We start from the raw sequence: 140,923 nt of genomic DNA on the forward strand, positions 1-140,923 counted from the left end.
GAAAGTTACGTAATTTTAAAGGTGGCTGGTTTTCAGTTGCCACTCTTGCCAACCTCCTGGTGGAGCTGAAGCCTGAGGAGGAGGGGGTAAAATGTTGTTGGAATGTTGAAGCTCTTTATGTTATGTAAATGCTGTCCTGCTGAAGTTAGTTGTAGTCATTAAGTTTTATTGTGTTTCTTTGAAGAAACCGGTTTCTTTCACTGGCTAGCTAGCTAAAAGTAATCTGTTAAAACTTTCTATTAATCTTGCCTGCTTGCATTGCCTGTAAAATAATTGCTATCTCTTAGCTGTGTGTAACCTGATGTTGCCAGCCAGGAACAAAAGATCCTTTCTTTCTCTGAAGTTTAAAATGTGAAACAAAATAAAAAAGAATGGAATTCTAAGTTAACTCTGACTGAACCAGCCCTCTTGCTGAACGCAGGAGGGAGGGGGCAGGTCAAAGTATTTGGAATTTGGAAAGCAGAGTCTTGTGAACTGCATCAAACTTTATTTAAAAAAAAAAAAGCCTTGCATGTGAAATTCATACAGTGGCTGTAGGAAAATTTATATATGGAAATGTGTGTATTATGATTTTATGGAAAAAGTGAAAAGTGAATTTTAAAGGAACATGAGTGAGTCACAAGAAAGTTATAAAGCATGTTTTAAGTGTCCTGTGAAAGGGCAGGTGTTTTGGCTTAAAAGGAATGAGGCTGAGGAGAGACATGATGCTGTATTGTGTATGGTTAACAGGACTTTGAAAAGGGAATAAACAGGTTTATGGAAGGGGGAGATATTTATGGTTGTTAAATGGAATAAATATTGGGCGTGCAGGTGTTCTAAAATACAGTCAGAATGAAGCTGCTGGAATTGGGGAGCTTTGGTTTAATCCAGCAGAGCCTTTCTTGCATAAGGTGTCAAGAGGCTACAGTTTAAAAGCTGGAAAAAGGAGTCTGTGACAGGCTGTGGTTTATAAAAATTCTTGAGAGCAGATTTCAGAAAGTGTGACTGTATATTTATGATTAGGTAAAGGGTTCGAGGATGTCAGGGAAGATGGGTCTGGTTGGACATGTGGGAAAAGAGGTGTAATTTGGTGCAGTCTGATAGAGAGATTTTGCAAAGGTGGAGCTGCTGGTTGTGGTAAACTGGAGGAGTGGGGAGACAGGTAAAATAGGAAGGAGTTGGTTGTTGAAAAAAAAAGGAAGGTTCTGTGCACAGAAAAATAACGAAGAATGTGGTGGAAATAGAAAAGGTTGTGCTGAAGTGAAAAAAATATATCTGAAGTTGAGAGTTAATGTTGTGCTTTACAAAAAAATAGTAATAATGAAGCTACAAGGGCTGAACGTTGTTCTCCTATATTCTGGTTAAAATGTGTAAACTAGCTTTGGCTGAGACAGGCTGAGTCCTATAGGATTGCTAGAAATGTATTGTAAAACTTGTGTTTTCAGTATCTTTTAAATATTTTAAATGGCATTGGAAGTTCAGTATTTTGTGAAACTGATATTTAGTTATTTCTGAAAAGCTTATTCAGACTTTTATGGAAGTTTTCCAGAAAATTTTAACCATATTGGCGCTACCCTGTATTCTTTTTGAGTTATGTTAGAAGCCTGTTATGTAGTTTTTATACTCAAGATGTTACAAAGTAAAATTAAATGCAATTTTACATTTCAAAAAAAATGTTGAAATTGCACTCTATTTATAAGATTTATTTAAAAAGGGGGGAAAATAGACCCTCCTCTGGTTAAGCTGTTTCCAAATGCACAAGCTTGTCAAGCATTGCAGTCACCCAGTATTTAAAGGCAGGTTTTCCCATTTTGGTTACAGCTTACCAGTTTGCAAAAAGGTCTGTTATTAATTATGCCTTATCTTCTTCCTAGTATAAACTCGATTCCATGATAGCCCTCTTTTTAGCTGAAATGTCCTCAGTAAGTTGCAGACTACCATAAAACGGCATCCCTGACTCTGTCCTGAAAGCCTGCAACTTGCTCCCTTACTGAGGAGTGGTGCCTATTTGTTCTCCTCTCAGAGGAAGCATTCCCTAGTAACAGCTTATTGAGCCGAAGCTAGGGGCTAGACCCATTCACCTCTGCAAGTACCCCCTACGCTTTAAGGCTCGCCAAGGAATTTAAAAAGCACTTTGGCCGCCTCCTGCAGCATGACATTCTCCGATCTTGCCAATCTGCCTGGAGTGCCCCTCTCTTACCTGTCCAAAAGTCAGGAACTGAGGTTTAAAATCTCAAAGCTTTCCCTGATATCAAAATCCTTTCTATGACCACCCCACAGCGGCCACTAGAGAGCACTGTCCCAGTAAAACTTATCGGCTTTTATAAGTTTTCAGGTCAGTCAGTATCAGTGCTCTCTGGGGTGAAACGAAAAAAGCCATGTGTGCCATCCTCTGGCTTTCCAGTCGCAGTAAAGTCCAACAATCCCTGGAAATAGCAAGCTTCTGTTGTATCTAAAATACCCAACTATGCTTTCATGGCCAAGCTTCTGCGTGAGGCCACCCGGGAAAAAGAAAAGGGGGCCGTTAACTAAAAACGGTTTAAAAAAGAAGAAGAAAAAACCTCATAAAAGCCCCGGCCATTGGCCTCTCAAAAAAAGAAAAAAAAAAGAAAAAAAAAAAGGCAAAATCTATCTACCTCATATGTAAATTCTAAGCCTATCTCACATATAAACTCTGAGTCTGGAAATGTTTGTTAATGTACGAATTTTAACTGAATTGTTTTAGAATTTTATTTTTAGGGAAAAAAACTGGATCTTAAACTAGAAACAACATTAAAAAGCAATCGTATGTTTGGTGCAAGGACTATACAAAATTAAGATTTCATTCAATTTCCAATACCAGAAATATACAGTTCAGGTACTGTAAATGTTACAGTTAATCATAAAGTCTCTACCAAAGACAATGATCTCTCTGCAAAAATGTTTGTCCTAGAAAATGTGGTTTTCAGTACCTAATCAGTTGTATTATCTTTCACTGTTGTAAACAATGTCTGTTCTAACTGTGCTTCTTTATTGCAGAAAGTTTAAATGTTCCTAAGGGCCTGTGCCAACTGTATTGTTATTCCAGGTTAAAGGATGTTGTTTTCAGAACTCTAAAATGGTGCCTGAAAAGCACTTCTCAGTCCAGGAAACAGATTCACAGTGGCTTTACACTCAGTGGTCCCAAACTCATGTACGTTTCTGGAATTCATATCTGCCTTAGCAGCCTTTTGTCTGCCTGGTCAGTAAAATATTTTCCTTATGAACTTGTATGTGATTGATCACTCTTATTTACTCAGTGCCTAAAGGAAAACTTATATCAAGTGGGGAAAAATCTTGTTTTGTAAAAACAACTAATAGCTCTGGAGAATTGTCTTATCTCTTCACTACAGGTGGACCCAAAGGGGGGCTCCCGGAAATGTTGAATTCTGACTTATACACTGTGAAACCAGGCGATTGGGCGTGGCTCCTTATGACTCTCTAAAGCTTTGGATCCACCACAGTTGTAGGAAGCTTGCTCCTCTTAAGGTTACCAAACTTGCTGAGACTTAATAAACTAATTTACTGGACCCTAATAATTCCCGGAAAACGGGCAACGGGACTACAGGTGTACTCTAGTCACTCCGGAAGCTGACTAGTTTACGCACGGTGGAAGACTGAGGATCGACTGGAGATTTCAGGACTTTTTTTTCAAATGCGCTGGTTTTATGAACTAGTGGGATTTTTTATTGAATGTTGTTTTGTTTTTATTTTCTGTTGTTTGCAAAGACAGTGCCTGTGTGGTGTCTGTTCTGTTACTGATACATGTCCTAAAGGTTTTAGCCCTCACTATGAAAGTTTTAAATGTCTTGGAAGTCTGATACCTCCTTTTCCTGATAATCCTTTATAGCTCCTTGGTACTGTCCTTGGCTTGGATTCGTTGCACACCATCTACCTGTCATCAGTGCCATGAGTTTATAAAGCAAGATGGCTATTCATATAAAGTTTTCTGTTTTTCCCAGTGTTAGTTCTGGTTGCCTCCAAGTTCCCATCGAAACCTGTACAGAAGTGGGAAAAACTTATATGATGGCTCTAAATTTAGGCTGTTTTGCTGGGCAATGAAAAGGAGTCACTTATCCTGAAAAGGTTTGGATTTGTGTCTCCCAAATAATTCAGCAGCACAAAAACAATAATACAGACCACCCCGAAGTCCTTGGCCCAACATAATAAAACTCTCACTTATACCCCAAAAGGTCCGACCACAAGTGTGGGAGTTATCTCACTCAGTAGTGGTCCATCTCTGTACCTCCGGAAAACCAACCAACAGGTTCACAAAACCTGTAGGAGATTCAGCTTGTTTTCAAATATTGTCAAAAACGTCTTCCGGTATGACTTGAATCCCCAAGCCCCTGAAAGCGATATGGTCACCAATCCCCCTCACTAGGAATTGCACTACCTCAGGAATAACTGCTCCGGGAATAACCCATTCAGGCGTTTACCCGGCTCAGAAGGCAGTGGGCAAATTCCAAGGATAGTGGCATAATCTGGATTCTTCTGGCTTTGTGGCAGGAGTGCTTACTCCCAGCCACCGCACAACTGGTGGGGAACATGCGCATTTGGGACCATTGTCCCAGGGTTCTTCCTCCTCCCAAGACAACGAGGAAATATTCTGGGTGCTCCTGTGTTCGATGACCTAACCCGAACTAGAAGGAGTATAAGCATTGGGGGGGGGGGGTTTCCACAATGGAAAGGCAGTCATAGACCTGGCCACCAATATCCGCAAGGTGGCTAATGTCCCTGATACAAATATATATATAAAAAAAGACTACAACTTGGATGGTTTAAAACTTGGTTCAAAAATCTAGGTGGTCTAAAAGCTATGGTAACTATGATCAAATGGTGATAAACAAGGCCCAAAGGAGCCTTGTTATCAAAGGGGGGAATGAGGAAGCAGACCTCTAAGAGTTAAAAATTGAGAAATATTATTATTAAAACTCCAAACTCAGAGGGCCTCTGGAGAGATACATTTAGGAGTAAAAGACAGACGAGAAGAGAATTCAAGAAAAGATAACTTTACAATATTGTTGTTCACATCTCAAGGCTAGCCAACAGAAAGGCGTCCGAGTGTCTGAGAAAACTTAGGGAGGACAAGATTATTTGTAACTAGATAAAATACCAGGTGTTAGAACAATGACTGTATACACAAGTTTATTGCTGCTTTATGATTTACCAATGAAATGTCTGTATAAGTAAGCCAGTGAACAGATGAATTGCATATTAAGCCACCAATTAACTGTGAAAGATTTGCATGACCAATCAACAGTATAATGTATGTGTGATGTATTTCTGAATGTATAATGAACTTATAAAAGCCTGTGCACACTGGTAATAGGTGCTCAGCTTTTTTGGATGATTTTAGAACCCAAGCTGAGACAGCAGCTGCTTTCAGTAAAAGCTGATTCAACCAAAATCTGGTTTGGGTCTCCTTCATTCTAATCTTTTACCCATAATTCTGCTGTAACAGTCTGGAAGGAAGCAGCTCTTCCATGGTTGGGGGGGGGGGGAGTCCAGGAGAGGTTGGACACCGTCTTTTCTTCCACTAGTGTGCAGCTACATCCAAGATAGAGTTCATGCCACTTCCATTCCTGGTTCCACAGCCCTGCTTGCCATCTGCTGGGTCCTGGTAGCATTTTGCAGTTTGATCCAGGATAGCATTTGGGTCTCTTCCATTCCTTGGCTCACCGCGTTATTTGCTCTCTGCATGGTTCCTCAGTATTGCACACTAGTCCACGTGGGCCAGGGTAGCTGGGATATGAGAGGCCAGGGCCACCTTTTAGTGCCCTCTATAGGGAGGAAGATGCGTATTAAATTTGCAGATGATACTAAATTGGGTGGGGTAGCAAATATGATAGAAGACAGAGCCAAGATGCAGGATGATCTTGACAGGCTGGAGAAGTGGGCTAGAACTAATAAAATGCGCTTCAACAAAGACAAATGTAAAGTTCTGCATTTAGGTAGGAAAAATCAAATGCATAATGATAGGATGGGGGAAACTTGTCCGAGCAGTAGTGTGTGTGAAAAGGATCTTGGAGTCTTAGTAGACCAAACAGTGAACATGAGTTACCAGTGTGATGCGGTAGCTAAAAAGGCAAATGCGCTCTTGGGCTGCATCAACAGAAGTATATTGTCCAGATCACATGAAGTGATGTTATCACTTTACTCTGCCGTAGTTAGACCTCACCTAGAGTACTGTGTTCAGTTTTGGGCACCACAGTTTAAGAAAGATATAGACAAGCTGGAAGGCAACAAAAATGGTGGTGGGGGGGTCTGGAGACCAAGTCCTATGAGGAGACCAAGTCCTATGAGCACTCTTCCTACACACTTGACACTGAGAGACACTGTCCTTCAGTGTTACTACTCTGAAGATGCCTGCCACAGTTGCTGGCGAAACGTCAGGAAAGAAAATTCCAAGACCACGGTTACACAGCCCGTATAACCTACAAGAACCTATGAGGAAAGGTTGAAGGAGCTGGGTATGTTTAGCCTGAAGAGAAGACTGAGAGGGGATATGATAACCATCTTCAGGCATTTGAGGGGCTGTCATATAGAGGATGGTGCCGAGTTGTTTGCTGTTGCCCCAGAAGGTCAGACCAGAACCAACGGGCTGAAATTAAATCAAAAGAGTTTCCGTCTAGACATTAGGAAGAATTTTCTAACAGAGGTCTGGCAACCAGCCAGAGCTGGCCCAGTTACTGAGAGGGCAGCCACCATCACTGACCAGGCACTCATGGCCGCCCCACTGGCAGCATCGTGATGCCACCTGCCTTCATGGAGTCTGGACGGCATCTGAGCTTGGCGGTCTTATTCTACTGAGGTGGGATTGAATGGGCAAGGGCAACTATCTTCTGATCAGATCAGTTGTTCCCGGGTTCTGCCCTAGTTGCGAGATGCTTCCAGCAAGATATCTGTTGACACAGGGCTCCGGACACCTGTGGTCAGTCCCTTCCATGTCCAGCCTGAGTGCACACACTACAGTGGCACACCTCCAAGCTCGGTTCCTGACAGGCCCCGGCCCCTCTTAAGGGGGCCATTCCTCCTGCTGGTGAACAGTTAGATTATAGTCCTGCTGATTTCTGGGTGGCGGCCAAGCACCTGCCGACTAGCCACAAGGCCATTTGTTCCTCGGAGCTATTGGGTGCCAGTGTCATCCCATGACAGATGAACCATGGCCCACCAGTGCGACTCATGGGGAGGCAGCACTTAATGAGAGGCCAGACACATGGCCAATACCGCCCAGTCACCACGGCCAGCAGTGACCCAAGGTGCTAGCCTATCTCTCCCTGACTGGGATGTTGCGAGGACCAGCCGCTGCCTTATCCTGCCCGGCAACACTTAGTGGGGCCTAGGTGCTGTCCCCATCTGCATAATGGCCAGGGCAAGTCAGGAGCTTCTACAGCAGGCCGTGTTGCCAGCCTGTGGCGGCGGCAACATCACGGTTGGAGTCGGCCACTTCCCACCTCTCCCGCCAAGTCCCGCAAATTGTTCGTCGCGCTCACCTCGATGCACATAGCAGACTTTGCAGCAGAGCTGGCCGAGGAGGAAGTCTCACAGCTGCGGGAAGACCCCTCTGATCAGGAGGGCTATGCCTTTGGGCCTGGCTGCTCTGGCCGGGAGCAATAGGTTTCAAATGATGATCTTGTCCCTGTGCTCTGCTCCACCCTCCCAACATGCCAGGCGCCACTGTTGGTCATGGCCACTTGTGGACTGTCCACATGCGTGAGCCGGCCAAGCTCTGCACCCCACCTCCTGTCAAGGGGAGGGCCAATTGATCATAGTACAAGGTAAGGGGCTTGTCTGGGGGGGGGCGGTGACAGGTGAGAAATAGTCTCTGGGGAGTATGCTGAATCCCCTCCCCTGGCTATCAGTCCCAAGGAGCTGAGGGCTCCTTCTCTGCCCAGCCTGCATGGCCATGGTGGCACCCCACCGTCTAGCAACAACCATTTATTTTCAAAATTCACACTATTTTCCTTGACATCGCACACTGTACCAAACCCCTTAGGAGCTAACCTGCCTGTACCATTGCTTGCCTTTAACTGCCCCGGCTCAGCTCCCTGACCCTCAGGAATGGGCTGCAAGTCTCTCTTCATTCAACTGTCTTTATATTTTTCAAGGGGTGTTGCTTGTTTAAAGAATATGTACCTGAGTAATCCTTGCTTGTCAAATGCTACCAAAAATCAATATATGTGCATATTAATAGAAATAAGTATGAACATACAATTTAACACTCAAACACTACCTTTCATTCTTAGAAAGAAAAGCTTATCTTTAATATTTTGTATTACGATTGCATAGCAAAATTAAAACAGTTAACAAAAATCCAAGCACCACTAATGAAAATTTAGAATCAGTAATAAAAACTAACAGCTAAGTGATCTAGTAGTTAAACCAATTGGTGCAGGTAGCCCTAATCTTTGCCTGAATGTAGTGCTAATGCAAGCAAATTGAAATTTTGTGGAACGCCATGGCAGAAATGCCGAGAGTGAGAAACAGCCACCAGCACCAATTCTGAAACGGACATACACGTAGGAATGCAACCACTAAAGTGTAGTGCAACCCTGGTCCAATTCCAGCTAATTGATCTAGAAACATAATGTGACCAATGGTATTGAAAGCCACTGAGAAGTTCAGAAGAACTGCTTTCCAAATAATATTTGGGACCATCTGTAAGGCATGCCACTATTTTTTGCTGTATTGTTTAATTGCCGTTCCGGACCATTTTGGGCCGTTCCGGAGGCATTTTGGCCTGGAAAGGGTTAATAAATGCGCGCTCTCTCGGCATTTTGATTTCTAAAATATTGTTCTGGAGCCACTGCAAGGCGCGCTACTGTTTTTTGCTGTGGTACTGTTTGTTTAATGCCAGTTCCGGGCCATTTTGTGCTGTTCCATAGGTATTTTGGGCTGTTCTGGAGTCATTTTGGTCTGGAAAGCGTTAATAAATGCACGCTCTCTCCCCATTTTGATTTCTAAAATATTGTTCTGCAGTCCCTGTAAGGCATGCCACTGTTTTTTGCTGTGGTATGATTTGTTTAATGCCCGTTCCGGGCCATTTTGGGCCGTTCCGGAGGCATTTTGGCCTGGAAAGGGCTAATAAATGTGAGCTCTCTCCACGTTTTGATTTCTAAAATATTGTTCTGGAGCCCCTGCAAGGCATGCCACTGTTTTTGGCTGTGGTATTGTTTGTTTAATGGCAGTTCCAGGCCATTTTGGGCCGTTCCGGAGGCATTTTGGCCTGGAAAGGGCTAATAAATGTGTGCTCTCTCTGCGTTTTGATTTCTAAAATATTGTTCTGGAGTCCCTGCAAGGCATGCCACTGTTTTTGGCTGTGGTATTGTTTGTTTAATGGCCGTTCCGCGCCATTTTGGGCCGTTCCGGAGGCATTTTGGCCAGGGAAGGGTTAATAAATGCGCGCGCTCTTGGTGTTTTGATTTCTAAAATATTGTTCTAGAGCTCCTGCAAGGCATGCCACTTTTTTTTGCTGTGGTATGATTTGTTTAATGGCCGTTCCGGGCAATTTTGTGCCATTCCAGAGGAATTTTGGCCTGGAAAGGGCTAATAAATGTGCTCTCTCTCTCCGTGTTTTGATTTCTAAAATATTGTTCTGGAGCCCCTGCAAGGCATACCACTGTTTTTTGCTGTGGTATTGTTTGTTTAATGGCCGTTCTGGAGGTATTTTGGCCTGGAAAGGGTTAATAAAAGCACGCTCCGTGTTTTGATTTCTAAAATATTGTTCCGGAGTCCCTGCAAGGGACTGTTTTTTTGCTGTGGTATGATTTGTTTAATGCACGTTCCCGGCCATTTTGTGCTGTTCCGGAGGCATTTTGGCCTGGGAAGGGCTAATAAATGTGCGCTCTCTCTGCGTTTTGATTTCTAAAATATTGTTTTGGAGCCCCTGCAAGGCATGCCACTGTTTTTTGCTGTAGTATTATCTGTTTAATGCCCATTTTGTGCCGTTCCGGAGGCATTTTGGCCTGGAAAGGGTTAATAAATGCGCGCTCTCTCCGCGTTTTGATTTCTAAAATATTGTTGTGGAGCTCTTGCAAAGCATGCCACTGCTTTTTGTTGTGGTATGATTTGTTTAATGCCCGTTCCGGCTTTTACCCTGCCCCCCCCTGGATCTCAGCCCATCCTGGTGCCAAAAACCCAGCAAGGCTCCCACGTCACCACGCCTGGTTGCCAGGTCTGTCCCAAGTCCTGCGACAGATTTGTTCCCGGAACTTGATTTCCAGACGTGTGGGGGGGCCCAACGCAGGAGCCCCGTGGCGCAGAGCGGTAAACCGCAGCGCTGCAGTCCAAGCTCTGCTCTCGACCCGAGATCGATCCCAACGGAAGTTGGAGCAGACCCTCTTTCATTGGGTCTAACGTGGGGCGAGTGGGGGGGGAGGCTTCCCACTTCTAGGAGAAAACAAAGTCCCAAAGCAGAAAGGGGCCTCCGCTGCCAGTTCCCCCCTCCTTTGAGGCTCCCAAGAAACCCAGTGAATCTGTGCCAGAGCACAGGTGGGGGGGGGATCCTGTGGAAGGGGGGAGAGCAATTTTCTCCAGTGGTACCTTAAAAACTAACAACCTTTCTGGCCGGGTATGAGCTTTCCTAAGTCACAGCTCACTTCTTGAGATACCGTCGGGGAGGGGAGGCAAGGCGGCATTTCCTCCTAGGCGAGGCTAGGAGGGGGGGGGTCTCCCCTTCTTCCCCCTATGTTTTCCCAAACGTTTCTAGTCTCCACCAGCAAGCCCTTCTCTCTCTCCTGGTTCTCCCTGCCCTCCCCCAGCAAACGCAAGGCCCGTTTTGCAGAGAGAAAGGGGGGGGGTTGTGCTTTGCAGCCGCGAGGGGGGGGGCGACGCTCAGGGTTCCCTCTGCCGGCTGTCTCCGCCCCACCGGAACACGGGCCAGCGATGCCGCCATCCTAGAGGGGCCGCCGGAAAAGGGGGCGGGAAAAGCCGTTTGCTTCCTAACGGCCCTTCCTACGCGGGGAACCGGCCTTTTGTTGGCCTCCTCCGCGCCGCGCAGCACCGTCGGCTCCTTCCGAGTGAGTAAAAAGGGACAGGGGTATGGGGGGCTGGGAAGTGTGGGGTGGAAGGAAGGGAAGTGCAAGGGAGGTCAGAGGCGGGTCCCGATCCAAGAGAGCCCCCCCCCCCACGGAAAAGCCTCGGGAACTTCTCAGTCTGGCTCTCCTCTTTCCCCCCTCCTTCATAACTGTGTGTGTGTGTGGGGGGGGGGGTTCCAGCCCCTTCCCCACATTGCGGAAGCCTCGCGAGTTTTGCAGGGCGGGTGGAAGGAGCGGAGGGTCTGGATGGTCCTCTTAGGGGTGGGGGGGTTGCGAGCAGTGCCGGGTTTACGTATCAGCTAAACGAGCTATAGCTTAGGGCCCCACACTTTTGGGGGCCCCCCCCCACAGAAAATTTAAAGGGGAAAAAAAACCTGGATGTACATTGTGTTTCTAAAGGAACTTTTGTTTTTGCCAAATGCCAGTGTGTTTGCATTATTAAGTTTGTTATGAATTAAAAAATCATTTTAAGTTCGAGCTTAATAAATTATTTCACTATTAATATACTTCTTAATTGTATTTCGGTTCAACAATTACTTTGGTAAAATACGTATTTTGTTATGTGCAAATGGCTTTAGGTACCTATTAGGTCCATAAATTACCATATAGCATATATTCAACACAAAAAAACAGCGACAATTTGTTGTTGACAAAGGACAGCTGGACATATAAAGGGCCCCCATTGCCTTCAATAGCTGAGGGCCTCATCAAACCTCAATCTGGCCCTGGTTGCGAGTCAAGGAAAGTCAGGGCGAAGAGGGTGGGGGGCTGGATGGGGGGGGAGTTCTCTCCATCGGGAATGGCTGCTCGGAGTGAAGGAATTGGTGGGGGGAGGAAATGAAGGACTCGTGGCATTCAACGGGTCCCCCCTGCAGAGGATTGTATGGGGTGGGGGAGGATTGTGATTCCTTTTGGGGGGGTGGGGGTGATGGAAGGAAAGGCAGGCGGCAGAGCGGGCTGGATTTGCAGGGGAGAGCTGTTGGAGTGAGACCCCTGGCAGGTTCTTTCCATGACATTGGGGGGGGGGCATGGATTCTGAGAAAGGCTGGGTTTGGGACTGGGGGTGGGAGGCTGCGGCTCAGTGGGGTATGATGCTTTCGAGTCCACCCTCCAATGCAGCCATTTTCTCCAGGGGAAACTCATCTCTGTCACCAGGAGGTTGGTTTTGGGAGAACTTCAAGCCACAACTCGGGGGTTGACAACCATATTAGGCACCAGTTTTGTTTTGCCCCACTACCTGAGAGAAGGAATTGTGTGGGGGAGGATAAATTACTCCTGGCATTCAAAGGCACATTCAGAAGGGGCCGAGTCTGCAGAGGACATTAGTTCATTCTGGAGGGCAAAACCCCGAGCAGAGAGCGAAGATCTCCGAGGGGTCAAGACGAGGCTCTCTTTTAGAGGGAAATGCTGCCCAAGGGGACAAGAACTCCCCATTCCTCCCTGCACGAGAGAGACATCAGAGTGTTTGAATATTTGACCCCATTAGAATAAAAACCTGGTTATTTCCTGGCTCAAATGGAATGGTGGGGGAGGACATTTATTTTCGTAAATGTAACCGTCACACGGTGGGGTCTGTCCCCAAAATTCCAGGTCTTCCCCAAGCAGGAGATGGCGACCCTTTCCGATAGGGCAGAATCACAAATGGGGAGTAATGGGGAGCGGTCTCACTGGGACGTTGTTTAGAGAAACAGGGAAGATGCTACAGGAACACAGGTTTCCAATGCAGTCCTGAACTTAGCAAAACTGGCACCTAATATGGATGTCAACCCACAGTTGGAAAACCATATTAGGCACCAGTTTTGCTCCACTATCCAAGTGGAGTTTGAGGTTTTTTGGGGGGAGAGGGATGTTATCAGTGACTTTCAGTACAACAAAATTTAAATGTCTTAAAATAGTGTTCTGTGCTAGTCATTTGAATTCTGCAAAAAAAAAGAAGAAGCCATTTTTGGCTAGATGATTAAAATGGGCACGGGGGAAGGGAACTCCTGCCTGTATTGGAATAAACCACAGCCCCATCCTAAGACCCAGATGCATGTGGGGCTGGGGCTGTGAGCTGTTGTCCAAGGCCTGACCAGCAGGGGAGAATAAATTTTTGAAAAACCTGTTGCCAGGCTAGCAAAGGCACCGATGTCCATGGAAACACCACCAACGCCCACCAATTACTGCAGGAGGTGACTCCTCTTTGACAGGCACAGAGGGGCGGATCATGTTGGTGAGGCCACACCCCCTGGTATTGGCCTGCTGCTCACCACAGACAGAAGGCCAGGAGGGACAAATGGCTCATGGTCATACATCACTGTGAGAATTATGGCACCTCTGCCTGCCTCTCCCCAGCTCACATGACAGAAGGCCAAATTCTACCCCCTGTGCTGGGGTTTGGATGGGAGGAGCAGCATACCCTCACCAGGCAAGAGAGATACAGACCTCTCGGCACCACAACAGACAGAAACAGAAGGCGTGAGTTCAGGTCCCACTAAGGATTTTGGTTGGTGCTCCCACCCATCTACCATTTCCCTGACGTAAGGTTGCCCATGTCCAGGCAGGGCCTGGAGATCACCTACAATTATGATGGATTAGTTCGCATGCAGAAAATGGCTCCTTTGGGAGATGGCCTCTATGCTATTATACCCTGCCCTCCCCAGGCTCCACCTCCCAATGTCCTGTATTTTCCCAACCTGGAGCTTGAAACCTTGTGCATTTAGCAGGGGTTTTTTTGCCTCCCCCAGCTCCTATTCATCCCAGAAGCCCTTGTGCCCTGACCAGGAGAGGCTTCAGGAAGTCGACTGAGCCCTGTTCCAGGCACAAATCACACCCCTGACGCAATCCACACTTGCCCTGCACTAGCAGGAAAGCACTGTGGATTTGGGTGGGCATCTCTGCTGACAAGCTTAGTAACCATTTGAAGTCCCTAGGACAGAATGGCAATCAGAGGATAGCTTGTAACATCTTTAAACAGGCAGAGACAGTTAACATTCCCAAACAACCAACCAGGCATATCTAAAAAAAAACCTTGGTATGCAATGTAGAGAAATGATATTACAAACCACAAGAAGCACTTTTGTTCTGACCCACCTGGTATCTCGATTCTGTTTTGTTTTCCTTGTGTGTATCTCGCCCCCCGTAGGAGAAGCCATAGCCAAGTGAGTAAAGGCATCTTTTCACAGTTGGAGGAGACCCCATAGAAGAGGAAGGAGATGGATGAGCAGGACCCAGAAGGATCTGGACTTGGCAAGAGAACAAGGAAAGGCCCCCATCCTTTCCAAGCTGGGAGTGGTGTCAAATTTTGGGAAAGACCTGTGCCAGACACCTGGGATCAGGAGTCCCTGAACTCAGAAGTACTTTGCCAACGCTTTCAGCAGTTCCGCTTCTATGAGGCCGATGGGCCCCGAGAGGTTTGCAGCCAGCTCCATGGACTTTGCAACCTCTGGCTGAAGCCAGAGAGACACACCAAGAAGCAGATCGTGGACCTGGTGATACTGGAGCAGTTCCTGACCCTCCTGCCCCAGGAAATGCAGCACTGGGTCAGAGGTTGTGGGCCAGAGACCAGTTCCCAAGCGGTGGCCCTGGCTGAAGGCTTCCTCCTGAGTCAGGCAGAGGAGAAGAGGCAGGCAGAACAGGTGAGGGGTTTTCTTTCCAGGTATGTCCAATTCAAGCAACTATATCTGACCTTATCCTAAAGCTTCCCTGCCTGATATTTGTCGAAGTGTTAATCATCCAAATGGGATATTTAACAACCTGCTTCAGCAGCCACGTCTTCTAGGGAATTTCTCATCCCTCTAGATCATTCCCCAGGGTTAAAGGAAAACCCTACCAGGACTGCTGAAAGGAATGGAGTCTGGGAGTGGGGCAGAATCCATTCCTTGGTGTCTTCCATTGCATCTCCTATCCATCTTCCTCACTGCTGTTTCAGATGTGGGGTCCATCCGTGAAGAGGGAAGTGAAGTTCTCTGAGACAGAAAGCGCTCCGCCAGAGGAAGGGCAGCTGACCCAGGCCCAGGAGCATGCCCAAGATGCCCTCTCGTGCGGTAAGGACTCATTGTGCCTGGATGGGATTGGGGCTCCCAGTGAATATAATGGAGAGTTCTGCTCAGAAAAAAAAACGAAATGCTTGTTCACCCAACAAGTGGCACTCAGTGTTCACTAGTTCTGATACATGTAAAAGGGGATTGGACTCATTCATGGAGGCAATTCCTCACATTGATAACAATATTCATATCCCACCTTTTTTCCCTTAGAGGGACTCGAGGTGGCTCTAAAGAAAAGGAAGACAAAGCTCTTCAATCTTGCAAATAAATGGAGCCTGCACGTTCTGGGCAGCAGAGCTCTGACAACCAGTTGCTAGGGGCTAGGAATAGTGAGCAAATGTGTTTTGTGCTGGTGCTGATCGGGGTATCTGACGGGTTGATGCAGGAAATAAGATGCTGGATGAGGGATGCCAGGCTGTGGTCTGGCATCCATGGCTGATTTGAAGAGGGGCTTGGGGCAGATGTGATGTCATGCTGATGTTGCCTCTGGCCGAAAACCCAGATGTGATATTAGTAGGTCACCAGACACGCTCAGTTTCTAGATGCACAAAAGTCACACCAGGGATTTCAACCATATGTTTCAGCAAAGTGCCATGCGATGTCATTTTTGACTGCATCTTTCTGTCCTATCAGCCTGGGCTCAAGGTCGTGTGTGAGGGCCCAGCTGGTGGGAGAATAGCATGCCTGGGTTTTTAGTCTGATCCAGAATAGATGCTGTCACATTTTTGAGTTCCAGTATTCACAGGACAAGCACCAAGCATCACAGGAGTCTAAAATGCACCCAAGAGTGATCAAAGAACTTTGTAGAGAGCTTGCAGAGCCTTTGCCCATCATTTTCCAGACCTCTTGGAGGATAGATGTGCCACAAGATTGGAGGAGGACAAATGTTATTTCAGTTTTCAATAAAGGAGGAAGAAGGACCCAGGAAACTACAGGCCAGTCAGTTTGACCTCTATCCCAGGGAAGATATTGGAGCAGATATTAAAGAGATCAATAGGCGAGAATCTGAAGGTCAACTTGGTGATCCGGGGAAGTCAGCATGGATTTGTCCCCAACAGGTCCTGCCAGACCAACCTTGTTTCCTACTTTGATCGAGTGACCAGCTTACTGGATCGAGGGAATGTGGTTGATGTTGTTTACCTGGATTTCAGTAAGGCTTTTGACAAGGTTCCCTATGATGTTCTGATGGGTAAACTAGAGGACTGTGGACTGGATTCTAGGATAGTTAGGTGGATAGAGAGCTGGTTGCAGAACCGCACTCAAAGAGTAGTGGTCAATGGCATTTCATCTGAATGGAGGGAGGTGTCCAGTGGGGTGCCACAGCGTTCGGTTCTGGGCCCAGTACTTTTCAATATGTTTATAAATGATCTGGTTGAGGGTGTGGAGGGACTAATCATTAAATTTGCCGATGACTCCAGATTGGGAGGAGCAGCGAACACACCAGAAGATAGAGATAGAATTCAACGAGATCTGAACACACTGGAAAAGTACGTGGATGTGATTAAGATGCAATTCAACAAGGATAAGTGCCGAGTTCTGCATCTGGGTAACAGAAATGAGGGACATGCATACTGGATGGGGGATACACTTCTGTGCTGCAGTATGTGCGAATAGGATCTTGGGGTACGGGTGGACCGTAAATTAAATATGAGCAGCCAGTGTGATGCAGCAACAAAAAACGCTAATGCAATCATTGGGTGCTTCAACAGAGGCATAACATCCAAATTGCAAGATGTCATAGTTCCGCTGTACACTGCATTGATCAGGCCTCACATAGAGTATTATGTGCATTTCTGGAGACCTCACTTCAAAAAGGATGCGGACAGAATCAAGAGGGTGCAGAGGAGAGCAACAAGCCCTATGAGGAAAGGCTGAGGGAGTTGGGAATGTTTAGTCTGGAGAAGAGGAGGTTGAGGGGGGACATGATTGCTCTCTTTAAGTATTTGAAGGGTTGTCACTTAGAGGAGGGCAGGGAGTTGTTCCAGTTGGCATCAGAGGATAGGACTTGCAATAATGGGTTTAAATTGCAGGCGGAAAGGTGCCAGTGGATATTAGGGGGAAAAAATTTACAGTAACAGTTGTTCAACAGTGGAATCAGCTACCTAGAGAGGTGTTGTGCTCCCCTGCATTGGCAGTCTTTAAGCAGAGGCTGGACTAGCACTTGTCAGGGATGCTCTAGTCTAGACTGATCCTTTATTAAGCGGCGGGTTGGACTAGATTGCCTGAATGGCCCCTTCCAATTCTATGATTCTATGAAAATGCGTCAGCAGCATTTAAAGCCCCTTGAGACTCATTGGTTCCTTGTGCTTCTCTTCCTCTCCCACAATTTACAGTGTTGCCCATTCTTTTGAGTGTACACCGGGCAAAGTTTCACAGCCCTGGGAATGGAGGTGTGGGAAGCACGATTCACACAAACAAACAGAATAGGAAGTTGAGGCTAATCCCCTTTCTTCCAACTTTCTCTCACAGGCAGTGAAGAGGCAGCGTTGGTTTATTCTCTTTGCGGAAGTATAGAAACAGCTGCTGCACCTCCAGTCCAGGTAAGAGAGATGAATGGGAGACAGCCTGGGTCCTCCCTCCTTTATCAGGGGGCTTTTCTCCTGCAGTTGCTGCTAAGGGGCCCAGGCGAGACACTTTGAACACCACTCATTTTACACATGCCGAGCTCTAAATCCAGGTACACACACCCCAAGAATGCCCCCTTCCAGAGTGCCATCTCTGCCTGGCATGATCTCTGATGTGGGAATCTGTTTCTTTCAGTCTCCATTTTCCTTTGAAGAAGTGGCTGTGTATTTCACCGAGGCAGAGTGGGCCCTGCTGGATCCAGACCAAAGAGCTCTCTACAACGAAGTCATGCTAGAGAATTACGCGAGCATGGCCTCTCTGGGTAAGGAACTTTCATAAGGGCCAAAGGTGCAAACGGCTGCTATTAGGATTGTACAATTGGTATGGTGCATGAATCAAAAACTTTACAGCAGTACATTGTTTTGAGCGAGTCAGTGCCTTTCAGTGCCTATGCTCTTAGAATCGACCCCTTCGTGAGAAGAAGTATGTTATCTTATTCAGTTAGACACCTAATAAGCAGAACTCAACTAATTTCTTACAAGAGTAAGCTTTTTATTGAATAGCTTCAAAAATATGTATATGTATGTACAGACTTAACATAATGTAGTACGTATACATGTACAAAAGTCTTTAAATGTTACAAAAGTTCAAACATTATGAGTCTTAAACATGTTTCATGTTACAAGCAATCATTAAAGCAATCAATTTTATATCTCTATAAAACAGTAATACTATTTCCTTCAGAAAATACAACATTTACAGAAATCTGTAAAATGGTTAGTTCAGTAAATAAGATCTGATTTAGTTAAACGTATCTTAATTCAAAGTATCTAGAATATCATAAGAGTAAATAGGCATACTTTACCCAATCATGTCTTTCATGAAACTCTCCAGTCCATAAGGACTAGCAAGATCTGAGAATTCCCAGTTCATGTTAAGACTGGGTAGACTTTTAAGAACCTCCATTTGTTGTTGGAGTCTCTCTGTGACTCACTAGTATATGCAAAGACTAGAGAAATCTCTGAGAATTCTCAGTCCATGCAAGGACTGAGTCTATGAGCCTCTCCATATGTTTGAGAGACCTCTGATCTATGCAAAGATTAGAGAGATCTGTGTGTGAACACCTAGTTCATGCAAGAACTAGAAAGCTCCATGAACCTTTAATCCATGCAAAGATTAAAGAGTTCTGTGTAAGACCTCCTAGCTCAGAGGCGAGGGAAATCTAATAACTTCCAGTCCATAAGGACTGGAGCGCCCATGCAAAGGCTAGATAGATCTTAGTGAAAACTTCTTAATCCACGCAAAGATTAAGGAGATCTCAGTTCCTCCAGCCCACACAAGGGATGGAGAGATATTTAAAAAGGGAGCTAGGGAGCTCTCAGAACTTCAGTGTCTGCGCAAAGACTCCGTAAGGACTGGAAAGCTCTAAGAGCCTCAATCCATGCAAGGGATGAAGAGATCCATGAGAACCCCCCCAGCTAGGGAGTTCTAACTTCACTGCCTTTGTGCCCCTTCTTTAAATGTTTTCAAGATCAGTTTTTATCTGCTCTGCGAGATGCACTCTGAGATGCACACAACAGTATGCTCCTTTGGCAACCTACTCCTTGGATAAAAGCATATAAGGAGTTCCTCTTCCAGTAGGTCATCTGCTGGTCATAGCCATATATACTAAACAGTCAGGTTGTAGCTTTGTTATACATCTACAATGTGTATTTGTACCAACATCTTCATCTTCTAAAGAACACGGTAAAAATAAATATATTTTCAACATTCTACTAAAACTCTTTCATATTTAAATCTTAAACCCAGTATATATTTATACAACACCATTAGGTAATGTTTGCAATGTTTTGTCACGAAGCTCTCCTGTAGCTTCGTGAAAAACTGCCTGCAGGCCATGCTATGGCCTTATGTTGCAATGCTATGTGTCATCAGAAATTATGATTTTAATTGATTAGAGCAGTTTGCAGTCTAAAGGTCTATACAGCTCCTCACCTGAGTGAATTCTTTGATGTGAAGTAAGGGTAGATTTCTGACTGGAAGTGTTTCCACACTCCATGCAAGCATATGGCTTGTCTGCTGAGGGGATTTGCCTCTCGGAAATAACACTAATGTTCTTACTGAAGCCCTTTCCAAAGGCCACATTTTCATTTTCTCTGGAGTGGATTCTGCGGTTAGCACAGAGGCCTTTGTTCCTCCTTGTTTTGGTTGACCTTTCTTCTTGGACTGGGATTTCATGGAAGCCCCCTCCTTGGGATGGAATGGCCTTATCCCTGCTCTTGGCTGTATGGCTTCCTTCCTGCCTTTGTGGTACAGATGTTTAGACTGCAAACCAAGCCTTTCCGATGCAGCAGGCTTGAATGTCCCTTTAAAGTGTGTGTATGTATGGAAGTATGTATTGTATCAATCTTATAACCCACTTTACCCCGGCAAGCTGGGCTCAGAGCGATTCATGCAAACTTAAAACATACAGTAAAACCATAAAATCACATACAACAGTGAGTTAAAACTGCCCTATTCAATTAAAATCATAATTTCTGATGACACATAGCATTGCAACATAAGGCCATGGCATGGCCTGCAGGCAGTTTTTCATCAGCAGGTAAGGTAGGGAGGCCAGCATTTATGGTAGGAACCATAGCTGGCCTCAACCATATGCCTGGTGGAACAGTTCTGTTTTACAGGCCCTATGAAACTCCATAAGGTCCCGCGGGGCCCTGGTCTCATCAGAAAGACTGTTCCACCAGGCTGGGGCCAGGGCAGAAAAACCCCTGGCCCTGGTCAAGGCCAACCAGACACTCCTTGAGCCGGGAACCACCGGTAAGTTGGTATTAGATTATCTTAACCTTTTCTGGGGAACATACCAGTATTAATGTACACTTCAATGTAGTGCAGGAAAAAGCCACTTAAATGTTTTGCATGTGATATGAAGTATTAATGTATACTTCAATGTAGAGCAGGAAAAAGCCACTTAAATGTTTTGCATGTGGTATGAATTTCATTGTATGGGTGCTAACGGGATTTCTCTTTTTATTCCAGCTGAGGGTTATCAGTGGAATGAGAGTGATGAGGAAGTGCATCAGCTATTGCCAGATAAAGTGAAGAATGAAGATCTGAAAGGGAAATTCAGGAATCAAGGCGAGACTCAGAGGCAAAAGGGAAGACCCATGGTTAAGAAGAGAGATAAGCCCATTCCTGGCCAAGAGGGGGATTTCCGTGAACTAATCCACATGATGGAGGAAGGATATAAGTGTTTGGCGTGTGGAATGAACTTCTCAGATCAAACCCAATATGGTATCCATTTGCAAATGCACAGTGGAAAGAAGACCCACCAATGCGTGGAGTGTGGCAAGAGATTCCTTTGCAGAGCAGAGCTCCTTAGACATCAAAAAACACATACAGGAGAGAAACCTTATAGCTGCTCAGATGGTGGTAAAAGCTTCTCACAGAAATCACATCTTGTTCAACACCAGAAGATTCATTCAGGAGTCACGCCATTTATCTGCCCAGAGAGTAGAAGGACGTTCTCTCGTGGAAGAAAGGATAATCCACTTTTTCCAAAGCATAGTGTAATGGGGGCACATAAATGTGTTCAGTGTGGGAAGTACTTCAAATACAGATCACAGCTCCTTGTGCACCAAAGACTACACAAGGGGGAGAAACCTTTTGAATGCTCAGAGTGCAGAAAGAGATTCAGGTGTAGTGGCTATTTTCAAAGGCATCAAAGAACTCACACAGGGAAGAAACCTTTTGAATGCTCAGAGTGTGGAAAGACATTCAATCAGCCTGGCAATCTTGCACGGCATCTAAAAACCCACACAGGGGAGAAACTTTATGAATGTTCGGAGTGTGGAAAGCGATTCAGTCAGAGTGACCATCTTAAAGTGCATCAAAGAACCCACACAGGGGAGAAACCTTTTGAATGTTCAGAGTGTGAAAAGAGTTTCGCTAGCTGTGGCAATCTTCAAAAGCATTTAAGAATCCACACAGGGGAAAAACCTTTTGAATGCTCAGAGTGTGGGAAGAGATTCAGTTGCACTAGCACTCTTCATCAGCATCAAATAAGCCACACAGGGGAGAAACCTTTTGAATGCTCGGAGTGTGGAAAGAGATTTAGTCGCAGTGACAATCTACAAATGCATCAGAGAACCCATACAGGGGAGAAACCTTTTGAATGCTCAGAGTGTGGAAAGAGATTCAGTCAGAGTAGCACTCTTCAACTGCATTCAGGAACCCACACAGGGGAGAAACCTTTTGAATGTTCAGAGTGTGGAAAAAGATTCAATCAGTCTGGCAATCTTGCACGGCATCTAAAAACCCACACAGGGGAGAAACTTTATGAATGCTCAGAGTGCGGAAAGAGATTCAGTCAACGTGGCCATCTTGAAATGCATCAAAGAACCCACACAGGGGAGAAACCTTTTGAATGCTCAGAGTGTGGAAAGAGATTCAATTACAGTAGCACTCTTCATCAGCATCAAAGAACCCACACAGGGGAGAAACCTTTTGAATGCTCAGAGTGTGGAAAGAGATTCAGTCACAGTGGTGATCTTAAAAAGCATTTAAGAACCCACACAGGGGAGAAACCTTTTCAATGCTCAGAATGTGGAAAGAGATTCAGTTACAGTGGTGATCTTAAAAAGCACTCAAGAACCCACACAGGGGAGAAACCTTTTGAATGCTCAGAGTGTAGAAAGAGATTCAGCTACAGTAGCGATCTTCATCAGCATCAAGTAAGCCACACAAGGGAGAAACCTTTTGAATGCTCAGAGTGTGGAAAGAGATTTATTCACAGTGACAATTTACAAATGCATCAGAGAACCCACAAAGGGGAGAAACCTTTTCAATGCTCAGAGTGTGGAAAAAGATTCAGTTGTAGTAGCTATCTTCAAGGGCATCAAAGAACCCACACAGGGGAGAAACCTTTTGAATGCTCAGAGTGTGGAAAGAGATTCAGTTTCATTGGCAATCTTCGAAGGCATCAAAGAACCCACACGGGGGAGAAACCTTTTGAATGCTCGGAGTGCAGAAAGAGATTCAGTCAGAGTAGCCATCTTACAGTGCATCAAAGAACCCACACAGGGGAGAAACCTTTTGAATGCTCAGAGTGTGGAAAGAGATTTAGTCACTGTGACAACCTACAAATGCATCAGAAAACCCACTCAGGGGAGAAACCTTTTCAATGCTTAGAGTGTGGAATGAGATTCAGTCACAATGTCAATCTTCAAAACCATTTAAAAACCCACACAGGAGAGAAACATTTTGAATGCTCAGAGTGTGGAAAGACATTCAGTCACCCTAGCAATCTTGCACGGCATCTAAGAACCCACACAGGAGAGAAACGTTATGAATGCTCAGAGTGTGGAAAGAGATTCAGTCAGAGTGGCCATCTTAAAGTGCATCAGAGAACCCACACAGGGGAGAAACCTTTTGAATGTTCAGATTGTAGAAAGAGATTCAAAAGCAGTGGCCATCTTCAACGGCATGAAAGAATCCACACGGGTGAGAAAGCTTTTGTGTGCTCAGAGTGTGGAAAGAGATTCAGTCACAGAAGTGCTCTTCAACGACATCAAAGAACTCACAGAAAAGAGATTCAGACAGTCAGCAATTTTGCACCTACAAAACACAACAGCACGTTGGCTAATCTCTAATTGTTGCAATGGTAGCAGATTCAAATAGGTCACAGAATAGATAACTAATAGCAATATAACATTGAAGTAAACAATAGCAAACCAGCTCAATTGCCCTCAGTGGGCATAATATATCACAAGTCCAAAATCCAAATAAGCGACAGGGAATAGAGTCAATCACTGAAAAGATGCTTTCTTCTTCAAATGAAATATATTTTCTTTTCATCCAGAGGTATATGATCCTGGGAGATCAGCTTGAGATCATTGGTAAGTATAGATATAAAGAATCAGGGAACAGAATTTGCAGATATTATTTCCTCGGTTTGCGCATAAAGCTTCATCAGTCTTCAGGCATAGTCAACAACAGGGTGAACAACGATATACACAGTGAACACAATATATACATATGCAGTAATTACTTAATATACAACAAAAAATTGTCCTCAGTGATTGACTCTATTCCCTGTTGCTTATTTGGATTTTGGATTTGTGATATATTTTGCCTTCTGAGAGCAATTGAGCTGGTTTGCTATTATTTATTTCAGTTTTATATTCTTATTAGTTATCTGTTCTGTGACCTATTTGAATCTGTTACCATTACAGTAGCCAGCATGCCGTTGTGTTTTGTAGAGGCTGTCTCACATTACAGCATAGGTTTTTCTTTTTGTTAGCAATTTTGCACAGCATCTGAGAACCCACCAAAGGGAGAAACCTTTTGAATGCTCAGTGTATGGTTGCTCAGTTGAAACACTCCAATTTGATCTCCAATCTTCTCTTATTATTCAGAATATTTCATCAAAGCAATATGAGACCATTTCCAGTTAATGTGCAATAACTTCTGAGCTATCAAAGCAGCCAAACCTCCATTCGACTCAGGCATACCCGATCAACTCAGGCTACCCAGTGCTTTGAAAACTTCCCTACCTTGGAATGTCTGGTGTCATTTCTGAATTTTGAGGGCAGTTACTTCAAACCATGCAGTCAAATTCAAACTTTAGTTCTTGAACCAATCGTGTTCATGGAAAAGTCCAGTCCCATGCCAAACTATTTGACTTTTTCCTATGAAAGGGGGAGGCCAAGTTCATGAAAATTTCCCCAATTACCTATGTGGGGGAATTTTGTTGGTCCAAAAGCTGGAGACCACCCCAAAAAGGACATAGAGAGGATTCTACAAAAATCATAGATGTATTGTGTGCCGGTAAACAGGAGAAGTCAATTCGCCAGAGTGGCTGGGAGGAAGAGTTTTCAAATGTACAGCAGATTCCACAAAGCTTTTATAGACCAAAAACAATTACTTGTCCTTTTTCATAAAATCATTACATTTTACATGACATTTTGGCAGAATCATCCCTGTCTTTGTCATGACTGTCTGTGACCAGAACTGTTCAAAGTTGTTCTGCAGCTGCTTTGTATTCTCCTTTGCAGAAGCAAGAAGAAGCGCTGCTTGATGGAACTGTAGATTACTTTTTTGAAGAGCTGTATTTAATGTATCCAAACTGTATCCAAAGGACCAAACACAAGCAGCAGTAATGTAGCATGAAGTAAGTAGCAAATCTCCACAAGCTTTGTTTATATCCATCTGCTTTTGCCCCAGGATCTCCTCCTCAGAAGATTCTATGCTGGCCATAATTAGATCCATAATTAGATTCCATGCTGGCCATATTTAATGTATCCAAACTGTATCCAAAGGACCAAACACAAGCAGCAGTAATGTAGCATGAAGTAAGTAGCAAATCTCCACAAGCTTTGTTTATATCCATCTGCTTTTGCCCCAGGATCTCCTCCTCAGAAGATTCTATGCTGGCCATAATTAGATCCATAATTAGATTCCATGCTGGCCATATTTAATGTATCCAAACTGTATCCAAAGGACCAAACACAAGCAGCAGTAATGTAGCATGAAGTAAGTAGCAAATCTCAACAAGCTTTGTGCATATCCATCTGCTTTTGCCCTAGGATCTCCTCTCTCCTCAGAAGATTCCATGCTGGCCATAATTAGACAAGAAATAGCGAATAAAACTGCTGCTATCATACTAAATGTCCAGATCACGCGAAATGATCACATGAAGTGCTTTGCTCTGGTTAGACCTCACCTAGAGCAGGGCTTCTTAAACTTTTTCCACTCACGACCCCTTTTTGCCTGAAATTTTTTTACACAACCCCGGGTATATAGGTATATAAAATAGGTAAACAAATCAAACATTTACTGATAATAAATCATAAAGAGCCATTCAGGGGAATGCAGTAGACATAGTTTATCTAGATTTCAGTAAGGCTTTTGATAAGGTTCCCCATAATATTGACAAATTGTTAGGTGAATTGATAATTGGTTGACAGATCGCACCCAAAGAGTGTTTGTTAATGGTTCCTCGTCCACTTGGAGAGGAGTAACTAGTGGAGTGCCTCAGGGATCTATCCAGGGCCCTGTGTTGTTCAATATCTTTATAAATGATTTGAATGAAGGAATAGAGGGGATGCTTATTAAATTTGCAGATGATACTAAATTGGGAGGGGTAGCAAATATGGTAGAAGACAGAGCCAGGATACAGGATGATCTTGACAGGCTGGAGAATTGGGCTAAAACCAGTAAAATGCATTTCAGCAGAGATAAATGTAAAGTTCTGCATTTAGGTAGGAAAAATCAAATGCCTAATTATAGGATGGGGGGGGACTTGTCTTCGCAGTAGTGTGTGCTAAAAGGATCTTGGGGTCTTAGTAGACCAAACGCTGAGCATGAGTCAACAGTGTGATTCGGTAGCTAAAAAGGCAAATGCGATCTTGGGCTGCATCAATGGATGTATAGTGTCCAGATCGCGCAAAGTAATGGTATCGTTTTACTCTGCTCTGTTAGACCTCACCTAGAGTATTGGGTTCAGTTTTGGGCACCACAATTTAAGAAAGCTGTAGTCAAGCTGGACACTATACAACAAAGATGGTGAGGGGTCTGGAGACCAAGTCCTATAAGGAAAGGTTGAAGGAGCTGGGTATGTTTAGCCTGAAGAGGAGAAGACTGAGAGGTGATATGATAACCATCTTCAAGTACTTTAAGGGCTGTCATATGGAGGATGGTGCCGAGTTGTTTGTTGCCCTGGAAAGTCAGACCAGAACCAATGGGTTGAAATGAAATCAAAAGAGTTTCTGTCTTGACATTGGGAAGAATTTTCTAACAGTTAAGTGGTTCCTCAGCCCTGCATTTTCTGGGGCAGGAAGATCAGGTTCCTCAGTGGAACAGACTTCCTCAAAAGTTGGTAATGCTCCTTCCCTTAAGCAGAGGCTTGATGGCCATCTGTCAGCAATGCTGATTCAATGACCTTGGGCAGTTCATAGGAGGGCATCTTGATCGTTGTAAGTTGCCCCGCCTGGCTGGTCGTCGCACCGAGGGCCGTGGGAGCGGCCGGGTTGTTGGCTGTGGGGCCTCCTCGGCCTCAGACCATTCCAAGGGGGAATCGGAACTCTTCCCCCTCGGATGAAGCCAGCATCTCAGCCCTGCAGCACCCACTGTATGGGCGACACTGCTTCCCTTCTCGGCCTCCGCCTCACAGCCACCTTTTATAGGGTTCCGGCCCTTGCGCCACCCCTTTCCCCCCTTTAGCCTCCGCCCCTGAACCCATATAAGGGTGAGAGAGGCTTTCGTCAGCCCTCTCTGCCCTCCACACCCGGTTGCTCCAGCCCCCGCAGCCCCGTCCCGGGCGCGCCCGCTTGCTGCTCAGCTGGCCTTTGGGGCTTTGGATGAGCCGCGGCAAGACACCGTGCGCCAGCTGGTTTCTTCCAGCTCCTGGAGGGCTTCGCTGGCCGCCAGACGGGCTGTCTTCGGGGGTTCTGCTTTCCCCCCTGAAGACCCTGTTGGGAAAAGGTAGGGGGTAGGTGGTAGCCCCCGTCCGTCCCGGGGGGCGTCCCGTTTTCCCTGCCAGCCCTGTTGCCGCAGAAGGGTTTGGGGTGGACTCTCCTCCCTCCCTCTTGGCCCCGTCCCCTCCCCTGTTGGGGTGTGCACCGCCGGTTGCGGGGGAGCGGGAAAGTCCGAGGCGGCCTTTGGAGGCCCTGACTCGGGACAACCATTTTCTAGGGGTCATGGTGTGTGTGGGAGAGGTAGTTGTGAGTTTCCTGCATTGTGCAGGGGGTTGGACTAGATGACCCTGGTGGTCCTTTCCAACTCTATGATTCATACGTTCTTTTCCAAGTATATTGGTACTGTCAGCCTGGCTTTTGCTTCACATTAGAAGCTCTCATCTCTGAAGATGGAAGTTACACAATCCAGCATTGGTTGTAGGTTGTTAATAATACATTGGACTGGTTTGAGTTGTGAGCTGTATGTGGCCACCAGAGGTGTTCTATTGTCATTTTCTTTGGGTTTGTCTTGTAACAAGCTATGCCTGGGTATCATTCTGGCCTTTCTAGTGATCTTTTTTACCATATCAGCAGGATATTGTAGTTGCAGAAATGCTCACAGTAGCTCCTTCAAGTGAGTATCTTTGTCTGAGGACTGGAGCAGATGCGACTTCAGCATAGGGCTTGGCTATAGACAGTGGACTGTTTGATATGGTTGGGGTGGAACCTGGAGGCATGTAGATATGTTTGCTGATCTTTCAGTTTCCAGTAAAATGTGGCACTTGTGCGTCCCTTGTGTATCTGTACTGTGGTGTCCAGGAAGTTTATTTCTTGTTCAGAGAAATTAATAGTTGGATTGATGGTGGGGTGGAAGTTGTTGAAAGGTGGTGATATCTTTGGAGGGCTTCTTTGCCATGAGTCCAGACAAAGAAAATATCATCAATGAATCTTAAATAAAGGAGAGGTGCCAATGGGTTCAGAAAACGCTGTTCTAGATCCATCATGAAAATGTTGGCATACTGTGGAGCCATGCAGGAACCCACGGCTGTGCCACTGGTTTGAAGGTATAACTCCTCACCAAACCTGAAGTAGTTGTGGGTGAGAACCTGCAATCTTCAGTGGCAAGATCCTTTGCTTGGGCCATAGAAACAGGTCATTTAAGGCAGTGTATAAATTCTTAAACACACAAATATATACTAGCAAACAGGAACAAAGCCCCAAAGAATCATGGAAATTGTAATATGATGCAACAGGAAGGTGTGAGAGATCCCCCTCTCTGAGTTTGCTTCTCCAAATCAGTTGCTCAGACGTTGATACAGAAACAATAGATTTATTGAAGCCTTCAGGAGATGAGACAGGCACAGGTAGAAAGTTGCAAGTGAGGGGCTATACGGGTTTACAGAATATATTGACTCCAGGGCACTGGGGCACTGGGGTTCACACTTATTGTTATGGGAAGTTACAAGCTTGGCATAATACAAAACATCAGACGGATCCCAGGAAGTCTGGTGCGGCTATCACACTTCCAAGGCCGCACCGGCCTGAGGGAGTACTGGCAGGAAAACAGCGGGGGGGAAGATACATGGGCCATCAGGCCTGGCGCCTGAGACCAGAAGGTGTGAACTGCTTTTACGAGTTCACTGATAATACCGCAGGTGATGGAAAGCAGAGACACAAAGACAGAGACCCTCACATTCTGCCCCCCTTAAGGCCCCCCTCCGGGAGGACGAGGCTTATCGGGATAAGCGAGGTGGAATTCACGGACCAAGCGAGGAGCTGCCATGTGGGGTGCGGCCACCCATTCGTCATGAGCGGAGCCAAGGTTTTTCCAGCGAACAAAGTAAAACAGTTTCCCTTTCTTCCATTTGGAATCTAAAACCTTGGATATTTCCAAATGGGTATCCCCTCCTACTACGGTAGGAATCTCATGAGCGGGAGGGGGGTGGAACTGGGGAGCTGCTACATAAGGTTTGAGGAGGCTTATATGGAAGACTGGATGAACCCCCTTGAGTGTCTTAGGGAGACTCAGTTCCACGGTAACCTCGTTGATTACTCTGGTAATGGGGAAAGGTCCTACATAACGGTCGCTCAGTTTTTTGCAGGGGCGAAGAGAGCGGAGGTTTTTGGTGGACAGATAGACTTGCTCCCCCACCTTGAGTTCCCATCCCGGAGACCGGTGTTTGTCCGCTTGTTCCTTGTACTTGCTTTTTGCCCTTTCCAGATTTTTGAGCAACCATGGCCAGGTGGATTTAACCACCTGAATCCACTCCTGAAGATCAGGGGTAGACTGGAGCTCTGGCGAGACGGGGGCAGAACCGAAAGGGCCAAAATCCGTCCCGTATATAACTTGGAAGGGACTAAAGCCGGTAGAGGAATGAGGCGCATTGTTGTACGCATATTCGGCAAATGGCAGCAGGTCAACCCAGTCATCCTGGTGGAAATTTACATAGCAGCGCAAATAACATTCTACTACCGCATTAACTCGTTCTGTTTGACCATCCGTTTGGGGGTGATAGGCGGAAGAAAGGCCCTGTTCCTCCACTCCCATTAACTTTAGGAAAGCCCGCCAGAATTTGGCAACAAACTGGACCCCCCGGTCGGAGAGGACCTTCCTCGGGATCGAGTGTAGCCTGAGGACGTGCGTGATGAACAGTTTAGCTAAGCCCTGGGCTGAAGGAAGACCTGCACATGGAACGAAATGAACCTGTTTGGAAAAGAGGTCTGTGATAACCCAGAGAACCGTTTTCCCCCGACTAGGAGGTAGGTCGGTGATAAAATCCATGGCGATGACTTCCCAGGGACGGGAGGGGTTCTCAAGCGGTTTGAGAAGCCCCGGGGGTTTTCCCATCCGTTTCTTGGCTGTGGCGCAGGTGGGGCAGCTGCGCACATACAACTCCACATCAGATCTCATACCGGGCCACCAGAATTGCCTTCGAACCAGGTGAAGCGTTTTTACGAAACCAAAATGACCTGCTAGCCTGGCGCCATGTACAAGTCCCAATACTTCTTTGCGAAGGGAAGATGGGACATATAGTTTCCCCCCTTGCACCCACCAAGTGTTGGTTCGTTCCAAGCCAGGGGGGAGGAGATTGTGCTCTTCCTCCTGCAAGGAGGCGTCCCGGAGTCGCTGTTGGAACACTTCCGGGATACCTTTGAGCGTAGGGGGGGTCTCCGGTTGGCGGGCTTGGGATCGGGTGGTGACGGCTAAGCCAGGGACTTCCCCTCGCTGTTCGGGAGTGAACAGGGAGTCGACGGGGCGATCGAAATCGTTGCGATACTGGGGAAGTCGTGACAAAGCATCAGCTAGGGCATTTTCTTTGCCAGGGACATGTTTGAGGGTGAACCGGAATTTTGCAAAAAATTGGGCCCACCGAATTTGTTTGGCATTGAGTTTTCTAGCTCCCTTGAGAGCCTCAAGATTCTTGTGATCGGTGCACACTTCGAACGGCAGCTCGGCCCCCTCCAAGAAGTGTCTCCATATGGTAAGGGCATGTTTGACCGCTGCTGCCTCCTTCTCCCAAATGGCCCAGTTGATTTCGGACTGGGAAAACTTCTTGGAGAAGTAGGCGCATGGCCTTAACCGTCCCCCCTCATCCCTCTGCAATAGGGCCCCGCCCATTGCTACATCCGAGGCATCCACCTGCACCACGAAGGGCTTGGTGCAATCCGGGTGAGCCAAAACGGGTTCGGATGAAAAAAGTAGCTTTAAACGTTCAAAAGCTTGCTGGCACTGGGGAGACCATTGCAGACGGGCTGAGGGGAGTGCGGCGCTAGCCCCCCTGTCCTTGGTACGCAACAGGGCAGTGAGGGGAAGCGCAACTTGGGCAAAGTTGGGAATGAAATTCCGGTAAAAGTTGGCAAACCCCAAAAACTGTTGAAGTTGGCGGCGGGTAGTGGGGGTTTCCCAGTCCCGCACCGCCTGGACCTTGGCGGGGTCCATTTCCAACCCTTGGTGGGAAATCACATACCCCAGAAATGTAATAGAAGGTTGGTGGAATTCACACTTGGACACCTTAGCATACAGTTTGTGCTCCCGCAGCCGCTGGAGCACTTCTCGCACTAGGCGCACATGTTCTTCCATGGTCTCAGAGTAAATAAGAATGTCATCGAGAAATACCACCACCCCCCGAAACAGTAAATCATGCAAAACTTCATTAATTAATTGCATAAAGACACTCGGAGCCCCCGAAAGTCCGAACGGCATGACCAGGTACTCAAACATCCCAAAACAACTGGAAAAGGCCGTTTTGGGTTCGTCTCCTTCTTTGATGCGAATGCGGTGGTAGGCTTCTACCAAGTCCAGTTTGGTGAAGATTCGGCCCTCCTTTAATTGTGCTAGAAGGTCAGGAATAAGAGGGAGGGGGTAAGCATTAGACTGGGTGACTGCGTTCAGTCTGCGAAAGTCAATACACAGTCTTAAATCTCCCGTCTTTTTCTTTACAAAGAAGGCTGGGGCTGAATAAGGAGCCTTGGAGGGGCGTATGAAACCCCTCGCCAGATTGACATCCAGATAGTCCCGCAATACAGTCTTTTCACTGGGGCTCATGGGGTAAACCTTTCCCTTAGACAGTTTGCCTTCCCCTACGATCTCGATGGCACAGTCCGTTTCTCTGTGGGGAGGCAGTTCGTCGCACTCTCTAACATCGAAAACATCAGTAAACTGCGAGTACTCAGAGGGTAATTGAGGAGAAACTGGGGCGGGGGACCCTACCAGTGCGGCGGCTGGAGTTCTGAGTACCCGTTCCTTGTCATGCAACCCACAGGGGTTTTCGGGGAAAGAAAGCACCCGTTTAACCCAATCAATGGAGGGATTGTGTCCCCTTAACCAGTTCATCCCTAACACCACAGGGGTTACAATAGGGGCGATGGTGAAATACAACCGTTCCCAATGTTCCCCCACGGACATAATCACGGCTGCAGTTCTGTGGGTCACAGGGCCCCGTTTAAAGTCACTCCCGTCCATTTGGGAAAAACGGAGGGGTCCCGGAAGCCGCTTGCGCCGGACACCCAACTTCTTGGCAGTTTCCTCATTTATCATGGTGCGGGCACACCCCGAGTCGACCAACGCGGGGACCTCTAACGGGGGACCCCCTTTGGGTAGGGACAGATGAACACGCACAAATACATTATCCTCTTGGGCGCTTACCATCGGTGGAGCTCCTTGCACAACGATAGGGACGGTCTGCTGCGGAGCCCCCTCTACAGCAGACCGACGGCGTTTTTTGCCGGCTGTTCCCACTCTTCCTCCTCGCTGGAAGAGGGGGACGGGGTGGTGGCTTCCGGGGAACCGTCCGAATCAAAGACGGTATTTGTAATCCGGGACCCCGATGGGACCGTAGAGTCGGATGCCCCATCCTGGGGGCGCGCGTGGAGAGCGGAGGGTGCGCCGGAGCGCCGGCTCAGTGGTCCACTTCTGCGGCGAGGCTGGCTGTCGGCGGCCGGTTTCGTCGGCTCGGCCTGGGTTTGGCGGGGGGGGGTCGGACGGCCTGAGCGAGAGGGGCATTGCGATGCAAAGTGACCCTTTCCCCCGCAGATCAGGCAGACGCCGGACTCGAACCGCTTGCGGCGTTCCGCGGCCGAGAGACCCCCGCCACCCCCTTGCCGGAGTTCCCGGCCACGGTCACCTCGGGGCCTGGGGTCTCGCCCAAGCCGTTGCTTGGACAAGTTCAGGAGTTGCTTGCGATTCTCGATGTCAGCAGCATGGCGAACCCAACCTTCCACATCCGGGGGGTTCCCTTGCATGAAGGCCCAATGTTGGAGGTCTGGGTTGAGCCCCTCCCTGAAACATTGTACCAAGGTAGCTTCACTCCAGTCCAGAATTCGGCTAGCCAGTGACTGGAACTCACTTGCATACTGCGCCACCGACTTAGTCCCTTGGCGCAGTTGCATCAGGGAGGCTTTAGCCCGCTCACCCAGAGTCGGGTCCTCAAAACGGTTTCGGAGTGCTACCATGAACTCGTCCAGGGTTCGCAGTACCGGCGAGCGGAGTTCATACTGCAACACCATCCATGCAGCCGCCTCCCCTTGCAGTAAGGAAGCCACGTACTGCACCCGGGACTCCTCAGAAACGAAGGTTCGGCCTTGTTCCCGCATAAAAATGTCTACTTGGACCATAAAAAAGGTCAATTGGTCTCCCGACCCGTCATACGTGACTTTCAGGTCCCGACGGGCCGGGGGGGCAGGGGTTGCGGGCGGAACTACCGGCGCCCCGTCTAGGGGAGCACCGGCTGGAGGTTGCAACTTCAGCGCATCTAGGGCCGTGGCCATCTCACCCATTACGCGTTGCATGGTCTCCATCTGCTCCTGCATAGCCCGGCGGTCTTCCTGCCACTGCTTTCGTTCTTCCTCCATGAGGGCCTCTTTGCGGGCCGGGTCCCCTTCGAGTCCCGTGCTGGGGAAGGCCAACCGGCGATCCTTCGCCGCAGTCCGCGAGAGCGACCAGCCCTTGGGAGAGTCCAGCCAATAAGTAAGCCCCCGGGGACGTTCGTCCCGATCTTGGTCGGGGGCGCGACCCTTCGGTTTCTTTGGCTTGGCTCCCTCCTCCTTGGGGTCCGGCTTCTCCGGCTCGTCCGGAGCCTTGGGGGCATCAGGGATAGGGGTGGTGTCCTCGTCGGCTGACATTCTGTCCAAAGCGGTACAGCTGCAGTCCGAGAGGCAAGGACTTGCAACTTAATGTGAGAGATCCCCCTCTCTGAGTTTGCTTCTCCAAATCAGTTGCTCAGACGTTGATACAGAAACAATAGATTTATTGAAGCCTTCAGGAGATGAGACAGGCACAGGTAGAAAGTTGCAAGTGAGGGGCTATACGGGTTTACAGAATATATTGACTCCAGGGCACTGGGGCACTGGGGTTCACACTTATTGTTATGGGAAGTTACAAGCTTGGCATAATACAAAACATCAGACGGATCCCAGGAAGTCTGGTGCGGCTATCACACTTCCAAGGCCGCACCGGCCTGAGGGAGTACTGGCAGGAAAACAGCGGGGGGGAAGATACATGGGCCATCAGGCCTGGCGCCTGAGACCAGAAGGTGTGAACTGCTTTTACGAGTTCACTGATAATACCGCAGGTGATGGAAAGCAGAGACACAAAGACAGAGACCCTCACAGAAGGTAGGACAGGACTGTGCTTAAGCTGCCATTGAAACTGAGCCCCTCATGTGGGCACTGGCTCAGCCCCCACCCACCCCCAGCCAAGTTTATGCCTGTGGCTGAGGTGCTGTAGGGTGTTACTTTCCAATCTGCTCACATTGTACCAAGCAGTTGCCACCGCCCGTTCAAGTCTCTTTATATTGATACGGCAAACAAGGGTTCGTGGGGGGAGAGAGAGACCTGAGATCAATATTACAAGAAAATAGTTTATTGCAGCTGCTGACTCAGAGGCCCTAATGGGCAGAAATCTCTGAGCCCCGATCATACTGAGGAAGGGATATTTATCCAAATTCAAGATATGACAACCCATCAACATTCAGGGTAGTGCTGATAGCACTCCAGACATAGAGGCGGCGCAGTACAGTTCAGTTCTATCCAGTTTCTCCTATCAATGTTTATAGTTCACTCTGACTCTCCATGACTCTTAACCCACTTCCTTAGCACACAGACATACAGGGATATTCTGCCCAGCAACAAGCTATTCCCTTGCTGTCCTAATATATTTTACAGAAAGGAAAAGAGATTATTACAAATTGCTAAATCAGTGGATGTACCCAAAGGTCATCTAGACAGTCCACAAGCAGAGGTTTCATTTTCCCAAACCTCCATCTAAAGTCACGAAAACTAGGTTCACACCAGGGGCAAGGAAGGCATAGATGATGGCAGACCCCATCCCCAAAACTGGCAGGCTGTAGTGAAAAAAAAGGGGAAGCCCGCTTCCAAGCAGGGGTGTGTGTGTGTCTGCAATCTTTGTGCATCCGGAAACAGCTCAACTAGATGAAAGGTGTCCAGGACTGCATACCCAGTAAGGCCAGGATCATCTGTACTGCACATTTCAGAATCGGTGGATGGAAGGCAGCTGTCAAGACCCCTTTGACTGGACCTTCCAAGAACTGGCTTTGATGCTAGGAAAGTTGTCTTCAGCCCTCTTGTCCCTTGTTCCTGGCACTGATTTTCCTGGCTGGCCCCCCTTTTTCTGCTTTCTTCACCCCAGTCCCTTGTCACTCACCTCTGGATAGCTGAGGTAGTCTTTCTCCCTTCATTTTGTTTCTCTTCCTCCATCTGCATCAGGAAGATGCCAACGCCTGGGCACTGGAGCTTGTGACATCACAGGAGCATTTCCAGAGGGAGAGCCAAGCTGATTAATTTAGCCGTTGAAGCGGGGCTGAATAACAAAGGGGGGGGCTCAGGCTTAAATCCCCCCCTTTTGGCCCTGGGCAACGGGGGTGGCCAGACATATATCAGTTCAAAGAGAGACAGACCCCAATGGAAGGGAGCAAAAGAGGGCCAGTGATGTGATGTAGACATAGCTGGAACTAAAGTCTGGATCCATTCCAGCAGTATTTTTGACAGATATTCTAATTTCAGTACAAGTTGCATTTTGTAAAGAAGCCGGCAGCCACTGCTTTTCTTGTGACCTAGACATCTATCGAAGTCAACCCCTACACAGCAGCTTTCCATAGTTTAGACTAGCTTCCGAGGTCCTTTGCTGAACTGTTTAAACTCAACTCAGGTTACACACTGCAGACACCACCTGGGCTGAGGCAGCCAATAAAGGCTGCTTTCCCTCCATGGCTTCATGAAAAAACAGACAGGCCATTTTGAAATACTTTCAAATCACTTTGGAATACCTGGGGGCAGCTGCATACAGTCTTTGTGCAACAGTTGGATCTGTCTTGTTCCAAGCAGGGTAAGCTGGTTCTTTTATGCGCCTTCTCCTGTTGTCAGGCTCCAGATGAGTCTGGATGGGTCCTTAGCAGGGCTGGTGTTTTACTCGTCCCCCCCTTTCCCTGCATTCTCAGCTATCTGAGGTGCAATGTCAAGTATTTTTCCCTTATTGAAACATGACCAGGATTTCAATACAGTAGGTCAGAATCTTCCCTCGGATCCGTGGGGTTGACAGCTTTCCTGTGCTTCAACCTGTCGCTTTCAAATCACAACAGCATTTACTTTCCATCTGTAAAACAGGCAGCTGGGGAATATTTTGCAGGTCACAAGGGAGAGGAGTAGATTTTTCACACAACAGTTCTTTCAATATTTGTTCAAAGTCCATAATTTCTTTAACATCCATTAGGGCAATAACAATATGTCCATTTTTTTAAAAAAAACTTTCTCTTCACCACAAGCGACTGGGTTTAGCTGGAAGGGTAAAATCCAGGATCCACATACAACAGACTCCAGCTGTTTCCCAACAACTCTTGAATTCTCCTGTATTCAGGGTATGGGACAGACTGCAACCTTCCTCCCCTTGTCATCTGAAATTTCAGATGCTTCTCTTGAATCTGAGCTTTCTGTCGGTGTTCTACTCAGTTCCATAACCTCCCCCCTCTTTAATGCAACCGTGTTGCTGTCCATGTCCGAGAGAGTGGCAAAGTTCTGAGACAAAAAAACAAATGTCATCATGACCTCTGGAGGTCCCTGAGCAGAATTTTCACCTCCTGGGGCTATCAGAGTCACAAATTGAGGAAGCCTGCATCCAGGAAGAAGTCCTGCAGTACTTCACTTGTGTATCTGAAAACAGTTGAACTAGATGCAGGGCAAACTCTCTGGCACTGGCTGGGCTTGAACATGCATCTGTGTTGCCAAGTTCTTGACCCACAGTCCTTGCTGCATCAGAATTTTTCCCACATCTGGGCGCTGGGCACTCTAGCTGATGAAAAGTAACTTTGGAATGGCAGTCGGAGGGGACCTGTTGAGACTTAGAAGAGCTGGGCTGCTGCAGGGCTGGATGCAATGTCTGGAATGGAGCGATTCGCTGCTTTGGGGAATGTCAGAGAGGTCCGGCCGCAGCCGGGATGGCTTTTACTCAGGGCATCCTGAGTACAGTTAACTCTGGAACATATCAGGGTGGGGTGTACTTTTCTTAAAGTTCATGCAGCCAGGGGCAGCCTCAGTCATTTTAAGCTCCAGGCAAAGCTGACTTCATGTGGTGGGTAGCTCAGTATCAGGCTGGCTGGATTAGTGCCTGTCAGCTGCAGAAGGCATGGATGCACTGAGCTGAGAAATACTGGGCTGTGGAACTTTAGCCCAGAAGCAGCAGGGGCTGTTGGAGCTGGGGTACGCACAGCTGGGGAGTAATGCAGATCTTCAGTGGGAAGTTTATTTCCCTTAGGGTCAGCTTCAATCTTAAGACAGAGGGATCAGTTTATCTGGGCTGCCCCATTCCTTTTCTCAGCTCCTGACTTGAGGGGGCCAGCTGGTTGACAGGCATTTTTCCTTGTAGTAAGCGCACTATCCCAAACCGTGACTCTGCCAGTTAATTATGGAGAGGCAGTCAGTGTCCACGGGAAGGGCCCCTCCCCTGCTCCTGCCTTTCTTCTTCTGGATTTCCTGCCATGGATCCTATCTGGGAACATCTGGTTTGCCCATTGCCCAGCATTTGCCTGCACGTTTTGGGGCTTGTCTCTCTAGATGGGGGAGGGCTGCTCAAACCCTTTTCTTTTTGCACTGGAATTCCTGTGGTACCCCTTCAGACAGCGGCACGGGGAACAAAGCTCCAACCTGGGCTTCAGCTGCAGGGAAAAGAGCGGCTTCTTGTAGCCCCCCCCCCCCCGGACTGGAGACGCTGCTATCATGGGAAGCTCTCTGTGGCGAGCTTGGGCCGGTGAGACTGATCCTGCTTTCACACGGAGGCTCGGAGGGGGGGTCTGAGGAGGCTGCTCCTGGTACATGTGGGAGCCGCAGGAGTTTTTTCTCAAGTTCCTACGTTTCACTTTCCCAGATGCCTGTGATCGTATAGTGAGCATGTCCCGGAAAAATTACAGGCTGTGGAACTGCTGATTATAGTATGCATTTTGGCGGCTGCTTTGGAGAAGCAGAGATTTGCTGCTTTTGGGATTCTTGTGTAGGAAGACAATCTATGTTGTGGGCCTCCCCCCTCCCCATTCTCTGGTATGCAAATACAGGCTGACTTCTTATCGGAGCGCTGGGCATGCAGGGGAGGTGAGCGTCTTTTGGGCTACAGTTCTGAGGCTTTCTTTCTTCCCTTGAGTGGAAGAAACTGCTTCTTCTTGCTGGGGCTTTTTATTCTGATGAGCCCAGAAAACAAACTTTAGCAGAGGCACAGACAGCATTGGCACGGCGTGGGGAGCCGGAACTAGCTGCACGGACAGGGCTGATGCGGCGTTGGGGAGGCATACAGACGCCGCCTGGATATAGGGGCAGCAGGGGCAACACGGCGTGGGACTTGCTCTTCCTCCGGCCGGCTTTGGAGGAGTGAGTCATAAAACCATGACACGGCACTAATTCTCATGAGCCCGAAAAGCAGATTTTGGCAACTTTCTTATAACAGAGTCACTCCACCCATCAATATACGGGACCTTATTCAAACGGAGAAACCCTTCCCCAGTAAATACCAAGCTCAACACTTCTGACATTTACCAATTGCTTTACACCACTATTGTACAATGCAAATCACACAAGACAGTTATTGCTATGCCCTCAGTCTGTGACTGAGAACAGAGAACAATCAGTTGAAATAACTATAACCCACTACCTTCGGACCAGCCGACCCTATATGCAACACAGTCCAGTTCACAAAATATACGAAGGGCCACATTCTGATAGACTCTTGGAAAGTTGCGTGGCACCCACGGAGGTGTCACTACAGAGCTTTCTTTCCACCCATTCCTCCCAAAATGTGTACAAATGTATGCAAAAGTGTTCCACAACAGTCTCTCACACAATCAAACACCCCTTCAGTCAAACACAAAATCACTCACTCACTCTCACACGCCACCCACCATTTCCAAACCTTTTCCTGTCAGACCTAAGATCTCTGCGGTTTCCAGCCAAACCTGATGGCTGTACTAGGGCAGAATCTGGAAGTTGATCAGGCTTCCCTTCCTCTGATTGCAAAGGGCACCAGAACTGAACTAAAACCCCTTTCCTGATTCTCACCTGCCTTCTGTGATTTCCTCCGGAGGTGCTGGGCTGGTTCTTGTGATCCTGTTGGGTTCCAACGACACCCTACCAGGGTGAGTGAGGCCAGGGTGTCCATGCGTAACTCTCTCGACCAAAAAGGTCGTGCCGGCAGAAAGGACTCAAAGGCACCCTGGTCCAGCACTCCGAACCGGGTGGGTAAGAGGGGGGCAACACCCCATCTCTCCCCCCTTCACGAGCACGGCACCAGAAATGATACGGCAAACAAGGGTTCATGGGGGGAGAGAGAGACCTGAGATCAATATTACAAGAAAACAGTTTATTGCAGCTGCTGACTCAGAGGCCCTAATGGGCAGAAATCTCTGAGCCCCGATCATACTGAGGAAGGGATATTTATCCAAATTCATGATATGACAACCCATCAACATTCAGGGTAGCGCTGATAGCACTCCAGACATAGAGGCGGCGCAGTACAGTTCAGTTCTATCCAGTTTCTCCTATAAATGTTTATAGTTCACTCTGACTCCATGACTCTTAACCCACTTCCTTAGCACACAGACATACAGGGATATTCTTCCCAGCAACAAGCTATTCCCTTGCTGTCCTAATATATTTTACAGAAAGGAAAAGAGATTATTACAAATTGCTAAATCAGTGGATCTTCCATAGTCAGGGGAAGTCTACCTGCTGTCACAATATCGTCCAGGAATACCTGGACCCCAAAAGGGGTCGCCATAAGTTGGCTGCGACTTGACGGCACTTTACACACACACACAGGGTTCTTTGTAGTAAGATTAAATGTGGATCTTGGCCTCAAAATTACAGTCAGTGGCTGCGTTTCTGTTTTTATTATCTGTTTTAAAATAATCAGCAAGCCGTATCTTTCTGAATAAGTGCTGAACAGTTATAAACTGGATGGAGATTTGGGGGGGGTTGGCTCAAAGGAGAAGCCTTTTTTGAGTGCTCCCTGTTCAATCTTAGTGACTAAGCTAGATTCTTCCAACCAGATGTGCTGTATTGTTTTTTGGATGGGGCTGACCCAGTTTAGTTCCTTCCAGGGAGAAGGGCAACATCTCCTCTTGCCAGAGGTAATTCAAGGCTGGAGGGGGGGGGTCTCTGCCCCTCCCCAAATGTTCCTGGTCTCCTCCAGCAATTCCCTCTCTGTCTCTCCTGGTTCTCCCTGCCCTGCGCCTGCAGAGAGAAGGGGCGGGGGAGGCTGCGCTCGGCATCCCCGACAGCGGGGCGACGCTTGGGCTGATGGTTCCCTCTGCCAGCTATCTCGGCCGCCCAGAAATGAAGGCCGGGAAGTCTAAAATCCCAGAGAGGCCGCCAGGAAACGGGGTGGGAGGAGATTTCCTTCTTATTCGGGAGTCCGCAGGTGGGAAAAGGGCCTTTGTCGTTCTGACACGTGCAGCAGCTCCTTCCAAGTGAGTGACAAGGGATCCCGGGGCTGGGTTCGGGGAGGCTCGAGGCTGGGAAATGTGGGGTGGGTGGGAAGGAAATGCAAGGATGGCCAGAGGGGGGCCCTGATCCGGGAGAGGGAGGGAGCCCCCTCCCTCAATCACCCTACGAAAAGCCCCAGGGGCTGCTCCGTCTCTCGCCCCTCTTTTCTCCCTCCTCTCTGCAGAAGGCTGGGAGAGGGGAGGCGATCCGGCCCCTTCCCTGCATAGCGGAGGCCTCGCGAGTGATCCAGATTTGCATGGTGGCTGGGGGGAAGGAGCAGAGAGTGGGCATGGGCTCTCTTTTTGGGGGGGGGGAGATTGCGATTACTTTCAGGGTTGGGTTGATTCAAGGAATGGCAGGGGGAAGAACAGGCTGGATTTGGGGTGTGTGTGTTGGAGTCAGACCTCCCCGGCAGGTTCTCTCCATGGAGAGTGGCTGCTTCGATAGAAAGGAATGGGGGAGGGGGAATAAATGACTTCTGGCATTCAGCGTGTTTGGAAATGAGGCGCATTCAGACGGGCCGAGTCTGCAGAGGGCACCCGTTCATTCCGGAGGGCAAAACCCCCGGCAGAGGGCGAAGAGCTCCGAGGGGTCAAGATGAGGCTCTCCGGAGAAGGGAAATGATGCCCAAGGGGACAAAAAAACCCACATCCATCCCTGCACCAGAGATGTAGGAGTCTTTTTGACCCCATTCGAATAATAATCTGTTTATTTCTTGTCTCGTATGGGGGGGGGGAGGACAGAATACTCCAGAGGAGTATTTAGCACATTACCTTTGATACTTTTTGCAGGACAATGATTCAGCTCAAACCCCCCCCCTTTCTGACTATATATTGCTCTTCCTACACACTTGACACTGAGAGACACTGTCCTTCAGTGTTACTCCTCTGAAGATGCCTGCCATGACACGTCAGGAATGTCAGGAAAGAAAATACCAAGTCCACGGTCACATAGCCCGGATAACCTACAAGAACCAATACTCCAGAAGAGTTAAAGGGAGAGAGTCCACAGTCCTAGAGACACACATTTCCTCCTCCCTCCCTCCATACAGAAGGAATGTTTGAGTCTTCTGGGGTGCTGCAGGAATGTCTGGGAGGGGTCTGGTGAGCTGAAAGGGGCTTTAGGGAGGGGGTAGAAATGTAGGGTCAGGGTCTGCCAGGCAATACCCAAAGCATGGAGAAAGGAAGGGAGGAATAGTGAATTGGAAGAAGAGTCCCTTCCCCTCCAGTTCACACATCCCCTTCTGATGTGCCCTGTTGTATTGGAATGTCAAATGTCTATAAAACCTCTTGCATTGCCCCTCCCTCGGTGTGACAGGATTGTAGAGCTGTTTGTCTGTATCCCGGCTCACCCGGTTATGATTCCTTGGCCCATAAAGCAAGCCGTAAGCTCAACCAGCCTCCTGCCCTCATTGCTCCATTAGACTCTATGTTAATGAGGGCGAGCACATAACTTCCTGTGCCAGAAAGAGCCGCTTCATGTGAAAAACAATGACGTTCCCAAAGAAAGAAGAGCCAGGGAATGAAGACCCGCAAGAGACATTAATAGAAATGAGACCTTCTAGCCGCTTTAGACTGGAGCAGGCGCTGATGGGCCAAGGGGCAGGAGATTTTGCCCCCTGGGCTTCTTGTCAGCCTGGCCCCAGCAGGCCTTTCTTTCCTTCCCTCCACATCAAGATCCCGAGCAATGCAGCCATGCCCTTTGCGGAGAGCCCCCCTCCAATCCCCTTTCTCCTCCCTTTTGAAATCTTGGTCATCTCAGTTGTGGGCTGCTTTTCTACTCCCCCTAACTGGTTACAAAGGGGAGGGAGTTCCCGCCAGGCTCCCCAAGATTATGAAACAGAGTTGCAGGCTCTCTTCAGGGTCAGCAGTGCTGGGTGCAGGATGGAAGAAGAGAGACAAGGCCCCCATCCGGCAACTCTAGGAGACATGAGTCTCTGACCTGAATCATACAAGCAAAGATAGCGGGCACACCTTTCTCCTTGCAGTGCTAGCTTTCTATGTGCAAGGAGTTTTCCATGAATCAAAGAACCATTTGTAGTTAGCAAATTCAGGGATGATAATCTCCCACCTGAAAAGAAAAAAACAGATGACACACCGAGGCAGAGCAGAGCTTCAAGTCTGTGCATCTTTAAGGAACTGGCTAGACAGAAGTTAGAAAACAGGCCCAAACTGGTACATGTTAAATATTGTTTTACATACTTAATTATTTAACATATTTTATTGCTATTCTATATACTGTGTCTTATAAAAAACCAAAGAACAAATTTCATTGGAAAAATATTTATTTGATATCTCTCTTTGAATTAAATAGAAGTTATACTTGGCTGGGGGGTGGCCTTAGAGTTGGGGGTCTGGACATGTTGAGACACAATTCCTCACCTTCCACCCGCCCAACAAAAGCCCTCCTCCTCCACCACCCCGTTAGGGGTTGCCACATTCTGATCTTCAGGTATAATCAATGATGTAAATGGTCCCCTTTCTTAGACCCTCAACCTGAAAATAGTCATTTTAATATCCGCGAAAGCCTATGTGGGCAGAGAAAGCAGTCAAGATGCTGAGCCTGTCTCTCTAGGGGGGAAAGTGACCCCGAGAAAGTCCAAAAAGGGGGTTGCAGTGTTCCAGATGGGGCCTGGAGTTCTCCTGGAATTACAGCAGCTGATTTCCAGACTTCAGAGATCAGTACCCCTAGAGAAAACGGTAGCCTCAGAGGTGGGATATTATGGTATATATCATACAGCCTAGGAGAAACTGAAGTCCCCTCAAGGCTTTGTCCTCCAGGAATTCCCCAAGCAGGAGATGGCGACCCTCTCCGATGGGGCAGAATCACAAAGGAGTAATAGGGAGCGTTGGCATGTTGTTTAGAGAAATAGGGGCAACTGTTACAGGAACACAGATTTCCAATGCAGTCCTTAAAACCAGTTTCCTGGGAGTAAGCCCAATTGAATAAGAGGTTATGGGTCGACCTGTGTCAGATTGCCTAAGGCGAGCTTGCATTAATTTGCCTTAATTTTCTCCTCCTCCTCCCCTCTCCACCATGCCTTTCTCTGAGAGGGCTGGACCGCATGGGATACACCGGGAGTTCAGCCCTGTGCAGAGTTACTTTACAGTAGCCTCGCTGAGCTCCACAGCGAGCCACCTGGCTAAAGTCCAGTCTGTACATCCAGGTCTGAGCACTGCTCCTGCTGGGAAGGAAAGCAAGCTTAAAAAAATTGTCTTCAGCATTGAAAGGGTTAAGCTGACAGATCAGTTTGCTAGAGAGGCTGGGCAAGTAGTGGGGGAGACAGAAAAGAGGACTGTCTCCTTTCCTCTGTGTGTGTGTGTGTGTGTGTGTGGTGGGGGGGGAGGGTTTGCTTCTGCATTGCCAAAGAGAACAGGAAGGGTTTCAGATATGCATCACAAGGGGAAAGCCTTGCAGCCTGATCTTGGAAGGTTTACTTCACAGTAAGTCCTTGGGGAATAAGCTTTTAGATCTTGGAAGGGAGGAAGGCAGGGATCCATCTCAGCCATGTTTGTCATGGGGTTGCCAACTCCTGGAGAGCAAATTCCTGGACATTTCGGGGGGATTCTGAGAAAGGCTGAGTGCAGGAGGCGGGCCAGTGGGGTATAATGTTATTGAGTCCACCCTCCAGTTTTCTCCAGCTGTAACTGATCTCTGTCACATGGGGGTTCGTTTTGGGAGAGCATCAGGCCCCAACTAGGGGTTGGCTACTGTATTAGGCACCAGTTTTGCTCCACTATCCTAGTAGGGTTTGTGGGGGGGATATCAGTGTCTTTCAGTACAATAAAAGTTAAATGTCTTAAAATAGTGCTCTGTTGCTAGTCATTTGAATTCTGCAACAAGAACAAAAACCAAGCCTTTTTTGGTTTGATGAGTAAAAATGGGCATGGTGGAAGGGAACTCCTGCCTGTATTGGAATCAGCTGCAGCCCCATCCTAAGACCAGATGCTTGTGGAGCCAGGGCTGTGGGCTGGTGACCAAGCCCTACCCAGCAGAGGAGAGAATTTTTTTGAAAAACCTGTTGCCAAGGTCCACACAAACTAGCAACGGCACCAGTGCCCATGGAAACACCACCAACGCCCACCAATTACTGCATGCGGTGACTCCCCTGTGAAAGGCAGAGGAGGGGCGGAGCATGTTGGAGAGGCCACGCCCCCAGGTATCAGCCTGTTGCCCACCACGCACAGAAGGCCAGAAGGGGCAAATGACATATGGGCATGCATCCCTGTCAGGGTTGTGGCACCCCTGCCCATCTCTCCCCAGCTCACTTGGTGGAGGCAGCCATAGCAGAAGGCCAAATTCCCCTCTCCCTCCCTGGCGGTTGGGTAGGAGGAGCAGCATCCTTTTGTCGGGCAAGAGAGGTAGAGACTCCCAAGTAACACAACAGGGAGAAACACAAGGGCACAATCACAGAACGGATGGCTTCCGGTCCCCTGAGGATTTTGGCTGCTGCTCCCCCACATCTACCATCTCCCTGATGTAGGGCAGTCAATGTCCGGGTTGGGCCTGGAGATCGTCTGGTATTAGAAGGCATTAGTTTGCATGCAGAAAATGGCTCCTTTGGGAGGTGGACTCTGCGCCATTATACCCTGCCTTCCCCAGGCTCCACCCCCAGATGTCCAGGAATTTCCCAATCTGGAGTTGGCAACCTTGTGCATTCTGCGGGGTTTGTTGCCTCCCCCAGCTCCTATTCATCCCAGCAGCCCTTCTGCCCTGACCCGGAGGGGCTTCTGGAAGTCAACTGAGCCCCATCCCATTCACGAACCACTCCCCTGACGCAATCCCACTCTGTGCCAGTGTCGGATTTACACTTGCCCTACACTAGAAGGAGACCACTATGGCTCTGTGTGGGCAAACAACCAAACAGGTGTATCTAAAAACGTTTGGTATGTAACATAGCAAAATGATATTATAAACCACAAGAAGCAGTTTTGTTCTGATCCACTGGGTATTTCCATCTGTTTTGTGTTCCTTGTGTGTCTTCCTCACTCCCAGGGAGAAATCTTTTTTCATAGCCAAGTGAGTTCCTCAAGGCTGAGGAGGGGCAGGAGGTGACCCAATAGAAGAGGAAGGAGATGAAAGAGCAGGACCCAGAAGGAATTGTACCTCGCAAGAGAGCAATGAAAGGCCCCGATCCGGTCCGAGCTGGGAGTGGTGTCAAATTCTGGGAGAGAGCTGTGCCAGAGATCTGGGAGCAGGATCCCATGAACTCAGAAGTACTTTGCCGACGTTTCCGGCAATTCCGCTATAATGAGGCCGATGGGCCCCGAGAGGTTTGCAGCCAGCTCCATGGACTTTGCAACCTCTGGTTGAAGCTGGAGAGACACACCAAGAAGCAGATCCTGGACCTGGTGATCCTGGAGCAGTTCCTGACCATCCTGCCCCAGGAAATGCAGCAATGGGTCAGAGGATGTGGGCCAGAGACCAGTTCCCAAGCGGTGGCCCTGGCCAAAGGCTTCCTCCTGAGTCAGGCAGAGGAGAAGAGGCAGGCAGAACAGGTGAGGGCTTTTCAGGTATTCAAGCAATGATATCTGAACTTATTCTAAAGCTTCCCTGCCCAATATATGTCCAACTGTCAATCATCCAAATGGGAGACTTAACAACCTGCTTCAGCAGCCACTTTTTCTAGGGAATTTCTCATCCCTCCAAATAATTCCCCAGGATTGAAATAAAACCTTACTTGGTCTGCTGATAGACAGCTGTGGAGTCTGGGAGTGGGTCAGGATCCATTCCTTGGTGTCTTCCATTCTGTTTCTTATCTGTCTCCCTTGCTGCTGTTTCAGATGTGGGGTCCATCCATGAAGATCTCTGATATGGAAAGAGCTCCACCCGACGCAGGGCAGGGGGCCCAGGAGCCTTCCCAAGATGCCCTCTTATCTGGTAAGGACTTTTTGTGCCTGGCTGGAATTGGGGCACCCGGTGAATATGATGAGTAGAGAATTCTGGTCAGGAAAAAAACCAAAAGGCTTTTTCACTCTCCTTGTGTCACTCAATGTTCACTACTTGTGATGCCCGTTAAAGGGGAATAGACTAATTCATGGAGGCAGTTCTGCACATTGATTACAATGTTCATATCCCCCCTTTTTTCCATTAGAGGGACTCAAGATGGCCCAAGAGAAAAGGTGGTCAAATCTCAGCCGACCTCATCAATCTTATCAACAAACGGGGCCTTCACATTTTGAGTAGCACAGCTATGACGGCCTTTTGCTAGGGGCTAGGAATAGCGGGCAAGTGTGTTTCGTGCTCATGGTTATCTGGGCATCTGACGGGCCACTGCTGGAAAAAGGATGCTGGATGAGGGATGCCAGGCTGTGGTGTGGCCTCCACAACAGCTTAGGGGAGGAGCTTGTGGTGGATGTGATGTCGTGTTGATGTTGCCTCTGGTCAAAACCCAGATGGGACATCAGTGGATCAGTAGATGCTTTGGAAACTTATTGATATTGCCTTGAGTTTCCTGATGCGCTAAAGTCACGTTTTGGACTTTGGCCAGATGTGCCACTGAGGTCCCATGTGACGTCATTTTCACATTACTCTTTTTCTCCCAACAGCCTGGACTCTGGGGCATGTGCGAGGGCCCAGTCAGTGGGAGAATAGCATGCCTGGGCCTTTAGTCTGATCCAACAGAGATACTATCAGGTTTTTGAGCTCCGGCATTCACAGGACAAGTTTCAAGTATCACAGGAGTCTGAAACATGTCAGCGGCATTTATAGCCCCGTGAGGCTCATGGGTACCTTGTGCTTCTCTTCCGCCTCTCCCACCACTTACTACAAAGTGTTACCAATTATTTTGAGTGTACATAAGGCAAGTTTTCACAGCCCTGGGAACGGGGGTGCGTGAAGCATGATTTACACAAGCAAACAGAATAGGAAGTCGAGGCTCATCCCTTGTCTTCCAATTTTCTCTCCCTCACAGGCAGTGAAGAGACAGTGTTGATCCGTTCTCTTTGTGGAGGTGTGGAAACAGCGGCTGCACCTCCAGTCCAGGTATGGGAGGAGAGCAGGGGACAGCCTTTCTCCTGCCCCTCTCCAGATCCCTTGATTGTCCGTCACCTGCTAGCCCCCTCCCCATTTTTCCATGTCTCCAGCAGAGCTTTCCCTCTCAAATCCCCAAGCCCCTCTTTGCGCTGCCTTTCATTCTCTTTCTGTCTTTCCTGTTCTTCAGAGGAAAATGTACATGCACTCAACTCTCATGGACTAGCCAAGAGTGAGACAGGGGCGTCTTCCTAGCCAACGATGTGAATAATGGTTGAATTAGGACTTCCCAAGATAGATACTTGAAATATTTTTCCCACTTGCCTAACAACTTGATTGCAAACTGCCTTTTACATTTCCTTTCTGTCTTGCTTTCCATCTGTCCAACTGTAATAAATAAAAGTAAAACATTTTAGAACAACTAAAGTTGTTCTAAAGAGCAACAAAATTTTCAGGCTATAAGCTTTTGAGAGTCGTGCCAAAAAATCTTGTTGGCCTCTAAGGTGTTACTGAACTTGAGTCTAGCTGTTCTACTTTAGACCAACAGGGCTACCCCCTAAAACGATTTTAGAACAAGTGTCTCGTTTTTCATGGGAAAATGCTGCATCAGTCTGCATAAACAAAAGTACCAAAAGGCCCAGAGGACCCACATGTCAAACCACTACAGTCATCTTTGGAGGCCCTCCTTCGAGTGCCCCACCTTCTGTGATTACCGGTAGGTGGCTGGCAACCAGGTAGAGGGCCTTCTCAGTCATGGCACCAAAGCTCTGGAACTGTCTCCCCAGGAAGATTCACCTGCCCCCTTTCTTTGCTGACTTCCACTACCAGGTGAAGAATTTTGTTTTGTTTGGCCTTCCCTCAGTGATCCCTCATTCCTAATCAATGTTTTAATGGCTGTTTTTATGTTCTTTGTGCATTTTATCATTTTTTATTGTTTTAATGATGTATGTTTGGGGTGTGTGATTTTATTGGTTTTAAAATGTGGTCTTATCTTGTATGTATTAAAGTGTTAGGTGCCTCAGTGGCCCTTGTAAGGGTAGAAAGGCAGGATGCCGATTTTGTAAATATATAAGAATAAATAAATGTATATTTGACCCAGTCCCTGAAATAATAATGCCGCCAAGGAAAGTTGGGAAAGGAGTGCCAAATGTCACCACTAGACTCCTCTCCCCTTCTCCTTTCTCCTTTTGGTCAATATTTTTTTAAAATTATTTGGGGATTAGTTTTCTCATGAGCCACCTTTACAACAAGATAAAGAAACACTTTCTTCTTCTTCCAGGGTGGAGTGCCCTTTGAAGAGGTGGCTGTGTATTTCAGCTGCAGGGAGTGGGCATTACTGAGCCCATCTCAAAGAGCTCTGTACAAGGAAGTCATGCTGGAGAATGTTGGGAACGTGGCCTCTCTGGGTAAAGGCATCTTTTCTCTTCTTGATGCCTTGAGATGTTACTACGACTCTGTCTCTGGTCACTCAAAGGAAGTGACTGTTCAGGACGGATGTGGTCAGGTGCTTTAGCTAAGCTCTGCTGTCCTGTCTAGAGATCTGGCAAGGATTGGGGTTTCTCCTGGCACAAGGGGAAACCTTGCCTAGCTGTCCTTGGACCACATGAAAGGGCATCAGAAGAGGCGCCAGGACACATTTGGTTTGGGGAAGGGTGGAGGGTCTAAGCAGGGGCTTAGCTGGCCAATCTGGGCCTTGCTTTATGTGGTGTGAGACGTGTCTGTGGAGGGAAATTCTTCTGGCTTCTCGGCCCCGTCCATGATTCTCATTTCTATCTCTGCTGTGCAGAGAGTAGGCGTAGAACTGCCAATGGCAGCTGGATGATTTGTAACCTATAATGTACTTGGGGGGAGGGGTTCCCTCCCCAACCCTGTTGCAGGCTTGTTGTGTATTTCTGGAGGAACAGGATGAACCTGGATTGGAATTGGGGGATTTAAGTGCACAGAGAAGGATTTACATTTGGTGTTTTTCTTTTGATAAAAGGACCTCTGATTGCCAAACCTGATTTCATATCCTGGCTGGAGGAAGAGGAAGAGCAGTTTCTCCTGGTCTCTGATGAAGAGGAAGGATTGGCAGGCGGCTGCCTGGGTCTGTAGTGGGACTGTGTATTGCTTGTGGTTTCTTTCAAGGGTTGGTGGGTTTATTTGGCGTTGTTTATCCCCAGAGTTGGTTTGATCTCCTCAGAGGAGCCTTGGTGAGTTGTGAATGCTGCAATGGTGTCTGTAGATCATGAAAATGGGCAATTTCCTTCTCCCCAGTCTGATCCCTTTTCCCAAGTCTAGCCAAGGTTCATCCAGGTAGCATATCTCTGGCAAGGCTGTTTCCCAGACCTGTAATTCCTGAGATCTCCTTAACTCTAGGATTGAATCAAGAACCTTGCATTTGGAAAGGGATCCCTGGGAGTGGGGAAAATTTTTATGAAATAATAAGTCATTGATATCCATGACAATATCCATAACACAGAAATGACCCAAAGCAAGTCCCTGTTCCTTTATCATACCCGAAGAGGAGAGAGATTTTGTTTTGAAAGTGTGCAGACACAGAGCTTTTGAACGCTACCATTTTCTACAGAGGTTAGTTCAGTTCATTATTTACTCAGGGTCCATTTTCCAAGTGTGTTCATCTCAGGTCTCTCTTTGTTTCTGCAGGAGGTGTGTGCGAGTTAGCAAATGAAAAAGAGCAACCAGTGATGGAAAAGGAAATCTATTCAGATGTGAAAGAGAACAGTGAATATTGTGATGAGCTGAAGATGGAGGTGGGGAAACACCCACTTATTTGGAGGACAAATCCCATTTTTTTAGAAGGTGACAATTCTCAAGAACCTCCATCCATTCAAAATATAGACAGAGAAGACCATAGGAAAGAGATCCCTGGAAGCAAGGAAAGATTTTATGAAATAATGTTCACTGATACCCATGGGAACACCCATAACAGAGAGAAACCATATAAATGCCTAGAGTGTGGAAAATCCTTTGGGCAGAAAGATATTCTAACTTCCCATCAAAGAATTCATACAGGGGAGAAACCATATACATGCCTGGAGTGTGGGGAAAGCTTCAGTCACAATACACTTCGTACTTCCCATCGAACAATTCACACTGGAGAGAAAAAATATAAATGTCTGGAGTGTGGAAAAAGCTTCACTCAGAAGGGAAAACTTACTTCCCATCAAAGAATTCACACAGGGGAGAAGCCATACGAATGCCTGGAGTGTGGGAAATCCTTTGGGCGGAAAGACATTCTTACTGCCCATCGACGAATTCACACAGGAGAGAAACCATATAAATCCCTGGAGTGTGGGAAAAGTTTCAGTGACAAAGGACCTCTTATTTGCCATCAAAGAATTCATACAGGGGAGAAGCCATATATGTGCTTGGAGTGTGGGAAAAGCTTCAGTCAGAATGGGAGCCTTATATCCCATCAAAGAATTCACACTGGGGAGAAAAAATATACATGCCTGGAATGTGGAAAAAGCTTCAGACAGAGGGGAAACCTTAAAGACCATCAAAGAATTCACACAAAGGAGAAACCATATGAATGCCTAGAGTGTGGAAAAACCTTTGGGCGAAAATATGTTCTAACTTCCCATCAAAGAATTCACTGAAAGGAGAAACCGTATAAATTCCTTGAGTGTGGACAAAGCATTAATTCCAATGAAAAAACTCACGCTGGGGAAATATTCTAACTGTCCATCAAAGAATTCACAAAGGAAAGAAACCATATAAGTGCCTGGAGTGTGGAAGAAGCTTCCGTCAGAGTACACACCTTGATTCCTCTCCAAGAACTCACGGAGGAAAAAATCATATAAATGTATGGAGAGTGGGAAACATACTGCCTGATACCAAATTGGATTAGGAAATTAGAAAGCGATATAATGATACAGTATAACACGTACTATATATAATGCAGAAAAGCTGCCTTAACATTATGCATTCTGTGCCTCACATTTAATAAGTAAGTAAGTTGTGGGATTCTACAGCAGCTGGTGTTTCCATCTTCAAGGGCAGACCTGTGAAGAGTGTGTTGCAGTAGTCTGGCCATTTAATTACTCATGCCTGGATCCATGTGGCAGGTTGGGCTCATCAAGCTAAAGAGGCATCCTCCATGCAGAAATGCAGACACATATGGATAAGCCAAGTCTGCTATGGCACATTCATAGGCCAGCAGTGTTCTTGGTTTCTCCCCACCCCCACCCCCACCCTTTCCAGGAGATCTCTGCTGAGAGAGGAAGCCCCTCATCCACAAGTGATAAGCAAAAGGCCAAGGCCTCATTGGCTCTTGCCTTTTGACTCCCACCTGTAGTCCAGCACCAGTTTCAGAACACAAAAGACCAGGGAGAGAGAGGAAAGCAGGGAGCCCAGCCCCAGGAATTCAACCTCCAGCCTAAGACACACTGGAGTGAGAAAGGGTTTGCAGGCAGGGGAAGTTGCAGAAGAAATCTGGGGGAGGCAGCAGAAGGCAAATGGTATTCTAGTAAGCCACTGTGAGTCTACCTGGACATGCGGTTCTAAGAGGTAAGTTTGTAAACAATACACAATATATTATACAATGTAAATGGGGCTCGGACTAATTCCTTGTGGTTCACATGTGATTGATTTAAACCCCGGTGTGGATCCAGTTCTGCCCCAAGCAGGCCTTCTTCAGTCTCTTCCAGATTAATCCATGATGCATGAAATGGACCCTACTGTCTGTGTCAACTTCCAAAAGGGGTTGAGACACTGACTCGAGTCCTGGCTCAGACCTGGGATGGAGGTGGTAGTAAGGTTGTGACAGAGTCATAAAGAAAGTGAAGCCTTGATTGGATCAGTTCTTTTTCACTGGAAGACGATGAGAACAGCCAACATCTTGTCCCATGGAATAAAGGCGGGGTGGGGAGACACACACAAAAAGGTGTAGAAATGGCCTCTACTCTTTGCCCAATAGTGCATAGAGCATGTTGCCTGGGGTGAGTTGGGGGCTCACTGGTTCTCTGCTTCCCTTCATGTTGATGGACCCATTTTCAGTTATATAGAGATAACCTTTGATTGAATGGGTCATGGAGGAGCGGGATGGGCTGCTAGAGGGAAAAATGTTTCCAGATGTTGCTATAAGTCCTTTTGAAAGTGCTTTCTCTTTTTTCATGCAATTTTATTTCCTCTGGGCCTATAGGTTTCCATTTTATCCACAATTTTTGCTGCTTTTTCAGTAGGAGGCAGCCCTGCCTTTCATTATGTGTTGGTTCTAATCTGAGCATTTCTGGTTTCTATATTCACTGTATTCTGAGGATTACCATGTGTTGTTCTTAATAAAGTGTGTAGTTTTAGTTTAGTTACTGTGCCTGAGTTCCTTAGTGGATTCGTGTGGCCCAAAAGGGCAAAAATCGGACTCGATTCTGCAGTTTCCAGCCACTGGTCCCTAAAACCCCACGTTAATCGCTCTCACTGGCCGTAGATCTTCAGGTAAAGATTTTTCTCAGGCTGAGACTGGTCTTTCCTCCTTCCGCAGGATACTTACTTGGAGACCCCAGAGAATGAATCTGGAATCTCCTGCATGCAAAGCCAAATGCTCGACCACCTAGCCACAAGCTCACCCCTCCCTTGCCCTCCTGGCCCAAGTTTTTTGGTGCCCTGGGCATATCAGGACTCTGCACCTCTCCCCTACCCATTCAATTCAGAAAAAAATGAGGATTCAAGAACTTTTATTTACTTATCATTCAAAATGAAAAAATGCAGGTATTTTAACTGATTTGTAAGTCATGCTTAACGCCTGTACATTGAATGTGGTAAACTGCACAGTACTTAACATTTTAAAGTTTTAACAACTGTTTTTAGCTGTTATGTGTTTCTGATAAGTGCTTTAAACAGCTGTGCTTTGGGTTGCAAATTTCTTTGCTGCAAAGCAACTATTTTGGGGATGCTATGAAAGCCTTGAAAAGATAAAATATTATGAACTAGACCCCAACTGCTTGCCATGCCCATAGCTTGCTTTACTTGCCATACAGTTGGGGGGGGGGGCGTTCTCTCCCTGCACTCTCTGCGGACTAACCCTCAAAGTAGAGTTTAGCCATATCTTTTTCTTGTAGAATAACTTTTCAGTACACTTGCTCACTGTAGATCATCCCCTGCTGCTAGAATATTATTCCAGGATACATCATGGTCAGACTGCAAATTGGCTGACCATGATGTATCATGGTCAAGAAGACCATGATGTATCATGGTCAAGAAGACCATGATGTATCATGGTCAAGAAGACCATGATGTATCATGGTCAGCCAATTTGCAGTCTGGCTGAAGTTTTGTCATTCCCACCAGTATCCAAATAAGACCATCTCTGGCTTCCCATTTCTAGAAGGAAACAACCATCCCAGATACAGAAAGGGGCCTCCACTGCCAGCTCCCCTCCTCCTTCAGGGCTCCCAAGAAACCTGTGCTGGGGACCAGGTGGGCTGGATCCTGCTTGGGGAGGGGGGAACAGGGCAAGAGTGCAGTGGCACCTTAAAGACTTAACATTTCGGGCAGGGTATGAGCTTTCCTCAGTCATAGCTCACCTCTTCAGATACCTTTGGGGGGGGGGCAGGCAAGGCGGTGTTTCCCGCTGCCAGAGGTTGGGGGAGGCTAGGGGGTGGCCTCCCCTTCCCCAGATGTTTTCCCAAGGTGTCCACCAGCGAATCCTTCCCTTGCTCTCTTCTGGTTCTCCCCGCCCTCCCGCTCCCCCAGCAAATGCAAAGCCCGTTTTGCAGAGAGAAAAGGGGGAAGGAAGAGAAAGCCGGTGGAGGGGTCTGCTTGGCACCTTAGACGGGGGTGGGGTGGGGTGGGGTGGGGGGCGTCGCTTTGGCGGGTGGGTCCCTCTGCCGGCTGTCTCCGCCCCACAGGAACTGAGGCCAGCGAGAGGGGGGTGGGAGAGTCATTGCATCGGTCCCTATATGGGGCAGCCGCCTTTGTTGTTTTCACCCACGCAGCACCGTCAGCTCCTTCCGAGTGAGTACAAAGGGATTTTGGTGCGGGGAGGAGAAGCGAGGCTGGGAAATGTGGGGTGGGTGGAAGGGAAATGCAAAGGAGGGCAGAGGGAGAGCCCCACCACCACCACCAAAAAAGCCTGGGGGGCTGCTCCGTCTGGCGCCCCTCTTTTCTCCCTCCTCTCTGCAAAAGGCTGGGGATATGGGGTGGGGGGGAGAGATCCGGCCCCTTCCCGCGAGTGATCCAGATTTGCAGGGTGGGGTGGAGGGAGGAGCGGAGTGTTCCCCACTCTTGGGGGGGATGAAAGTCCATGGGGGGGGTGAGTCAAGGAAAGGGAGGGTGAAAAGGGATTGGGGGGGGTTGAAGTCAGCTCTCCGGCATGCTCTCTTCATGGAGAGTGGGCGGCTTCGAGAAAAGGATTTTTTTTGGGGGGGGGGAGATGTCAGAGTGTTTGCATTTTTGACCTCATTGGAATAAAAAGCTATCTATTTCCTGGCTCGGATGGGGTGAGGACAGAATACCCCGGAATAGTTAGCGAGAGAGAGTCCTGGGCCAGTTATGCATGGTCAGTGTCGAAGCTCGTTCAAAGCTCTTTTTAAAAATGCGACTTTAAAAAAAAATGCCTATTCACCGTCCCGACGCAAAAGGAGAAATTCCACCCCCCCCCCGCACTCGCCTGCTCCTTTGTTCCTGTTTGCAAAGCCATTAGCATGTGCATAGCTAAGGCGCCGCTGTTGTTTTGCATGGTTCCCTCTGGTTATTCTTCGCGGCAGAGCAGGGACAAAAGGTCGCGTTAAGTGGGCTCTTTTGTAATGCGAAGCAGGTCTGCGCCGGCTTCGCAGTCACCGCGTGCAACATTCAAAACAATCTGCCCAGCAATTCAGGCTAGGAAAAGTGGAGGGCAGCAGGAAAAGAGGAAGACCCAACAAGAGATGGATGGACTCAATAAAGGAAGCCACAGCCTTCAATTTGCAGGATCTGAGCAAGGTTGTCAAAGATAGGACATTTGGGAGGACTTTCATCCATAGGGTCTCCATGAGTCGGCACTTAACACACACACACACACACAATTCAGGCTGGAACACGCTGCTAATTACCATGCAAAAATGGCCCTAGAGAGGCACATGAAGGGGGGCATTTCCTGCTCCCTCCTTACAGAAGGAAGGTTTGAGTTTTGGGTGCTGCTTCAGGAATAGCTGGGAGGGGTCTTGTGAACTGAGGGAGGAGAAATGTAGGGTCAGTTTCTACTATGCAAGACCCAAAGCCTAGAGCACTGGTTCCCAACCAGGGGTCCATGGACCCCCAGGGGTCCGCGAGAACTAAATTAAGGTCCGCGAAACAAAGTTATAAAGCCATAATAAATTAATATTTTCAATTAAACGTTCTGTTATAAAAATATATATTCAAATATTATTCTAAGTTTAATGTTTAACTAACAGTTATGATTAAAGTTTATTTTCAAATTCTCAGAATTTTTATTTTGAACCTTGGGGTCCCTGCACCGAACAAAAAAGTCCTAGTGGTCCCTGGTCAAAAAAAGGTTGGGAACCACTGGCCTAGAGAAAGGAAGGGAGGAGCAGTGAATTGGGAGAAGCGCCCCCTCCCCAGTTCCCACACACCCTTCCTGGGCCACAAAGAACTGCTTTGTGAAAAACCAGGATGTTACCAAAGAAAGACAAGCTGGGGAATTAAGACCTGCATGAGGTGTACATTGGAAAGGGACCTTCTAGCCGCTTTAAACGGGAGCGGGGGCTGATGGATCAAGGTTCAGAATGGGCAGGAGATTTATGGGGAGTCCTCCCAACTCTTCTGCCCCTTCTGCTTCTTGCCAGCCTGGCCCCAGAAGGCCTTTCCTTCCTTCCACATCAGTCTCCAAGCAATGCAGCTGTCTCCTTTGCTGTTTGGGAAATTTATGAGGGAGAGCCCCCCCCCTCTGCTCTGTCCTTCTCCCTATAGAAATCCTGGTCCTCAGAGTTGTGGGTTGCTTTGCTAGTAGGTGGGGGTGAAGGGGAAGGAGTTCCCTCCAGGCTCCCCTAGATTATGCATGCAGGGTCTCTTTAGGGCCAGCAGTGCCAGGTGCTGGATGGAAGAAGAGAGACAAGGGCCCCATGCGGCACACCTAGGAGACATCAGTCTCTGACCTGATTCATACAAGCAGAGACAGTGGGCACAACCTTTCTCTTTGTAGTGCTAGCTTTCTATTTGCAGGGAGTTTTCTGTGATGCAAAGGAACATTTCTAGTTGCAAAGTTCAGGGTTGGAATCTCCCACCTTCCCCTCGAAACGGATCCACTGCTTTGTGGCACCACTACGATGGGGAAAGGGAGTTCCAAGTCACAGTTCCTCATGGAACCTCACTAGTTTTTCATTGGATAACTACAGATTTACTATCAAATTATGTATCATGTCCATAGCCACAAATTAAGAGCTAAATCTGGACTGTCTGGCTCTTTGGGTGCAGTCTATGGGTATGGATATATTTGATTTGATGGCAAGATTGGGATGATCCAATGCATAACCCCTGAGGATGCACGAGGATCCGTGCTTTGGAACCATGCTTTTGTGCTGCGACAGTGCTACAAAGCAGTGCATGCCTGATTTTTGCAGTGCCACCTGTGGCTATGAACATGATATATGATTTGATGGTGAATTTAGGGTGACCTAATGCAAAAATCATAAGGATGCATGAGGATCTGTGCTTTGAAATGATATTATTGCACCATCACAGCACCATGAAGCAGTGGATGCATGATTTTTGTGGGGTTGCTTATAGACTAAGATGTGATCTATAGTATGACAGTGGTTTTCTTTTGTAAAAAATATGATTTGATGAGGATCCATTTAAATTAATCTAGATCCAACTTTTACCCAGTCTCCTGTTGCACCCAACTTCTACTGAGGTGGGGCATTTCTATAATCTTTTGGGGCCAATTTCTCTCTGTCGGCACCCAAACAGGGTGTGAGGTGAGGAGGGGCTTCCTAAGTATGAAAAAGAGTTTGGGAATCAAAAGAAAAGGATCTTACCCTCCTCAAACCACCCCCACAGTGAGGCCTAAGCATGCGTCTCACTCTCCATGAGCCACGGAAGATGGAAATCCAGTTCCAGGGCAAAAAGAGCGCCTGTATGCAAATGAGCATTTAGGCATAACTTGATTATAACTTTTGGCATATCTTGAAAGCAGCTGTTAAGTAGTAAACTACTGACAGAGTAACCGCCTTATCATTACCAGACAGCAGATAGATTAAGCGGTAGTCATGAGAACATACAAGAAACTGTGAGATCAATGGAGTAATCAAAGAAGATCAAATAGAAGAATATAAATCACAACTGAATTTTAAAAAATTGGTGTTTCTGTCTTTGCCTCTCCACACAACCCTATCAGGCACCAGTTTTGCTCCACTATCCAGGTGACCTGGATGGACCAGTCTAGCCTGATCTAGTTAGATCTCAGAAGCTAAGCAGGGTCAGCCCTGGTTAGTATTTGGATGGGAGACCACCAAGGAATACCAGGGTTGCTGTGCAGAGGAAGGCACTGGCAAACTACCTCTGTTAGTCTCTTGCCATGAAAACCCCCAAAAGGGGTAGCCGTAACTTGGCTGTGACTTGAAGGCACTTCTCCTCCGAGGCAAGGGCATCTTCATGTATGGGTGTTTTCCCGCTCTTTCCAGGAGGCAGGACCAAATTTTTATTTCCTGTCGCCTTGGCGGGAAGACCGCCCTTGATCCCTAGTTTCCGTCCTGCCTTTGATCGGAGAGCAGTGACTTTGTTCAGCTCCGGCTTCAAATCTAGGATTAGAGAGATTGTACCGTCAGTGTGTATTTTTGTTGTGCCAGTGTCTTCTGTCGTTCACGTCCACCTCAGTGTGTCTTAACCCTGAGATTCCCACCCTCCCCTCCCTCTCTCTACTGTCCCTGGCCGTTACCGGCATTAGCATTAGAATAGACACAATGGCCGACACTGGGGCCGGGAGAGAGGACGACCTCCTCTCAGTTGAGGATTATCAGAGCGTTGGGCTGGTCCATTCCGCCCAGAGGGAAAGTCCTCCCAATGGTCACGAAGCGGACCCTTAGGGAAGGGAAAGGAGGAGGCGGCTCAAGGCGCGGAAGAAGTGGGATCCCCGCACCCGGCACAGAAAGGCTCCTAAAGCCTCCAGCTCACAAGAAAAAGAGGTGCAGCAAGCTACCGAGAGCCGGCTACACAAAAACCGCCTCCTCGAAGCCTGCCGATTTGATGACCCCGCTTCAGCCTGCGACAACCGCGCAGCCTTTGAACTTCGCTGGGTTACAGCCCTTTCGTCCCTTTAAGACACCCTTTCGCTACAAGCAGATTTCAGGAAGGGATCCTGGAATAACAACAACAGGCCCTTTCGCAAGGGTGGAAGGTTCAACAGACAGAACCAACACCCCAGGTCGGACAAACCCGACAAATTCCCAAAGTCTGTATCTCAGTGACTTCATGTCACTTCAACTGGGGGGCCGCCTGCAAGCCTTTGCAAGCAGGTGGAGGGATTCCAACCCGGTCAGCTGGGTTTCCAAATAATCTCCAAGGGATACCTTTTGGAATTCCTTTCCCCACCATCGGTTCGTTTCCTCCTCTCCCCAATTTCCTCAAAAAAGGTGAAACATTCCAGAACCCAGCAGGCCATCAACCACCTCCTCCAACTGGCTGCCATAGAGCCAGTTCCTCGGCTAGAATGTTTCCAGGGGGTATACTCCACCTTCTTCATGGTCCCCAAAAGAAACGGGGACTGGAGGGCCATCCTCAACTTGAGATACGTCAACCGGAGGATGCAAAAGAAATGTTTCCGCATGGAGACTCTTCGCTCCATCGTGGAACCCCTCCTCCCTGCAACGTTCATGGCCGCGGTGGACCTCAAGGAGGCCTACCTACACATCCCCATTCACCCACTACACCGACGGTTCCTCTGCTTTGCTTATGCCCAGGAACACTTCCAATTCAAGGCCCTCCCTTTCGGACTTTCCTCAGTCCCGCGTGTATTTTCAAAGGTACTGGTTACCATCATAGCAGTACTGAGACAGGAATCCGTCCAGGTGCACCCCGTCCAGGTGCACCGTCCAGGTGCACGACATCCTGATCTGTGCCCAGTCCCGGGATCTATCCCTCGCTCACACCTCGAGGGTCATTCAATTGTTGCAAGTACATGGGTATCTACTGAACCTCGAAAAGAGTTCCCTGGTCCCCTCTCAAATAGTCACCCACCTGGGAGTCAGGATAAACTCCTTGGAAAACTCCTTGTCTTTACTACCAAAGAGGATGGGAAAAATAATTACTCTGGCCAGGGCCTCAATCCAGAACAGGAGGTCTCTTCCAGACCATCACGAGCAGGTTCGGCCTTCCGATAGTCGACTTATTCGCCTCCGCCATCAACTACAAGGTCCCTAATTTCTTCACCAGATATTTCCATCCAAAGGCGGAGGGAACAAATGCTCTACTGAACCCTTGGCCCCAGGGACTACTCTACGCCTTCCCACACCTCCCCATCCTTCCAAGAGTACTCCGCAAGATTCAGCAGGAGAAGGCCAAAGTCTTGGTCGTAGCCCCCTTCTGGCCCCGCAGACCATGGTTCACCACTCTACGCAGAATGTCGGTGCAAGACCCCTGGAGAATTCCAACCAAACAGAACATGTTACGGTAAGGTCCACTAGTCCACCCAGACCCCCAGTGGTACTGTTTGACCATCTGGGTCTTGAACGGAGGAAACTCCTAGCCCACGGCTACTCCGAAGACGTGGTAAACACCATATTGGAGGCCTGTAAACCGGCTACCAGGCGAATTTACACTGCATCTTGGAAAGCCTTCGTCAGATGGTCCCGAAGAAAAAAGGTAGATCCCTTAACACCAGGGATCAGCAACATTCTCGAATTCCTGCAGAAAGGAGTGTGCTTGAACCTGGCCGCATCTACCCTCAGAAGACAAGTGGCGGCCATATCCACCGTAATTCCCCTTTCGGAAGGAGTACCCACTTCTCAACATCGGGACTTCCTAAAAGGGGTCACTCAAACTAGACCACCTATGATCCACCGCTTCCCTACATGAAAGCTCAACCTAGTCCTGAAGGTCCTCACTTCAGACCCCTTTGAGCCCTTGAAAACGATCCCTCTAAGATTCCTCTGAATGAAGGTCCTCTTTCTAACAGCCATCACCTCGGCAAGAAGAGTCTCCGAACTCAGAGCCCTATTGGTCAACAAAGGCCTCTGCGTTTTCCACAAAGACAAACTAGATTAAGAATGGACCCTACATTCCTCCCGAAAGTAAACTCGACCTTCCATAGAGCACAAGAAATTGCTCTACCCTCATTCTGACCAAAACCATCGTGCTAAGCAGAAAAAACCTGGCACTCCTTGGACCTACGCAGAGCCATACATATATTCATCGATAGAACAGCAGAGATTAGAAAATCAGACTATGTTCGTTAACATATCCAATCCAAATAGGGGACTACCAATGTCGAATGCAGCCATTAGTTACACAATTAGACAGTATATTATTGAGGCATACAAGGCTTCCAACGTACCGGTCCCAGACAGCATTACTGCTCACTCACTTCGTAGCTCCACTACGATGGCAGCATTTAACAGACAGGCCCCAGTTGACGAGATCTGTCGTGCTGCCACCTGGTCCTCCATTATCACCTTCGTTAAACACTACAAAATTAATACCTGGTCTTCTGCGCAAGCGGCCTTTGGACACTTAGTAGATGAAAATTAACCCACCCATAGGGGAGCTCTAGGAAGTCCCATACATGAAGATGCCCTTGCCTCGGAGGAGAATGGAGCCTTGGATACTCACCGAGAAGGCTCCTTCTCTCCCAAGGCGAAGGGCATCTTGCCCACCCGGGCTAAAATAGGAGGACCAGGATAAATTCACATCAACTTACCTGTTACCGGTCCAGCCTTCAGGGTCCACCAGGATCCTTGTTAAGTTATTATGTTCAGTTACTGTCAAGTTAGCCCACTAGCCCTCTAGGGCCAGCCAGGGTCAATGTTTAATGTATTAGAATTCCTGTTTCCTAACCTTCCTTGTTGTACTGTTCCCAGTTTGATGTTTTTCACAACTCTCCAAGCAGCTAAGCAAGCCTGTAACTGGGGATCAGGGGCGGTCTTCCCGCCAAGGCGACAGGAAATAAAAATTTGGTCCTGCCTCTTGGAAAGAGCGGGAAAACACCCATACATGAAGATGCCCTTCGCCTCGGGAGAGAAGGAGCCTTCTCGGTGAGTATCCAAGGCTCCACTTACACACAGACACATCCAGGTGAAGTTTGGGTTTTCTCGGGGAGGGGCTATATTCAGCATCTTTCAGCACAATAAAAGTTAAGTGTAAAAAAAAGGCATTCTATTGCTGGTCATGTTAATTCTGCAATAAAAAAATCCAAGCCTTTTTGGGTTTGATGTGTAAAAATGGGTTTGCATTTGAATCAACCGCAGCATCCTTTTGCCAGGCCCTGGGCAACGCAACAGGGAGAAATACAAGGGCTCGGTCACAGGAGGTTCATCTCCCTGATGAAGGGTTCCCGGTGTCCTGGTAGGGCTGGAGATGGCCTGGAATTCTAATGGATTAATTTGCCTGCAGAAAATGGCTCCTTTGGAAGGTGGACTCTATGCCATTATACCCAAAGAACCAAATAGGCATATCTTTAAAAGCTGGGTATGTAATATAGCAAAATGATATTACAACCTACATAAAGCTCTTTTGATCTGATCTACCAGGTATCTCCATTCTCTTTTGTTTTCCTTGTTTTGTTTTTCTACTCCCTCTTCTCTGCAAGGGAGAAGCCTCTCTTCATAGTGAGTAAAGTGAGTAAAGGCATCTTTTCACAGTTGGAGGAGACACAATAGTAGAGGAAGGAGATGGAAGAGCAGGACCTAGATGGACCTGGACCTGGCAAGAGTGTAAAGAAAGGCCTCCATCCCATCCAAGCTGGGAGTGATGTCGAATGCTGGGAGATAGCTGGGCCAGAGATCCGGGATCAGGGGCCTATGAACTCAGAAGCACATTGCCAACGCTTCCGCCAGTTCCACTACTATGAGGCCGATGGACCCCGAGAGGTTTGCAGCCAGCTCCATGGACTTTGCAACCACTGGCTGAAGCCAGAGAGAAACACCAAGAAACAGATCCTAGACCTGGTGATCCTGGAACAGTTCCTGACCATCCTGCCCCAGGAAATGCAACGCTGGGTCAGAGGATGCAGGCCGGAAACCAGTTCCCAGGCAGTGGCCCTGGCCGAAGGTTTCCTCCTGAGTCTGGCAGAGGAGAAGAGGCAGGCTGAACAGGTGAGGGGTTTTCTTTCCAGGTATTAAAGCAACAATATCTGACCTTATCATAAAGCTTTCCTGCCCAATATTTGTCCAACTGTAAAATGGGAGATTTAACAACCTGCTTCAGCAGCCACTTCTTATAAGGAATTCTTTATCCCTCTGGATAATTCACCAGGGTTGAAAGAAAACCCTACCAGGTCTGATCTGCTGATATACAGAGTCTGAGAGCGGGGTAGGATCCATTCCTTGGTGTCTTACATTTCATCTCTTACCCGTCTCCCTCGCTGTTGTATCAGGTGCATGGTCCCTCCATGAAGACTGAAGCTACGTTCTCTAAGACAGAAAGAGTTCTATCAGAGGAAAGGCAGCTGACCTGGGCCCAGGAGCCTTCCCAAGATGTCCTCTCACACGGTAAGATCTCCTTTCACACAATGCATAGTTAAATTGTGGAATTCCCTGCCCCAAAATGTGGTGATGGCTGCCAACTTGGAAGGCTTTAAGAGGGGAGTGGACATGTTCATGGAGGAAAGGGGTATTCATGGCTACTAGTTAAAATGGATATTAGTCATGATGCATACCTATTCTCTCCAGGATCAGAGGAGCATGCCTATTATCTTAGGTGCCGTGGAACACAGGCAGGATGCTGCTGCAGTCGTCTTGTTTAAGGGCTTCCTAGAGGCACCTGGTTGGCCACTGTGTGAACAGACTGCTGGACTTGATGGGCTTTGGTCTGAGCTAGCAGGGCTTTTCTTATGTTCTTAAGGACTCATTGTGTCTGGATGGGATTGGGGCACCCAGTGAATATGATCGATAGAGTTCTGATCAGGGAGAAAACTAAATTCTTCTTCATCCAACTTGTGGCACTCAATGTTCACTAGTTGGATTGCCCATAAAAGGGAATTAGACTAATTCATGGAGGCAGTTCTGCACATTGATTACAATATTCATATCCCACTTTTTTTCATTAGAGGGACTCAAGGTAGCTCAAAAGAAAAGGCAGTCAAATCTCAGCTGAGCTCTTCAATCTTCTCAGTGAACAGAGCCGTCACATTTTGGGCAGCACAGGTATGACAGCCTGTTGCTAGGGGCTAGGAATAGCGGGCAAATGTGTTTTGTGCTCATGCTTATCAGGGCATGTGGTGGGCCACTGCCGGAAATACCCGTGAGGCTCATGGGTACCTTGTACTTCTCTTCCGCCTCTCCCACCACTTACTACAAAGTGTTACCAATGGTTTTGCGTATACATAAGGCAAGTTTTCACAGCCCTGGGAACGGGGGTGCGTGAAACATGATTTACACAAGCAAACAGACTAGGAAGTCGAGGCTCATCCCTTGTCTTCCAATTTTCTCTCCCTCACAGGCAGTGAAGAGACAGTGTTGATCCATTCTCTTTGCGGTGGTGTGGAAACAGCTGCTCCATCTCCAGTCCAGGTATGGACAGCCTTTCTTCTGCAGTTGCTGCTAAGGGGCCCAGGCTAGATGCTCTGAACACCATTCCTTTTACACATTCCAAGCTCTCCATCCTTCACCCTTCCAGAACACCCCCTTTCCAGAGTGCCATCTTTGCCTGGATGAACTCTGATGAAGGAATCTGCTTTTTCTTTCAGCCTCCATTGACCTTTGAGGAGGTGGCTGTGTATTTCACCGAGGCAGAGTGGGCCCTACTGGATCCACTCCAAAGAGCTCTCTACAGGGAAGTCATGCTGGAGAACTATGCAAGCACGGCCTCTCTGGGTAAGGAACTTTCACAGGAGCCAAAGGTGCAAATTGCTGCCATTATGATTGTGTCATTGGGATGATGCATGAATCAACATGTTGAACAGCAATACGTTGTTTTGAGGGCTGCCCTGCTACTTGCTCCCTTCTGGAGGCCTCATGGTGGTGGGGTGGCAGCTAAAGCAATATATAGCATGGCTGGGTAGAGTGACCCAAACGGCCTGGCTGGCCCACGGGCAACTGAGACCAGTGTTGTGGCCATCAACCAAGCCAGATGATGGTGTCCTGGCCTCAGGCCAATGCCGGTACTGAGAGGACTTCAGGAAGATTCTGGAAGGGGTATCATCCTAATTTCTCAATTGCCAACCATTAGAACACACTTGTCCTTCAGATGGGATTATGGTCATCCCCTCTGACTGTGATCTGGAATGGATCTGTCCCCTTACAATGGTAAGGATTGTGGGCTTTAATCTTGACCATGTTTTCATTCCAGCAGCAAAAAAAGTTTCCTCTTCCTTGGATTTCTTTTCCTTCCCCGTATAACACTGGTTCCCAACCGGGGGTCCATGGACCCCCAGGGGTCCACAAGAACTAAATTAAGGTCCGCAAAACAAAGTTATAAACCCATAATAAATTAATATTTTCAATTAAAAGTTCTCTATTATAAAATATATATTCAAATATTATTCTAAGTTTAATGTTTAACTAACAGTTATGATTAAAGTTTATTTTCAAATTCTCAGAATTTTTATTTTGAACCTTGGGGTCCCTGCACCGAACAAAAAAGTCCTAGTGGTCCCTGGTCAAAAAAAGGTTGGGAACCACTGCCGTATAAGAACAATCTCTCTTTCCCTCTCTCTCTTTCTCTCCCTCTCTTTAACTTCTTGTGGAAAGCCAGTGTGGTATAGTGGTTGAAATGAAAGTGTGGCTTTTGAAAAGTCCTTCAGTAAGAACATGAGTGTTATTTCCGAGAGGAAAATCCCCTCAGGAAAGAAACCATATGCTTGGGTGGAGTACGGAAAGACCTTCAGTTGGAAATCAGCCCTTACTTCACATCAAAGAATTCACTCAGGTGAGGAGCTGTATAAACCATTAGACTGCAAACCAAGCCTTTCTGATGATGCAGGCTTTCATGTCCCTTTAAATTGTATATTCATGTACACTTCAACGTAGATCAGGAAAAAGCCCCTGAAATACTGTCTGTGTGGATGGACCCTCAAGGGAAGATCAGACCTCCTTGTATTGGTTCTAATGGGATTTCTCTTTTTATCCCAGCAGGTGATGATCAGTGGAATGAGAGTGATGAGGAAGTGCATCAGCTATTGACAGATAAAGTGAAGAATAAAGATTTGAAAAGAAACTTCAGGAATCAAGGTGGATCTAAGAGGCTGAAAGAAAGTCACATGGTCGAGAAAAGGGATAAACCCATTTCTGGCCAGGTTCAGGATTTCCATGAACTAATCCAAATGGTTGAGGAAGCATATAAGTGCTTGCAGTGCGGAATCAACTTCTCAGATCACACCCAATATGAGATCCATTTGCAAATGCACAGCGGAGATAAGACTCATCAATGCTTGGATTGTGGCAATAGCTTCCTCTGCAGAACACAGCTCCTTAGGCATCAAAGTATACATTCAGGAGAAAAACCTTATAGCTGCTCAGAGGGTGGCAAGAGTTTCTCACAGAAATCAGCTCTTGTGCACCATAAAAGGATTCATTCAGTAGAGAAGCCATTTATCTGCATGGAGAGTGGTAGGATGATCTGTAAAAGAAGAAAGAGTAATAATGTACTTTTCTCAAAACATAATATGCTGGGGGCACATAAATGCTTTCAGTGTGGGAAGTACTTCAAATACAAATCACAGCTCCTTGTGCACCAGATAACACACAAAGGGGAAAAACCTTTTCAATACTCAGAAAGTGGAAAGACATTCAGTTCCATTGGAAATCTTCAAATGCATCAAAGAACCCACACAGGGGAGAAACTGTTGGAATGCTCAGAATGTGGAAAGAGATTCAGTTCCATTGGAAATCTTCAAATGCATCAAAGAACCCACACAGGGGAGAAACCTTTGGAATGCTCAGAATGTGGAAAGAGATTCAGTTCCAGTGGAAATTTTAAACAGCATCGAAGAACTCACACAGGAGAGAAACCGTTTCAATGCTCAGAGTGTGGAAAGAGATTCAGTCTGAGTGGCAGTCTTCAACAGCATAAAAGAACTCACACAGGAGAGAAACCGTTTCAATGCTCAGCGTGTGGAAAGAGATTCAGTTGCAGAGGCAGTCTTCAAAGGCATCGAAGAACTCACACAGGAGAGAAACCGTTTGAATGCTCAGAGTGTGGAAAGAGATTCAGTTGCAGAGGCAGTCTTCAACAGCATCAAAGAACTCACACAGGAGAGAAACCGTTTGAATGCTCAGAGTGTGGAAAGAGATTCAGTCTGAGTGGCAGTCTTCAAGAGCATCAAAGAACTCACACAGGAGAGAAACCATTTCAATGCTCAGTGTGTGGAAAGAGATTCAGTCGGAGTGGCAGTCTTCGAAGGCATCGAAGAACTCACACCAAGGAGAGACCTTTTGAATGCTCAGAGTGTGGGAAGAGATTCAGTCTGAGTAGCAATCTTCAAAGGCATCAAAGAACTCACACTAAGGAGAGACCTTTTGAATGCTCAGAGTGTGGGAAGAGATTCAGTTGCAGAGGCAGTCTTCAACAGCATCAAAGAACTCACACCAAGGAGAGACCTTTTGAATGCTCAGAGTGTGGGAAGAGATTCAGTTGCAGAGGCAGTCTTCAACAGCATCAAAGAACGCACACAGGAGAGAAACCATTTGAATGCTCAGAGTGTGGAAAGAGATTCAGTCAACGTGGCCATCTTGAAGTGCATCTAAGAACCCACACAGGGGAGAAACCTTTTGAATGCTCAGAGTGTGGAAAGAGATTCGGTTGCAGAGGCAGTCTTCAACAGCATCAAAGAACTCACACCAAGGAGAGACCTTTTGAATGCTCAGAGTGTGGAAAGAGATTCAGTCAGAATAGCCATCTTCAAGAGCATCAAAGAACTCATACAGGAGAGAAACCGTTTGAATGCTCAGAGTGTGGAAAGAGATTCAGTTGCAGAGGCGGTCTTCAACAGCATCAAAGAACTCACACAGGAGAGAAACCATTTGAATGCTCAGAGTGTGGAATGAGATTCAGTAACAGTGGCCATCTTCAAGAGCATCAAAGAACTCATACAGGAGAGAAACCGTTTGAATGCTCAGAGTGTGGAAAGAGATTCAGTGTGAGTGGCAGTCTTCAAAAACATCGAAGAACTCACACAGGAGAGAAACCGTTTGAATGCTCAGAGTGTGGAAAGAGATTCAGTGAGAGTAGCCATCTTACAGTGCATCAAAGAACTCATACAGGAGAGAAACCATTTGAATGCTCAGAGTGTGGAAAGAGATTCTGTTCCAGTGGAAATCTTCAACAGCATCAAAGAACTCACACCAAGGAGAGACCTTTTGAATGCTCAGAGTGTGGGAAGAGATTCAGTCTGAGTAGCAATCTTCAGAGGCATCGAAGAACTCACACCAAGGAAAGACCTTTTGAATGCTCAGAGTGTGGAAAGAGATTCAGTTGCAGAGGCCATCTTCAACGACATCAAAGAACTCACAGTGGAGATTAACTGTTTGAATGCTCAGAGTGTGGAAGGAGATTCAGTCAGAGAAGCGGTCTTCAACTGCCTCAAAGAACTCATACCAAGGAGAGACCTTTTGAATGCTCAGAGTGTCGAAAAAGATTCAGTCAGAGGAGCCATCTTCAACAACATATAAGGACCCACAAAGGGGAGAATGGTTTGAATGCTCAAAGTGTGGAAAGAGATTCAGTCACAGAGGCCGTCTTCAAAAGCATCAAAGAACGCACACAAAGGGGAGACCTTTACAATGCTTAGTGTGTGAAAAAAAGATTCAGTCACAGTTGTTGTCATGAATGGCATATAAGAACCAACACAAAGAAGAAACCTTCTGAATGCTCAATCTAAGGCCCTGTCCCCTCTCAGTTGAACCACCCCAATTTAATCCCTTGATAAATTATATGTGTTTGATGGGTTGGTTGAGTGACAAAATATAAGCTTTTTGGATATTGTCAGAATGCTTATGAGTTCTCCTTTTGTGAAGAAGAGGTGGCGAAATCTCCCAATGTCATCACCCAATCCAAAAATCTATTACAAAGAGAAGTGGTGTCAATCCCTAGGTCCGTGTTGGCGAACCTATGGCACGCGTGCCACAAGCGGCACGCCGAGCCCTTTCTATGGGCATGCGTGGAGCCTCCGCCCCCCCCGCCCGTCCCCCGCCCGTCCCCCGCCCCCTCCTGGCGGCCTCGACGCCATCTGCCTCCGTTGCCCCGCTCTGCCTTAGCAGCAGCAGCAGCGCCGCCGCCCCACCCAGGCGCCGCTCCAGACCCGCCGCCGCCAGCTCATGCTCGGCCCCGAGGGCTGCCCTGCCGCCCGCCCTGCTACGCCCGCCGAGTCGCCCCCGCCCCCTCCTCCGCCCCCTTGGCTGCCCGTCCCCCTCCTCCGCCCCTCCCCGCGGCCTCGGCACAAGTTTCCGCCGCGCCGCAGCCAACTTTGTCAAGGGGCGGGTGCGACTCGGCGGGCGGGGCGGCCGGCAGGGCAGCCCTCGGGGCCGAGCATGAGCGGCTGCGGCGGCGGCGGGTCCAGAGCGGCGCCTGGGTGGGGTGGCAGCGCTGCTACTGAGGCGGAGCAGGGCGGCGGGAGGCTGGCGGGAGGCTGGCGGTGGGCGGCTCTTTCGCTTGGACTTGCCACTGAGATGCACATTTCCCCCATCCAGATTCTCAAAACTGCATGGGGGGGGGGTTATTGTCCATTTGTGAAAGAGAGGTTTTGCCTTGGACTTGCCACTGAGATGCACATTTCCCCCATCCAGATTCTCAAAACTGCATGGGGGGGGTTGTCTATTTGTGAAAGAGAGGTTTTGCCCTGGACTTGCCACTGAGATGCACATTTACCCCATCCAGATTCTCAAAACTGCATGGGGGGGGGTTATTGTCCATTTGTGAAAGAGAGGTTTTGCCTTGGACTTACCACTGAGATTCACATTTACCCCATCCAGATTCTCAAAACTGCATGGGGGGGTTGTCTATTTGTGAAAGAGAGGTTTTGCCTTGGACTTGCCACTGAGATGCACATTTACCCCATCCAGATTCTCAAAACTGCATGGGGGGGGGTTGTCTATTTGTGAAAGAGAGGTTTTGCCTTGGACTTGCCACTGAGATGCACATTTACCCCATCCAGATTCTCAAAACTGCATGGGGGTGTGTGTTTATTGTCCATTTGTGAATGGGAGGTTTTGCCTTGGACTTGCCACTCAGATGCACATTTCCCACATCCAGATTCTCAAAACTGCATGGGGGGGGGGGGTTTGTTGTCTATTTGTGAATGGGAGGTTTTGCGTTGGACTTGCCACTCAGATGCACAACTCAACAATAAGCCCCCCTGCAGAGTTTTGAGAATGCAGATGGGGAAAATGGTGTTTGTCAGTCATTGCCATGATTTAATTTTATGGATGACAAAGGATAGCACAGTTAGTTCTGAAAATGAAATCCTTAAAGTGTGGAATTCTCTGCCAAATAATTTTAAATCAATGAAAGCACTTGGGATTGCTTTCCTTACTTTGTTTGGATCATTTTATGCTTGTGAGCATAAGATGTTAACATATGAGTTGTTTTTTCTAAACTAAAACCTCAGTATTCAGGTTAAATTGCCGTGCTGGCACTTTACGATGAATAAGTGGATTTTGGGTTGCAGTTTGGGCACTCGGTCTCTAAAAGGTTCGCCATCACTGCCCTAGGTTTAAACATCTGGATGTGGGTTCCTTTTCTATTCATGCTTCACACAGGGTTTTGGAGATGCAGCTGCTTCAGTGGCTGTGAGGGAAGACATGTTGTGGGAAAGAGAGGGGGTGGAGAGTGTGTTTGCTGAAGCTCCATTAATACCATAGATGTTGGTATCCTTGTATGTCAGTAAGCCAAGATGGTAATTGGAGGCATCATCCTCTAGTGCAGGCATGGGGACATTTTCAGTGGCCCTTGGAAGTTCCGGGGCCCTGCTGCGGAGGTGCGGTGCAGCGCTGCCCTCCCCGAGGGTGTTCCTGGGGCCGCGGCTTGCGGGGGTACTGCGCCGCCCTTTGGACCTCCTCTCATCGACTGTTGGTCGGCGAGAGGAGGGGGGAAGGGGAGGAACACTTCCCCCAAGGCAGCCCCCTACAGTCACGGCATGCAGGAACGCCTCGGCACACTGGAAGCCCCTCTCGCTGCCTATCGGCTGTTGAGCAGTGAGAGGGAGGGGGGAAAGAGGCCGGTGGCTCGGTGGCAGAGCATGTGTGCTGGAGCCGATCAGGCTTGGAGGGCCTTTTGTGGAGTGGGGGGGAGGGCGTGGAGGCTGGTGCCCGGTTGCATGGGGCTGCTTGTGCAGCCATGTGTGTGTGTTGGGGAAGGTAAGGAGCCTGGGGCCCGGTCACGTGGGGCTGGCGTGTGCGGGTGTGTGTGTGGGGGGAAGGCTTTTCTCTCTTTCCTTCCTCTTCTGTCACTCTTTCTCCCCCTCTCTCCCTCTTTTTCTGTCTCTTTCTTTGTCTGTCTCCTTCCGTCCTTTTCTTTCTTTATCCCCCTCCCTCCGTTTCTTTCTCCCTGTCTCTCTCTTTTTTATTATTACTTTTTATACAAGTTTCAAATATATATTTCTTTTTGTACATACATTGTTTGTATAACGTATTCTTTTCTCATTCCCTTCCATCCCACCCATCCCCCTCCCTAACCCCACTCCTTCTCCTTATAATTTTTAGTCTCTTAACCCCAGCCACGGGCACAAAGTCTGAATCTTCCACCGAATGTCTTTTCTTCCTTCCAATGATATCCACTCTAAATAGGTCTTCCATCTACCCGTGATTTCCCTGTTCTTATCTTCCCATGAAGTCTTCTGACGCATCATCTCGACGATATCCGACTGTATAAATTCAAACAAATAGTTGTGCCAGATTTCTATAGTCCATTTACTTTTATCCTTCCAACCCAGAGCTATTACTCCTTTGCTTGCTAATAACATAGCCTTGAATGTGGCCTGGTCCCTCTTGTTTACCCCCAAGTTCCCTGTTGTATTCATTAACATTAGCTTAAAATCTACGGTTAAGGATACCTTACATATTCTCCTTATAATTTTTAGAATTTGTTTCCAAAAGTCCCTAACCTCTGGGCATTCCCACCACATGTGGGAGAACCATCCCTTAGATTGTCTACAGTGCCAGCACATGGGGCTTAGTCCTGGAAACATATTCGCTAATTGCGCTGGTGTTTTGTACCATTTTGTGAAAAATTTGTGTTCCAATTCATTAAATGTAATCACTTTAATTTCCTCTAATCCTTTCATAATTTTATCTCCTGTGTTTTCTGATATCTGACCTTCCTTACTCCAAGTTTTTTGTAAGTATGATATTGTCTTATCTTTATTTGATATCATTTTCTTGTAGATTTTTCCTGACAATCCTTGTTTTTATTTTTGCATTTCTTTATTCAAGCTGTTGTCTTTGTGTCAGATGGGGGTGCCTTTTCCTGGCTCTGTTCCTACTTTCTAGGGCAAGGGTCCCCAACCAGGTGCCCGTGAGCACCATGGCACCCAGCGACACCTTTCCTGGTGTCCACCAAGGGTTTTTGAAAGCAGGCAGGGCCAGTTGTGCCTTTTGCCCAGCAGGGCTTTTGATCAGCCTTTGAAGATTAAATTGGCGATGCAGATTTTTTTAAGTGCTGTTTTGGCAGCAGCTGCCACCAAAGCACAATGATCTTCACTGTGTGATTGAAGGTAAGCTGCAGCAGCCATTTTGTGGCTGCACCCACTATGCTGTGACAGAAATCCAAAGGTGCCTGCAGGCTCAAAAAACTTGGGGACTCCTTTCTAGGGCATCATGAGGCTCAAGAGGCCTATAGGAATACTGGGTGGTAACAGCATCTTGAGGGCCAGAGGGGCTGTCCTCATTCCTTCTTCCCCATCGCAGAAGGAGAAAGCTTTTCTCTATATCGCTGAGAACAGAAATTGCAGCCCCGATCTCTGCATTTAAATTTTAAGAGATCAGCTGTGATTCTTGGAGTACTCCAGGCCCAACCTGGAGGTTGGCAGCCAGCACTGTTTTATTCTCCCTCTTGGGGCTTTTCTGCACATGTAATCCAAGATAGGCTTGGATCAGCAGAACCAAGGGCAAGGAGCCTGATGCTCTAAGCCGTGTGAAGGAGAAGGAACCATTCCTGCCCTCCACTGCATGTCTCCCCAGTGACTCCCCCCCCTTTACCTCAGCAGGCTTCATGGTGGCTCTTTTCCCTACCCCACATGAAGGAGATGGCAGAGGAGACATCATATTGCCTGGGAGGGTGAGAAACGAAAATGGTGGGAAACCCTTTTAGTTACGCACACATTTTCTGTGCTTTTCCTGTGAGTGACCCTCTCTCCAAATTTGCTTCTGGGCACAATTCAAGATCCTGGGTTTGATCGAGGAAGGCTCTGGAGTCCTTGGCCCAACATCTCTCTCCCCATCCAGCCATTCTTTATGGGGGAAGGTTCCCCCCTTTCTCATCCATCCCCCTCCTCTTTTGGCCACATTTCCTCCCAACCTCACCAAACCCGTATCTGGGTGCCGAATCCCTCATTTTGCCGGAAGCCACACCACTCCCCCCTCCCTCTGAGGGATGCTAAGACCCTCCAGCCTGCTCCACACATTGAGGAGAGGTCAGGAAGAGCGAACGCCCTGAGGAGTTAGAATGGGACTGCGTGGTTCAAGGCGCCAAATCCAGCCCTGAACTTGGCTGCTACAAATGTTTATTGGCACTCCCCGTGCATAGAAAAGTAGCATTGCAAGGAAGCTGCCCAGGGTCTCTGCTTGTGTGGATGTGGCCAGAGACTCCTCTGTCTTCAAGGCAAGCCAGATAGGGGGCTTGTCCCTCTTCTTCCATCCAGTACCTACCACTGCTGACCCTGAAGAGGTCCTACAGCTCAAACACCACACACACACACACACACATGGCCCTTAACTTAGAAGACCAAGAATTCCAATGGAGAAGGGTGGGGGCTCCTCTGACCCTCCTACACCAGTTTTCCAAAGAGCAAAGGACATGGCTGCCTTGTTGGAGAGCCTGATGTGGAAGGAAGGAAAGGCCTGCTAGGGCCAGGCTGGGCAGAAGCGGGGGGGGGGGCAGAAGGAGTTGCGGGGACTCTCCTCTCTCTCTCCTTCTGCAGTCTCCTGCCCCTCTTTTTGCTCCAAAGCCTTGACCCATTGCTAGGGTTGCCAACCTCCAGGTAGTAGCAGGAGATCTGCTAATTCAACTGATCTCCAGATCAGTTCACCTGAAGAAAATGGCCGCCTTGGCAATTGGACTCTATGGCATGGAAGTCCCTCCCCTTCCCAAACCCCACCCTCCTCAGGCTCCACCCCAAAAATATCCCGCTGGTGGCGAAGGGGGACTTGGCAACCCTACCCATTGCCCCCCCCCCACCGGCCAAAGGGGCAAGAAAATCTTTCTGATCCATGTTTTTATTCACTGTCTCTTTGATGACTTCTTTGTCTTTGCACTAAGCAGGTCTTTTTGATAGGGGGGAGGGACCAGATGGGGAAGGGGCTTCCCCCTCCTTTCTCTCCACTAGTATCTGAAGAAGTGAGCTGTGGCTCACGAAAGCTCATACCCTGCCAGAAAATATTTTTGTTAGTCTTTAAGGTGCTGCTGGACTCTTGCTCTTTTCTACTACTGCAGACAGACTAACACGGCTGCCCACTGTGCTTTCTCTCCACTATCAGTCCTGCATTGCAGACCCCTGCCCTGGATGTCCCCTCCCCCAAAGTCCCTTTAAACTTATCAATTCCCTCTCAGCAGTTAGAGCAGCAGCCTGGGAAACTCAAATGCCCCCCCCCCCATGTGCCTCGCTGCTTACTCCCCTCCCTGGGGAGCATACGTCCCCCCCCCCACTTAATAATTTCTGCTCTGGAACAAGCCACTTGACCCTGAGATCAGCTGCTGGGATCTGTCCCTAAACACACACACACACCATCTTCGCCCTGCCTTTCTCTGACTCACAACCCCCCCAACCCAAGAGGACTCTCCGCTGCTTCCTCCCACCCACCCTGTAAAGGTAGACTGCAATGCAGGGAAGGGGATGGATCTCATCCCCCCCCCCCCACTAGCTCTGTCCAGAGAGGAGTGGGGAAAGAGGAGCGCCAGACCGAGCAGCCCACCCCACCTCCCCGAAGTGGATGGAAGGGCACCCCCTCCCTCTCCCGCACCGGGGTCCACCTCTGACCTCTCGTATTTCCCTTCCACCCACCCCACACTTCGCAGCCCTGCAGCCCCCGCACCTCCCTGCACTTACCGGGGGGGGGGGGAGGAGTTGCACTGCTTTCCGTTGCTAGGGCAGCTCCTGCAGTCTCAGCAACTGCCAGAGAGGCAGAAATTCAACCAGAGTGCTTTTCTCCAGCATTATCCTCATAATGCAACTGAAAGCAGTGTTGCCGAAGTCCAGGTTTCTCTCCCTGGCTCTGACGTTTGCCAACTTGTTTTGTAGGAGGACTCCTGGACACCACCCAGGCAGCAATCCATCCAGTCCAGCATCCTGGAGCCGGTGGAGCTTTCCCCTCCGGACGAGCTAAAGGCATTATGGGGATCCCTGCTTTCCTCTAACGCTGATAGGGGAGAGAGAAGAGAAAGGTTTCGTTTCTGGATTGTTTTGTGCCCTTCTGAGGATAGGAAGACATGTTCCTGTTGTGGTCGGAGGGAAATTTGTGGGTCAAACACCTCAGGCCGAAAATTCACACTGCTTTTAGCACTGCCACAGTTCTGTCATCCACCACTGACCTGGGAAGAGAAAATAATCAACTGATAGGTGGCCTGGCTACAAATTTAGTGGCCTGTGGCTACAGCTCCTCTGCTGTGCAACTGAGGCAAAGAAGGATCTCTGTGCCAATCACTCTCCCAGTGAATGCGGTTTAATTGCCACGCACTAGGGATTGATCAGTATCATCTAGCATGCCACAGGGCCAGATTCCCAACCTAGACTTTTGGAAATCCCCAGAAACCAAGCCTTTGAACTCTTGCATTCGCTACAGCAGTCATTTCAGTTCATTCCCTATTTTCAGGCTCTGTTTTCTGTGTGTGTTCATGCTAGGCTTCGTCACTGCCCTATTTGTTGGCCCTCCAAGCCAACTGGTTGGCCATTGTGTGGAACAAGATGCTGGATGGATCACTGGTCTGAACCTGCAGGGTACCTATTCTATATTCTTATCAGAATGTTTACTTTATTAATTTACTTCATTCATACCCCACTTTTCTTTCCAGCATGGATCCCATGTGGCTTACAACATTCTCCCCTTCTCCATGTTATCCTGACAATCCTGTGGGGTAAGTTAGGCTGTGAGTGCATGGTTGGCCCATGGTCATCCAAAAAACTTCCCTGACAGAGTAGGAATTTGAACCTGCATCTCTGAGATCCTACTCTGACATTCTAACCACACACCACTTTGGCTCTCTCACTGAAACTTGGGGACAGAAAGTTTCCACCGAAAGCAGAGTGATTACTATCTGCTCTGTTGCTCCTGTGAATGACAGGTAGAATTGTTCTCTTTGAGGGTTTGTCACTGTTTTATTCAACATGTAAGCTGTTGCGAGTCCACACTAAGTGGAGAAAAGCTGTTAAAAAGCACCCAAATAAATAAACTCTCTCTCCACATTGGAAATTTCCAAGGCTTTAATGGAGAGCTGGCTGTAAGGGACTATGAGCAACGTGGGAGAGATGGCTGCTGTGGCTCTTATTCGTCCCAATCGTTTAATCTGTAGGGAGACTTCAAGTATGGAGACAGAAATAAAGAGCTGGAAGGGGTTTGCAAGAGGCTCCATTTTTGAAATAGGGCCAGATCCTCCTGTGCCAGATCACCAAAAGCAAACAAGAGCTGAGATTGCACAGCACCCATCATGAAGCCTCTCAACTACCCTTCCTGTCTCTAATGGGGGGAACTCTTCTCTTTCTCCAGCTGAAGGATGTGTCCTTCTCTCTCTTTCTCTTGCATGTTGAGAATCCGTCAGAGTTCTCAGATCTGCTCGACATTCAGGTCTCCCCTTCCAGCCTTCCTTCTGCTCAGGTAAATCAATAAACCACCTTCCTGAAAAGCCGGATACAAACATACAGCACCAAAAGTCCTGTACAACACAAGGCTGAGGCCAGGATACAAACTGCAGGGAGGTCTGTGGTCAGGCAGGGCACTGACAGCTATGGGGAGGTTGTCTGGACAGCCAGAGTCCAGCCAGTGATCTGGTGATACGATTTCCTCATGGTGGTTTTAAAAGCCCCCCTGTCCCAGCTTCCCCTGATGCGTACTGTAAACACACCGGGATTGTAGCAAAACCCCAGAAGATACCAAGAATCCCACCATCTCAAAGAGGCAGACCTCAAGGGGTCTAATTGGCCACACTTTTTTGTCTCTGAGCTACGTCTAACTTGGGCTGCTTGCAGCAATGTTCTGGTTTCCCTGGAAATAACACACCATTGGAGCGGAACAGTCAGAACCCAAGCAAGATCTGTGTCCATCAAAAGCCATCGATGCCAGAGCTGACTATGGAATCATGCCTCAGAGTCTCTAGCCAGACCCCCTGAATCAGACTAAAAAAGTGCTGTATGGTTATAATAGGACTACCAGCATATTTGGATATCAAGTTAAAGTTTATAATTTTGAAACCACGAAACTCTTGAATAACAAATTGTAGCACATTAATAGTTGCCAAAATTATTAATATTCAAACAATGAATATGTCCTAGAAAATACAGTATACATGCAGACACTATACAAAGCAATTGTCATTCTTAAAACTGCACATTATCTTAGATAAAAACGTCAAACATTTTGAGTAACACCTTGCCTTAAAAGCATTTAATTCATTGCAAAAAAGGAAACATTTCATAGTTCATAAAATTTAATAGTTTGCTAACTTTCTTCCAAATTTCTTATTTGAAATACTGAAAACAGTCTGGGGGTTGAGAGGACCCTCCCTCCCCTTACCAGAAAACAGATATATTTTTCCTGCAAGCCAAAATTCAGCAAAATTCCAGGGACCATCAAGGAGCCATTCTAAGAAGGCCATGTCCCTTCTGCTGGAAAAGAGGTGGTGGAACAGGCTCACACAAGATTGTCCCCATTAACAGTGAGGGTAGCTGCCCTTCATCTTTGCTACAGATTTTGATGACTTTGGAAAAGAATCCCAGTGATTCTGCCAGGGAGTTACATCTATGACCCACAGCTGATAAAATTTACTTTTGGCCATGGCCACCACTAGGGCTGCTTCCACATGGAAATGATCCTCTTTAGTGCTCAGTGCTGTGAGAATGCAGAGGCACCGGAAGCAGCAAAAGAGCATGTACATGGCAGTTCTTGCTACACTTTCCTTCTCAGCTCCCTATGACCCCTGTTCCCTCCTGCTTCACCCAAGGGATTGCAAATAAAAATTGATTAAGTATTAATAAATATTAATATTAAAAATACTGTTAATAAATAAAATTGGGATTGTTAGATTAGTGTGGCATTGTAACAGTATAGTGATCTATTGCAACAATGTCCTAATAAGTCTCTAGCCCTTTTGTCTACAGAAGTATAAGGAGAAAGGGGCTGCCTGCAACCAAAAGGGCTAGAACTGTTTGGTGGCAGGAGGCAGGCAAATGATGCACATCTGGGCAGGACTTCCAAAATACATGCCTGCCCACCCACATGGCATCCAAAGGTGCTTTGACTCCAGCTTTTAATGGCAAAAATAGTTGCACTCAGGAGCAGCCAGGAGAGGTCTAGTGGTAAAACCAGATTGGAAGACACTTTGAGATAGGCCTGTAGGGCTTAAGAAGCCCTGAACTGGAGAGGCGAAAGTCAAACATCTTGGCATGTACAGAAAGCCAGATGTTAGCCTAAAAATCACAGGAATTAAAGGAACTTTTCTTTTAAAAGCGGGCACAATGCAGCTTCCTTAAATGCTGCTGGTACCATCCCCTAATCAAGGAGGCATTTACAGCTCGGATCTTGACTTAGACTTGGGTTTGCCCTAAGTGTATTCTGAGATAGGAAGCAAGGCTTCTGCTCTTATTGAAGTGATTTCTACATTCTGTCTGAAGCTGTTTCAGCATGCTGAGCTTCTGTATGGTTTCTCCCATGTACAAATTCTTTGATGGGAAGTAAGTTGTGAGCCCTTCCTGAAGTTCTTTCCACACTGTGAGCATTTATATGGTCTGTCCCCAGTGTGGATTCTTTGATGGGAAGTAAGGTGAGCACTCTGACAGAAGTTCTTTCCACACTCTGCACATTTATATGGTTTCACCCCAGTGTGGATTCTGTGATGGGAAGTAAGGTGTGTGATCTGACAGAAGCTCTTTCCACACTCCACACATTTATATGGTTTCACCCCTGTGTGGATTCTGTAATGGGATGTACGGCTTGAATTGTCACTAAAGCTCTTCCCACATTCTGGGCATTTGTATGGTTTGTCCCCTGTGTGGATTCTGTTATGCAAAGTAAGGATTGAGCTCTGACTGAAGCACTTCCCACATTCAGAGCATTTGTATGGTTTGACCCCTGTGTGGATTCTCTGATGGGAAGTAAGGCCTCCACACTGTTTGAAGTGCTTTCCACACTCAGAGCAGCTATATGGTTTTTCCCCTGTGTGGACTCTTTGATGGGAAGTAAGGCATGACCTCTGGCTGAAACGCTTTCCACACTCTGAGCAGTTATATGGTTTCTCCCCTGTGTGGATTCTTTGATGGGAAATACAGCATGTGCTGTGGCTGAAGCTCTTCTCACATATGGAGCATTTATATGGTTTCTCCCCCGTGTGGATTCTTTGATGTGAAGCAAGGTGTGCGCTCTGACGGAAGCTCTTTCCACACTCTGAGCAGTTGTATGGTTTTTCCCCTGTGTGGATTCTCTGATGGGAAGTAAGGCTTGAATTCTGATTGAAACTCTTTCCACACACTGAACACTGGTATGTTTTTTTCGTTGTGGGGATTCTGTGATGGGAAGTAAGGCTTTCACTGAAGCTCATTCCAGGCTCTGAGGAGTTCAGCATATTTTCTCTATTTTTTATTCCTTGTTGGGCACCAAGACTTGATTTACCAACTGAGACGTTTGCAGATACAGGAACTTGGTTCCTTTTGTTTTCTCTGGGCTTTTCTTTTTGAACTGGAATTCCATGAAAATCTGAAACTTCAGAAGCCATGGATTTCTTCTTCATTTGAGCTTGGGTTTCCATTTTCATTGTCTGAAGTTTCATACCTCTCTGGCTTTCCTCCTCTATTGGAATAAAGAGAAAAAACAAATGAGGAAGAAATTTTTCAATAGTGAACAAATCTATGTTTTTACTTTGCAGCTTCACAGCTGAAACTCACTTTGAAGATGAGCCTATATAGATTGTAACCAGCATATCTCAAGGACAGCTGACTCCCATATGAACCTGTGTGTGTGTGTGTGTGTGTGTGTGTGTTAAGTGCCATCAAGTCACTTATGACTCATGGCAACCCTATGAATGAAAGTCCTCCAAAATGTCCTATCTTTGACAGCCTTGCTCAGGTCTTGCAAATTGAGGGCTGTGGCTTCCTTTATTGAGTCAATCCATCTCTTGTTGGATCTTCCTCTTTTCCTGCTGCCCTCAACTTTTCCTAGCATGACTGTCTTTTCTAGTGAACCCACCTGATTGCTAAGGTCATTTTCTGAAGCCCTGCTTTGGGGGTCTCCACCTTATAATTAGAGAGGTGGTGACTTGAGGTGACCTTTTCAATCACAATGCCACAGCTATGGAACTCTCTCCCCAGGAATATTTGTCTGTCACATTCTGTCACTGTTTTCCTCCAGCAGGTGAAGACTTTTTTTTTTGGTCTGGAGTTCCCTCAATCACCCCATGGGTTTCTAATTGTAATATATGTTTTACATTGATTTATATTGGTTTTATATATTTTTAAATGCTCTGTTTTTAATTTTTAGCCATGTTAGTGGTCCGGGCAGAAAGGTGGGATATCATTTTTGTGAATAAATAAAATTGTAAAGAAACAGTTACAGAAATTTCTGCTTCCAGTATTGGTCAACACAAGGCAAAGACATACCCAAAGTGGCTAGATTCCTGTAATTCTCTGCCATGACTTCCTTGTGCAGAACTTTTTGGCCTGGAGTAAGAAAGACCCACCTCTCCTCTGAGAACTACACAGCCACCTCCTTGAAGGTCACCAGACCCTAAAAGAGGAAGAAAACCATTCCTTCTCACAGAAAATGTATATAACTATCTAATAGATGGGGAAGGTGAGGGGGATAGGAGTTCTGTAGGATCCAAAGCTTATTTGGTGATGTTTATTCAGTGATGGGGGCGGGGGAGATTTGACAGATGCAACGGGAAAGCTGTAGGCAGCTGTGAAAGCCAGGTGCATTGCAGGTGTTTCCAGCCCTTCTCCCCTCAGATCCCCTCCAAACCTCATCTGGCTGCACTGATGATATTTTCATTCTATCACAGACAGCTGAAGGCCCAGAAGAACAAGGCAAAGTCCTTCCACTACCTGTGAGGGGAAGAGGAAGGGGTGGAAGGTATTTATACAACTCCTTATTGCCCAGCTGAAATCCAGGAGCTAGATCTCACTTTTAGAGCCCCATCACTTCCTTCGACTTCTACCTCCTTGTTTATTTCATAGAGCTTCCATCACAAGGTGGAAATAAAACTGCCAAAGCAGTGGTGAAAAATCAACAGTAATCACAAACAATAATAATCACAAACATGAGGCATAAAAACTGCCAGAACAGAACCCTTCACCTTTTCTAACCAATATTCAGTCAGTACAATTATAGAACAATTTTATAGAGGATTGCATTTGATTAATTTATGAGCAGTCCTAAATTGTTCTTTTTAAATATGTTTTATGTTTTTAAACTGCCTTGAGATCCATAAAAAAGAAAGCTGGCTAATAAATGTTTTAGATAAATAAACAAGTTGTTTTATAAAACATAGGCAGTTTCACAGAGAGAGAGAGAGATTTGTAAGGGGGAAATATTCTGAAGCTCCAGATAAAGGGATAAATCTGGAGCCACTACATCAAAAGCCCTGCTCCTTCTTGAAAATAATCCAATGCCAACAACTGCTAGTATTCACAGTAGGGCTTTTTTTTGTGGATCACAGTTCTGGGGAGGAAATCATGGGGGGTGATGGGGGAGATGTTCCACAAAAGAAGGTCTACATTAAACAAAATACATTTTTAACACAGGAAGCTGTCTTCTACTGACTCCAGCTCTTGGCACATGCTCTTGTCTCCTGTGATAGGCAGCAGCTGTCTAGGGTCTCAGATCTTACACATCACCTTCTATTTGATCCTTTTAACTGGAGATGTCAAGAACTGAACCTGGGACTTTCTGCATTTAATGGGCACTGCAATGGAAGCTGGAAACCTACATCTTCTTCCGAGAGGCTTCCAGGGAAATCAGAAAGCACCCTGAAGATTCCAGGCTTACTTCAGAAAGGGAGACCAAGGAGAAAACTACCTAATGATTCTTTACCCAGTGAGGCGGCACCTCCAACACTCTCTTGTTGTATCCCCCTGAAGAGCGACATCTGCTCGGGGTCTAAAGGAGCCTTCTCTACCTCGAGGAAAGCCCCTTGTGATGAGCCCTGAAACAGCAGACAAAGAGTGGGAAGCAGAATGAGGAAAGGATTCAACCAGGAAATGTCAGAGGAGGCAGGCAGAAAGGGACATTTCATGAATGATTTCCTGAAAAGGGTAGGAACTTGGAGAATTCTTATCACAGTTGTTTCCATATTCTGCTCAACTCAGGATGAAACCCCTCACCTGATCTCCTTGATTCTTTTCCTTTGCTTGGCTCAGGAGGAAGCCTTCTGCCAAGGCCACTGCCTGGCAACTGGTCTCTGGCTTGCATTCCCTGACCCAGCTCTGCATCTCTGGGGGCAGGACGGTCAGGAACTGCTCCAGGAGCACCAAGTCCAGCATCTCCCTCTTGCTGTGCCTTTCTGGCTTCAGCCACTGGCGGCAAAGATGGTGGAGTCGGCTGCAAAGCTCTCGGGGTCCATCCACTTCCTGATAGCTCAAGTGCCTGAAGCACTGGCACGCTGTACCTGAGCTGGATGGATCCCCGCTTTGGATCTTTTGGGCAGATCTTTCCCAGAATTCCTCATTCTTCCCAAGGTGGATGTTATGAGGTCCTTTTCCCACATCCCGGCCAGCTGAATCTCGCTTTTTCATGCCTGCCCTGTTCTTCAAGTCAGTTTCCAAGACAGCCAACGGATCACTTTAAGCTGCAGCAAATTCTCTCTGAAGGCCACAGGACTGGCAAAGCAGGTGGAGCCCTAAGCCCTGCAAAGGCAACGAGGTCTTTAGAGAGAAAACTGTGAGTCTCCAGACAGGAGAGCAGGGGGCTCCCTTTAGCCATCAAAATTTATTTCCCATTAATTTGTCTAACCCCCCAACCAAGCCACCTAAGCTAATGGTATCAGCCCACTTCCAAAGAATATCCTAAGTGAATAGTATATTGAGTGATGTTCTTATCTTTTGGTCTATTTTTAATCTACTGTCCATGAACTGCATCAGGTGACTGACTTCTATTGTTTTAGGAGAATGAGAAAAAGGTGTTGTTTCCCACTTCTGCTCACATACAATTTGAATATAAATATATAATGGAGAGCCAGCTCAGCAAAGTGGCTAGAGTGTTGCATTAGGATCTAGGAGACCCATGTTGAAATCCCCACTCTGACATGGAAGCTTACTGGGTGACCTTAGCCCTTACTGGGTGATCTCAGCCTAACCTGTCTGTTGTGGAAAGAACCGGGACCGCGCAGGAGTGGGACCCTCCAAAGGAACCAAAGGAATGGATTTCTGTCATCCAGAGATCAGCTGTAATTCTAAGAGATCTCCAGACCCCACCTGGAGGCTGGCAACCCTAGGCAGGAAACCTGCAAACCTGCAAAGACGTCTTTCCCCAAGGCTAGAAATCCTACTGCCAGTCCCATTGAAGAGAAAACCCCTAGTGATCTATGTGCTAGAAGGGGCAAAACCCACTCTGTTTAAATGTGTTGGTGGGGGGCGTGCTGATGCAGGAAAACCCACTTGCCCACTGAGTTTGGGGACTACGGACTGCAATTCTGTGTTGCTTGTTACCACTGTACCAAAGAACCAACTACTGGATGCTGAGGAAGTCCAAATAGTAGAGCCTCCAGTAACAGGAACCAAACATGACTGTGTAAGACGAGTCTGCAGTAGGTCCAAGACATTTGCTGCCAAGTGCTTGAGGGGACAACATCATGCAATAGGGTTGCCAACCTCCAGGTACTCAGTACAGGATGATATATATACACAAAGTGCAAATTTTATAAGCTACTGTAGCTTATAAAATTTGCACTTTGTGTATATATATATCATCCTGTACTGTTTTCCTAACCTTGTGGTATTAGTACAGAGGTGCCTTTCTTCTCTCCCCCCCCCCCAACCTCCAGGTACTAGCTGGAGATCTCCTGCTATTACAACCTCCCGCTGGTTGCAACCCTATCCTGCAAGGGGAGAAACGTGGAGACCCTCAGCCCAGTAAGGACTCAGAGGACGTGCGTGCGTGTGAGCATGCAGTAGAGGGTCCTGTCAAGTCACAGCCAACTTATGGTGACCCCAGCAAGGGGCTTTCAAGGCAAGCGAGAAGAAGAGGTGGTTTTGCCACTGCCTTCCTCTGCAGAGCCTGCCTTGGTGGTCTCCCTTCCAAGTACTGACCCTGCTTAGCTTCTGAGCTGACCAGATCAGGCCTTCCCTCCATCAGAGGACATTTGCCTGGTTCTTGTTTTACCTGTGCAGAGAAACATGCAGATCCAGTGAACTCTAAAAGGTTTAGCTCCGTCTAATTTGTAACCGTTCTGCCTTACCTAATGGCTGTCATGGCGTTATAACCCGAACTTTGAGCAAGGGAGTGTGGCCTGTGGGGACAATGGAACTCCCTGCTACTGGTTTCTTCTGTTCAGTGTGCTGACAAGGTGCTTCAGTGTGAGACGTTTAAGAAAAAAATAGTGATATATTGGCCTGTGGAACTCTAGTCTGCCAGATGGTACCAATTTGCAAATTTGGGAAGTTCTGGGTTTTCTTCCTAGATTTTCTGTATATAATAAATAAGTTATTATGTGGTTGTAGTGCTAATGAATGGGAATCAAGATAGCCGAACCCCACAATTCGGTCTAGTGGGTTGGTGTCCTGGTCGAAAGCCTCGGGAATGGAGCGGCCTGTAGGCCTCAAGGCAGCCTTTCCCTCACAAGCAGGCCTTGGGATCGGCTGCCAATTTCCCTGCAGGCCTACGTTCCCCCAGAAACCCTCTGAGCCTCAGGATTGGGCCAGGTGGAAATGGAGGGAAAAGCAGAAGCCAATTGCGGTCCAGGAGGCGGAGCATGAAGGACCCAGACAGCGATTGGCTAGGAGGGTTCTTGGGAAATGTAGGCCTCTAGGAAAGTTTACTTGGAAAGGGCTTCACTGAGGCCTGCAGGCTGCTCATTGATGGGAGAATTTTTAGTTCTCCCCTGGGTTCTTGAATTGGAATTTCCCTGCCTGCTCTACTCACCAAAAGCAATGGCCAGAGAAGGTGATAGGGAAACACAGGCCATGTACAAAGGGACACTCTTACATAGAACACAAAACTTTTATAAAGGTAAACCATGCAGTTTTATGATACTTACAAAAGAATATAAAGCAAAGGAGAAAACAATACTTAACTGGATATATATGACAGCACACACACTGACAGACAGTCAGAGATCAGAGATCTCTGAGGTCGTTCCAAGGAAGAGACAGGAATGGGTCTCTCTCTTAGAAGGACCCCAAACTGGAATCTTGGAAGACGTTTTATAGGCTAAACTGAGAGAGAGAGGGTTTAAAGCAGCCCCTCCTTGCGAATTCTCCCGGAGATGAGCTTTCCACAAATCATGGTTTTATCTTGCTTGTTTTTTCCTGTTCCTGAATAAGTTACTTAGTTTAAAAGAGTCTGTCAATTGTCTGCTTGTGAAGCCTGTGTGCCTAAGTAAATTCCCTCAATCTAACAGATAGCTTGTTACCGGTCTAAATGTCCTTCTTCCCCTTAAAACATAATTGCAAGCAACTAGTGTGCTTTGTTTTAGTCAGCTCCTACTAAATGCCACCTCCGGTGCCCTTTAAGGCAGAGGTCAGGATTCTAGGTTATATAGATATGGTTCTTTCTTAAACCAAATCATTCTTTAATAAAAATTTCTCACCACACTCATCAGGAGGCCTAGGGAGGAACAAGAGATCTATAATCATAATCAAAGTCTCTGTCTGTCCCTCTGTCCACCTCTGGCAGGCAGAACTCATCCCTATTTAATGCTTTGGCCATTTATGCACGGGAAACTTTGCCTTGGATTTGCTGCTCTCTAGATGCACATTTTCCCCATCTGAATTATCAAAACTCTGCATGGGGGCTTATTGCTGAGTCTTGAGAATGTGGATGGGAAAAATGTGCATCTAGAGAGCGGCAAATCTAAGTCAAAACCTCCCATGCATAAATGGCCTAAGACTCTCAAAATGGGCCACTGGCTTCAGGATGATAAAACAATACAAGAAAAGTGGCAGAAATATGTGTCAGTGTTAACACAAGCCGTAAAATATTTAGCTGGATGAAATAACATACATAAACAGACTTCTAACCAGAAACAGATCAATCCCAAAACTAGAAACCATCAGGTCAAGAAAATTCTTTTGTCCTGTTTTCTGAAGGACAGTAAAGGAAGCGCTGTGCAGGTCTCAACCAGGATGGTATTCCAGAGGCATAGAACCACCACTGAAAAGACCCTGTATTTATGCCCCAGCTACTTTTTTTTAAAATAAATTTTATTGTTTTTTTTTAAACTATAAATTCTTCATAATTTTAACAATTTAAAAATAATGTCAAAGTCACGATTATATGAATTGTCTTGATTACAAGTAAACATAAAAAGAATAAGTTGACTTCCCCACTACCTCCGTCTACCTCTTAATAATGTATTACAATCCATCGTTAATATATTCTGATCCTAATATTAATCTCATTCTAAAGTTTCATATCTTATAAAATTTTATATTCTGGATCAGAGTAAAGAGTAACGTTCCATTTTTCCCAGATCTTATACATTTTCACAATAATTCATCCAAGCCTCCCATTTTCCCATAAATTGTTCATTATCTCTTTGATTTAATGTAGCATATTAATTTATCCATCTCCACCAGCTCTAACATTTTAATAATCCAATCCCTTTTTTTCTGGAACATCTGTCCCTTTCCATTTGGCTGCATTAAACAATCTTGCAGCCATTGTAACAAAATCATACTAAATAACATAATCTCCGGTATTTTAGGAATATTTTTCTGTATAATCAATCTTATTTCATTGTGAATCATATCCCAAAAGTGTTTCACCTTATCACAAGTCCACCACTTATAAAAAAGAAAAAAGAAAACCAATATCCTTATTACATTTCCAACATATTCCTTGAAGTGGTATTCACATTAGTATTAATAGTTCAAAAATATGTTTATATTTCATCCATAATCTATATAAGGAGGACTTGATTATATGATTCCGGAATGATGTCTAAATCTTAATTTTATTATACCGTAAATAGCCATGCCACCCATTTATATTGTCGAAGCCTTCCGAATCTAATAGTCATATTTGAGCCAGTCCTTTAGCCATGATCCAATATTTCCTTCTGCATTTGAAACCGGTCAGTCAGATGTAAGAACAGGATTTCTTTATTCTCTCTCATCTCCTCGGCCAGGTTACGTAAACAAAGGTAATTTTCTCTGACCTTCATCTCCATGGCTAATTGATCCTTGACTGTATTCTGATTATTTTGTATTGCTTCAATCTGTTTTTCTTGACCTTCTATCTTCTTCTTTGTTTTCTTATGTCCTTCCATAACTGTTTTAACTGAAAAGTCCATTGCTTGCATGTCTGTTTTCCTAGTCACAGGCAGGTTACGTTCTTGATCTGCTATCTTCTTCTTTGTATCCTTGTGTTCTTCCATAACTTTTTTGACAGAAGAATCCATTGCTTGCACGTCTGTATTAATAGTCATCATTTGAGCCTTGACATCTTTTATGTCTTCTGTAACCACATCCAACTTCTGATTATTGGTTTGTGATGATTGGTCAAGAATAGTCATCATTGAAATCAGTTGAGCCATCTGTGTTGATATCTGTTTTAATTATTTAACTGTCGCCTCAGATTGTTTGGCTAACATGTCCTGCACTTTTTTCTTCATGGCTAAATTATGTGAAGTTTTCTTTAATTTCGTAAAGGCAGGGCTATATAGTAAGCCAGAACAGGGACGAGTTCCAGACATTTACATGGGTAACTAAGCCGAGAAATTGATGGTCGTCTAGCAGGAGTCCATTACATGTAAATAGTAGGAAGTATTTCATTGACCAGCTTAAATATTTTTTCGGGCTGAAAAGATTAGTATTTAGCCTTAAAATAGCTTTTTAAAGTTAACAATACCAACGAGTTTTACCGGACGCTCTAGGTCGGAAAACCAGGAAGTATTCCGGAAGTTACCTCGTCGCGGACCTTCTATCGTCTCTTCTCGATGGTTGTTACCTTCAGGAACAATTTTAATGTAGCATGAGTAAGACGTATTTCCGGTCCTACGACCTGCTTCCTATTGATTTGCTTGCCAAGCAGTAGAGAGTGATGGTGGATGAAGCACAGAGTCTTCCGGTCTAAGATATCCCCATTGTTATAAAACGTGGCTGGAGGACTCTTTTTACACCGGACAAGTTCTCAAAGATTCCTCCCTCCCCTTCCTTTAAGAACGCATCGGATTGGCAGATCTTAAGTCAATCATTCAAACTCGTTGTTTTAGTTTAAGCTGATCAGTTTGATAAGGCTCCTGCTGCTTTATCTATGCCCCAGCTACTTTTTATGGATTTTTTATTACTGATAATTTTACTTTGTTTTAAAAAAGAGGTAGCACAAACATTTCCTGTGTTGATAAATTATTAATGAAAGTATATTTAAATTCACCAGGATGTTGAAGAAATGAACCTCCATGTTCAGAGCCAGCATGTCAAGAGCATGCCTTGCAATCCAGGCAGGACTCTTTTTTTGGCGTTCAAATCAGCACAGGTTCACCACCCTCTCCACCACAAATACTAGCAACCACAGAATCATTCCCCCTCCCAGAGAAAGGAGGCAAGAGACTCCTTGCTCACCAGGGCAGCTCCGATCAGCAATTCCCCCTGGGAGAGGGGGTCTCAGGGACAGCCACACCCATGGCAATTGGTGGCAGGATCAATTCCTGCTCCCACCCCAAAGGCATTCTGGCCCTAAGCGAGCCCATTTCTAGTTGTGTGATCAGTAGGGACAAGTGGATGCATTTGCTGCAGGGATCAGTTTTTCTTTCCTTTGTTCCTAACTGGGCTCTTGTGCCTTTAATCAGTCAGGGCATGGGCAGAAATCCAGCAGGTGAAGTTCCCTGACAGCTTCACCAACTCTGTGATGCTGTTCAAAATCACCACTCAACCGAATCCCTTTCCATACTTTGAGCATTCAAAAGGTTATTCCCGTGTGCTTTCTTAGATGTTGTTGATTGTTATTCTGATTTAATCTCTTTCCACATTCTGAGAATTCAAAAGGATTCTCTCCCATGTGGGTTCTTAGATGCCTTTGAAGATGTCCATTTCTCTGTCCACACTCTGAGCATTCAAAAGATTTATACTCTGTGTGGTTAAATGATATATTTGAAGATGGCTACTCTGGCAAAATCTCTTTCCACATTTGGAGCATTCAAAAAGTTTCTGCTCTGAGTGCTTTCTTAGATGCCAAGGAAATCACTATTCTGACTGAATATCTTTCCACACTCTGAACATTCAAAAGGTTTCTCCCCTGTGTGGATTCTTTGATGTGTTTGAAGACTGCTACTGACATTGAATCTCTTTCCACACTCTGAGCATTCAAAAGGTTTCTCCCCTCTGTGGATCCTTTGATGTATTTGAAGATGACCACTTTGACTGAATTTCCCCTAAATGTTGGAAATGTAATAAAGAAGTTGGTTCTTTTTATCATATGTGGTGGACTTGTGATAAAGCTAAGGATTTTTGGGATATGATTTATAATGAATTAAGACTAATAGTACAAAAAAATATACCCAAAACACCAGAAATGATGCTATTAAGTATGATACCTGATGATTTGTTAATACAAAGGACTTTTTTGATTTATGCGACAACAGCTGCAAGACTGCTTTATGCAGCAAAATGGAAAGGGGCAGACACACCTGGGAAAAAAGACTGGATTATGAAAATGTTTGAACTGGTGGAAATGGCAAAACTTACAGCTACTTTAAATCAAAAAGACAATGTTCAATTTATGGGGGAATGGGAGGCTTGGATGAAATACTGTGAATATGAATTAGGACTGGGGAAAATGGAAGAGTACCTCTTAATCTGATCTAGATGACATTGCTAACATAAAGAAGTGTAATCAATTATTTTAATAGTATATTGTGATTGAAACTTAATTGAGATATAAGAATAATTAAGATCAGACCATATCACGATGGGATAGAATACTTTATTAAGAGGCGGACGGAGGTGATGGGGAAGTCAATAAATTTTCCTTTAGTTTTTATTTTTATTTAGCATTTAAATAATTATAACAACATTACTTATGATTTAGTTTTTTATATTACTTTTATTGTTGTTTGTTAACATGGAAAATTTATATTATAAAAACCAATAAAAAATTTCAAAAAAAAAAAAAAAAGGTTTCTCCCCTGTGTGGATACTTTGATGCATTTGAAGGTGGCCACTTTGACTGAATCTCTTTCCACACTCTGAGCTATCAAAAGGTTTCTTCCCTGTGTGGATTCTTTGATGTATTTGAACACTGCCATTCTGAGTGAATTTCTTTCCACACTCTGAGCATTCAAAAGCTTTCTCCCCTGTGTGGATTCTTTTATGTGTTTGAAGATTGCCACTTCGATTGAATCTCTTTCCACACTCTGGGCATTCATAAGGTTTCTCCCCTGTGTGGGTCCTTAAATGCTTTTTAAGAATGGCACTGTGACTGAATCTCTTTCCACACTCTGAGCATTCAAAAGATTTCTCTGGTATGGATTTTTTTATGTGTTTGAAGACTTCGACTTCGACTGAATCTCTTTCCACACTCTGAGCATTGAAAAGATTTTTCCTCTGTGTGGGTTCTTAAATGCTTTTTAAGACTAGCACTGTGACTGAATCTGGTTCCACATTCTGAGCATTCAAAAGGTTTCTCCCCCGTGTGGATTCTTTGATGTGTTTGAAGACTGCTACTGACATTGAATCTCTTTCCACACTCTGAGCATTCAAAAGGTTTCTCCCCTGTGTGGATTCTTTGATGTGTTTGAAGAGTGCCACTTCGACTGAATCTCTTTCCACACTCTGAGCATGGAAAAGGTTTCTCCCCTGTGTGTGTTTTTAAATGATTTTGAAAACTGCCACTGTGACTGAATCTCTTTCCACACTCTGAGCATTCAAAAGGTTTCTCCCCTGTGTGGATCCTTTGATGTATTTGAAGATGACCACTTTGACTGAATTTTTTTCCACACTCTGAGCATTCAAAAGGTTTCTCCCCTGTGTGGATTCTTTGATGTGTTTTAAGACTGCTACTGTTAGTGAATCTCTTTCCACATTCTGAGCATTCAAAGGTTTTCTCCCCTGTTAGGATTCTTTGATGTGTTTTACAACTGCCACTGTGACTGAATCTCTTTTTATGCTCTGAGCTGTCAAAAGGTTTCTCCCCTGTGTGGACTCTTTGATGCATTTGAAGGTGGCCAGTTTGACTGAATCTCTTTCCACACTCTGAGCATTCAAAAGGTTTCTTCCCTGTGTGGGTTTTTAAATGATTTTGAAAACTGCCACTGTGACTGAATCTCTTTCCACACTCTAAGCATTCACAAGGTTTCTCCCCTGTGTGGATTCTTTGATGTATTTGAAGATGGCCACTTTGACTAAATTTCTTTCCACACTCTGAGCATTCAAAAGGTTTCTTCCCTGTGTGGATTCTTTGATGTATTTGAAGACTGCCATTCTGAGTGAATCTCTTTCCACACTCTGAGCATTCAAAAGCTTTCTCCCCTGTGTGGATTCTTTTATGTGTTTGAAGATTTCCACTTCGATTGAATCTCTTTCCACAATCTGGGCATTCATAAGGTTTCTCCCCTGTGTGGGTCCTTAAATGCTTTTTAAGAATGGCACTGTGACTGAATCTCTTTCCACACTCTGAGCATTCAAAAGGTTTCTCCCCTGTGTGGATTTTTTTATGTGTTTGAAGACTTCCACTTCGACTGAATCTCTTTCCACACTCTGAGCATTCAAAAGGTTTCTCTCCTGTGTGGATTCTTTGATGTGTTTGAAGACTGCCACTTTGACTGAATCTCTTTCCACACTCTGAGCACTGAAAAGGTTTTTCCCCTGTGTGGGTTCTTAAATGCTTTTTAAGACTGGCAGTGTGACTGAATCTGGTTCCACATTCTGAGCATTCAAAAGGTTTCTCCCCTGTATGGATTCTTTGATGTATTTGAAGATTGCCACTTTGACTGAATTTCTTTCCACACTCTGAGCATTCAAAAGGTTTCTTCCCTGTGTGGATTCTTTGATGTGTTTGAAGACTGCTATTGTTAGTGAATCTCTTTCCACATTCTGAGCATTCAAAGGTTTTCTCCCCTGTTTGGATTCTTTGATGTGTTTTAAGACTGCCACTGTGACTGAATATCTTTTCACGCTCTGAGCTTTCAAAAGGTTTCTCCCTTGTATGGGTTCTTTGGTGCACAAGAAGCTGTGATCTGCATATGAAGTACTTCCAACACCGCAAGCATTTATGTGCCTCCATTATACTATGCTTTGGGAAAATGGCCTTACTCCTTCTTCCATGAGAGAACATCCATCCACTACCAATGCAGATCAAGGACTTCTGTCCTGAATGAATCCTTTGGCGTTGAATAAGATCTGAGTGAGTTCTTTGATGTGAAGTAAGGGCTGATTTCCAATTGAAGGTCTTTCTGCGTTCCATGCAAGCATATGGTTTAACTCCTAAGGGGAATTGCCTTGTGGAACTAACATTCATGTTCCTACTGAAGGTCTTTCTAAAGGCCATATTTTCACGTTCATGTTCCCTGGAATGGATTCTCCAGTTGGCACGGAAGTCTTTATTCCTTCTTGTTTTGGTTGACCTTTCTTCTTGGACTGGGATTTTGCGGAAGCCTCCTCCTCCGGACAGAATGGGCTTATCCATCCTCTTGGCTGTGTGGCTTTCCTCCTGCCTCTGTGGTCCATCTCCATCCCTGAAGTTTTCTTTGGCGGTTTCATTCTTGGCCTTTTCCAAAGAGAACCCTTGGAATCCCCCAACTGTCTCCTCTACTTGAGCTTCTGGAATAAAGAAAGAGGCCCAGTCAGCACATATGAAAGAATCCAAGCCACCCATCAGGCACTGCCCACTAATGGGTGGCATTTCTTTTCTCAGACCTTCCCCCCTCCCCTAAATGGGCCATTGGACACATTCCCAGCCAGAACTCCCCAGGTAGCAGCTTTTATAATCTGTCTATCCACCCCCTCCCCAAACTCCTTGTATGTACCTTAAGGTGGAAACGTGGCAACGAAACATTCTCCCAATGGTCACATTTGACTTGTGCATTCTTTTGAGTCTGGCCCCTTCCAACTTTATGATTCTGCTACTGATGATTAAATAGAAGAGAAGTTTTGATACCCCTCTTTACTCTAGTCTAAAGAGTCTCAAAGCACCTTACAAATGACATTCCTGGCCTCTCCCAACAACAGGCATCTAGTGAAGTAGGTGGGGTTGAGAGAGTTCTGAGAGAACTTTGGCTAGCCCAAGATCACCCAGCAGGCTTCATGTGGAGCAGTAGGGAAACAAACCTCTTTCTCCAGACTAAACTCCCGCACTCTTAACCACAGCACTACTCCCCTACTCTTAACCACTACACCACACTGGTTCTCCACATGAAGTTAGAGAGATTATTCTTATATGGGGGAGGAAAAGATATCCAAGGAAGAAGAAACTTTTTTCTGGAAGAATGGAAATCTGGTCACGATTAATGCCAACAATGCCAACCAGTGTAACCGGAACAAATTCATTCCAGAACACAGTTACAGGGAATGATGGTAATCCCACCTGGGAGACAATGGTTGAGAAATATGGATGGGACCCCTTCTAGTTTTCCTGAGGGCCTCTCAGTACCACATCGGCCTCAGTCCAGGACACCATCTCTGGCTTGGGTGATGACCACCACACTGGCCTCAATTTCCCCTGGTCCAGTCTGGCCGCTTGGGTTATTCTACCCAGCCACGGTATATATTACTTTTGCTGTCTCTCCACCACCTCAAGGCCTCCAAAAGGGAGCAAGTAGCGGGGCAAGTCTCAAAACAACGTATTGCTATTCAAGATTTTGATTCATGCATCATCCCAATGACACGAGTGTAATAGCACCAATTTGCACCTTTGTCACCTACGAATGTTCCTGTTGAGGGTCAGTCAGGATGACGGTGAGGATTCATCAGAGGAAGAGGGGCCCTGTGTAGCCACCCAGAACCAAAGGGCAGTTTTGCCCTTTCTCTGCAGCGTAATCGCTGTGAGCTTTTCTAGAACCAGAGGCTTGTAAGACTACTACTAAGTATTTAAACTTGAGCACCTGGTCTATTTAGTGGCCATTAATGCTGCATTTTCGTACTTTAGGGCGCTCTCACCAAAGGCCATAACTTTTGTCTTTGAGTAATTAATGTCTAGTTGTTCAATAGAACAATATTACAATATTACAATTACAAGATCCTCTGCATGGCTCTTTTAAGGCCCATTGGGGTCGTGGATCGCAGGACCATGTCATCAGCATAGAGTAAGACAGAGATATCGCGATGGGCTAGCTTTGGAGGATGTAAAGATGGGTCTTTTAAGTTGCTAACTGCATTGTTGATGTAGTAATTAAATAGCTTAGGTGCCAGAATGCAGCCCTGCTTCACTCCTTGGTAGGTGTTTACAACTCTTGAAAGATGCCCTTGTCTGCTGCATCTAATCTGGAGGGTGGTGTTATCATACAGAATACGGATCAAGTATAGAAGCCTTTGATCTATGGAAGAGCATTCTAACTTTTCCCAGAGTCTGTTTCTAGCAATAGAGTCAAATGCTGCTTTAAGGTCTATAAAGGCTGTGAACAAAGCTGTTGGACCCTTGGAAGAGTATTTTTTCAATTAAATGCTGTAAAATCAGGCAGTGGTCTAAAGTAGACCTGCTCTCTCTAAAGTCAGCTTGTTCATCGACAATAATGTTCTCTTGATCTAGCCAGCTGGTAAATTTGTTGTGAAAGTGCTTGGCATACAATTTACTAATAATGCTGAGGAGACTAATACGCCTGTAGTTGTTAAATAAAATGAATTCACCAGTGATGTTAAATAAAATGAATTCAGGATTGTTGGAGTTATGTTGGAAATGTGAAATGGAAAAAGGAAGTTTTATGCATGCATGGTGGGTATGTAAAAAGGTTAAACCATTTTGGAGAAAAGTATTGAAAGGGACCTGTAATCTGATTAATATTAAAGTAAAAATGGAACCTGCTTTTTGTTTATTGGGAATTCCCAAGGAGAAAATGAATAAAAGTGATAGAGTCATATGTCAATATAGCTTTGCTGCAGCAAGAATTATAATAGCTAAATCCTGGAAGCAAGTAAATAGACCTCTAATTAAAGCCTGGAGAGAAAAATTATGGATATATATGCGGATGGCCAAACTAACTGATTCCCTTCACGGGAAGGATATGGAAGAATTTAAAACTACTTGTTCAAAGGCCTTTGCATATTGGGATAAAATGGCAAAAATGAATTTTACTAATATAGTGAACGAGTTATACATATAGAACAATTGAACTATTGATTATATGTTTAATTTTAAACTGCTTAGACACTTCTCAGGAAGTCTCTCACACTGGTGATGGGATACTTAATAAGGTGGGTGGTGGGTTGTTATGATACCTTCATTATTTGTATTTTATTATATAATGTTATATTCTGTATATTGAAGGTATCGATTTGTATTTTTCTTTTCTGTTTTGTTTTATGTTATAAAACTAATTAAAAAAATTATTAAACATTTTTTTGGAAGAGATTGCAAATGGAACTGCAAAAGAGAAGACGAAGTGCTCGCCTCCAAAGTCGAAAGTAGCTGTTTGCCAATACTGGAGATGAGTTTTTGTATGATGCTGACAATTAGTGGGAGCAAAGCATAAAAGGCTCTCAGAGGAATCTGTTGGGTGTGGCTGCAAGGAGTACGGCAAACACTTGCCTGACACCACTCTGCTGCCTGAAACTCTGACGAATAGTCCTTGCTAAACCCCTGACAACTGATCTTGGACTACAAGACCCTGACTCCTGGAACCCTTCGTGCTCTCTGCTTCTAAGACGCTGCAACCTGACACCCAAAGCCAGCTAATTAGTACCGTTCCTTACCCAGAAAGGCCACGCTTGCATAGTTCTCCAGCATGACTTCTTCACAGAGAGCTCTTTGGTGTGGATCCAGCAGGGCCCACTCTGCCTCGGTGAAATACACGGCCACCTCCTCAAAGGAAACCAGAGGCTGAAAGAAAAAGAGGATTGCCTCGAGCCAAGCAGAGACTGCACTCTGGAAGGGGCTGTTCTGGGAGGGTGCAGGATGGAGAGTTTGGCACATGTAAAAGGAATGGCGGTCAGAGCCTCTTGCCTAGGCCCCTTACCAGCAACTGCAGGAGAAAACTCCCCCCTGAGAAAGGAGGGGGGACCCAGGCTGTGCCCCACTCTTCTACCCTACCTTGACTGGAGGTGCAGCAGCTGTTTCCATTCCTTCGCAAAAAGAATGGATCAACACTGTCTCTTCAATTCCTGCAAAGGAGAGAAAGGGGGAAGAAAGGGTATCAGTCTTCACTTCATATTCTGTTTGCTTGTGTGAACTGTGCTTTATGTAACCCCATTCCTAGGGCTGTGAAAACCTGCCCTATGTACATTCAAAAATAATTGTAGCTTTTTGTAGTAAGCAGTGGGAGAGGTGGAAGAGAAGCAAAAGGAGCCAATGAGGCTTGAGGGGCTTTAAAAGCTGCTGACACCTTTCAGACTCCTGTGATACTTGAAACTTGTCCTGTGAATGCTGGAGCTCAAAAACCTGAAAGTATGTGGGCTGGATCAGACCAAAGGCCCAGGCATGCTATTCTCCCAGTGGCTGGGCCGTTGCACATGCCCTTGAGTCCAGGGAGATGAGAGAAAAAGAGGGAGGCAAAAATGATGTCGCCTGGCACCTCATTAGCACATCTGGCCAAGATCCCACACGTGGCTTTAGTGCTATCTGGAATCCAGGGTAATATCAATGGGTTTTGAGAGCATCTACTGATCCACTAATGTCACATATGGGTTTTCGGCTAGAGGCAACATCAATGTGACATCACATCTGCCCCAAACCCCTCCCCAAAAATGCCATGGATGCCAGACCACAGCCTGGCATCCCTCGCTCAGCATCAGATGCCGCAATCAGCATGAGAACACATTCGCCCACTATTTTGAGCCCCTTAGCAACTGGCTTTCAGAGATTTGCTACCCAGAACGTGCAGGCTCCATTTATTCACAAGATTGAAGAGGTCATCCTAGATTTGTCTGCCTTTTTTTTAGAGCCACCTTGAGTCCCTCGAATGGAAAAAAGGTGGGATATGAATACTGTAATCAATGTTAGCAATTGCCTCCATGAAGTTTTGGTTGAAGAAGCATTTTGATTTTTCTCTGAGCCGAACTCTCTGCCCATCAAATTCACTGGATTCCCCAATCCCATCCAGACACCATGAGTCCTTACCGCATGAGAGGGCATTTTGGGCATGTTCCTGTGGCTGGGCTTGCTGCCCTTCCTCTGACGGAGCTCCTTCCATCTCACAGAACTTAGCTTCCATCTCCATGGATGGACCCCACCTCTGAAACAGCAGCGAGGGAGACAGGTAAGAGATGAAATGGAAGTCACCAAGGAATGGATGTTGCCTACTCCCAGACTCTGCACCTTTCTATCAGCAAACCTGTGAAGTGGGAGAGTGGACTTTGGTTCGACTGTATTTTGCTGGAGATCAGAAATACACAGAGAGAGATCTTTGCAAACAAAAAAAATAGTGAGAGTTTAATGTGTACCCGGGTAGGAGAGGTCCTGAGTGACGTCTCAAAGAATACAGGCAAAATCAGAATAATATATAGCATATTTCAGAAGACGTATCCTTTTTCTATAGACTGACAAGAATGACATGATGATATGAGATCATTATTAAAAGGAGAAATATGCTGATATGATATGATGTTTGTGACATTAAATTGAGATTGAGCTGACATTTTTGGTTAACACAACATTTCCTAAAAGTTAAGGCACTTTCCATCTGTTTGCTTTGCTTGACTAAAGTTCTATTTATCTTGTCTTAATTCCTCTTAATGATTACCTCTTGCATCAACATTTCAACTGTTCTGTTTTCTCCAGCTTTCTCTAAACTTATGTTTAAGAGTATTTTTCTCAATTCCCTAATTTAACCCATTAGTTTCCTCTTCACCTGGTAGGGTTTTCTTTCAACGTTGGTGAATTATCTGGATAAGAAATTCCATAGAAGTGGCTGCTGAATCAGGTTGTTAAACTTCCCATTTGGTTGACTAACACTTGGACAAATATTAGGCAAAGAAGCTTTAGGATAAGCTCAGCCAAAAAAATCACAGCAAGGTTTCCTAAACGTTAAGGCACTTTCCATCTGTTTGCTTTGCTAGACTAAAGTTCTATTTATCTTGTCTTAGTTCCTCTTAATTATTACCTCTTGCATCAACCTTTCATATGCTCTGTTTTCTCCAGCTTTCTCTAAGAAGGGGATGTGAAAGACCTCTGCTTGAGACCCTGGAGAGCTGCTGCCGGTCTGAGTAGACAGTACTGACTTTGATGGACCAAGGGTCTGATTCAGTACAAGGTGGCTTCATGTGTTCAAGGTGGCCAAGCAAGTACGCAATAAAGAAAAAAAGCCCAAATAATCACGAATGCCACAAATATATTAGTGTAACAATCAGCGCAAAGGCCTGACAATCAAATGTAAACAGGTAAACGAAGCACAGGGCCCAAGCAGCACATATGTAATAAATCAAAGAAGTCCAAAGACTTAAAAGTCATGTGGAAGTCTTCAGAAGATGAAGAAAGGACACGGAGTCTTGAAAGGGCTCCAGAAAGACACTGACTTCACGAGGAGTCGTCAGGAGAACAAAGGGAGAGCCAATTAGGGCAAATAACAAAGTCGAAGGCGTCCTCTTAGGGAGATAAGGATATTGCAACAAGATAAGTACACTATGGTGTTTTGGTAAAGTGACCGCTTCTAATCCAATATTTTCATCAGCTGTATATCCCGTTGCCAAAGGAAATCACCTTAAATACTGTCTTACTGGGGATGAACACATGAAGCTGCCTTCTACTGAATCAGACCCTTGGTCCATCAAAATCAGTATTGTCTACTCAGACAGGCAGCGGCTCTCCAGGGTCTCAGGCAGGGGTCGTTCACATCACCTACCTGCCTAGTCCCTTTAACTGGAGATGCCGGGGATTGAACCTGGGTCCTTCTGCATGCCAAGCAGATGCTCTACCACTGAGCCCACAGCCCCAGGCCAACAAACAAACACTAAAGTTTACATTTGCTTGTTAGGACTTTGAGCTGATTGTTATACTAATATATTTGTGGCATTGGTGATTATTTAGGCTTTTTCTCTTTATCGTGTGCTTAGGATAAGGTCAGACATCGTATCTAGAATTGGACATAACTGGAAAGAAAAGCCCTCACCTGTTCAGCCTGCCTCTTCTCCTCTGCCAGACTCAGGAGGAAACCTTCGGCCAGGGCCACTGCCTGGGAACTGGTTTCCGGCCTGCATCCTCGGACCCAGCGCTGCATTTCCTGGGGCAGGATAGTCAGGAACTGTTCCAGGATCACCAGGTCCAGGATCTGCTTCTTGGTGTTTCTCTCTGGCTTCAGCCAGTAGTTGCAAAGTCCATGGAGCTGGCTGCAAACCTCTCGCGGCCCATTGGACTCACAATAGCTGAACTGCCGGAAGCGTTGGCAAATTACTTCTGAGTTCATGGATTCCTGGTCCCAGAATTCAATACCACTCCCAACTTGGATGGGATGGGGCCCTTTCCTTGCTCTCTTGCCTGGTCTGACTCCTTCCGGATCCTGCTCTTTTGGGTCCTGCTCATCCATCTCCTTCCTCTCCTAGTGGGTCGACTCCGACTGTGAGAAGATGCCTTCACTCACTTGGCTATAGATTTTCCTATGGGAGCGGAGAGACAAAAAAAAAAAGAGATACCTGGTGGATCAGCACAAAAGTATTTCTCGTGGTTTGTAATAGTGTATGGCTACACTACATACCAAGCTTTTTTAGATATGCCTGTTGTTTCCTTGGGAACATTAACCATTTCTGCCTGTCTAAAGATGTTACAAGCTTTCCTCTGATTACTTTGGGCCAATCTGTCCTAGGGGCTTCGGCTGGCCACTAAGCATATCAGTAGAGATGCCCACCCAGAGCCACAGTGGTCTCCTGCTAGAGTAGGGCAAGTGTAAATTTGACACTGGCACAGAGTGGGATTGAGTCAGGCGTGTGACTTGTGCATGGAATGGGGCTCAGTTGAGTTCCTGAAGCCTCTCCAGGTCAGGGCACAAGAGCTGCTGGGATGAATAGGAGCTGGGGGGGAGGCAAGGAACCCTGCTGAATGCACAAGGTTGCCAACTCCAGGTTGGGAAAGTACAGGACATTTGGGGTGGAGCCTGGGGAGGGCAGGAGATAATGGCATAGAGTCCACCTCCCAAAGGAGCCATTTTCTGCATGCAAACTAATCCACTGTAATTCCAGGCGACCTCCAGGCCCAACCTGGACATTGCCAACACTACATCAGGGAGATGGTAGATGGGGAGAAGCAGCAGCTAAAGTCCTTATGGGACCGGAACCGATGCCTCCTGTGACTGTGCCCTTTGTGTTTCTCCCTCTTGTGTGGCCTGGGGGGGGGGTTGTACCTCTCTTGCCTGGCAAAAGGCTCCTGCTTCTCTCACCCAAACCTCAGCGCCCTCTGGCATCCATAGGCGAGAATGATCCCTGCCTTCTTCCCTTCCACAGTCCAACCCCCCCCCCATGGCTTACTTTGAAGTAAACCTTCCAGTATCCAGTTCCTTGTAGGAGCTCCTACTGTTTTGAGGTGGCTCCTGTGAATTTGGAAGTTAACGCCCCATACCGAGAGGCTGCCCCAGTTATCCTGCAGGTAGCTCTCTTCTGGCCAAAGAAGAACGAGGCCTCTAACAGCCTCCGAAACATCCAAGGACTGATATTCCTGGATGAGTTTTAGGACTTGCTTCTGTTGCTGGGGGTCTCTTGGATTATTTATTTACCCCAATAAATTTTCTCTAGCATCATCAAAATCCTAATTGCTAGTGTTTAATATGGTTGAGGGGGGGTTCTTTGTTGTTATTATTGTATTACCTTCGGTTTTACAGAAGGTTAGGAATTTTGTAGTGTTCGTTGGCTGGTGAGTGACCAGCACAGGTCCGATGCAGCCAGTTGTTCCAACTTGGGAGGCCAGGAATGGGTTGGTGATCCCAGTCATTGGGGGGCGTGGGAAGAATAGCAGTTGGGAGTAGGTGGTATAAGGGAGCACTTAGGGATAGGGCTATGCTTGAACTCCTTCCAATCTGCATCCCATCCGGAGGTACGATAATAGGCAGGCTAGGAACAACCCGTCTCCGACACTGCTGTTGTGCACAGCCAAGTCCATTAGCAATAAGACCACCCCCCTGCAGAGTTATTTTACTTGGCAGGGTGTGGACCTGTCCTGCATGACCAAGGCCCGGGTGCAAGAGGGTGAGACTGTGGCCCAGAAAGAGCCCTGCTTCCCCAGGTTTTTCGGTTCTTCACCAGTTTTGGACAATGGGCCGGGGGGGTGGGCATTGTTCTCCCTACAACAGACATCCTGTTAGGTAGGTGGGGCTGAGAGATGCGGTGCAGGCTCCCCTGGGAGGGACTGTCAACCTGTCCCCTAGTTCGCTCTTTAAAAAACACCACTGTTAGATCAAAGGGATCTTTCAAACTACTGCCCGGTATTGCATCTTTCATACTTGGGGGGGGGGGGAGGAGGAAGAGGAAGAACAGTTGGTTTTTATATGCCAACTTTCTCTACCAATCACCTTCCCTTCCCCTCCCTACAACAGACACCCTGTCAGGTAGGTGGGGCTGAGAGAGCTCTAAGAGAGCTGTGACTAGCCCAAGGTCACCCAGCTGGCTTCATGTGTAGGAGTGGGGGAAACCAACCCAGTTCGCCAAATTAGAGTCCGTCGCTAATGTGGAGGAATGGGGAATCAAACCTGGTTCTCCAGGTTAGATTCCACCGCTCCAAACCACTGCTCTTAACCACTCCACCACACCGGCTCTCTGGTAAAGTAGTTTAGAGACTGGCAGCTGAACAGTTACAGGCCTTCCTGGATGAGACATCAGCACTGGACTCCTTCCAGTTGGGTTTCCACCCAGGCCATGGGGCAGAGACGGCTCTGGTCGCCCTTATAAATGATCTCCGCCGGCAGCTGGATTAAGGTAGGCTGGGGCTGCTGATACTCATTAGATCTGTCAGCAGCTTTATACATAGCCGACCACAATCTCTTAGATCACCACCTTGGCAACACTGGAATCTGGGGTACAGCCTTTAAAGGGCTGCACTTTCTCCAAGTCAGGGACAGAGGGTGGCTCTAGGGGAGGAGGTATCACAGCAGCACTCTTTGGTATGTGTGGTTCCACAAGGTGCGATCCTTCCTCCCATGTTATTTAACATCTATATGCACCCCCTTGCCCAGCTTGTCAGGGGTTTCGGGCTGAGGCATCAGCAGTATGCTGCTGACACCCAGCTTTACTGGTTGAGGAAATGCCGACTGAAACTAAATCCAACGAAGACGCAGGTCCCACAGCTTGGTTGGGGCAGCTGTGGGGTGGGGTGCTGCCTCCCAGCTCTTGATGGCATGCAATACAAAATGCCACAGCGAGGCTCCTTACTGAGGCCTGGCTGAGTGAGCATATCCAGCAAGTGCTCCGCCAACAGTACTGGCTCTACCTGGAACACCAGATCAGATTCAAAGCACTGTTTTTGACCTTTAAAGCCTTATATGGCCTGAGACCTTCGTACCTGTGGGACCACCTCTCCTGGTAACACCCCCCAGAGAACATTATGTTCTTCAGATAGTAATCTTTTGGTGTTACCCAGCCCAAAGAGCAATAGGCTATCCTTGACCTGGCTAGGGCTTTTTTGGCCTAGCCCCGGCCTGGTGGAACTCCCTTTGAAGCGACCCTGTGGAATCTTGGCGCTTTCCGCAAGTCCTGCAAAACAGTTATTCCACCACGCCTATGGTTGAGGACAACCACGGCTTTCCATCTGTGCTGGCCTCCCTAACTCCCCACACCTGTGTTTTATATCGACTATCAGTCCAAGGTGTGGTGGGGATGCTGGCTGTTTGCAGGCCTTGCAGTGGCCCTATGCCCCCAAATGAGCGCCACTTGTTTATTCTATTTTATGGGTGTTTTATGGGGCTGGAAGTTATGGATTTCATTTGTGGATTTTAAGTGGTGTGATTTTACTATATCTATTTGTTATGGAATTTCTTCTTGTGGGGGAGGGTGGGGTATAAAACAAAATAAATAAATATGCACATCTGAATCCCTTCCAGTTCTTTGGCAATGCAGAAGCAAACCCTTCTGTCTCCCCCACTACTTGCTTGGCCTCTCTAGCAAACCACTCCTGTCACTTTAACCGTTTCAGTGCTGAAGACAATTTTTGAAAAGCTTCCTGTCATTCCCATAAGGAGAAGCACCCGGACAGACAGACTGGACTTCAGCCAGGCTGCCATCAGAGATGCCCGAGGAGCTCAACGGGGCTGCTGTGGAGTAACTCTGCACAGAGTTGCACACCTGGTGTATCCCATACAGTTCAGCCATCTCAGAGAATGGCATGGTGGAGTGGGAAGGGGGAGAAGAAAACAAGCTCACCATAGGCAATCCAAAGCAGGTCTACCCACAATCCTATTAAATAGAGCTTACTCCCAGGAAAGTGGTTTTAGGACTGCACTGAAAATCGGTGTTCCTGTAACATCTTCCCTGTTTCTCTAAACAATGTCCCAGCTATAGCTCTCGCTATTACTCCTTTGTGATTCAGCCCGTTTTGGGGATAGAGCCTTGAAAGGACTTCAGTTTCTTCTAGACTCTATGATATATACCATAATGTCCCACCTCTGAAACTACCCTCTGAGAGAGGTCTGAAATTCTAGCCCTTCTGTGCCTATATTTATACTGAGCCACCTTCAGGTTTGAGCCACCTTCAATGAACTAAAACTTGAAAATGGGCTGTTGCCATTGAAAACGAGCAGCCGGTAGTTTTACTGCACATGCTCAGTGGCCTCCCATTGTATTACCAAATAAGGACTTCCTTTTCCACCAGGCTATTTTGCTAAACTATAATAAGTCAGTTTTGAGTCTGGCTATTGCTCTATATAATCAATTTTATCATCATTTTCATCTTGAGCAAAATACATTGAGATGGAACCCATTCATTAATTTCTAGCATCACATGTTCATGTTTAAATCTTAAAATACAATATATTGTTAATGTTACACCATTACATTACCATTACATCATTGCATTTTTAGTTAGCTAACTGGAATACAGAGGGTGGAGAACAGTTCAGCACTTGAAGTCATTGGAGAGACAGGAAATAAGTGCCGAGTTCTGTAGCCTAAGGAATGTGGGTGCTAGAAAGCCATCATCCTTTTAACCATTTAGAATGTCACGGATAAGGGAAAAAAGTACAGCTGGGAATCCTGCACTTATAGTGTAATCTCTGACAGAGTGATTTTTGAAACTCAAGCCTCTGGCAAAGAATATTCAGGCTTTCTTGTCCTTTGAAAGGAAATGGAAACCTTTGCTGTATAACCTGTAGTTTGTATGTATAGCTTGGTTTTACATTGAATATTTCTGCATATGTACAACACTAATACTTCCGTTCATGTGTGCTAATATGTCAAAGCCTGTGACACACTGTTGAGTGGTTTGGGATGGAATCAGAGGAGGTTTCTTTTTCTTTCAATTCTGGAACTCTTCTGCATACTTAGAACCCCCACCCCCCCACCCATTGAAAAATGTCACACCTCAGTAGAAGTTGAGTGCAAAAGGAGACTGGGTAAAAGTCAGGCCTAGATTAATTTAAATGGATTTTCATGAAATCATATGAGTTTTACAAAAGAAATCCACTGTTATTCTGTAGATCTAATAGGCAGCACCCAAAATCATGCATCGTGTGCCTTTCCAGGACTGCGGACTCTCCCCCTTAAACTATTCTGGGGCATCCTGTCCTCCCACCACCCGAGCCAGGAAATAAACTGGTTTTTGTTTCAATGGGGTCAAAGATTGAAACATTCCAACATCTCCCGTGCAGGGGATGAATGGGAATTTTGTTGGTACCGGAGGGAGGAATCCGTGCCCTCCTCCTCCTCCATAGAGCCTCCTCTGGTCCCGGGGAGCTCTCTGCTCGGGGCGTCGCCCTCCTGCAGGAATTCACCTTCTCTGCAGCCTCCGCCCCGTCTGAATGTGCCTCATTCCCAAACACGTGGAATGACAGGGAGTCCCTGATTCCTCCCCCCTCCCCTCTCGAAGCAGCCCCTCTGCCGGGGGTCTGACTCAACCCCCCCCCCCAATCCAGCTCCCTCTTCACCCGGCCTTTCCTTGACTCGCAGCCCCCACCCCCCATCAGAGGGCCCACCCAGACACCCCCCGCCCCCTTCCTCCCACCCACCCAGCAAATCTGGATCACTCGCGATGCAGGGAAGGGGCTGCATCTCCCCCCACCAGCTTTTTGCAGAGGAAGGGTGGGGGGGGAGAGCCAGGATGGTGCTGCTGCAGTCATCTTGTTTGGGGGCTTCCTGGGAGCCCCTGGTTGGCCACTGCTGGCCTTGATGGGCCTCCTGGGTCTGACCCAGCAGGGCCTTCCTGATGTTTTGAAGAGGGGCGCAAGACGGAGCGGCCCCCGAGGCTCTTCGGAGGGGGCTCTCTCGGATCGGGACCCGCCTCTGCCCTCCCTGGCCTTTCCCTCCCGCCCCACACCCCCCAGCCTCGCGTCCCCACTTCCTACCCATCCTCGGATCCCCCCTGGACTTACTCGGAAGGAGCTGCCGGTGCCGCACGGGCGAGAACCGCAAAGGGCCCTTTCCCACGTACGCAGGGCGGGCAGGAAGATGGGCTTCCCCGGCGGCCCCTCTAGGACGTCGGGACTCGCTGGCCTCGGTTTCTGCGGGGCGGAGGCAGCCGGCAGAGGGAGCCCCGCCCCCCCCACTCTGCATTGGCTTGGCTTGGCTTGGCTTGATTGCTTGTGGAGGCCGGAAACGTTTGGGGGAACATCTGGGGAAGCTGGAGACCCCCCCCCCGCCCCACTGGAAGCCTTTCCCCAAGCAGGCTCCAGCCCCCCTGTTCCCTGGCTCAGATTCACTGGGCTTCGTGGGAGCCCCCAAGGACGAGGGGGGGGGGAGCTGGCAGGAGGCCCCTTTCTGCTTTGGGGCTATATTTTCTCCAACAATGGGAAGCTCCCTCCCCCCCCCCCCACGTTAGACCCAGGCAAAGATGGTCTGATTTGGAGGCTGGTGGAAATAGAGCCGAGACGCTACAGACCTTCAGCCACGCTGCAAAGGAAGAGGTCTTCTTGAGCGTGACGTATCCTGGCATAATATTCTAGAAGCAGCAGCGGAGGAAGATCCGGAGGAAGCAACTGCGCTGAAAACAGTTATTCTAGGAGAAAAATATGGCCCAACTCCACTTTGGGGGCTACTCCGCAGAGAGCTCGAGGACAGAGGCCCACCCGCCCCCCAAAGTATTGCGAGTACATAGAGCTATCAGGATGGCAAGCAGTTGGGTCTAATTCATAATATTTATCTTTTCAGGGTTTTTAATAGCTCCCCCCAAAGTAGTTGCTTTGCAAAACAAAAACAAAAAAACAGATTTGAAACCTGTTTACAGCACTGGTCAAAAACACTTTTAGCAGCTTGTATACAAGCTCACCCGATAGAACTGCATGCCCAGGCAGACTCACAGGGGTTTACAAGAATACAATTTGCCTTCTGCTGCCAGGACATCAGGAGGCGCCTTTTCCATCCTCCTGGAGAACTGCAGCATCTCTCTTCTGCACCCTCCCCCAGAGGTGGATCAGTTGTGAAACTAATGAAATGTAAGCTTCAGGGCCCCTAATCCTGGACGGGCCCCCTGAAGCAACTTTAAAAAAAGGGGGGGAAGGTAAAGGTCCCCTGGGCAAGGACCGGGTCATTCCTGACCCATGGGATGACGTCACATCCCGACGTTTACTAGGCAGGTTTATGGGGTGGCTTGCCAGTGCCTTCCCCAGTCATCTCCCCTTTACCTCCAGCAAGTTGGGTACTCATTTTACTGACCTCGGAATGATGGAAGGCTGAGTTGACCTTGAGCTGGCAACAAAATCGATGGAGTTTTTCAGTGATCGAATCATAAGCTAATGGGTTGAAGTGCTTAATATTGACTTTAGAATATGCTCTAATACCCATTTCATATGGCCTCAAAATGTCCCTGTAATTGGTCAAATTTCAAAACTTTCAGATCTCATTGCATTCTATCTCTATCTTCTGGTATGTTTGCTGCTCCTCCCAATTTGATGTCATCTGCAAATTTAATGAGTAGTCCCTCCACCCCCTCACCCAGATCATTTATAAAATTATTGAAAAGTACCAGGCACAGAACCAAGCCTTGTGGCACCCCACTGGACACCTCCCTCCAGATGAAATGCCGTTGACACCTACTCTTTTGAGTGCGGTTCTCCAACTAGTTCCCTACCCACCTAATCATCCTAGAGTCCAGTCCACAATCCTCTAGTTTACCCATCAGATCATGGGGAACCCTGTCAAAGGTTTTACTGAAATCCAGGTAAACAGCATCAACAGCATTCCCTCGATCCAGTAAGCTCGGCACTCAATCAAAGGAGGACACGAGGTTGTACTGCCAGAGCATGCCTAGGTGTTGGCGTTTGGCCTTCATCCTGTTCTGATTTTGTTTGGGAAGGTCAAAAGTGCCCCCAGTTTTTATTTTGTTGGGGTGTGTTTAAGGTTTTGAGGGGAGGGGTAAGAATTGGTTCTGTTACACTTTTCTATGTGGTTTGTTGTGCTTCTGGCTTGTCTGGAATGGTTTGTTGTGCTTCTGGATTGGGTTGTCTGGTTCTTGTGTTGATTCTTGGGGAGGAAAGCATTGGCCTGTGCTTGCTCACAGGCATGCCCCTCTGCTTTTCCACTGAAGACAAAAAAAGGCTGTGTTTTTTTTCCTCCAGTGGAATGTGGGTATGCTGATTTTTTTAGGCAGAGGAACCAAATTTGCAGCCCCCTGAATCAAACTCCACCAAACTTGGAGGTTTACTCTGAGGAGAGTCATCAGCAAATTTGCTGCCCCCCCCCCAAGAGCTCAGAAAAGACATTTCACTGAATGTAAGTAACCTGCACACCATAGGAAAGTTGGCTTTCCAACTCATATTCTCAGATGAGAAAACGGACAGTATAGTCTATGGGAAGTTTGCAGAGGTTTCCTAAGGAGGATGGGGCCACCCTTTGGGCTCTCATAAAATTGGACCCCCTGTTCCAAACTTTGGGGTTCTTGCAAGGAGAGTCCCTTGCAGCTACCTTAAAAAATTTGGTAACTCTACCTAGAAAAATGCCCCCACAGGAGCTTTGAAAAAAAAAATCCCAATGACTATAATGGACCTGCATTTTTTCAGGAAGCCTAGAAGAAAGCGGAGATACCCATTTAATGGTATGGGTATTCAGCTTATTTCAGGTCACTTGGAAAAAAAATCAGGCCCATTTAACCCAAACCTGAAATTTACCCAAAAAAATACACAGTCCTAGAAGCGACCAGAACTGTACAGAACACTGTAAGATTGGTCTCACCATAGATTTGTATATGAGCAGTAGGATAGCATCAGTTTTATTCTATATGTCCTAATTATGGCCAAGGCTGCCCAGCATAGGGGACTTTGCCCCCTTCCCCACCCTGCCACTCTAAACCCCTCCAGGATCCCCCAGCTTCTCGAGCCTACATCCTCCAGCACTCCTGCAAACAAAGCTGGATCCCAAAAGGAGGAAGCTGGAGGACTTGAGCATTTCTCTCCTCCTTTTTGTATCCTCTCTAGGAACCGCATTGCTGTCTGCTTCTTAACCCCTGATTAGCTCTTGTGGATAGAGAGGGAAGGGAAACATTACATGAGTATTTTAAGCTCCAACCTGGCCAAGAAAACCTGCTTTCTAATCCAGATGTTTAAGGTTTGGCTGTGGTTGCTTAGTGGAGATGGCAAGACACTCTTCATGTGGCTGTGCATACTAAAATAAAGTTGTTTGAGAGGTAGCTGCCACCAATATTTATTCTCTCCCACTCCTCTTCCCAGTGTATTTATCCCTCTTCTCCCTTCCACTTGCACTTCCTCTGGTCTTTGGCTTTGCCTCCTGCAGCAGCCATTTTGGAGTCACACCCAGCATGCTATGTCCGAATCAGGATCAGAGAACCATGCCTATTATATTAGGTGCTGTGAAACAGGCAGGATGTTGCTGCAGTCATCTAGTTTGTGGGCTTCCTGAAGGCACCTGGTTGGCCACTGTGTGAACAGACTGCTGGACTTGATGGACCTTGGTCTGATCCAGCATGGCCTTTCTTATGTTCTTATTTTTAATTCCCAAAGATTCCCCCAGGCTCAAAAAGGAGGGGGAACTTTGCTCTAAGCTATCCAGACAACAGAAGTGAACACATTAACTAAGGCAGGAATGTCTCAGCACTGTTACTTGTGGTTGCCGTACAGCCCCCAAATGGCAAACAACTTCTTACAAGAACAGCATTCATTACAATTGCAAAACTGCAAAACAGACTAAATATTGTATTGGCAAAGGCACCCATTCGCTATTAATTTTAGGAAACAAGAACTCTTTAGAAGTGGAAATGCTTTAGCAGGAAATTTAAGTACTGTAAAATTTTCTCTCTCCACATCTCTGTTAACCTTCTTGAACAGTGCAGTCCAAAGGAAAGTTTACTTGATGGGCATAGAAAATAGTGGCTTAGTCTTTCTTCCAGCTTTGGGGTAGGCTCCTGTTTGAAGAAAGGAAAGGACACAGGAAAGAGATCCCATCCAATGCTTCAAAGAGCCTCACATTTGAGGCCTGAACACAGATGCCAGCAGTGACACCACTTGGACTCTCAAAGTTCACCAGAACATTCCAGAAGCCAAAGAGGACAAGCGAGAGCCCTTTGGTATACTATGGCAAGTGTCAAGCGGGGTCCCCTAGCCCCACTTCTGGAACCCATCAGCCAGATAGGGCTGGGACCACCAGAGGATGATGCCCCTGATTACCATCTTGGCTGCTTGGCATAGAAAGAAACCACCATCCACCATATTAATTGAGAGGCAACAGGGAAAGAAACATTCAGCGCTTTAAGGCAAAAGTAAATATAAAATACATACTATAAGATAGCAAATTAAAGTCACAATTAAAATAGCCATAAAACCACTGGGTTTTTACGTAGGCACTGAATGAATATTAGTGTCTCAAATTTCTAATGCAACCATGATCTAATGGAGACGATCAATGTAGGGATTTAAATGAGGGGGAGCAAACAGCAGAGGCCCACCTGGGAGGGACGGGTCAAACAAAGACAAAGGTGCAGGGCTTCAGGGGTCTATGTACCAATGCCCAAAGCTTGGCCAATAAGAAGAGCTTGAGGTTCTAATGCAGTCAGAGGGATAAGATTTAGTGTGCACTGCAGAAACTTGGTGGGACCAAGTTTCCCATGACCGGAATGTAGTAGTGGATGGATATGAGTTGTTCCAAGAACTGAAAATGTCAAAGAGGTGGCGGAGTGGCGCTGTATGTGAGGAGAGGGATTGCTTGTCAAGAAATACTAGAAGAAGAGGGAGACAGCCCAGTGGACAGTATCTGGGTGAGGATAAGAGAAGGACAAATAGTATTGTGGTTGGAGTGTGCTACAGACGTCCGGCCAGGGTGAGGAGGTGGATGCTGCCCTCCGTGAGCAGCTTGACAGAGTATCCAAACAACAAGAGCTGGTAGTGATGGGTGATTTCAATTTCATTGATGTGTGCTGGGAGACAAACTCTGCAAAGCGACCATCGTTACACAAGTTCCTCACCTGCCTGGCGGAAAACCTCCTTCATCAAATTGTGAAGGTAGCTACGAGGGGCTCAGCCATATTTTATTTAATATTGACCAACAGGCAAGAGATGGTAGATGAGGTGAAGGTGGTGGGGATATTAGGGGGAAGTGATCATGTCCTCCTAGAATTAGTTTTGTTGTGGGGGACCAAGGAGGTTCATAGCCACACACGTCTGTAAGATTTTGGTAGGGCAGATTTGAATAAACTCAGAGGCCTGTTGAGAATTATTCCATGTGCAAGACTGCTGGAAGGGAAAGGAGCAAGTGAAGGGTGGGCTCTCCTAAAACATGAGCTCTTGCAACCTCAAGCCCTCACTATTCCAACAAGAAGGAAACATGGTAGGGGATCCAAGAAGCCAATGTGGATCAACAGAGAACTCCATGATGAGCTAAGGGAGAAAAAGGAAATGTTCAAGAAATGGAGGCAAGGACATACCTCTAAAGAAGAGTATCTGCGGGTTGCTAGGCACTGTAGGTCAGCCATCAGAGAGGCCAAAGTGAGCTGAGGCTGGCCAGGGAGGCATGCTACAACAAGAAAATTTCTTTAGATATGTAAGGAGCAAAAGCAAGGGAAAAGAGGCCATAGGTCTACTATTAGGTGAAAATGGAGAGTCAGAGGACAGAGAGAAAGCAGAAAGGCTCATTGCCTATTTTGCCTCAGTTTTTCCCCTGAAAAAGAGAACAAGCTCATCTAGAGATAATAGGCAATGCACGGCATCCAGGCTGCTGGTTGACATGAACAGAGAGGTAGCTGAAAAGCATTTGGCTGCATTGGGTGAGTACAAGTCCCCTGGGCCGGATGGTGTGCACCCAAGAGTGCTCAAAGAACTTTCTAGGGAGCTTGCAAAGACTGTGTCCATCATGGGAAGGGGCCCTGGCTCAGTGGTAGAGCATCTCCTTGGCATGCAAAAGGTCCCAGGTTCAATCCCCGGCATCTCCAGTTAAAGGGATTGGGCAAGTAGGTGATGTGAAAGACCTCTGACCTCGAGAGCAGAGGACCCTGGAGAGCCGCTGCTGATCTGAGTAGACAATATTGACTTTGACCAAGGGTCTGATTCAGTGTGTTCATGTGTATCTTCCAGACCTCTTGGAGGATGGGAGATGTGCCATAAGACTGGAGGAGGACGAATGTCATGCCTACTTTGAAAAGAGGAGGGACGACCTAGGAAACTACAGGCCAGTCAGTTTGACCTCTATCTCAGGGAAGATACCGGAGCAGACATTAAAGAGATCAACCTGCGAGCATCTGAAGGACAACTTGGTGATCTGGGGAAGTCAGCATGGATTTGTCCCCAACAGGTCCTGCCAGACCAATTGGGTTTCCTTCTTTGATCAAATGAGAAGCTTACTGGATGGAGGGAATGTGGTTGATGTTGTTTACCTGGATTTCAGTAAGACTTTTAACAAGTTTCCCCATGATGTTCTGATGGGTAAACTAACTGACTGTGGACTGGACTTTAGAATAGTTATGTGGATTGGGAATTGGTTGGAGAACCGTATTCAAAGAGTAGTTGTCAATGGCATTTCATCTGAATGGCGAGAGGTGTCCAGTGGGGTGCCACAGGGTTTGGTTCTGGGCCCAGTACTTTTCAATATTTTTATAAATGATCTCGATGAGGGTGTGGAGGGACTACTCATTAAATTTGCAGATGACACCAAATTCACAGGAGCAACAAACACACCAGAAGATAAAGATAGAATTCAATGAGATCTGAACACACACTGGGCGGATATGAACAAGATGCAATTCAACAAGGATAAGTGCCGAGTTCTACATCTGGGTAACAAAAATGAGGGACACGCATACTGGAATGGGGATACACTTCTGGGTAGCACTGTGTGTGAACAAGATCTTGGGGTATGGGTGGACCATAAGTTAAATATGAGCAGCCAGTGGGATGCAGTGACAAAAAAGGTTAATGCGATATTAGGGTGCATCAACCGAGACATAACATCCAAATCACAAGATGTCATAGTTCCGCTGTACATTGTATTGGTCCAACCGCACCTGGAGTATTGGGTGCAGTTCTGGAGGCCTCACTTCAAAAAAGATGTGGACAGAATCGAGTTGGAGCAGAGGAGAGCGACGAGGATAATCAGGGGCCTGGAGACCAAGTCCTATGAGAAAGGCTGAGGGAGTTGGGAACATTTAGACTGGAGAAGAGGAGGTTGAGGGGGGACATGATTGCTCTCTTTAACTATCTGAAGGGCTTTCATTTAGAGGAGGGGAGGGAGCTGTTCCTGTTGGCAGCAGAGGATAGGACTTGTAATAATGGGTTTAAATTGAGGGCAGAAAGGTACTTGCTGGATATTAGGGAAAAAAATTACAGTAAGAGTTGTTCAACAATGGAATCAGCTACCTAGGAAAGTGGTGAGCTCCCCCTCCTTGCATGTCTTTAAGCAGATGCTAGACAAACACTAGTCAGGGATGCTCTAGGTTGATCCTGCACTGAGCAGGGGGTTGGACTAGATGGCCTGTATGGCCCCTTCCAACTCTATGATTCTATGATATATTTGTTGGAGAAATCTGAGCATGGTAGTGCAGTTGAGACTCTATGGGTAAATATAAAAGGAATAAGAAATAATCATTATATTATGGTGGGGGTCTGCTATCGACCACCAAACCAGGCAGAGGACTTGGATGGGACGCTCCTAGACCAGATCACAAAGTTTTCAAAGAGACGGGACATGGTGGTCATGGGACATTTTAATTACCCGTATATCTGTTGGAAGTCCAACGTTGCTAAAAATGCAAGATCCAATAAATTCCTGACTTGTCTTGATGACTTCCTATTCCAGGGAAACAAGGGGGTCTGCTATCTTAAGACTTAATTCTCACCAACAGGGAAGAACTGGTCGATGAGGTTAAAGTAGTAGGCATCCTGGGTAGGGTGACTATGTACTCTTGGAATTTACAATCTTGGGGAAAGGAAAACCTGTATGTAGTCAGACATATAGGTTGGACTTTAAAAGAGCAAATTTTGAGTGTTACCCCAGACTCGACCCAGAAATGGGGAAATTAGCTTTAAGAGGGTTCCAAAAAGGAATAATACAGGAGATTATAGTCTATAAACACCAGGGTATATCTTTGTAGGGGTGCCCAAAAGCAAGAGAAAGTTATTATAAGTTGTAATTTTATTAGATACGAAATAGAATAAAAAGGAGTATAATTGTAAAGAACCTACACTAAGCACCTGACAACTGATTCCCTAAGTCCTACGACATGCACACACGAACACAAAACTAAGAATGGGGAAAAGGGAGTAAGAAGCAAGGATAAGGATGAGAGGCCAAATATTACCAAAACCAAGGTGAGCCAGAGCCTGAGAACTGCAGAGAGTACAGTGGAAAATTAATCCAACGAGAGACCCAAGCTCTTCCTTTGATAGAGAAACATCCCATGGTTTGGTATGGGACTGGACTTTCATATGGTCATGATTGGTTCAAGAAATTAAGATGGATTTGACTGGGCAGTTTGAAGTAACTGCCCTCAAAATTTAGCGGTGTCGGAAATGACACCCAACATTCCAAGGTGGGGAAGTTTTCAAAGTAGTGGGTGTGCCTGATTCAATGGTAGGTTGGCTGCCTTGATGGCTCAGAGATAATTATCCATTAACTTGAAATGGTCCGGTATTGCTTTGATGAGAGGCACCTGGGGGGGGGGGTATGTAACAGCCCTAGTGAAATCATGGCAGTGTGATGGAAAGTGCTCTGGACATTACAAGCAAAGGCACTCTCTCAAACTTATCCCAAAGATACCTCTTTTGAACTTTCGGCCTTCAAAACAAATAAGAGAAGATTGGGGATGAAATTGGGGTGTCTCAACTATGAGAAATCAGGGGTCTTACACTGAGCATTCAAGAAAGCTTTTCCTATGTGTAGGTTCTTAGATGCCGTGCCATATTGCCACTCTGCCTGAATCTCTTTCCACATTCTTGAGTATTTAAAAAGTTTCTCCCCTGTATTGGGTTCTTTGATACTGTTCAAGATCACCACTGCAACTGAATCGCTTTCCACACTTTGAGCATTCAAAAGCTTTCTACTCTGTGTGGGTTCTTCGATGTCTTTGAAGATTCCTACTCTGTGGCTCAGTAGTAGAGCATCTGCTTGGCATGCAGAAGGTCCCAGGTTCAATCCCTGGCATCTCCAGTTAAAGGGACTAGGCAAGAAGGTGATGTGAAAGACCTCTGAGACCCTGAAGAGCAGCTGCTGGTCAAGGTAGACAGTACTGACTTTGATGGACCAAGGGTCTGATTCAGTATAAGGCAGCTTCATGCGTTTGGACTGAATATCTTTCCAAATTTTGAGCATTCAAAAGGTTTCTCACCTGTGTGGGTTCTTAAATGCTTTTTAATACTTGTGCAGTGACTGAATCTCTTATGACACTCTAAGCATTTAAAAGATTTCTCCCATGTGGATTCCTTGATGTGTTTGAAGACTGCCACTTCAACTGAATCACTTTCCACACTCTGAGCATAAAAGGTTTCTCCCTGTGTGGATACTTAAATTTTTTTTTAAGACTGGAGTTGTGACTGAATATCTTTTTTAACTCTGTGCATTCAGAAGATTTCTCCCTGTGTGGATTCTTTGATGTGTTTGAAGATTACCATTCTGAGTGAATCTCTTTCCACACTCTGAGCATTCAAAAGATTTCTCCCCTGTGTGGATTCTTTGATGTGTTTGAAGACTGCCACTTCGACTGAATCTCTTTCCACACTCTGAGCATTCAAAAGATTTCTCCCCTGTGTGGATTCTTTGATGTATTTGAAGACTGCCATTCTGAGTGAATCTCTTTCCACACTCTGAGCATTCAAATGATTTCTCCCCTGTGTGGATTCTTTTATGTGTTTGAAGATTGCCACTTCGATTGAATCTCTTTCCACACTCTGGGCATTCATAAGGTTTCTCCCCTGTGTGGGTCCTTAAATGCTTTTTAAGAATGGCACTGTGACTAAATCTCTTTCCACACTCCGAGCATTCAAAAGATTTCTCCCCTGTGTGGATTTTTTTATGTGTTTGAAGACTTCCACTTCGACTGAATCTCTTTCCACACTCTGAGCATTCAAAAGGTTTCTCTCCTGTGTGGGTTCTGAAATGATGCTGAAGACTGGCATTGTGATTGAATCTCTTTCCACACTCTGAGCATTCAAAAGATTTCTCCCCTGTGTGGATTCTTTGATGTGTTTTAAGAGTGCCATTCTGAGTAAATCTCTTTCCACATTCTGAGCATTCAAAAGATTTTTCCCCTGTGTGGATTCTTTGATGTGTTTGAAGACGGTCTCTTTGACTGAATCTCTTCCCACACTCTGAGCATTCAAAAGGTTTCTCCCCTGTGTGGGTTCTTAAATGCTTTTTAAGACTGGCACTGTGACTGAATCTGGTTCCACATTCTGAGCATTGAAAAGGTTTCTCCCCTGTGTGGATTCTTTGATGGGTCTGAAGACTGCCACTGTGACTGAATCTCTTTCCACACTCTGAGCATTCAAACGGTTTCTCCCCTGTGTGGATTCTTTCATGTATTTGAAGATTGCCACTTCGACTGAATCTCTTTCCACACTCTGAGCATTCAAAAGGTTTCTCCCCTGTGTGGGTTCTTTGGTGCACAAGAAGATGTGATCTGCATTTGAAATACTTCCAACACCGCAAACATTTATGTGCCTCCATTATACTAGGCTTTGGGAAAAGTGCATTACTCCTTCCATGAGAGAACATCCATCCACTATCCATGCAGCTCAAGGTCTTCTCTCCTGCATTAATCCTGTGGTGTTGAATAAGATCTGATTTCTGTGAAAAGCTCTTGCCACAGTCTGAGAAGCTATAAGATTTGTCTCCTGCATGTTTTCCTTGATGTCTAAGGAGCTCTGCTCCGCAAATGAAGCTCTTTCCACATTCCAAGCATTGATGGGTCTTCTTTCCACTGTGCATTTGCAAATGGATAACATACTGGGTTTGATCTGAGAAATTCATTCCACAATCCATGCACTTATATGCTTCCTCCACCATGTGGAGTAGTTCACAGAACTCCTGCCCTTGGCCTGGAATGGGTTTATCACTCTTCTTGACCATGTGACTTCCTTTCTGCCTCTTTGGACCTCCTTGATTCCTGAAGTTTCCTTTCAAATCTTCATGCCTCACTTCATCTGGGAAAAGCTGATGCACTTCCTCATCACCATCATTCCACTGATCATCCCCTGCTGGAATAAAAAGAGAAATCCTGTTAAGCACCTACACAAGGTGGTCTGATATTCCCATGAGGTTCCATCCACATGCAAAACATTTAAGGGGCTTTTTCCTGCTCTACAAACCCTCTAAAGGGACATTCACACCTGCTTCTACAGAAAGGCTTGGTTTGTAGTCTGATGATTTACACAGCTCCGTAGCTGAGTGAATTCTTTGATGTGAAGTAAGGGCTGATTTCCAATTAAATATCTTTCGACACTCCATCCAAGCATATAATTTATCTCCTATGGACCTATGGGGATTTGCCTTTTGGAAATAACATTCATGTTCTTACTGAAGGTCTTTCCAAAGGTCACATTTTCACTTTCATGCTCCCTGGAGTGCATTCTCCAGTTGGCATGAAAGTCTTTGTTCCTTCTTGTTTTGCTTGACCTTTCTTCTTGGACTGGGATTTCACGGAAGCCTCCTCCTTCAGACAGATTGCGCTTATCTCTCCTCTTGGCTGTGTGGCTTCCCTGCTGCCTCTGTGGTCCATCTCCATCCCTGAAGTTTCTTTTGGCGTCTTCATTCTTCGCTTTTTCCAAAGAGAACCCTTGGAATCCCCCAACCATCTCCTCTACTTGAGCTTCTGAAAGAAAGAAAGAGGCCCAGTCATCACCTATGCAAGAATCCAAGCTACCCAACAAGCACTGCCTGCTAATGGATGTGCATGTTTTTTTATCAGACCTTCCCCCCTGGCCTAAATGGGCCATTGGACTCATCCCCAGCTGTAACTCATAGGTTGTAAGAAAAAAGAAAAGGCACTTACAGCGCAAAAACAGAGAACTGCTCCGTATATATCATGCTATAAATTATAATATAAAACATGCAAAAACAGCAGAGCAAGGTGGTAATGCAATGAGCAATATCAAATACAAACATAACATGTGTCAACAATAAGAGCCAAAGTATGGAATGAATGCTATAAAGTCCAGAATGCCAAGAAAATTATAGGTTTCCGGTATGGTATCCTATTTCGCAGAAGGCTTTTTTCAAATCTGGCAGTTCCATGATGAAATCACGTCGTTCCAGAGAACATGTGTTCTATAAAGTATAAGCATTTGTGTAAAACAATGTACAATACAGAGGTCCAAAGAAAACTATTAACAATGAAAACATACATACCAAGAGTCAAGGCATATAGCCACAAAATACAAATGGATGGTGATCCTACATCATCTACAGAAGGGCGGTAGCCCTCCCGTATTTAAAGGCAAACACACAAATTAGAAACAGCTGTATAATGACATACAGAAAAATGAAAAAAGTGCAGGTATAGAACAACCAGTAATGGATAAAAAGTAGTAATAACATCATGGTTCTAATATTCATAGTCAAAAAAATTGAATATAAAGTATAAATAGCAGGAGAGAGTTATAGGAAGCTGGATAATTCAAAGCTCGCATTTACTTGATACTTACAGGACAATGATTAGCACATTTACTTGATACTTACAGGACAATGATTAGCACATTACCTTTGATACTTTTTGCAGGACAATGATTCAGCTCAAACCCAACCCCTTTCTGACTATATATTACTCTTCCTACACACTTGACACTGAGAGACACTGTCCTTCAGTGTTACTCCTCTGAAGATGCCTGCCACAGCTGCTGGTGAAACGTCAGGAAAGAAAATACCAAGACCACGGTTACACAGCTCGGATAACCTACAAGAACCAATGAACTCTGACCGTGAAAGCCTTCGACAATATTTTATAGCATTCATTCCATACTTTGGCTCTTATTGTTGACACACGTTATGTTTGTACTTGATATTGCTCATTGCATTACCACCTTGCTCTGCTGTTTTTGCATGTTCTATATTATAATTTATAGCATGAGATATACGGAGTTCTCTGTTTTTGCGCCATAAGTGCCTTCTCTTTATTCTTACTACCTACTTTTGGGCATTAGTCATTGTTTGATTTCCGTAACTCATAGGTTAGCAGCTTTTATAATCTGCCTATCCATCCCCTCCCCAAACTCCCTGTATGTACCTTAAGGTGGAAACGTGGCAAAGAAACTTTCTGCCATCGATCACATTTGACTTGAGCATTCTTTTGAGTCTCTGGGTTGGACTAGATGGTTCGTATGGCCCCTTCCAACTTTATGATTCTATTATTCTGCTACTGATGCTTAAATAGAAGAGAAGTTTTGATACCCCCCTTTTCTGTAGCCCAAAGAGTCTCAAAGCAGCTTACAAATTCCTGTCCCCTCCCAACAACAGGCATCTAGTGAGGTAGGTGGGGCTGAGTGTGACTAGCCCAAGATCACCCAGCAGGCTTCATGTGCAGGAGTGGGGAATCAAACCTGGTTCTCCAGATTAGTCTCCCCTATTCTTAACCACACTACCACTCCTCTATTCTTAACCACTACACCACACTGGTCTCACTACCTCAAGGCCTCCAAAAGGGAGCAAGTAGAAGGGCAGTGCTCAAACCAATGTATTGCTGTTTAAAATGCTGTTCAAGACTTTGATAAAGTCCCCCATGATCTTCTTGAAGCAACGCTAGTAAAATGTGGGCTGGACACTGCTACAGTCAGGTGGATTGGTAATTGGTTGACCAACCGAACCCAAATGGTGCTCATTAACGGCACAATTTCATCCTGGAGAGGAGTGACCAGTGGGGTGCCACAGGGATCTGTCCTGGGACTGGTACTATTTAATATTTTTCTAAATGACTTGAATGATGGAACAGAGGACATGATAATCAAATTTGCAGATGACACCAAGTTTGGAGGGATAGTTGGGAGGTCGTTTTAAATTACTAGACCCAATCTTCGCGGACAAATAATGGCTACCTGTAAGCATCAAGGCCTCCCTCCTTATGAACATGCAGGATCCACTAATAATTGATGTGGTTGTAAGATTTTTACTGAGGGCAATTAAAGTGCGTGAAAGCTTGTGCAACTCATTAGATAATTTTAGGGCTGTGAAGTGAGTAACTTCTAATGTATTTAAACCTGCTTTAGTGTCAGTTTTATAGAGGTGATTCTAAATTGTTTTTATCATGTTTATATAGATGTTGTATAACTAATGCCAATAAAGGCTTCATATTCATGTAGCTAGCCCAGAGCCAACAGAAGGCAGCCGGCAAGGGACTGAGGATCAGTCAGAGCTGGGCGAGGAAGCACGGCCTCCCCTCAGTCATGAGTCAGCAGACAAGTCATGCCCACACACACACCAGCCCTGAGCCAGCAGACCAAGGGCAAGCAGTGGTGCCCGGCCCTTCCAGCTCACCTACACCTTTGCAGCAACAGAGGAAGAGACTCCAAATGGAGCTGCGAAAGAGAAAACAAAGTGCTCGCCTCCAAAGGTGAAAGTAGCTATTTGCCAATACTGGAGATGAGTTGTTGCAGGATGCTGACTGAATTAGTGGGAGCAAAGCATAAAAGGCTCTCAGGGGAATCTGTTGGGCATGGCTGCAAGGAGTACAGCCAATGCTTGCCTGATGCTACTCTGCTGCCTGAAACTCTGAGGAATACTCCTTGCTAAACCCCTGGCAACTGACCTTGGACTACAAGACCCTGACTCCTGGAACCCTTCGTGCTCTCTGCTTCCAAGACGCTGCCACCTGATACCCAAAGCCTGCTAATCAGTACAGTTCCTTACCCAGAAATGCCGTGCTCGCATAGTTCTCCAGCATGACTTCCTCACAGAGAGCTCTTTGGTGTGGATCCAGCAGGGCCCACTCTGCCTCAGTGAAATACACGGCCACATCCTCAAAGGAAACTGGAGACTGAAAGAAAACGCAGATTCCCTCATGCCAGGCAGAGACTGCACTCTGGAAGGGGCTGGTCTGGAAGGGTGCAAGATGGAGAGTTTGGCACATGTAAAAGAAGTTGCAGTCAGAGCCTCTCACCTCAGCCCCTTACCAGCAACTGCAGGAGAAAAGCCCCCCTGAGAAAGGAGGAGGATCAGGCTGTGCCCCACTCTTCTACCCTACCTTGACTGGAGGTGCAGCAGCTGTTTCCATTCCTCCCCAAAAAGAATGGATCAACACTGTCTCTTCAATTCCTGCAAAAGAGAGAAAGGGGGAAGAAAAGGTATCAGTCTCCACTTCGTATTCTGTTTGCTTGTGTGAATTGTGCTTTATGTAACCCCATTCCCAGGGCTGTAAAAACCTGCCCTATGTACATTCAAAAATAATTGTAACTTTTTATAGTAAGCAGTGGGAGAGGTGGAAGAGAAGCAAAAGGAACCAATGAGGCTTGAGGGGCTTTAAAAGCTGCTGACACCTTTCAGACTCCTGTGATACTTGAAACTTGTCCTGTGAATGCTGGAGCTCAAAAACCTGAAAGTATGTGTGCTGGATCAGACCAAAGGCCCAGGCATGCTATTCTCCCAGTGGCTGGGCCGTTGCACACGCCCTTGAGTCCAGGGAGGTGAGAGAAAAAGAGGGAGGCGAAAATGACGTCGCCTGGCACCTCATTAGCACATCTGGCCAAGATCCCACACGTGGCTTTAGTGCATCTGGAATCCAGGGTAATATCAATGGGTTTTGAGAGCATCTACTGATCCACTAATGTCACATATGGGTTTTCGGCTAGAGGCAACATCAATGTGACATCACATCTGCCCTAAACCCCTCCCCAAAAATGCCATGGATGCCAGACCACAGCCTGGCATCCCTCATTCAGCTTCAGATGCCGCAATCAGCATGAGAACACATTCGCCCACTATTTTGAGCCCCTTAGCAACTGGTTTTCAGAGATTTGCTACCCAGAACGTGCAGGCTCCATTTATTCACAAGATTGAAGAGGTCAGCTGAGATTTGTCTACCTTTTTTTTAGGGCCACCTTGAGTCCCTCGAATGGAAAAAAGGTGGGATATGAATACTGTAATCAATGTTAGCAATTGCCTCCATGAATTTTTGGTTGAAGAAGCATTTTTATTTTTCTCTGAGCAGAACTCTCTGCCCATCAAATTCACTGGATTCCCCAATCCCATCCAGGCACCATGAGTCCTTACCGCATGAGAGGGCATTTTGGGCATGTTCCTGTGGCTGGGCTTGATGCCCTTCCTCTGATGGAGCTCTTTCCATCTCACAGAACTTAGCTTCCGTCCTCACGGATGGACCCCACCTCTGAAACAGCAGTGAGGAAGTTGGATAGGCAATGAAATGGAAGACACCAAGGAATGGATCCTTCCCCACTACCAGGCTCCATTCCTTTCAGCACACCTGGTAGGGTTTTCCTTTCACCCTGGGGAATTATCTAGAGGGATGAGAAATTCCCTAGAAGAAGTGGCTGCTGAATCAGGTTGTTAAACTTACTGTTTGGTTGACTAACTCTTGGACAAATATTAGGCAAAGAAGCTTTAGGATAAGCTCAGCCAAAAAATCACAGCAAGGTGGCCAAGCTAGCACGCAATAAAGAAAAAAAGCCTGAATAAGCACGAATGCCATAAATATATTAGTACAACAATCAGCGCGAAGGCCTGACAAACAAATGTAAACAGGTAAACGAAGCACAGCGCCCAAGCAACACATATATAATAAATCAAAACAGTTCAAGGACTTAAAAGACACGTGGGAGTCTTCAAAAGACGAAGAAAGGACATGGAGTCTTGAAAGGACTCCAGAAAGACACTGACTCTGCGAAGAGTCATCAGAAGAACAAAGTGAGAGCCGAATAGGGTGAATAACAAAGTCAAAGCAGTCCTCTTAGGGAGATAAGTATACTGCAACAAGATAAGTACACTACGGTGTTTTGGTAAAGTGACCGTTTCTAATCCAGTATTTTCATCAGCTGTATATCCCGTTGCCAAAGGAAATCACTTTAAATACTGTCTTACTGGGGATGAACACATGAAGCTGCCTTCTGCTGAATCAGACCCTTGGTCCATCAAAGTCAGCATTGTCTATTCAGACCGGCAGCGGCTCTCCAGGGTCTCAGGCAGAGGGGTCTTTCACATCACCTACCTGCCTAGTCCTTTTAACATGAGATGCCGGGGATTGAACCTGGGTCCTTCTGCATGCCAAGCAGATGCTCTATCACTAAGCAACAGCCCCAGGCCAACAAACACACACTAAAGTTTACATTTGCTTGTTAGGACTTTGAGATGATTGTTATACTAATATATTTGTGGCATGCGTGATTATTTAGGCTTTTTCTCTTTATCATGTTCTTAGGATAAGGTCAGACATTGTATCTTGAATTCGAAATCCATGGAAAGAAAAGCCCTCACCTGTTCTGCCTTCTCCTCTTCCTGACTCAGGAGGAAACCTTCGGCCAGGGCCACTGCCTGGGAACTGGTCTCCGGTCCGCATTCTCTGACCCAGCGCTGCATTTCCTGGGGCAGGATGGTCAGGAACTGCTCCAGGATCACCAGGTCTAGGATCTGCTTCTTGGTGTTTGTCTCTGGCTTCAGCCAGTGGTTGCAAAGTCCATGGAGCTGGCTGCAAACCTCTCGCGGCCCATTGGACTCACAATAGCTGAACTGCCGGAAGCGTTTGCAAATTACTTCTGAGTTCATGGATTCCTGGTCCCAGAATTCAACACCACTCCCAACTTGGATGGGATGGGGCCCTTTCCTTGCTCTCTTGCCAGGTCTGACTCCTTCTGGATCCTGCTCTTTTGGGTCATGCTTATCCATCTCCTTCCTCTCCTAGTGGGTCGACTCCGACTGTGAGAAGATGCCTTTACTCACTGGGCTATGGATTTTCCTATGGGGATGGAGAGACAAAAATAGAAAAAGAGATACCTGGTGGATCAGCACAAAAGTATTTCTCGTGGTGTGTAATAGCATATGGCTATACTACATACCAAGCTTTTTTAGATATGCCTGTTGGTTCCTTGGGAACATTAACCGTTTCTGCCTGTCTAAAGATGTTACAAGCTTTCCTCTGATTACTTTGGGCCAATCTGTCCTAGGGGCTTTGGCTGACCACTAAGCATATCAGTAGAAATGCCCACCCAGAGCCACAGTGGTCTCCTGCTAGCGTAGGGCAAGTGTAAATCTGACATTGGCACAGAGTGAAATTGTGTCAGGGGTGGGGTTTGTGCCTGGAATGGGGCTCAGTCGACTTCCTGAAGCCTCTCTGGGTCAGGGCACAAGAGCCGCTGGGATGAATAGGAGCTGGGGGGAGGCAAGGAACCCTGCTGAATGCACAAGGTTGCCAACTCCAGGTTGGGAAAGTACAGAACATTTGGGGGTGGAGCCTGGGGAGGGCAGGAGATAATGGCATAGAGTCCACCTCCCAAAGGAGCCATTTTCTGCATGCAAACTAATCCATTGTAATTCCAGGCGCTCTCCAGGCCCAACCTGGACATTGGCAACCCTACATCAGGAAGATGGCAGATGGCAGCTAAAATCCTTATGGGGCCGGAACTGATGCCTCCTGTGACTGTGCCCTTGTGTAAGCTCTATGCTCGTTGCCAAATCCATAAACAGACTCCATAGGCAGGAAATCCTAAGAAAGCTGGTTTATTTGGAAATATACAACAAGTTGCAGAAGCCAGAAAACTAGGAGGACTCTAATGGGGGTGCAGTCTACAAAGGATCGTATATATAGAAGAAAGGCTACAAAGTCAGGCCACCTCTGGTTGCTAGGGCATCTTTTCAGTTCCCACAGAAGTTAGACTACACATACAACTCTCAAAACATTAGCATGACAGCATAACAACTGCGACCTTGGGTAAGCACCTGGCTAAACCACAGTATTCCGTTCTCAGGCCAGGCCGGTCCTGACATTCTGTCCCCCTTAATACCTTCCTTCCCCCGCCTCTACCGGAGCGGGCTTGTCAGGGTAGGATGCATGGTAGCGACGCACAAGTTGAGGGGCGGAGATATCCTGGCTATTCACCCATTCATCATACGCAGAACCAAAGTGTTTTCAACGAACTAGGTATTGGAAGTGTCCCGTGATGAAAACGTGAATCCAGGATCTTGGGGGGTTCATCACCACCATCCGCGGTACCTTGGGAGGAGGTTCAGGATGCCACTCTGCTGAGGGTACATATCACTTTAGAAGACTGACATGAAACACTGGGTGGACTCTCCTTAGTGACTTATGCAAGGAGAGTTCTACTGTGACCGAATTTATGATTCTTGATATAGGAAATGGTCCTATATATTTGGTGCTGAGTTTTCTGCATGGACGCAGGGACCGTAAGTTTTTAGTGGACAAATAGACTAGGTCCCCCACCTTGCTTACCCAACCCGGCGACCGGTGTTTGTCTGCCTGAGCCTTGTATGCACGTTTGGCTCGCTCCAAATTTTTTACCAGCCACGGTCAGGTTGTCCGTACAGTATCTACCCATTCCACCACTTCGGTACCCCCCTCCTCATTAGAGACATCCACACGGGCAACAGGTTTGAATTCCCTCCCATACACAATGTGAAACGGACTGAACCCTGTGGACTGCTGCACAGAATTGTTATAAGCATACTCAGCAAAAGGCAACAGGTCTACCCAATCATCCTGATGATAGTTAACATAGCATTGCAAATAACATTCCAAAACCTCATTCAACAGTTCAGTTTGTCCATCCATCTGGGGGTGAAAGGCACAGGACAGTCCTTGTTCCACCCCCACCAACTTGAGAAAAGCTCTCCAGAACTTAGCCACGAAACTAGTCCCGAGGTCGCTGATCACCTTGCGTGGAAACGAATGATGTTTAAAGACATGTGACACGAAGAGGTGGGCCAGTTTTGGGGCGGAAGGCACACCTGTACACGGTACGAGGTGTACCTGTTTAGAAAAAAGGTCCGTGATTACCCACAGTACAGTTTTCCCCTGACTGGGAGGGAGGTCCGTTATAAAGTCCATGGGAAGTAATTGCCATGGAAGTAATTTGCCATGGAAGTAATTGCCCTGCGGGGGTTTCCAAGGGTTGGAGCAATCCAGGCGGTTTCCCTGGAGTATGTTTGGCAGTGGCACAGATGGGGCAACTGCGGATAAAAGAGTCCACGTTCGATCGCATTCCCGCCCACCAAAACTGACGGTGCAGCAAATGCAATGTCTTTACAAACCCAAAATGTCCTGCTGTTTTAGCTCCATGCACGAGACCCAGCACCTGCCCCCTCAACATTTCAGGCACATACAATTTATTATTTTTGTACCATAAGTCCCCTTGCTTGACAAGACCAGTAGGAAAAACGTTTGAGGACTGTTCTGATTGGTAACCCTGAATAAGCGTGTCTTTGAAAGAGTCAGGTAATCCTTCCAGCCTCCGTTCGTTGGACTCCCCGGAAGCTGGGCTCTGTAGAGACCGGGCGCGCCCGGGCTTCTCCACTGGTGTAGGCACTGTGTGGGGGGCGGCTGGAGGCTCTTCGGGCACTGCCGCTGGGGGAAGAGGTGCAGGTGGGACGGAGGGTACGTTCGGAGGTTGCTCCTCTGCAACCTGTGGGGACGATTGTGCGTGCTTCCGGGTCTGGGCCCGGGTTTGGACTGTTATGAGCCCCCTTTGGGCGGGAGTGAAGAGGGACTCTAATGGGGGTGCAGTCTACAGAGGATCGTATATATAGAAGAAAGGCTACAAAGTCAGGCCACCTCTGGTTGTTAGGGCAACCCTTGTGTTTCCCCCTCTTGTGTGACCTGGGGGGTCTGTACCTCTCTTGCCTGGCAAATGAGTGCTGTTCCTCTCACCCAAACCTCAGCGCAGAGGGGAGAATTTGGCCTTCTGTCACGGCTGGATAAAACAGCTGCATTGGAGGGTGGACTTGATAGGATTATACCCTACTGAGCTGCCGCCCTCCCCCATCCCAAACCCAGCCTTTCTCAGAATCCACCCCCAAATGTCCAGGAATTTGCCCTCCAGGAGGCATGACATCCATAGGTGAGAATGATCCCTGCTTTCTTCCCTTCAACAATCCAAAAAATTTACCCCCCCTTCCTACCTGCATCCCATCCTGAGGTACAATGGTAGGCGGGCTAGGAACAACCCAACTCCGACACTGCTGTTGTGCACGGCCAGGTCCATTAGCAATAAGACCACCACCCTGAAGTGTTATTTTACTTGGCAGGGTGTGGACCAGTCCTGCGTGACCAAGACCTGGGTGCAAGAGGGTGAGACTGTTGCCCTGAAAGAGTCCTGCTCCCCCAGGTTTTTCGGTTTTCTACCGGTTTTGGACAATGGGCCGTGTGTGGGGGGGGGGGGGCGTTGTTCGTCCGGGAGGCTTAATCTTTCACGGCTCTGCCCGCCCTAGAGATCCCCAGGATTGAATGTGGGGATCTCTCATGTGGGAAGTTGAGGAGAACCTGGCTATCGGGCTGGTGTACCAGCTGTCCAATGCACCAGCAGATACCCTGCTAAGCTTGTTAGAGGCAGCAGCGGAAACTAATAGTTCTAGAGGACCTCAATATCCATGCCAATGCCGCTCCTTCATCGCTAGCCGGGACCTAGAATATTCCATGGCGGCACTGGGGTTCTCCTGATATGTTTCGGGTCCTACCCATCAAGCTGGACATATGTTGGATCTGATCTTTGACATCTGCACCTGCCATCAGGAACCTGGGTGTGATCCTTGATGCCTCCTTAACAACGGAGGCTCAGGTCAAGGCGACTCTCTTCCATGTCCACCAGTTGGTGCCTAACCACTCTCACCCTGACCTAGCCACGGTGATCCATGCAATGGCAACCTCCAGGCTGGATTACTGTAACTCCCTCTACATAGGGCTGCCCTTGAGACTGAGCTGGAAATGTCAGCTGGTACAAAATGCCACAGCGAGGCTCCTTACTGAGGCCTGGCTGAGTGAGCATATCCAGCAAGTGCTTTGCCAACAGCACTGGCTCCAGCTGGAACACCAGATCAGTTGCAAGGTGCTGTTTTTGACCTTTAAAGCCTATACTGTCTGAGATATTCATACCTGTGGGACCGCCTCTCCTGGTAACCACCTGCCCCCCACACACAGAACATTATGTTTTACAAATAGTAATCTTTTGGTGTTACCCGGCCAAAGAGTGATAGGCTATCTTTGACCTGGGCTAGGGCTTTTTCGGCCCTGGCCCCAGCCTGGTGGAACTCCCTTTGAAGTGACCAGGGCCCTGTGGGACCTTGGAGCTTTCCGCAGGGCCTGCAAAACAGTTATTACACCACGCCTATGGTTGAGGACAGCCACGGCTTTCCATCTGTGCGGGCCTCCCTATCTCCCCCCACCTGTGTTATCAACTATCAGTCCAAGGTGTGGTGGGGATGCCGGCTGTTTGCAGGTCTTGCAGTGGCCCAGTACCCCAAAATGAGCGCCCCTTATTCATCCTATTTTATGGGTGTTTTATGGTGCTGGAAGTTCCCCTTTGCCCTATGGTTCCCCAGGCCCCGCCCTCTGAGGGCATTTAGGGCCACCCATCCGCGGTTCCACCAGTCATGCTGCCACGCCTGACCTCCCCGGTCCTTCCTGGACCACCTCGCCCCGTCTCCTCCTCCTCCCACTCGGGGCTCCTGGCTCTGCTTGGCCCCAAGCCTGGTTCAGGATGCCGACCCGACCCCCACCTCCGTCGTTCGGGGCAGCGTCTGCCTCCCTCCTCAGTCCCTGCCTCCCTTGCTGGGGCGTGAGGCCGGGGTCTGGCCCCCCCGCCTCCCAGGGGCCCTGGGGAGCCGACTCCTAGATGGGCGGGCGCCTCCCCACGATGGGGAAGATGTTGTCGGCCCGGTGAACCCCCTCCACAGGGATGACACGGGTGTCTGGCCTCTCCACGCCTCCCCTGCCACCCTCGACACGGGCAACCACTTTTCCCATTGGCTCGGGCTCATCTCTCCGCGGCTCTGACCTGGGCCATCTGCCTTCCTCTCTCCTGCGTTCCCTCCATGTCCCGGGAAGCATGGATCCCTTCCCCAGGGCCCTGGTTCTTCTGGGAGGTTGGGATCGCCGGCGGGGGTGGGGCAGAGTCCCAAGGGCCCGCCTCGTGTGGTGGGTTCGGGACAGTCCCGTATAGTTCTGCCATCTCAGAGAATGGCATAGTGGAGTGGGGAGGGGGTGAAGGCAAACTAAAACAACCTTACCGTAGGCAATATGAAGTAGGTCTACCTATTATTAATCCTCCTATTAAACAGAGCTTGCTCCCAGGAAAGTGTTTTTAGAACTGCACTGAAAATCTGTGGTCCTGTAACATCTTCTCTGTTTCTCTAAACAACGTCCCAGCTACAGCTCTCGCTATTACTTCTTTGTGATTCAGCCCCATTGGAGAGTCACCATTTCCTGCCTAGGGAATTCCTGCAGTTTTGGGGACAGAGCCTTGAAAGGACTTCAGTTTCTCCTAGACTCTATGGTATATACCATAAGGTCCTACCTCTGAAGCTACTCTAGGGGAACTCATCTCTGAAGTCTAGAAAAGAGCTGTCATTCCAGGAGAACAACAGGCCCCACCTGGAACTCGGGAACTCTCTTATTGGACTTTCTTGGATCACTTCCTATTCTTGGCCGGCTTCTCTGCTCACAGAGGCTTTTGCTGGTATTACAATGACTATTGTCAGGTTGGGGGTCTAAAAAAGGGGCGCCTCTTACATCAATGATTATAACTGAAGATCTAAAGATGGCAACCCCTAACTGGGTGGAGGAGGAGGGCTTTCCTTGGGGATGGGGGGGTGAGGAATTGTGCCTCTACATGTCCAGCCCCCCAACTCTAAAGTTACCCCCCAGCCAAGTGTAACTCCTATTTAATTCAAAGAGGGATATCAAAGAAATATTTTTTCCAACGAAAGTACTGAGGGAATTCAAATCTTTGACCATGTGATCCCGCCGCATGACACTTCTGTGTGTGTGTTAAGTTACTTTTATCAAAATAACAATAAGCAAACTTTAAATTTTTTTCTTTTCTTTTTTAAAATAAGGTAGAGTATATAGAACAGCAATGAAGTATGTAAAACAATAATGAACACGTACCAGTTCGGGCCTGTTTTCCGACTTCTGTCTAGCCAGTCCTGTAAAGATGCACAGATTCGCAGATCTGCTCTGCCTTGCTGTGTGGTCTGTCCTTTCTTTTCAGGAGTTTTTTGTAGCCCTCAAATATTAACATGCAGCTTTATAAAAGGGCCAGAGTCCTTCTGCGGCAAGCGACCAGAAGTGTCAGGGCCTCCACTCACTCTGGGCAGATTAATATAATATCCATTGCAAACCTTCACAACCACCATCACAATACAAATTAATAGCCAATTAATAAGATAAACATAATCCCCCTTCCAGTAATCAGTGTAAGAAATTATTATACCTAAACTATTAATGTGTAGTTTTATAATAGAACTCACTTCAAATGAATAAATAAAAATAAATAAATAAAAGGTTGGTCCTTCTGAGGTAAGCTGCCTGCAGTTTCAAGCCCTCCAATCACTCTGGGAAGATTTCGCCCCTCCCCCCTTACGTGGAGTATCCCAACTCTTTCGTTTCCCCGCAAAGGTTTCAGAGCTACACAAGGACAATAAGTGTCTCTGCTCCCTTTGCCACAAAGCATCCTTGGTTTGTGTGTGTGTGTGGGTGGGGGGAGTCAGTCTCTTTAGGAGCAGATCCTAAAAAACCATCCACAGAGCTGATTTGGAGACCAAGGGGCAGAGCCCTGAGAGGCTCATATGTCCTGGATTGGGGGGTAAGGGTCAGGGGGTGCCCACTGTCTCCATGCCCCCTCTCCTTTCTACTTTCTCTTCCTCTTATATAATGCTCAACTGTTTTCCATCTTCCATGGCTCCTGGAGGGTGAGAACCATGCTCAGGCCCCACTGCTGGGGTAGTTTGGGATGGAGTGGGGGATCTTTTTCTTTCAATTCCAGAACTCTTTTGCATACTTAGGAACCCATCCCCCCATCCAGACCATGTTTGGGTGCCCTATGGAGAGGAATTGGACAAAAAAGATTATAAAAATACCACACCTCAGTAGAAGGTGTGTGCAAAAGGAGACTTGGTAAAAGTCAGATCTAGATGAATTTAAATGGACCTTCATGATTTTCACAAAAGAAATCCATGGTTATACTTTAGATTGTGTCTTAGTCCAATATGCAGCACCACAAAATCATGCATCCAATGCTTCACAGTGCTGCAATAGTGCAAAAACATAGTTCCAAAGAACTGATCCTCATGGATCCTTATGATTTTTGTGTTATGTCACTCTAAATTCACTGTCAAATTATGTAATCTTTATAGCCACAGATTGCAATACAAAAATGAAGCATTCTCTACTTTGTGGGAATGCCACGGCACAAAAACATGGTTTCAAAGCATGGATCCTTGTGCATCCTCAGGATTTTTGCTTTGGATCACCCCAAATTTGACATCAAATCAAATATTATGCCCATAACCACAGACTGCACCCCAAAAAAACACGGCTCCGCTGCTTCTTGGCACCACCACAATGGAAAAACAGTTCCAAATCACAGATCTATAACTATTTTTTTGTTGAATCACTCCAGATTTACGATCACATTAGGTAACATGTCCATAGTCACAAATTAGGAGCTAAAACTGGACTGTCTGGCTCAAGGGGGCAGGTGGGAGATTCCACCCCTGAACTTGGCAACTACAAATGTTCCTCTGCATTACAGAAAACACCCTGCACATAGAAAGCTAGCACTGCAAGAAAAAGGTTGTGTCCACTATTTTTGCTTGCATGATTCAGGTCAGAGACTGATGTCTCCTAGGCATGCCAGATGGGGGCCTTGTCTCTCTTCTTCCATCGAGCACATGGCACTGCTGACCCTGAAGAGAGCCTGGCCCTACATTTCTCCCCCCTCCCAAAAACCCCTTTCAGCTCAACAGTCCCACCCTATGCCATTCTTGCACCTTGGAAAACTCAAACCTTCTTTCTGTAAGGAGGGAGCGGGAAATGAACACATGAAGCTGCCTTATAATGAATCGGACCCTTGGTCCATCCAAGTCAGCATTGTCTACTCAGACCGGCAGCTGCTCTTCAGGGTCTCAGGCAGGGGTCTTTCACATCACCTTCTTGCCTAGTCCCTTTAACTGGAGATGCTGGGGATTGAACCTGGGACGTTACTCCTTATTGCTGCGGGGAGCTTAATGAATGAATGAATGGCGCACGTGGCACAGCCCTCGCCCTCCCACCCCGCCTCGGAGCACGAACTTTATGCAGGTTTACTTGGAAGTTTGGCCAAGTGCGTCCTCCAGGCGGGCCTACTACTCCCCACACGACCTTCCTCCAGGTGAGGGTCCCACTGCAGCCCCCATGTTCACCCACCCCTCAATGTAGACCCTCTCATGTGCCTCATGATGACTGTGGACTCTCTGTGGCATCCTGTCCTCCCACCAGCCGAGCCAGGAAAGAAACTGGTTTTTGTTTCAATGGTGTCAAAGGTTAAAACACTCTTAACATCTCCCGTGCAGGGAGGAATGGGAATGTTTTTGGCCCCAAAGGAATCCATGCCCTCCTCCGGAGGGAGAGCCTCCTCTGGTCCCCGGGGAGCTCTCTGCTGGGGGCGTCGCCCTCTGCAGCCTCCACCCCGTCTGAATGGGCCTCATTCCCAAACACGTGGAGTGCCAGGGAGTCCCTGATTCCTCCCCCTCCCCGCGCTTCTCTCGAAGCAGCCCCTCTGCCGGGGGTCTGACTCAACCCCCCCCCAAATCCAGCTCCCTCTTCACCCGGCCTTTCCTTGACTCGCAGCCCCCACCCCCCATCAGAGGGCCCACCCAGACCCCCCCCCGCCCCCTTCCTCCCACCCACCCAGCAAATCTGGATCACTCGCGATGCAGGGAAGGGGCTGCATCTCCCCCCCCCCCACATCCCCACCCCTTTGCAGAGAGGATAGGGGGGGCTGGCCTCGAGCCCCTCCCCAACCATCCCCGCATCCCCCCCCCCCTTGACTCACTCGGAAGGAGCTGACGGCGCTTCAGGGGCGAGGACGACAAAGGCCGCTGTGGGAGGGCGGGCAGGAAGGAGGACCGGCTTTCCCCACCTCCACCCCCGGCGGCCCCTCTAGGACGTCGGGACTCGCTGGCCTCCGTTTCCGCGGGGCGGAGACAGCCGGCAGAGGGAGCCCCGCCCACTCGGCAAGACGGGCTTTGCATATGCGGGGGGGGGGGAGGAGGGGAACAGAGGGGGATTTGCTTGTGGAGGCCAGAAACAGCCGGCCTCGCCTAATCTCTGGCTCCCCTCTCTCACCCCCCCACTGGAAGCCTTTCCCCAAGCAGGGTCCAGCCCCCCTGTTCCCTGGCACAGATTCACTGGGCTTCGTGGGAGCCCCGAAGGAGGGGGGGGAGCTGGCAGGAGGCCCCTTTCTGCTTTGGGCCTATATTTTCTCCAAGAAATTGGAAGTCCCCCCCCCCCCAACACACACACACACACACACCCATCCAAAGATGCTCTGGGTCAGGAACGACCCGGTGCTTGCACAGGAGACCTTTACCTTTACCAATAGAGCTGCCCTGACCTGGGTGGCCCAGGCTAGCCTGATCTCGCCAGATCTCAGAAGCTAAGCAGGGTCAACCCTGGTTACTATTTGGATGGGGGACCACCAAGGAAGACCAGGGTTGCTGTGCAGAGGAAGGCACTGGCAAACCACCTCTGTTCGTCTCTTGCCCTGAAAACCCCCCCAAAAAGGGGTCGCCATAAGTCAGCTGCGACTTGACTGCACTTTACACACACACACACAGAAATAGAGCTGAGACAGAACAAACTGCAATTTAAGAGGTCTTCAGGATGATGTATCCTGGAATTATATATATTCTAGAAGAAGCAGACGAAGATCAGGAGGAAGCAAGTGTGCTGAAAACAGTTACCATTCTAGGAGAAAAATATGGCCAAACTCCACCCCCAAAAGTATTGCGAGTACATCAAGCTATCGGGATGGCAAGCGGGTGGGGTCTAATTCATAATGCTTATCTTTTCAGGTTTTCCATAGCCCCCCCCCCCCGAAGTAGTTGCTTTGCAACAATAAAAACCAGATTGACAACCTAAAGCGCAGCTGTTTACAGCACTGGTCAAAAACACTTTATCAGCTTGTATACAAACCCGCCCCTTAGAACTGCATGCCCAGGCAGACCCACAGTGGCTTACAAGAATGCCACTTGGCTTCTGCTGCCAGAACATCAGGAGGAGCCTTTTCCATTCTCCTGGAGAACTGCAGCATCTCTCTTCGGCACCCTCCCCTGCCTGCAAACCGTTTCTCTCTCCACTGTGTCTTAGTCTGGAGGCTGACTCCCTGGGACTGGGCACCCCTGCCCTTCTCTCAGTCTCCCTGGTCCTTTGTGTTCTGAAGCTGGTGCTGCACCAGAGCCAGGAGACAAAAGGCAAGAGCCAGTGGGACCTTAGCCTGTTGTCCATCACCTGTGGACCACGGGCTGCCTCTTTCTCCTCCTGGAAAAGGGGGGGGGAATAAGGACATTGTAGACCTGCGGATGGACCATAGCAGACGTGGCTTGTCCATATTTGAGCCTGAATTTCAGGAACTAGGTCCCACATATCTACAGGACCACCTTTCTTGTTCTGATCTACTCATCGAAGCAAAGTGCATGCCTGAACAGAGGCATTGTCTCCTGGCTCCTACTTCCCTTAATAACCTGCCTAGTGAGCTCAGGAAGCCTTCCACGACTTCAATACAATGTGCAAAATGGAAACCACACTTTTCTCTGTGTAACACTACCCTCTTAATGAGAATATGGTTGAAGGTTTAATCTCCCTCAGCCTTTCCTCGTGGGGCTGGTCTCCAGGTCCCTGGTCATCCTCTTCGCTCTCCTCTTCACCCACTCAGTTCTGTCCACATCATTATTGAAATGAGGCCTCCAGAACCACGCACAGTGCTCCAGGTGAGACCAGACCATTGCAGTGTACAGTGGGACTATGACATCTTGCGATGTGGATGTTATGCCTCCGTTGATACACCCCAAGAGTGCATTGGCATTTTTTGCCACTGCATCACACCAGCTGCTCATATTTAATTTACAGTCCACCCGTACCCCAAGATCTTGTTCACACACACTGCTACCCAGAAGTATATCCCCTATCCAGTATTCATGTTCCTAATTTTTGTTCCTCAGATGAAGTACTCGGTGTAAGCACTTGTCCCTATAGTAATCCCATAGACAACATCCACAGATGAGTAGTCCAAGAGAGAGTCGATTTATTAGAAAACTTATAGGTTTACAGAGCTAACAGGTAAATAGGCACGAATGGGAACAGGTCAGTGATTACCCATAGGACAGTTTTTCCTTCACTGAGGGGGAGATCAGTCATAAAATCCATAGCAATTACTTCCCAGGGTCTAGTGGGGGTCTCCAACGGTTGTAATAACCCGGGGGGCTTACCCTGGGACCTCTTGGTAGTAGCACACACTGGGCAACTGCGGATAAACAAATCCACGTCGGTTCGCATGCCCGCCCACCAAAACTGTCTTCTTAATAAATGTAACATCCTTAGAAATCCAAAGTGTCCCGTGGTCTTGGCCCCATGGACTAGTTACAGAACCTCCTTTCACAATTTCTTAGGTACATATAGCTTAGAGTCCTTATACCCATAACCCCCTCATTCAATCAGAGATGCGGGGAGGGTCTGCGCAGAGAGTTCGGCCTGACAACCAGAACAGAGAGAGTTCAGAAAGGAGTTTTAAGACCATCTTTACCCGATGCCGTAGGCACCATGTGGATGGGCTTCACTGCGGAAGGGGAAGTCAACGTGCCCGTGGGGGGTTGAATGGCTGGATCACTGGGGCGGCCGTGCGTCTGCTTAGGCAGTGCAGGTAGAGCTGGTGGAGGTGGAGAGGGGGACGCATCGGTCGGGCTCTGAGTTCCCCCTCCTTGTGAGGACTGTGGCGGGAGTCGATTTGTGAATGGGTTTGAACTGCCAGGGAGGGCAGTAAACCTCTCTGAGCTGGAGTGAACAGAGATTCCATGGGGCGCTCTATCTTGGTAGGTTATTGGGGCAGTCTAGAGAGAGCATCGGCTAATTCGTTCTGTTTCCCTGGGACATGTTTCAAGACAAAGCAGAACTGAGCAAAGAAGTCCGCCCAGCGTAGCTGTTTCGCAGACAGTTTCCGGGCTCCTGTGAGCACTTCCAGGTTTTTGTGATCGCTCCACACCTCAAACGGAACCTTAGCACCTTCCAAAAATTGTCTCCATACCATGAGGGCATAGTGGATGGTGGCCGCTTTCCCCCCCCCCATATCGGCCAGTTGAACTGCGACTGCGCGAACTTCTTAGAAAAGTAAGCTCATGGATGTAAAAGACCGTCCCCCCCTCGCTGTAGAAGCACACCCCCCATTGCTACGTCTAAGGCATCGACCTGGACTATAAACATTTGTTCAGGATCAGGGTGTTTCAACACTGGCTCGGAAGTGAATAGTCATTTAAGAGTATCAAAAGTAGTTTGGCACTGAGGGGGTTCCAATGTACTTTTGCCGTAGGACATGTGGCTGCACTTCCCTTTCCCTTAGTCCCTTAGCTCCTGTTTGAAGGAAGGAAAGGACACAGGAAAGAGATCCCATCCAATGCTTCAAAGAGCCTCGCATTTGAGGCCTGAACACAGTCGCCAGCAGTGACACCGCTTGGACTCTCAAAGTTCACCAGGATATTCCAGAAGCCAAAGAGGACAAGCGAGAGCCCTTTGGGATACTATAGCAAGTGTCAAGCAGGGGTCCGTTAGTCCCACTTCTGGGACCCATCAGCCAGATAGGGCTGGAACCACCAGAGGATGATGCCCCCAATTACCATCTTGGCTTCTTGGCATAGGAGGATACCACCATCTACTGTATTAATGGAGACTCAACAGGGACACTGTTCACCCCTCTGTCTTTTCCACAACACATCTTCCCTCACAGCCACTGAACCAGCTGCACCTCCAAAATCCTACCTCAAACACGGATTGAGAAGGATCCCACATCCTAGAGATTGATGCCACTTCTCTCTGCATCCAATTTTTGGATTAGGAGATGATTGGGAGGATTCTACACCGCTCCTTCATAAAAGGAGCAGCATTCTGACAATATACAAAAAGCTGGTATTTTGGCACACAACCAACCAATCTAATGCATATCATTTACCAGGGATGGAGCTCCCTGAGGAGGTGAGGGAAATCTTCTGGAGGTGCTGCAAAGCCTGCTTGGTTGCCAGGGCTTTTCTGGGGGTTTGAGGAGCAGGCATCTTTGAAGGGAGTGAGGGAAGAGAGGTGAGGGGTTTGCTATTTTATTTTCATTTCATTTCATTTCTTCAAATAAATCTATGTAATACATAGGCTTTTGGGACAAAATAAAGTTACAATAATTGAAATACATGGGAAAGAAACATTCAGCAGTTTAAGGCAAAAGTAAATATTAAAAACATACTATAAGATAGCAAATTAAAGTCACAATTAAAATAGCCACAAAACCATTGGGTTTTTAAGTAGGGCAATGAATGAATGGTAGTAACTCAAATTTCTCATGCAGCCATGATCTAACTGAGACAATCAATGTAGGGATTTAAATGAGAGAGAGCAAACAGCAGAGGCCCACCTGGGAGGGACGAGTCTAACGGAGACAAAGGTGCGGGGCTTCAAGTGTCTATGTACCAATGCCCAAAGCTTGGGCAATAATACTGGAGGAGGAGGAAGACAGCCCAGTGGAAAGTATCTGGGTGAGGATAAGGGAAGGACAAACAGTATTGTGGTTGGAGTGTACTATAGACCAGGGCTTCTTTATCTTTTTCCACATACAACCCCTTTTCGCCTGAGAAATTTTTACACCACCCCGGGTATATAGGTATATAAAACCGGTATACAAATCAAACATTTACTTATAATAAATCAAATATTTTGCGACCCCCACATTCAGTTATGTGACCCCGTATGACCCACAGTTTAAGAAGCTTTGCTAATAGACCTCCTGACCAGGGTGAGGAGGTGATTGCTGCCCTCCATGAGCAGCTTGACAGGGTATCCAAATGACAAGAGCTGGTAGTGATGGGTGATTTCAACTTCCCTGATGTGTGCTGGGAGATGAACTCTGCAAAGCCACCACAGTTACATAAGTTCCTCACCTGCCTGGCAGACAACTTCCTTCATCAAATGGTGGAGGTAGCTACAAGGAGCTCAACTACACTCAATTTAATACTGACCAACAGGCAAGAAATAGTAGATGAGGTGAAGGGGTGGGGACCTTAGGGTGAAGTGATCATGTCCTCCTAGAATTAGTTTTGTTGGGGGGGGGGGACCAAGGAAGTTCGTAGCCATACACGTCAGTTAGATTTTGGTAGGGCAGATTTTAATAAACTCAGAGGCCTGATGAGAATCATTCCATGCACAAGACTGCTGGAAGGGAAAGGAGCAACTGAAGGGTGGGCTCTCCTAAAACATGAGCTGTTGCAAGCTCAAGCCCTCAGTATTCCAACAAGAAGGAAACAGGGTGGGGGATACAAGAATCCAATGTGGATCAACAGAGAACTCCATGATGAGCTAAGGGAGAAAAAGGAAATGTTCAAGAAATGGAGGCAAGGACATACCTCTTGTTTGGAGGTTCTAGCAGGGGAGTGCAGCTATCGTATACCCTTGACCAAAGGACGGTACACTCCTCCTATCTGGGATGGTCGTCCTCTTCCACCGAGCGTGTAGCTTTGGGAGGGAGGCTCGTGGAGCGGTGAGGGTAGGGGACACCCGCCTTGCCAGCCAGATCAGCAGAATCACCCCTAGCGATCAATGGGGTTACAGATGTCGCAGCCAGATCGCCCTCACATCCAAGGACACACCTCTAAAGAAGAGTATCTGCGGGTTGCTAGGCACTGTAGGTCAACCATTAGAGAGGCCAAAGCTCAAAGTGAGCTGAGGATTTCAATAAGACTTTTGGCAGGGTTCCCCATGATGTTCTGATGGGTAAACTAAATTACTGTGGACTGGACTTTAGGAAAGTTAGGTGGATTTGGAACTGGTTGGAGAACCGTATTCAAAGAGTAGTTGTCAATGGCATTTCATCTGAATAGAGAGAGGTGTCCAGTGGGGTGCCACAGGGGTCAGTTCTGGGGCCGGTACTTTTCAATATTTTTATAAATGATCTGGATGAGGGTGTGGAGGGGCTACTCATTAAATTTGCAGATGACAACAAATTGGCAGGAGCAGCTGTCAATGAGTTTTGAACCTGAGAACTGAAGAGATTACAGTGCAAAATTAGTCCAACGAGAGACCCGGGGTTGTGTATATCCAGGTAATAGAGAAAATCTGGCATACCCTTTTCATGGACCTGAGCTCCCACTTTGATAGAGAAACGTCGCATAGTTTGGCATGGGACCGGACTTTCATATGGTCATGATTGGTTCAAGAAATTAAGTTGGATTTGACTGGGCAGTTTGAAGTAGCTGCCCTCCAAATTCAGCGGGAAGAGTCAGAAATGACACCCCACATTCCAAGGCACAGAAGTTTTCAAAGTAGAGGGTTTGGCAGCCTTGATGGCTCAGAGGTAATTGCCCATTAACTTGATCTGGTCCAGTATTCTTTTGATGAGAGGCGCTGGGGGGTATGTAAAAGCCCTAGTGAAATCATGCCACCGTGATGGAATGGGCTCTAAACATTACAAACAGATGCGCTCTCTCAAACGTATCCCAAAGATCCCCCCTTTGAACTTTCGGCTTTCGAGGGGATGCCCTTCAAAACAAATAAGAGAAGACTGGGGATCAAATTGGGGTGTCTCAGCTGACAGAGGACAGGGGTCTTACACTGAGCATTCAAAAAGGGTTTTCCTATGGGTGGGTTTCTTAGATGCCGTGCCAGATTGCTACTCTATATGAAACTCTTTCCACACTCTTGAGTATTTAAAAAGTTTCTCCCCTGTGTGGGTTCTGTGATGCTGTTCAAGATCTCCACTCAACTGAATCCCTTTGCATACTTTGAGCATTTAAAAGGTTATTCCCGTGTGCTATCTTAGATGTTGTTGAAGATTGCCATTCTGATTTAATCTCTTTCCACATTCTGAGAATTCAAAAGGTTTCTCTCCGATGTGGGTTCTTAGATACCTTTGAAGATGTCCATTTCTCTGTCCACACTATGAGCATTCAAAAGATTTATACTCTGTGTGGTTGAATGATGTATTTGAAGATTGCTACTCTGGCAAAATCTCTTTCCACATTTTGAGCATTCAAAAAGTTTATGCCGGGTGTACTTTCTTAGATGCCAAGGAACGACTTCCTGTGAAGATGCCAACCCAGCGCCATGTCCTCTGAGTTCGCTCTGAGGAACCGAGAGGCGTTTTGAATCGGGGCTCCCCCCAAAAGCCCCGTCTCCGATCCTAAACAGGGGATCGGAATGCAGGTACCTTCCTGCTGCCGAAGAAGTGCGGTTTGACTCCCACCCACCCCTCTCGTTGAGGAGGAGAGATGGTCAGAGTCCCGCCGGCTGAGGATTTTCATCGCCGAGAAACGCCTCAAGGACCAGAAGCTGTGGTCCCCTTCACATTATACTAAAAATTCTACAAGCAAATGACAGAGAAACCCCGTCTTTCAAGCTCCATGTAAGTGACTTGAATTCCTTTTGCTTTTTATCACGTATTTGAACAACTGGAACTGTTTAAAATACAACTAAGACTTTACACCCCATCACCCAGACTTTTAAATGATCATCCGGCTAAAAAGTCTGTTTAAAATAATACAAACTGAATAAGCAGGCAAACAAAAACAACCTGGAAGACTTGAGTGGCATCGATGGCTTCCAATCCACAGCTGCAGTGTGAAGGGGAGGAGGAATACTTTTAGCTTTCGTTTTCCCTGTCTGGAAGAGTCCTCCAGGCACGTACTCAGGAAGAGACTTCTCTAGGACTTGGAAACCAAAGAGGAGGGTCGTGCCGGTGTGCCTCGCTCTGTGCAACATCAAAATAGATCCTACTCCCTGTATCAGAGTGAGAGCCACGGAAGGCTCACATCCTTGTATCTTCTAGTTCTGCCTAGTAACAGCACTAAGGCTAATAGATTCTTTTCACAACTTTACTGAACCGGTCTGCCTGCTTATATTTATCTCTGGTCGGGGGAAAGGAGAAAAACCACAGACAATCATGGAAATAAACTATCAAA

At 47.0% G+C, this 140,923-nt stretch overlaps 4 protein-coding genes across 4 annotated transcripts; 2 read left to right on the top strand and 2 right to left on the bottom strand.

The window, feature by feature from the left end:
• The first annotated feature begins 14,230 nt into the window (after positions 1-14,230).
• LOC130473268 (zinc finger protein with KRAB and SCAN domains 7-like) lies at positions 14,231-65,780 on the top strand. Its single transcript, XM_056844827.1, has 15 exons — positions 14,231-14,653; positions 14,947-15,061; positions 17,531-17,601; positions 17,822-17,948; positions 20,666-21,323; positions 21,996-22,359; positions 40,312-40,455; positions 40,742-40,840; positions 46,341-46,437; positions 50,176-50,282; positions 59,079-59,468; positions 59,974-60,114; positions 63,035-63,149; positions 64,099-64,169; positions 65,733-65,780. The coding sequence occupies exons 1-15, from the start codon at positions 14,231-14,233 to the stop codon at positions 65,778-65,780; spliced, it is 2,970 nt and encodes a 989-aa protein (XP_056700805.1).
• Positions 65,781-66,409: 629 nt separating this feature from the next.
• On the top strand, positions 66,410-68,119 carry LOC130473376 (zinc finger protein 709-like). Its single transcript, XM_056844933.1, has one exon. The coding sequence runs from the start codon at positions 66,410-66,412 to the stop codon at positions 68,117-68,119; it is 1,710 nt and encodes a 569-aa protein (XP_056700911.1).
• A 22,666-nt stretch (positions 68,120-90,785) lies between these two features.
• On the bottom strand, positions 90,786-94,262 carry LOC130473479 (zinc finger protein OZF-like; the record flags this gene model as incomplete). Its single annotated transcript, XM_056845047.1, has 4 exons — positions 94,253-94,262; positions 92,722-92,917; positions 91,448-92,334; positions 90,786-91,207 (listed from the first exon to the last, which is right to left on the bottom strand). Coding segments are annotated over exons 1-4 (1,515 nt in total), but the record flags the coding sequence as incomplete, so codon positions are not given.
• Positions 94,263-99,815: 5,553 nt separating this feature from the next.
• LOC130473576 (gastrula zinc finger protein XlCGF7.1-like) lies at positions 99,816-116,071 on the bottom strand (the record flags this gene model as incomplete). The annotated part of the gene is made up of 4 exons (XM_056845166.1): positions 99,816-99,835; positions 105,742-105,870; positions 106,248-106,307; positions 115,408-116,071. Coding segments are annotated over 4 exons (873 nt in total), but the record flags the coding sequence as incomplete, so codon positions are not given.
• Between the last annotated feature and the right edge of the window lie 24,852 nt (positions 116,072-140,923).

Source organism: Euleptes europaea, chromosome 1, assembly GCF_029931775.1.
Source record: "Euleptes europaea isolate rEulEur1 chromosome 1, rEulEur1.hap1, whole genome shotgun sequence".
NCBI classification, from domain to species: Eukaryota; Metazoa; Chordata; class Lepidosauria; order Squamata; family Sphaerodactylidae; genus Euleptes; species Euleptes europaea.

Excerpts from the sequence above, each read along its gene's own strand:
- LOC130473268 (XM_056844827.1), top strand. The coding sequence starts at position 14,231 with ATGGATGAGCAGGACCCAGAAGGATCTGGACTTGGCAAGAGAACAAGG. Across the intron at positions 15,062-17,530 it reads CCAAGATGCCCTCTCGTGCG|GCAGTGAAGAGGCAGCGTTG; the intron begins GTAAGGACTCAT and ends TTTCTCTCACAG. Across the intron at positions 40,841-46,340 it reads CTGGGGGGAAGGAGCAGAGA|ATGTGGGGTCCATCCATGAA; the intron begins GTGGGCATGGGC and ends CTGCTGTTTCAG.
- LOC130473376 (XM_056844933.1), top strand. The coding sequence starts at position 66,410 with ATGCATCAAAGAACCCACACAGGGGAGAAACTGTTGGAATGCTCAGAA.